Source organism: Cololabis saira, chromosome 10 (assembly GCF_033807715.1).
Source record: "Cololabis saira isolate AMF1-May2022 chromosome 10, fColSai1.1, whole genome shotgun sequence".
NCBI classification, from domain to species: domain Eukaryota; kingdom Metazoa; phylum Chordata; class Actinopteri; order Beloniformes; family Belonidae; genus Cololabis; species Cololabis saira.
This window is the reverse complement of record NC_084596.1, coordinates 29,476,106-29,620,284: the sequence shown is the minus strand read 5'-3', so window position 1 is coordinate 29,620,284 and position 144,179 is coordinate 29,476,106. Positions and strand designations below refer to the sequence as shown.

The window sequence follows — 144,179 nt, the reverse complement described above, 5'->3', positions numbered from 1 at the left end:
CAATTACAGATACCGGGGATTGTCTTTTTTTATGTTCTTACCTAAAAGACATTAAACGCATTAACAGATTTAAATAAAGGCATATGTCATCTAAAGTGCTCAGCAGTTTTATTTAAAATTCAAAATGTTAGGGTTTAGGAGAGCAGAATAATCTTTCAGCTTGAGTAACAAGGGATCCATAAGAACCACAGTATTTATGAATCTTTCCAGCAGAGGATTCACATTTTCCACCAAAGAGTTTGCAGAAATGGAGTGGTATTTCTTAATAAAACCATCCTGTCAGTTCATTGGACCCTTGCCGTATTTATCCATCTGCGCGTCCATGTGAGGAGCGATTAAAACTCAGCATCTCCTGTGTTTACCCTACGGAGGCACCTGTAGCTCAACAGCACGGCAAACAAATGTAAGCTTGGAAGTCTGGCCGTGTCAGGTGGGAAACCATGTCATCGTGGTGGAACAGTAATCACTTGCACAGATGAACAAGAGTGGGGGAAAATGCAAATGAAAAGGTTCAGCGTGTGAAAATACAGTACAAAGAAGGTTCTTCCTGAGGAGATGTGACTCACCGTGCACTAAACTAACTCAAAACATTTTCTTGTTGTAGGAATGGGAATGGGAGGCCTAAGGCAATCTTTTTTTCTTTCTTTTTTTTTTTTCCCCCTGCAGGGGATGGTTGATGGGTGGGGGTGGGGTGGGGTCACAGAGATGTACTGTGCAAGCTTATTTCTGACATACTGCAGAGTGAGTGAGCTCTTCTTCTGTTGTGGTATTTAACCAGAACTTATCAAAATTCCATATCTGAATGTCTGCAGTTTGATCTGAGCAACGATTTTTAAAATTCAGAGCCTGTTTCAGCCTGCGCTGTAAAGCAGAGAGAGAGAAAAGCACACAGCAGAGCGCGATAATATGAGAAGTTTTCTGCCCTCATGCTGGTTTAGAAAATCACAGATCATGTCAATGCCCACCAACATGGACTTAAAGGAATTCAAAAACCCTTCTTTAAGCCTTCTCTGGGTTTTTTTTTTTTTTTTTATCAGCAGAGCACTTAACTGTGAACTTACACACTACATACAGCTATTACAGTTATATATTCCTTTTAACATCAAGTAGATCAAATTTAATGATATGGATCTAAAGAGGCAAAGTTTTGCCGCAATTACCCATGTGGACACCTGAAGGCGTGGAGGTTTTTGAGAATGAGGGCACGTTAAGCAAAATGATCTTCCTTCCCTCCTCTGTTTGCTTTGCCTGAATGAATACCAGATCCACCACCTAGGCAGTGTCAGAATAGATTAGCTCCATGGTCCATCTCCTTGGCTCCACAAAACAAAATCCTCTTAAAAGCAGGGGATGTCACTCAATCTCTGGGGACATGTACTTGCTTGGAGGACTCAAGCATCTCACTTCTGGGAAATATACCTGGACAAATAGAGGAATTTAAGCTGAAAATGACCTGCTGAATGTGTTTTTGTTTAACTGTTTACCATCTCTCCACACTTCGAGGACGTTTAAGAAGTTTCTGCAGATGCATGGGTTTCTGTAAGCAAAATGAGTAAAGTCAACTTACAATTCTATCAAACATGTTCATTTTTGAAGAGGACACATTTAAATATCTCTTATCTTAATGGTATCTTCATATTCCCTTCAGCGATCTAATCGTAGCCCAGGGCTAAAAGAAAAAGAAAGCTTTTCTAAACCATTCAGTGTTTTCAATCCCTGCATCTAAGAAAACTCTCTTCTCAGCCCAAAGGCTGAGGTTAATAGTTCATAGCTCACAAAACACTTCACTGCTCTCCTAACAAAACAAGAGAATTTCTTCATGCAAATTGTGAAATACATTGAGTGACAAATTGACGAAGAAGAGGATGATTTGCTGACCTATGTCAGCTTATTTATGTGAGGCTAATTAAACACACGGAAACGGTGTTAAATTTGTTCTGAATATGTCAAAAGACCTATTTTGTAACAAAAGATAAATACTAACAATGGATTCAATTTATATCACACTTTTCTTGGACACTCAAACCGCTCACAATGGGTCCATGATTCATTCACTCCTCATTCATACTTGGTGATGGTAAACTACATGTGTATCCACAGCTGCCCTGGGGCAGACTGACGGATCCCTGACCACCACTGGACGATTCATAGGACATTCACGCACCAGCGATGCCCTCACTGGAGGCAAGGAGGGTGAAGTGTCTTTCCCAAGGACACGACAGACCGGGGTTCGAACTAGTAATCCTTCAATCAGGGGAGGAACCACGGCCGTCCCTCAACAATATACTAAACTAATAAATACTGACTAATTAATGATACAATTTAGTGTTCATCAATATTTCTAATAACAAATGTATTGAAGTAGCACACAGAAACATATAACACTTTTAGGTCAGAAGGTGTAATCATGGATGTTAAGTCATCTATATTGTACAGGTAGAGGTCTTTGATCTTTTGCTCTGCCACTCTCATTTCTTCTTAAGTTTAAAGAGTCTTTGGTCACTTCTGCCACAATGTCCACAGTAACTCTTGAGCTTGTTTCATCATTATTGATGTTTGACACTGCGCCGTAAAATCCAAAAGACTTTCAGGATGTCCAAAGGGAGTCTAAAGTAAATTTAGTTGGTTTTTGCCGCTAGTAGGGACAGGAGACTCAGAGGGCTAGACGACACTTAAAGTAGTAAATGTAAGTAAATGTGAGTAAGATTACATGTTCAAAAATAAATAATCCTCCAGCGCACTTCACAAGTCTAATCAGAAAGTACATAAAGAAGTAAAGGTCTTAGACAAACAAGATGAAATATATATGTGTTTACAAGCTACAGTGAAACAACAGCTGTTTTACACCACTACTTAAGAGAAAAGCTTCTTGTTTACATGCATTGCAAAATGGATACATCCAATCCACATCCAAGGGGAAAACTGTGGGTGGCAGTCGTAACATTGTAATAAACTTTTTCAAGGAAAAATATACATATTTTTTGTATTTCTAAATTCTTGTTGACTAAATTAAACTGCTATCATAAAATGAATCATAAAATACTATCTCACAGTCGGCAGCTTTAATACTACTCGTGGAAAGTGTCAGCCAACAATGTTTCTGGATGAACGCCTGGTTTTTGATTACTGGTGTATTTCTGCTCCCCTTACTGGTCAATATCAGCAGCTGGTGTGAGTTTCACTGGGCTCAATAATTAAAAGTAATCATGAAAAGGGCTATTTTACAAATTGCCACAATGAACATAGTGGACAGTGGGTGTAATATTACATTCACTGTAAATATACTGTAGCAGCTACCTTAAGCTCAGACAATGGCTGATACTGATCACATTGTTAGTTTGGGTCATGCTGATTTTGTCAGTAAATGCATTTAGTGAACAACTGGTGCTCATCTTTTTTGGCGGTTCCAGTTAACCTGGTCATTTCTGTTTAGTTTAAAGAAACTGGAAGCACATTAGTTGTTTTCAACCTGACCTGAACCTTGAAACTAATTTCATATAATGTCTTGTTTTTGGAATACATAAAGTACGATTGAATTGAGCCAAATTGGACTCCTTGCATCCTTCAAACTGGGTACTTTGGTCAAATCAGAAGGCACCAGATGTGTAGTAGGCCTTATATAGCTTCAAAAATGCTGTATAAAACCTTTAACAGTTAAAGATCTGCAGAACCCAAGGTTGTTGTCCAGCTGGTGAGACTTTTAGGGGCACAATGAAGTCTAGAGGACTTTTGCTGTTACTGACTCATACAAAACAAGTACACACAGTGGTACTAATGTGAACCACGAGACACAATATGGTTACAGAAAAAAGTATCGACTTGGAGCGGCTTTACCCGTCTCAGCCCTAGTGCGAAAGCGCAAAATGGGGCCGTAGCGGGTAGAACCGAGGAGAAGTGAGACTAGTGCATATATATGTGTCTCATGCAGCTGAAAACATGCAACCATTTGTATGAAAGACAGCTCATTTTTCAAATAACTAAATAGAAAAACAAATTCGTATTGATCTAAGAACACATATCTACTTGCTTGTCAAAGCTCTTCGTTAGGCCCACACATCCACGGAGGTTTTATATTAATATAGTTAATATAAAACATAAAATATTACTTTGTCATTCAATATGTGTATGATTGTAAAGACTATGAATAAATCTGGTCACTATGTGTGAAATGTGGTCACTCAACCTGCTGGCTGTTTTACTTCATGAAGGCAAACTACAAGGCAGACAGATGACACGGCCCGGCCCCTGAGATCTCTGATGACAGTTACCTGTAAGGTGGATTATCCCTCGGGGGAGCAGACACAGTTGTCCTGTCAGCCTAATGCCTGCAGCGATTTTCAGCATCTGTCAAAGCAATCACGTCACTGCAGAATCATGCTCACACATTTTATAGCTACACATCGGATATGTAAACTAAGGACGTAAGGGTTGGGTTTTTTTCTTTCATCCCTGTCCACAATTTTTGTTTGATGCTAGGAAAAAGAGTTGTGGGAGGGGCTTAAACTTTCTTACAGGTGCTGAAGAGAAATCTTTTTTCCCTCTTTTTTTCAAGCTTCTGAGAAGTATCAGCTGCCATTCAAGTCGAAGATGTAATAGTCCATATTTTTAGCAGAACAGGCTTTCTCTCCTGAAATTGATTCGAATACTTTCTGTATTGCAACGCAAATCCTCTCCCTCTCCTTTTCATCTCATAGTCCTATTGATCATCGGCGCTACTGACATGCAGACAAAAGGTGTGATCATCATCCCGATGCATCTGTGTGAAAGTGTATGTGTGTGTTTGTTGCATAGCTAACATTTTGATTGTGTGGTCTGAAAATACAACAATAATGTTGGCACAGCATCAGTAGTCATGCATAATTTATCATCTGAAAGCCATTGCAGAGCTTTTTCAATGTTAATTTCCATTGCTCTTAAAATAATTTTGCTGAATTTTTTTAGCCTTCACCACGGACTAAATCTGGCACGAGGAAATGCTCAGGGCAATAGCTTGGAGCATTTGTGTATACATGTTTATGTGTGCATGTGCCTGCTTGCATGAATGTGTGTGTTTTTGCCAATCCTGGCATAATGATAGACTGACACTGGGACCGACAGCACCACCCCAAGCAGGCAGAAAAGCCCTGCATTCCTGGGCTGCAAGCTGTGAGGCATACATTGCAAGTTATAACACGCAGCCAGGATCCGCTGCTGTTTTAGTAAATAGTTTCAGAGCTAGTGTTCAGAGATCATAGCTTATGAACAAAGGTGGGACTGATTTCCCAAACAAGGATAATGTGTTGTGGTTGTCCATTTTTTTTGAAGAATTGAAATGGAAAATGAGTTTCATCTGGTTATTTAAGGGTCTTCATTGTGTGAAAGGTTTATCAATGCTTTAAAGTGATTGTTTAATCTTGGTGGGCATAAACATTCATTTCCTCTCAATGTTAGAAGATAAGATTGATATGATTTTCTTCACATTTGTACTGTGAATAAGAGGACAGAAGACCCTTTTGACATGCATTTGACTTGTATTTGTAAACATAAATGTGCATGGTTTATATTAACAAATACTACAAAGGGAATATTATGGTACATAAACTGATCTATTTAAATTCTGGCTTGCTGTAATAACAAAATGTGGATTAATTCAGCGGCTCACATAGTGGCTTCACAGATCTGCATAGACCACCACTTGCCAGTCACACCTGAAACACCTGCCTCCTCCACACAGTCCACCACCATCTGGCTAAATAAAACATCAAAAATACCAAAAGAGCACAGAATGATACTGGTATCCAGCTCAGATCTGAGCTTAGTCTCTCATTCCCATACAGTTTCCTGAGAATGTTTCATGGTTCTTCGATGTTCCTCACTGCTTTAATATTTATTCCATCTTTTAGCTATGCTCTTTTTTCTACCCCGACTGCAGCCGTCTAGGGAGTGCTTGAGCTACGAGAGGAACTTCCCTACAGTCCCATCCAACTTAATCAAATAGAAAATGTTCCCAATAACAATAATAGTCACTCCCAGCATCTATACACTGACCTGTTCCCTCTGGCTTTAATTGGAGCATTAATCAAACAGATTCAGTGTGACCGGGAGGCACTCAATATTCCCAGACTACAAGGAGGAGGGCTGATGATCACTGATCACTGTGTTTCAGATGGCGGACAGATGACCATATTTTCATGCATGGTGGGAACACACAGGAAGGAGGATCCACTCCACCTACAGGATTTCACTGGACATGACAGAGTGCATCACCAATCAGCTGCATTAGCTCAGCCTGCTGTGATGAATCCCTTTGACTGAGTTGATAACAAGCGCCTTTGGCTGCTCTGACACTCCTTTGCATGTGTGTGTTTGCTTTACAGCCTTTTATCTTTGTTTTTCGCTGCCATCCTCCATCACTTTTGGCCTACTCCCTTGCAAGGAATTTTTTTTCATCCCCAGGTTCATTTGAATATTTTTCAACAACTTTATTCCATAAGTAGATCGTAATTCTTTTGTTCACTTGTTCAGCTTTTTACCGCTCAGTTTTAATTCATTTTTTACTCATTATTTTATTTTATATTTAATGAAGTAGAGGAAGCTGAGTGTGCCTCAAAATTAAAGTATTCCATTAGAAGTAAATATTTTACTGATGCATAATTTAAAGTAATCACAAGATATTTAAATATTTCAGTATCAAAAGCCAAAGGTCTTAAAGATTAGTGACAGTACATTTACTTAAGAGCTGCATTACATGACGTTTATTCACTCTCTTCATTCCCGAAATGTCACAATTGTTTAAATATTATCACTGGTTATTTATACATGAAAAAGTGGGACATCCTGAAAGGGATTTAACTTTCTAACAGCCAATTAATTTTGTCGGCATCCACAAGAGTGGATGAGGGGACATGAATTCTTCATCCATCAAAGTCCATGAGCACCTGCGCAGACCTGCCACATCCATCCTGTGTTCTGTGTGTAGTTCATAGAGAAAGAAGTAGTGATCTTTGTGGTTTTCTGAAAATAAATGTAGTTTTAGACCAGCTGGTATTTAATGCATTAATTAGAAAATGAAATCCTATCAAAATCTTGGATGCGGCCTGTCAGATGCAACTGCTGAAGCTTGTCCAATTTGAACATAAAGCAATGTCCAAGCAAACATACTGAGTGCACTCCAAGAGAATGTTACACCTACTTTAAACTTTGATCTTGTAAAAAAAAAAAGAAAGAAAGAAAAACGTCCAGTTGGGTGGGTGTTTTTCAGCTATTTATTATGGAGAGATGTCAAATAAATCCGAGCACATTATTTTTGTACGATGCCTCAACGATCAGGCTGTTTTGTTGATGAGAGGCAGGAAGCTTAACAATTTAATGGAACGACAATGTCAGCATTTGCTGATCAGAGGGTATGCAGAATTGCTGTAGTGAAGCTCTTTTAATTGACTAATCAGTGGTTAAATAAATAATTTAAACTGATTACAATAACTTTGTTATGGGTCTTTTTTTCAGAGCTAAATGAGAAATAGTTCAAGGCTGGTAAAATGCCTGATCCTTACGCGAAACAGGGTCATTAGTGCTTTAATCATTTATGGTAAGCTTTTGAGGAAGAGATGTTTATCATATTGCCTGTAGCCAACAAACAAGTCTTCTGTTGTGCTAGACCTGCAGTGGAGAAAAGCAAAGGGAGGTTGTTGCACCTGATGAAATGAGGGCCTGTTGCCACCAGCTGGAGCAGAGCTGCAATGCAACATCACCTGCAGGGAACACCTGGATCCAAAAAGACAGGTGGCTTCATGCACAGTCACACACGTATATGTCTTTGGAAGGTTAGAGTAACCCCATAAATGAGAAAGGATTATAATAATGTAGGAAAAATATCAAGTTTCTGCAGAGGTAGTTTTTACTTGACCAAAACAATAAAAATGTTTTTTTTAATTAAGCAATCTCACCACAACCGTGGCTGTGATGGGTTTAGCAACTCTGTGAGAAATGTATGAGCGTTGCAGTTCACTGATGACATTTCACATGAAACCTGGCAGAGTTTCCAGCATGCAACTGCAAGTGACTGAGAAACTGTATAAAATGTAGACTTTCTGAGTGCCACAAGCAATCATTTCCATGGTTGTTAGTGATGGAGAGGTGGAGGATTAGCTAAACGGTAGATGGTAGAAGAATTGGGTTAAAGAAGAAGAAGTATCCAGATCCTGTCCTGAGTAATATCTGCACTTCCAAAGTGTAAAGCAATGTAAAACCAGTTACACATGAATCAATTATACAGTAAGTATCAAAGATCATGTTAACTTGAAGTATATATTTTTGTATTACTGTTACTGTGATGTGCTGCAGTTTCAAAATCGCAATGACCACTTCAGGTGCCTAACTGAAGCACATTATTCATTGTTTTCTTGGTGTTTTTCTGGAAGAATGCAAGACTTAACTACAAAGCATATTGCTATAACAGAGTGGCTTCTGACACCACATGAGAAAGCTCTTTGGTCTTTCACATCCTTAAACTAGATTTGTTTGTGAATGCAGGGTTAAGAAATTGAAAAAAAAAACTGCCACAAGCTGCGCATGCAGGGAAACTGTAAGATTATGTATTCATTGGCTCTTTAAAGTCTGTGTCTTAAGAATATGCACATGTCTCTGTTGCCAAATGAAATGTAATTCTGCATTTTCTTCACCTTGTGTTTCTTTTAAACCTGTTTAGCCCTGCAGATCAATAAAACTCACAGAATCACAATCGATGAATGAATGATCAATGATTGGGTCTTTCAGGTGACTGTGGTGTCGTTGGCAGACTTGGCTGTACTCTGACTGGAAGGTCCCCGGATCGAGCCCCCAGCCCTGTCACGTGTCAAATTGCCTCACTGCTCTTGCCGTTTAAGGATCCAGTGCTGTCATACTGCTGGTCCCAAGCCTGGATAAATGGGAGGATGTGCCAGGAAGAGCATCCAACATAACGAGGAATGCCAAATCAATGGAACAAAGTGATCTGCAGTTGAAACCTCTTATGAGAATATCTGTCACCTAAATAACTCACAAAGCAGAGAGCCGTTTTATGCCAGCAACAACTGATGTAGCCTGTAATCTTAAGCATGTACACAACACCTTTAACAGATGAAGATTATTCAAATCGGTGAAGTTACCTCCCAGTTTTTTGCATGTGCATGGTATATTCAATGTGATTTGAAAAAAAAATCCACATCTCATCTGTAGTCAGCTACAACAAATATGTATTTCTGGGTTTCCTGAACCACTTAATTAGATTATCTACACTGCAAAAACAGCCCCTCTAGAAATAAACCCTATATTCAAAAATCTAGTCAAATAAAATAAAATATCTGCTAATGAGATACAAAACATTTCCTCGACTAGAATTGTTAAAACTGGCAAAATAGTCTTTACAACTAGACAAAAAGTAAGACTTTTTATTTAAATGAGGCTTTTCTACTTTCTTGGAAACTAGTTGTTCCAGTGTATGTATTGTTTTACAGTACAGTATATCCAGCTTCAGTTGAAAGCCATCTGCCCATTGGACTCCACTCTCTTTTTCCCCTTCTGCCCTTTTTTCACTCATCCAGAATTTTGGAGAATATTTTTAACACAATTGGTTGTTAATCCCCCACTTTAAGGATTTTTCTCTTTATATGAAATTCAAGACGAAACACTGAACTACACCCCACATGCTTGCTCTCTCACACTGCAGTCATGTCAGGGAACACCCCCACACAGATGCTTTTAACATAAATGACTATTGAGTTCAGAATTAATGGAGATTTTGTTTCATTTCTGGCATTAAAGAAAGTATTTTTAGGCTGACAGGTGATCTCGTCAGCGTGGCAGTCTCCAAGGCCATATGATTGAACGGGAAGCGCAGAGTTCCCGTTTGAGGTGGAGAATGTACCCTGCCATGCCTTTCCCAGCACGTACCCACCCAAACTCCACCTGACTGAATGTCTAATCAGCCACTTTAATTGAAAATAGCAAGAAAAGTGCCATGTCTGTCAAATAGTGGCAGACATATTTTATTCCTTGAAAGTAAATTTAACATAAAAGTGATGTTTGTAATAATGATTAGCTTTTTAAGCAGCTTTATCGATGGTTACTCACATACTTCACATGCAGCACTGGTCAGGAGGGGCTGCCTGTCAGTGGAAGCAAAGATCAATGGCCAGTGAAACAATGGCATTGGGAGTGAATGCAGCAAGTGGCTCTGAATCAGATTCCCGTTTGCACAGGAAGGTGCGGAGAACCAGGAAGGACACTGCCCTTGCTCTTCCTCTGCTACGTCAAAAATACACCAGCTCCAGGCACCAAACGCTGCCAGATCAGGATCCTGTTTTCACTCTTTTTCTGTTCCACATTTGTCCTGTCCAAAAAGAAGAAGGGTCAGTGAGTAGACATTATGAGCTGTTTATTGTACAGTACATGTGACCCGGTGTGACTGCTTCTCTTACGGAAGTTTTCATTTCCCCAGCAGTGGTATGCCATCTAATTTTAAATGGCATGTGAGGCCAAGTTAGGATAAGTGATAGCTAATCAAACAGCCAACTGTAGACATATTCCACATGATGAATCTACTGCGTTTGAAAGGTTTTAGGCAATAAATATTGCAGAAGGGCAATGATTCACTCTGCTATTACGTCTGAATCCTTGTCACATTCTGTAAGTGACAGTGATTCATAAGTCACTTGACACTTTTTAAAAAACTGCCTGTGAAATGTGAGCTTTTTTCTTTGAGCTTTAAGCTGAAATCAGCCACATGTATTTGTAGTGTTGTTTCTGCTGTATTTGACAGTTGTTTATGTAAACGGTTGAATGTCAAAGCACAGATTTAGTATTCTAAAAAGCTTAAAATTTCTATTTCATATCACAGTATAGGTCTAGCGCAAAAACATTAGTGTTTACTCATTATGAGACAGTACATGACTGAGAAATATATATATATATATATATATATATATATATATATATATATATATATACTGTATATATATATTAGGGGTGTCAAATTAGCCACTTAATTGCAATTAATTAATTACAGGCATATTTAACGCGTTCTTTTTTAATCGCTCAATCTATTTTTTAATCTCTAACTTTTAAACTTACTTTTTCTATTTGCGAGTTGCCTTTATTATGAAATCTGTGTTTGTGCTTGAGTTGTTATGGGTGGAAAACAGGGTCAGTCCCACCTTGAAGTGGACGCTGATTGGCTGTTACTGTGTCTGGGCGTGGTTAGCTACGCTGGTAGACTCCCGTTGTAGCTGGACCATGGATCTGAGCTGGACAGACATGAGGGGGGAGTAGCGGAGAGAAGTGAAAATGGATGAACATGTGAAAGTTGTCGGTCCAGTGAATGGGGAATTTACATTTCTAAACGGCCCGACGGCCCCTTTGATAAAGGTAAAGTGTTCTTTGTGTAAAGGACTTTGCTTACCACCGAAGCAGCTCAGGTTTAGCTACATAAACGCAAAGCACCCGGTCCAGAGCGCAGCCACAGCTAACGTTAGCAGCAACTTCGTTGCCACAGCAACGCTCTTCCCCAAACTAAACTCATGCGCACGTCTGAGACCGAGAGCCTGGTAAATGTTCTTGTAAGTGGACGTAAATGGATAGGACTGCATCACTTCAAGTCTGTTAGAAAAAATAAATAAATAACTTTATAAACCCACTTTTTGTTGTTATATATCAGGCTTTTGATCTGCCACAATAATGTAATGAATTTAAAGGAAATCACCTCAAGTTGAGGGATTTTCTCAGCAATTTTTAGGTGAGATTAAGAAAGCGGTTAATTAATTACAGATCTTGATTAATGAATCTGACATAGTGGTTGTCGATAAACTCTAGAAAAGAGCAGTGGTGATTCAATCCCAAGCGACAGCAATATCAAAAAGAAGAAACACTGGGTTGAAAGAGGACATAGGTAAAGGCAACAGTGGTGCCCATAATAGTTGGAGCACTTGGAGCTGTGTCCTCCAAGCTGGGTGAGTGTCTCCGGCAGAGCCCAGAAACAACATGTTGGTCCAGGAGAGCACAGTCACAAGAGATGCTTCCCGTTTGAGTGTTTCTGCATTTGTAAATCTGCTTGACTCCCAGTAAAGCAGTATATAGCTGCTTTTTTTAATTCATTTTTTTTAAATCACATTTCAAATGAGTATGAGTTGTTTCCAGCTATAGCAAGGAGAAATAACACTAGTTCTATTAACTAGTTTTTAGTTTATAGAAAAGAAGTCTAAGAAATGGACAAAAAAAATTACAAATTTTATATATTTTCCCCATCCTCTTCTTCTGCTTCAATCATGTCATGCTCTCTCAGATTTAATTTCAATTTTCAGCAATATATAGCCCTTAATTTAAAAAGACAATTGTACAAATATAAAGCATGTTAAGCATGGATCTATAGTCATTTATAGCACTTTTTCTGCAGTTTCTTTTGTCTTTTTTTAGCTTATGACTCATGAAATAAAGCCTGCTTGTACAAGTATTTCCCCACCTGATTATTTCCTCTTCTGCTGGGAGTACAGAAGCAGCTCAGCCAACAGCACAGGTAATGAAACAGAAATGGGAAAGTAGCATGTAATGTGGTATCTGCACTCAATCTCCATCTCCTTCCTTGTTAAACTATGTCGGAGCTGCACTCCTGCAAAGCACAAGGCTGGACTTCCAGCTGGAAATGTTCTATTGGGCTTTGGGCCCATTTCCTATAGTCTTTGCTTATTAAAAGCAGCCCCTCCTGCTTTATTCACATGCTCTGCACAACAGAGTACCATAAATCCCTGTAAAAGACCTAATGTGTGAGAGAAAATGAAAAAGAGGGAGAACGAGGATGGAAATAAGAAAGAGAAATGGGCAGAGCGATTATTCCCCATCATTATTATCATCTTGATTCATTATCTTACTAATTATTGGCGCTGCAAAGGAAGAGAGGGAGCAATACCTCAGACAGGATTTAACATGCAGCTTTTTTCAATTGAGAGTGTTTTCCAAATAGCAAAACGTATTTGATTAATAACAACTATGATAAATAACTGTTGGACTGGTTCCACCAACAAAATGTGAATCATGTAACTTTTCACTGCTTGATGTATGGTTTTGATATTTGCCAGTGATTAATGCAAGCTGCATATATATAATCAGGTTCCATCATGACCCAGCTTTGGGGGTTCTTGTGTTAATCCGAATACAGAATGAGGAATGAACAAGACCTTTCTAACACAAAAAACCCACACTCCTGTATAATAGTTTGCAGCATTTTGCCAATACTGGCTATGCATCACAGAAAAGTTAGAAACTTTCACCGCCACAATGAGGAATTACTTTTTAGGAGGACTGGTTTTGGCATTTTATGCTTTATGTGCTTAAGTGTTCATAAAAGACAGAGCAAATGAATGCAAATGTCTTTTATCAGTTTAATTAGGCTATGATCAAATGTTTGGTTAACGTCTTAACATTTATTTTTAGGTAAAGAGTTGCAACATTGCCTATCCATGTCTTGAGCTGAAAGGATCCAAGTAGTCAATAACACCATGAACTAAAGTGACCCCTGCTCCACTCCCTGCTGCTTTGCAAAGTAAATCATTTTATTAAAAAAAAAAAAAAAAACCAACACAGTCATGGTTAGTGTGTCTTCAATTTGATTCAATTTGTTAGTCATACTGTCATATTAACTGTTTTCTGAAAAGACAATATCATAGAAAAGCTATAAACGCTTTTGTCCTTTTAGTTTTCAAAGTTCCGATTTTTTTTTTAATTGGCAGTTTTCATGAGCATGAGCCAACGTGTGTACAGAGGTTACAGCAGTCTGTTTCCTTAAATAAAAATGAGGTACAAATCCTTCCATGAACAATACAAAAAGATCAATAAATAGCGTTTGTTTATGAACGTGGGTGGTTTTGTGTGTCCTTGTGTCTGTGAGGGGGAAAGAAGTCAGAAATACAAAAATAGAGACTGCAGATGAGAGAGCTACATAATATACTTTACGTGTAAACGGAAATCTGCCTATCTGTGTGTGTGTGTGTGTGTGTGTGTGGTGGTGCGAGGGTTTCAGTGTAGTACTGAGTTTGCATTTTCCCTAACAAGGGTCTGGCGTCCCCACAGCCATCAGTGGGATCCACGCTGGGCCTTTTCGCAGTAATCAGCCAGGCTGTCTTGCTCTAATTGTTTCCAGATTTGTGTGGGAGGTCAGAGCCCCAGAGTGCTGATCCTTGCCAAGTTTATAAACAGAGCAGTGTTTCCAGATGGCCACTGGCTCCAGACTGGCTAGCAGGTTGATTGGGACCAGAATAATAACAGGTGGAGAACAGACAATGAATTCCTTGACACTTTTTACCCCGTGCACACGCACACAGACGCACTGACACTCTCAAACACATGGCAACACACTTTCAATATGGTGAGCAGGAGACGCCGTCTCTGTGGTTTGAGCTCAGTAAGAAGCAGATCAGAGAGTTATAAGGGCAGGCTGTCAAGCACAGTCTAAGAGCTAAACACGGTGAAGGCTGGTTTAAGATTTTAGCCATGAAAATAAGATAATAATCCATCAGTTTTGGTCTCTAAATTTGAAGATTGAATCACTTTCAATAGAAGCACACTGTATAATTGAAAATAAGTCGATTTCAGTGATTTCTGAGTTTTTAAAGTGTCCTCTTCCCTAACCTGGCTCAGTCCCAGCTTTATGAAACTTTACTTCTTTATGGGGAACAATGTCAGCTGTGAGTTGCAAAATAGGAGATTACGAAAGTTAACGGTCCTCCAGGAAGCTGACAGCCTTCCTGTGTTGTTATTGGATGCTATCATAGTTTGTGAAATCTGCCATTTCAATCTGCAAGGCATCAAAGTATCTGTATTTGAACCTTCAGTTATTATTATTACTGTATGTGCTGTCACGTCCATATGCCAAATAAAAAAGTCTCCAGGAAGTGTAAAGAAAATAAACCTGTCATGGATAATCTATGTAAAATTAATATATTTCAGGTTCAATTTGTCAGTTTTTGAAGCTGAAAACCAAACGTTGCTTGTATTAAGAATCCTCTGTAATATTCTGTATATGCTGTTCGCTTGCACACACACACACAGACACACAAACACACACACCCACCCACACACACACATACACACACACACACACACATGTGCGGCCACACTTTGAAAAGACGAGATCTCAGCAGCTCTGGTGAAGACATTCCCGCCACAATCACATCATTAGCTCCAGCATGTCTCTTAATGGTTCTCTCTAGTTTATGTTTACAGAATCCAGTCTTTCCAAGGTCCTTGTAATAGCTTGAGAGATCTCCACTTTGGAGAGGGGGGAGAAAGGGTTTGTGTGTGTGTGTGTGTGGAAGGGGGGGGGCTCCCTTTCATTGGTGTTGCTCAGCTACACTTGTTTGGGCCAAGGTTGGCCCCTGTTTTCAGTAAGCGTACTCCACTCCAGATGTGCAGCGGCTCCAGAGTGGCTGCCATGTACAGTAAATCGGCATCAGAGGGCTCGTCAATCTGTGGGGTAGAGCGCTGCGGTGTCGTCAGCCCCGGCCACTGGTATAAACGGAAATTTGTACTGCTGAGCACCCATGAGGCCCTGGGGGGAGGTGGAGGCTGTTGAGAAGAGTGTTGAGAAGAGGTGGCTTGATGTTGCAGAGGAGGGAGAGGATATTTGGAAGTGAGAATTCCAAACTGAAAGTGATGAGCAGCGAGAGACAAATTGTTAACGTGTACAAAAGATGCAGCAAAATGCCTGCATAGCCTCATCCGAAGGGCTAAAGAGCTCAACTGGCTCAGTAGCAAGATGTTAAATGAGCAGAAGAGAATGACGTCGACATGAGAATAACTAATGACTTTTGCAGGGAAATTCATCCGCTGCTGAAAATGGAGACATGAGTACGAAACCAGGTCAGCCTGCTTTAAATCAAATCTTCCAGCTCCAAGTAGATAAAATAATACATGATCATAAAACAAGAAACAAGACCTTTCAACATGCCCCGAATGAACTGAATTTGCAGAGAGATTTCACAGACTTACTTCTGGTTACAAGTAGTCGGCTCTCGCGAGCAGGAGTAGACAGAAGCATTTAACCTAAAATATAAATACAGAAAATGGAGATTGTTGGCAACAATGCGACATCATTGAGTAAATCTAAACACATGAAGCTTGAGTCACAGAATAGATCAAGGTCTTTTCGTAGAGGACACAGAGCAGACTCTGGAGTGTCATCAAGGCAGACAGAATTTCCCCCACACATTCCTCCCTTTACATTTTCCCATGCTCGGAGCTCAGACCCTGACTCAGCGCCATTATCACTGGGACGCAGTCATAGGAAGGCTGATGATGACTTACAGAGTGAAACCTCATGTCCAGACTAATGTTTTAGCTCTACACTCAATAGGGCTTAATCCCATCTGATGTCAGTGAAGGTCAGCCAGTGTGAGGCATGAGAAAGCTACAGGCAATAAAGGAATATGTTTAAAAACTTTACTACAACGGCTGAAATGTGCTTGCGATGTGCTTTTCTATGTTTAGGTTGTTCATGACTATGCTGGCAGAGGATGCCAATCCAGGCCACCCTGGCCACAGATTTCTGGTCTTGCTTTTCTGAGCAGCCAAACAGGGCTGAATGGGGCTGGAGGAGGTGCCGAGGTAAAAGGAGGATTTTACAATTCAGCATCTCTCTGTTATTTAATGCTATTCTTATTAACTGTGGTTTGATAGGCTTACTTTGCTTACAACTGAAAGATTTCTCAGCATTTACTCGTTTCCTGCAGGGCACTCGTGCCCATTGTCTTTTCAGTGGACTGAATTACTACAATCGGTTTATTCACCCAATTTTTCAGTTTTTGATCTGAGCTTTGATCGCATATCTGACCCACTGAAGTGAAAAACAGACTTGTGGAGCATGATTGTTACAGTTTAGGCCACTGATTATCACTCAAGACTCATGTTCACTGGTGGTTATTAGTACGGTCAGATATATGTTATATTGGTACATTCACTGTATAGACTACTGATTCTGACGCAGCTGCACAAACAAGACTTTTCATTTTGTTGCATATGGGCTAACTATTTCATTTTGTGTTAATCATGATGATCTAGGGCAGTGTCTCCCAACCTGGGGTCCAGGCCCCCCCTGGGGGGGGGCCAGAGATCTCTGGGGGGACGCGAAACTTTGTCTGCTTTGAAATTATGCAGTTGTAAAAATTATATTTGCGAATGAATCATTCATAAGACATTGTTAGGAATAATTTATGAATGTCTTGAATATTTTTTGTGTTTTTTATACACTGGTGACAAACACAGGAAATTATTTCATTCCTTATTATCATATCATTACTCAACATTTAATCTACTCCGACAGGTTGTTAAAGGAAAAATGTTAAAAAATGTTGGTCTCATATTAAAAGAGACATTTTTCAGAAATATTTTTATGTCCTTTTATATCCTTTTGTGCGTATTTTGGTGACATTGGAGAAAAACAAAGTCATATGTATACAGTAAACCAAAGAGAAATGTATCAAAAAAACATAATTAATGTTCATTTTTTCAATTAAAGACTATTTTGGTGCTAGTACGTACGGGTCGGGGGGCCTGGCTGGTCTTAGACACAAGTAGGGGGGGGCTCCAAGGAAAAAAGGTTGGGAACCACTGATAGGGCACTAGAAGGTGTGTGTTTGTGACATTGTAATTATACACTTACACATCAGTGCTGCATTAATGCTCAATGGGTGGTGCCTCTGACAAGCCTTCGTAATACCATAAACAGCCAAGCAAATTTCTTTGTGCTAGCTGCCCAAATAAGCCGCATGCTTTGAAACCATCCCCGTGCAATTTCACTGGCTAGCATTAGCTGTCTTACCCAAATTTGATTGGCTGACACTTGCATTGAAGCCTCAAACGTTCAAAATGTGCAAACTTTTGATGGAAGCAATGCTCCATCCGCAACACACTTATCCCATAAATCAGTTCAGCAAGGCTGGAAGTCACCCCATTTGAAGTGAATGGGAGGCTTTTATTGCATACTTAGCATACAGTAAGTCTAATCATATAACCCCTAACTACTTTAGCCATTTGCTCTGATACGCTCATGGATACTGATTCACCAAAGTAATTTTCTGGCTAAGAAACAATCACTTTCATTCACTCTTGGGCAATAATATGCAGTCTTGTTCAGTTTCTGCCCGCTACCTTGTTTACAACTGAGCTCTATTGACCTGTGAAAATAACAGATGGTTCAAATAAGTTATTCTACCAAGTTCGTGCACACAAGATAATTCTTAATCATTTGTATATATATATCATTTGTTTATACGCTACAGATACTGCATAAAATGGGTGGTGTGACATTTCTTTCACCATGCAACATTACTTATGGGTCAGCACAGCTGAGGGCACCACAGCTGGACTATCAATTAAACAGCCGGAAAAGCAAGATTTTTTGTTTTGTTTTTGTGAATTTTTAGACCTGGGACAATTAGCATTTATAAGCCTTAGTTCAACCTTTCTTTGATATTGGGAAAACAACAACTTTCAGCAGAAATAGTGCAAGTACAGAAAAGATGTAACATTGTTGCTGGCAACACTGCAAATGAAACATGGGCTTCCCACCTACAGTACCAGCAATTGACCAGTTGGTACTTGAATAAGAATTCCAGGTATTCCAAGAAAATGACCAACAATTTTATTTTATTCCATTTCCTAAACTCAAACAAAACATATCTAAAAATCTGCTTTGGATTAAGCTAAATATTTAATGTCCACTTTTGTTCCAAAGTTAATCAAAGCAACACTGCTTTTAACTCTTCTAATGTCTCTTGAGCTATTTAATTGAACTTGTAATGTAGCAACACGGTGTTAGCCTTACGTTAGCTAGCGACTGCTAACATTACCTATAATTAATTGCCACTAGAGTTAGATATTAGTAGTAGATCTGAAGTTATGTAGTTCTAACTGGGATTTATAATTTATAAATTATAAGCATGCACTTTGTACTGTTCCCACTATGTGCTTTGTACTTCTAGTATGTTAATGCAGATAAACAGACAGCCAAACTAGTTTTTTTCATGCCTCCTTTCTCCTCTGATGGGTAATTTCCATGTGTGACAGATTAAAAAATTATCAGTGAAACTGTAACAAACAAAAGGCAAAACAAGGTTCTTAATAACAGAGCATCTTACGGTAAAACTAACACAGCTGCCTAATAACCGCCAACAGGAGCAAAGGCTAGACACCATATTGTTATGGTAAAACAATGGCATGTGACACTGTATTAAATTAATTTCTATATAATGATAAAACTGGCACCCAGTAGCTGATATTCCTCCCTACATATATACTTATTACATCAAAGGCGATTTTAAACAATCAACAAACTTACGTTGCAAATGTCTGCAAATCACTTTGTATATGTCAAAGACTTACTGCGGGTGTCCATTGCACATGACAAATAGCTTGTATTGGACCCATCAGAGGCGTGTTTATCGCCTGCGCAAGGGATCTTGGGAAGGCAGCACGTCCGGGCAGTGCGTCAACAAGTTGATTTTACACAAATGAGGGCATCCAGCATGAGGCAGTTATCCGATCAAAGTTTACAATGCTCTCAGCATTATAATTAGCTATTTCAAACAGTGTTTTAAAACTAAGGAAAATCTTACTGCAATGCCATTTTACGCAACAGAATCAAATTTTCAAATAGACCCTTTCATAATGTGAACTGCTTGCTAGAAATCTCATTTTAGTTTTTTGGGGGGGTTTTATGCTTTTGTCTTGTTTTTTTTTTTTTTTTTTTTCATAACCAGATGAGGACCTGCAAATGAAACAAATGTGGTGTGGGTATGAAAGAAAAGTCAGAATGAAAAACATTACTTTCAAAGTCATGCTTGGTGTCTTTTTAAGCTGTGAACAGACAAGCTGCCAACATCAGTCCTGTTAAGGCTGTATCCTTCTCCTCAAAGCTTTAGGTCAACTGGCCAGAGACTGCTGTTGGGCCCGTGCACAGTCCTCAAAACATGATCATTCATTTACTGTAAGCAGCACCGACTACAGTGGGGAATGCCCTTCCTTTGTTTATAAATGGCATTGGATATTTGGCTCCATTAAACCTTAAAACTCAGAGCATTAAGGCTACATTTCTCCATTACTGTATTAAAATGTATAGTGGGTATAAACATGTGGAATATTAAGTACCTTATATTCTTCTGTGCAATTACTGCTACTTGCCATTTAAAAAAAATATGCAATATAAGATTGATTATAACTTTGACAACAAAAAACATAAAATGACAATAAAAGGCATTTTGTAAAGCCAGAAAGTGTGACCTATAAGCCCCTGACAGGTTCCTCCCTAAGATAGTAAAGAGTCTTGGCCCACTCCTCTCATTTACTACGCCCTTAGTGAGGAACCTTGGGGTAACATTTGACCCTGTGTTGTCATTGGATCCTCACTTTAAATCATTGGTTTGTTCTTGTTTGTATCAGTTAAAAAATACTGATCATCATTCATTCCGTCATTTTATCTCAATTAATGTAACTATATTTTCACATCTTTAAGTAAAAAAATCACTGGAAAGTCTTCAGGTAATCCAGAGCACTGCTACAAGGCTAATGACAAAATCTACCAAGTACTTTACTATTCCGGCTGCACTGGCTCCGTATTACCTATTGCATTTAAAAAATCTGGGTTTAACACATAAAGCTCCAAATGATCAAGCACCAGTTTATTCTTACATCCCCGGCAGGTCCATGAGATCACATGGTCGGGGTCTGCTTGTTGTGAAGCAAACACAGCTGAAAACGAAAGGTGACAGAGCCTTTGCAGCATTGGCCCCTCCACCTGGAACTCCCTTCCTGTTGACTCTGTGATCTCTTTTAAAAAGCATAAAAAAAATCTTTTTAAACTTGCTTTTGCTTAGTTTTATTTTTTATGTTTAATGTTTCCTATGTTGTTCTGTGTTTTATTGTGAAGCACTTTTTTTTTTTTATCTTGAAAGGTGTTATATGAACAAAATTGATCATACAATGTAGTCTACAGTATTTACAGTATACTGGACTGTATATTCCACCTTAAATAACTATGACACAGCATGTGTGTGTGTGTGTGTGTGTGTGTGTGTGTGTGTGTGTGTGTGTGTGTGTGTGTGTGTGTGTGTGTGCGCGTGTGTGTGTATAAAAACACAGTTAACTGTCTCATTAAGTCTGTGAAGGAATGCCCACATCGTGACCTTTTTTTTTTTTTTTTTAAAGAGACCCACTGCTCGGGTCTTGTCCTTGGTTTCCTTTGGGATCCCCCACCCTCAACCTTGTGTTGTCCCCCCTCCTCCCAGTAACAAGGCCAGGCGTCAGAGTCCTGATTATTTGCACTGACCCGGGTCTGTCTCCTCAGGGTGGCTGCCTCGGCAAAGTCGCACTGAATCCCACTGACATGGCGAGAGGGAGAAGAAGGGGGGAAGAAAACAGGCCCTGGCTCCAGTCAGTCGGCCCTCCTCGGCAGGTTGATGAATGTCCAGGACTTCATGATCTTTGCCACCCAAGCCAGTGGAGTCAGGCTACAATGAGTTACAGTCTCTAGGTTTGAAAACCTTCCTGCCTGCCACAACCACTACAACCACTGCCCCCCCTTCTCAGCCAGCCCACGAGTGCCGAAGTCCTCCAACAACCCGGCCTGCCCGGCCTCCTTTCCTCCACAAACACATGAGGTCTATCCTCGACTGCCCCACGCCACCCTCCTACCGCCACCTCCCTCACCCTTTCAACTCTTGACTGTGACTGCACTGCTTCCATAAGCTGGCACAAGTTACCTGAGCATTACATTACACTTCTTGCTTGCAGGTTGCAGTATCTTCAAGTCACTTGTGAGTCAGACACCTGACTGCCATGGAAGCAATGAATTATTATAGTTTTCAAAATGATGCACATTTTTTCACACCCCTCAATATATAAATATATATATATTTATATATATATCTATATATATATATATATATATATATTTTTTTTTTTTTATATATTTTTATATTTATGTATATTGTAACCTGTGTCTGTCTTCATACCTCACATGACATCATCTTTACCAGCTATGTGCTATGTAAATGCAAAACAGAGGTGAAATCATGTGCTTGGGTGCCCATAAAACTGAACCACAAGAGGAAAAGTACAGCATTGTAAAGATTCGCCCCCTGTGGCTGCAGCTAATTGTAATCCAGTCATGGGCAATTCACTGTCACAGTTTCCTGGAGGCAAACATCAAGTGACTAAGAAACTCTTTCTCAAGTCTTTCCCCTATTTTCCCCATCAGTTCTACTTGAATAATGGAGAACAGGCTAATGGTAGGAGTTCTGTACAACCACAAATGTAATCACAGGCTCACACAGCCTCTGAAACTTCTTGCGACCTTTATTGTTTCATGTATTGACAGTATCTTAAAAAGTTACTGATAAGTTGAAGTGAGTGAAGAAAAATAAACAGCAGGCGGTATGATGCAACTAAACAGAGCTGAAGACAAGTATCCCATGCCATTAGAATTGCAATTATTTGTTATTACAGCAACGCACACTCATTATGTTACCCTACAATTGAGACTGGCAACATTCATGGTAATTTGATGACGCACAAGTCCTGATGCTTTTGGCTGCAGAGAGCTAGTCTGAGTGTTTCTTGCCATTTTTCCATCTCCAGCCAGAAATCCTGTCTGGCCTTTATAATCACCCAAGTTTTTTTTCTTTTTACTGTTCTGGCTCCTGGTGAGGGAGTTATAAGTAATAACACTACAATAATTCGACCATGCCCTAATGAAGTGTCATCATAATATTTCTCTGAAAACTTCATTAATCTGACAACTGAGGGATTATGAAACATGGCTTAAAAAAACACCACTTCAAGGAGAACTGTGTCATCACTTGAATTATATAGGAAAAGGTTAAAGTATGTGGTATATTAATGTACATCAGAGCTCATGCATCTGAATAAATATACATAGAGTCCAAACGTAAACCCTGAACCGTGACTCACTGTTTTTAAGATCATTTCTCAGACAGGAACAGTCTGATTCATTTGCTAATGAATTTATATTATTCATCTGATTATTTACATTTTTTGTCAAAAAAGCTACATATGAGGTAGTTTTGCAGATCAGCAAAACTGATTTTAATGAGTGAGCAGCCCCTAGACCTTCCCTATTCAGGAACAGTGCTCTGAAATGAAGAAAATTGAAGAAAATTGTCCTGAAATCGATCCTGATTCACACAAAATGGTTCCATGGACATTTGTGGCACTTTAACAAGTCTGACTCTTCGGTCTTGGATATGACATCCTGGACAGCTTACCAGTTCATCACAGGGCTTTACTGAGAAGGAAAAACAACCATGTGCGCCTGCATTCATACCTCCAGACACCCTGGAACGTTTTCATTATCTGGTGATGATATTAATGTTCGATAAAGGATCAATTATCCACCATCCAGCCATCCATTAACTATACCCTCCTATTCAGGGAGTTCTGCTGGAACCCATCCCTGCTCTCTTTGGCCCAAAGGCAGGGTAACAATCTAGACAGGTCACCAGTTCATTGGAGGGAAATCAGGGTAGATTTGAAAAATGAGTAAAAGAAAGCTTGGGGAGTTGGAACAGCCCTCCAGCTACGATTCCAGAAAGTGCAACATTTACTAACTAAACAGGCCTGTGAGAAGAAGTCTTAACAATACTTTTACTATGAAACTGTAATAAAGTAGTCATTTTACTATTAAAATAGACTTTGCTCTTTTATAATGTTTGTTTGTTTTTGTTGTCGGAGGACTGCTGATGGAAGTTAGGTTTTAGCTAAATCATAAATGTGTTCCGGATATTCATTAATATGCACTGTCTTCACTAAATAAATAATGTTAAAGTGAAAGTTATTACTGTTTTGAAAATAGATGTACATTTTGGAGATGTGGAGTAGAAGTAAAGGAAAAAAGCACGATAGTATTTAAATATAAGACGACCTTAAATCCATGCTTCAGGACCGTTTCTCACTACATTTCATGACCTCGATTTTTTAAGGCTTTAGCCAGATGAGGCTCTCCTAAAATTTCCAAAGAATAACTTATCGTAGTGTTTTCGTCTTTTTTTTTTTATATGCACCAGTTTAAACGGATGCATAATTACTGAAATTTAATTTGTAATTCAATTTCAGTTTCAACTTGCGTTTGGATCTAATTTAATTTTTTACATTGATATGGGTACAAGTTTGTGTGCAAAAAGTCTGCAAAAGTTCTAGGCCCTCTATGTTTAGTTGTTTTTCAAAGGTTTTGATGGCATCCATATCATTTATCTCTTTGAGATACAAACAAAAAATACGGGAAACTAGCTCTAAAAATACAAAGGAATCCTAACTATTATGATTAGAAACATCAGTTAAATCTGTGCTTGGTTCTGAAGGAGGTCACAATAACTAGGCCTTTGCTTGTTCATTTTGTCTCAAATATTGTGTGATTTATATTTAGTGTACATATTTTGTGGGTTTTTCTGTAGCCGATGTCAATTAAAAAATAGAAACAAAAATACAAAAAATCAGATCATAAATTACAGTTTACAGTTTTTTTCTGTTTGTATCTTAACAAACAGTCTGAAAAATAGATGGCAAGGCCAGGAGGTGACTAAGGCTTTTGAACTTACTGTATAATTGGAGTAGATTTCCTGAACAAGTGTACGTGGTCAATTTGAAGGAAATACTGCTTTATTAAACTCAAAAATCCAAATATGTGCTGCAATGAGGCAAAACATCTGCTTTTCCTTCACTGCAACAGAGTGGTAAATATGCAGACAATAGAATATTATCCAGCAGTGACAGAGGTTGAAGTGTTGCAGCGCATTCAACTTCAGAGAAAAGAGTCAAAGGGCTCGTAATCAGCTGACACAGTCTCCGTGAAAGGATTCTTTCAATGCCCTTTCAAAGGAAACACTGTCCACACACGGTTCATCCGTCTGTTCCCTTTAAACCACATCTTCCGTTCGCCCCCCCCACCCCTCCACTTTCCTTTGGAGCAGGAGACATTCCTCACAAGATGGTTGAATGGCAGCCCTGTTGCAGGTCAGCCCAGGCGGCAGCAACAGGCGATTTACAGGGTCCCTGCTGTGTGGAGCTCTGACCTGGCCTCAGAACAGGGCTCCCAGGTGACAAATAAAACAGTGGCCCTCACAGGAGTGCGACTTCAGGCTCAACAATTCTAATTCAGTACAACGAGTCTAATTGTGGTCTATTCCAGAGGCTGAGGCAAGATCCTGAGCCAGCCATTCACAGGATTATTGCTAATTGGGAAATAAATGTGTAGTAAAAGAGTCTGGGATGAGGTAGTTAATGTGGAGCCCTCTTAATGGACACTTAGAGCTTATTAGGTTCATTTTCACAAAGATTTGTTTGATCGAAACAGCTCCCATTATTTTTTCCTTATGGTGCTCCATGAGATTTGTTGCATAGATTGTTTTTGCTCGGCATCAGCAGAAGTCAGAATCAAAGACATTGTGCAATGTGGCTTCTCAACAGCACTAAATATCTCAGTAGTTTCATTTCATGCATTAAAGTATAATTCATGCAAATGCATATTTTAACAATAAAGATTATGAGCAAGCATGAACCACTCACATCTAAATCCAGAGACCAGATGGCCGTCGTGGTTATCTACGATGGATTTATTTGATCATTTCGATGAGCTTTGCTACTTTGAGTACACATTATGGTCTTCTAAAATGTTTATCAAAGCTGTAGCACAAAACACATTGTATATCAGAGTGCTCCCAACTTACTTAACCCTGAATAAACCAATATTTTTACATAAAGAAGTCTGGAAAATAAACCAGTACTTTTGGTTTTCAGACATTAATTTCAACTACGGTCTGGAGTTACACACGTCTTACTGACAGTCGTGTTGTGATTGCATTAAAATTCAATGGAAGCATATTGTGGGGGGCATCATACCTCACATCCTTAAATCATTTTTTATCCATCTGTCTCCATGCAGTCATTCTGAGTCGTTGTTTTTTGGTGAAAACAAAGATGTGATGGATGAGCTCCAAAAACAAGTCATTATTCAACTTGGAGTGCAAATGCCCTGTTTTATCATTTACAGGAAATTCCAAGACACTCTGCTGAAAAGCATGCTTATTTTATGTTAGAAATTATTTTAATGAACATTTGTTCAGTAAATTAGGTGCTTATTAGGCAAGCAAAAAAACTAGAGGTAGTTGTAACAAAGCTGTATTGTCCCAGAGTAAAAACATGCAAACCCTGCCAAAAGTGACTAAACTTTATAACCCATTCACAAACCGAAATGTAAAAACTTGAATTTAAACTTTTAGAAAAATAATCTGTTTCTCAACATGTCTGATGTACTTTACGCGATAAGTTGTTGTTGTGTTGTTGTTGTTTTCATTCTGAAGTAAACCACAGATCGCTAAATTTTGTTTTTGGAAAAGAAAAAAATGGCAGGATTAGCAAAAATATATTTAGTCATAGTACAGAAACATTTCCATGGAATACAATTTTAAGTAATCCGTAACAAGCAAAGGATGTGGGATTGAATCATCAGCACTGCCACTGGTTGACAAACCATGAGGCACAGACCACTCTCCAAGCTTTGGTTTTTGTTTAGCTATTTTCTAAAATGTGGGGAAAACATAAAATGTTAATTTGAATGGAAACAATTTTAAGTTCTTTGAACTGCTACTGAACACTATTCACCTGTTATTGTACAAAATAAGAGAAAGTTAATGTTTCAACTATTGTTTTCACTATTAATTATGTTATTTGGAGTAGCAGTATGGTCACCTGCTACATTGTGATGTGATGGAAACGTACATTTCATAAATAAATTCAACTCAGTGTGCAGTCGTGCCGGTTTAAGTATCTTGTATTACTGCAAAGAAAAAGACAATTTACTGAACACCACTGGAAAACAAAGTGAATCAGTTATGCCGTGGACCCAGATAACCTTTGGTGAATTTTGGTCTTTGTCAGAAAGACTTACACTTCTAATGATCAGTGAGTGACAGGTTTAAAAGTGTTAAGGGCTAGCTGATGTTGTACAAAAGAAATAAATAAAATTGAAAAAATCACATCCCATGCAGTTGCCAAAGATGTTAAATCTAGCAATGGAGACCGAAACCATTTTAAGAGCTAGGCTGTGAATGTTTATTTCTTCTGCATCATTGGACATTTTGGGGGATCAGTTGAGACTGACTTGCTTTTAAAGATAGGCCCTATAGGTCAGTTGAGGAACTGCAACTTGTCTTACTTCCACATTGGATTCAGCCCAGGAGTTGGAATGTGGCCCCTAGGGGTGGACGTGAGTGGAGTGGATGATGGAGGTTATGAACAGAGCTGTAAAAACATGGTTTAACTTGTTATACCCTGGAGCCCCCGGTACGGGGGGCAAATGCCATATTAGAACATAAACCTGAGATTAGGCCGGGCGTAAAGGCTAGAGCTTTTTTATTGTCTCTTTATTGACCAGCGTATGTCACCAGCATCTAAGAAAGACCTGAAAAGAAAATAGTGTCCACTATGAAAAAAACATTACAGATAATCAGACATACAGTTTTTTGCATACATGAATGGCGTCTTTGCATATTTTAGTTTATCAGTAACTGAATCACAGGTCAAATCTAATCCACTATCATTTTATTTCTCCTTGCAGTCTCTTTTTTTATCATTATTTTGAGCTCCAATGATTGATAAATCCAATTTCATATATATTTTAAAGCATAACTCCAAGTCTGACCCCTAAAAGGATCTCGACCTAGAAAATCAGTGCCACATATGCTGAAAAATATAAACTTGCCATTTTGGAAGCTGGATATACTATTTTGAAAAAGCACCTGTCTGTTGTGCCCTCAATTTCAGATCTGTGACATCAAATCGAGGTTTGGGTAGTTGGGGCCATCAGTAAGACGGATGGCGTATGAAGCGAGACTCAGGGGCACTGTTGCATCATATTGGTGTCAACCAGCACTACAAATGGGCTTTGTTTCAATTAAGTGGGGGTAATGATTTTAAAAGTAAACTGAAATTAAGCTACAACTCTGTAAGTTAGGTTTGATGCCAGAAAAGAAGTGTTTGTTTTTAATAAGTAGCAGATAAGATGGTCTCTATTTATTTCTGTTCAGCTATAAAGAGGCTTATGCTGTTGTTTGCTCTGAAATCCAGCACTAAGGAAATTAACTGACAAATTAAAGCATGTTCTTTGTTAAATCTGTTGTTTCATCAGTGGCTCAATTTATCCTGGGCGGTTGATGAGACCCAAGTGATTACATTTTGCAAATTAAATTAATCACAGGAAAATGTGACACAAACATACTGATCTTTCACTTTTTTAATAAGCTCCTTCTCTGTTATGGACAACAGATCATCCTGATGGTTTTGCATAAATTTACAGATTCACTTCAGGTTGCATTTATTTTACATCCAGCAGACTATTTTATCACGCAAATAAACTGAAGGATCACATTTTTTTTAAATGTACTTCAGCTTACGCAGCTGTTTTCCCATGTAACTTAGTGGAAAAGGTTTGCCTTTTTTTTTCATGCTAGTTACGCCTATGAGCCCAGTTGTTAAAAGCCACATGGATAAAAAGAGAGTTAAAGATACTGCGCAGCATGTGAAAACTCTTTGGTAGCTGATGTGTTGGAAATGTGAAAAATGGGTGGTAGTCAACTTTGATGAGGATCAACCTGTGATGATCAATTGATGGAAGCACCTCCGTGCAGTGCTAAGGGAGTTTTGTGTGACGTTCCCACTTAGTAAAAGTAATCTTCAAAAGATCCTCCACCAATAACAAGGCGCCCCGGGCTAGTACATAATTGTAATTCAGTCTCACAGAAGAGCCACTGTGGCCTGAAAGAGGAAAACCTTAATTAATACCGGCTAAGATACAGTAAAAAGTGCCCCCACCTGGAAAACTGAAAAACGCTGTTCAGGAATGTGTTGAGGAAAATGGCAAAGATGTCAAGTTGCCTTAAACTGCAAATTCCTCTGATCTCAGTCCAATCAAGCACCTATGTGAAAGGCTGAGAAAACACTTTCAATCGATGGAAGCCACTCCTCATAACCGGCTGGACTTAAAGGATCTACGGCAGACAGCTTGGTGCCTGAAACCAACCAACACCTTTAAAGGACCAGGACTCAATTGATCAGAGCTGTTTTGATAATACAATGATCCCATTGTGTCTGATATTGGTACAATGGCGACAAAGTAGATTCATCTGGCAATCAGTGGACAGATTGGCGAGCCCCCGCCCATAATCACTCGAGGCTACAGAATATAGTTTATCATGTTTATAATAAGAGCTCATGATCCATCAAGCTGGTAATAACTACTATTCGTTTCAATAACTGTGACTGATATTAAGCCAGACCACTATACTTGTATTTTAACTGCAATTTCTTTACAAATCTATAAATTGCAGACTACTGCCAATGTTCAACTTTGTTTTTTAAGCTAGATGTGAGCACAGATTCATGGTAAATGGGGAACAAAACAAGTACATGGTTATCTCCAGGATTATAACTGATGCTGGCTGTAAAACAGTCCCAAGCTTGCTCTCCCCGGGATCAAATAGGCAGGTTCTCAGCATGCTATCAGCACTGTTAACTCTGGCTGTAAACCAAACCTCCCAAAGGTCAGAGGTTGAAATGTCTGGGCTTCAGAGAGACGCCATAGCCGGGGTATGGCCAGGATTTCATATGAAGTCTGACATAATCTTACTGGCAGTGAATAAGTGACCTTAACATCCACGCTGGTGAAGCAAAACAATGCGGTGAACAGTCCAGATGCTTATCATAGACACAGATGATTATATTTATTGTAACACAGAGAGGTTTTGTTGAACTTGTATATAGTTGAATAAATGTATATGTTTTAGTGTATAATGTGACAGTGTATAATATTCTGTGGGGCTGTCTCTGGAAATGAACACACTGATTTGGAGCATGAGCACAAATAAACGCAAGACGAGACAAGCAAATATTCAAAAGGCTAAATTAAATCAAGGAAATATCTTGGGCCGATATAGCAATGCACTGGTTAGTCCTGTCACTGACAGCAGCAGCGGCCCGGCTTTAAACGTACATTTTTTTTCTCTTCACAGCACAAGGGTGAAAATGAGTAATTTAGCACCTGGAAAAGCTCAGTGTCTTGAGTAAGACATAAGTTAGAGGTGATAAAAATGTAAGCCAAATAATGCACTTGAATACGTGTCAGTCATCTGCAAGAGTAATATATTTTAAAACAAATAGGATGTATTTGTTGATTTTATCTGTAAATCAATTATAGAATAGTTTATGGTTGTTTTTTTTGTGTGTGTGTTTATGTGCGGGCGTGCGTGTGTGAGTGCGTTGTTTTCCTTTGTTTTCTTTTGTTTTGAGGGTTTTCTCCACTGTGACAACAGGGAGGCATTACACAGTATAAATACCAATGAACCACACATTAATGATAGGTCTGCCTTGTTTTATGAATACCAAGAAAGTTATTTGGGAAATAAAAACAATGGGTAACAAGCTCATAATTCACTTTCATAAATTCAAAGGCTCTGCTAAGTTAAACAGGAACTTCATCCAGAAGAGAAACAGTTGAAAGGACAAGACTTATTTTTTTGTTTTTTCCTCTGAGATGTTTATGTGATAAGGCTGACGGTGAGCATGTTTTAACACACTGACCATGGAACTACATTTAGTTCTGCACTGCCTAATTGAGAGGGTGCTTCAAACAAATATTCTTTTAAAGACACTTCAGCAACAAGCAGATAAGAGCTGTCAACCCGGTGCCTGCTCCTCTTCCTGCCCTTTCATTTAGCATGCATATTGACAGCAGCTACACGCGGCACTCCGGGGTGGTGGCGATGATAAAGGGAGAAGGAGGCAGGGAGAGGGAGAAGCACATGCTCGTGGGGAGGAAGGAAATCAAAGGGAGCGTGGAATCTTGTCAGCAGTTGGGCTTTTACCTGACTCGTGCACCTGCTGGATCGGTGAGTGCTCTGGCGCAGGACAAACCACCCACCAAGGCACATCTGGACACACTGGGAGCTATGAGGCCAATTACTGGAGTATTAAAGTGTTCTTGTCTGGTATCAGAGATTTGTCCGCATGGCGCGCTGCTATGGCACAAAGCCTAATTTTCACACATTTGGGAGTGAACCAAACACACATATTCGAACAGGACCTGAAATATAATGAGACTATCGCACACACACAGTTACATGCTACAGGAAGATGAGAGATTTGAAGCTGATACAATAGTTCAAGGTAATATGTAGTATTTATCTGGCCAGGAAGCGTAATGATATCAATGGATTTATTTTAAGAATATATATATTTACAATGGAAAAAACTAAACACCACCCCTTGTAAAAGTTTATCCAGGTCTATCCAGCTCAAATCAGTTTTCCACTGTTCTCAGAAGTGCTTTTAGGGAGTCTTTAAGCATCATTTTCACTGACAACTGTTTGAAACTTTCCTGGGGAACTACCAATAGCTTCGAGGGCCATACTTTTGGTCAGTCAGCCAAAGTGAAGTAAAAGCCGTGTTTTGAAAGCAGCTTGTATATGACATATTTCTATGTTGCGTTTTTGTTCAATAAAGACTGAAAATCACTATACATACATACCGGTAACATTTTATCAATGTTGGAATATTTTTTTTTTAATTGGTATTAGCCTATAACAGGGGTCGGCAACCCGCGGCTCTAGAGCCGCATGCAGCTCTTTAGCGCCGCCCTAGTGGCTCCTGGAGCTTTTTCAAAAATGTTTGACCTTTTTTTTTTTTTTTCCTTTTTTTCTTCATTTTTTCTTTTTTTTTCTTTTTTTCCTTTTTTCTTCTTTTTTTCCTTTATTTCTCTTTTTTTCTTTCTTCTTTTTAATCTCGAAATTTTGACTTTTTTCTCAACATTTTGAGTTTTTTCTTGACATTCCAGCTTTTTTCTCAACATTTTGACTTTTTTCTCGACATTTCGACTTTTTTCTCAAGATTGTACTTCAAAATTAATCTTGACATTTCGCCTTTTTTCTCGATATTTCGACTTTTTTCTCAAAGTGCATAATGAAAAAAAAAAATCTTCCCCAAGTTATAACTAATATAGAAAAATGCAGCATGTGTTGTCTTCATTCTAAGGCTGATACAAGACTTTTCATTTTTCATTCATTGCGGCTCCAGACATATTAGTTTTTTGTGTTTTTGGTCCAATATGGCTCTTTCAACATTTTGGGTTGCCGACCCCTGGCCTATAACATGCACATGTTGGTTCATTTGCTGTACACAACATTATGCATGGTTTCTCGCGTGTTTGTAGGATTACCTATCAAAGCCATATGCATGAGATTGGTTTTATAATCCCAATCTCATTGACTCCTGCTGTATTTCCAACCTGTACTGCCTGTTACCCCCGTCACACCTGCAGGAGTTTTCCCAATACTGCGTGCTTTGGAAATTTTTAATTATTCGCCCATTTGGTCAATTCAATTTGTAACTGGTTCTACCTTCAATGTATTGTGTTAAAAAAAATGGTGTTTTTTTATATATGTGTGTCTGTGTAAATAGACCTTTAATTATCAGTTTCTAATTAAGGCTTTAATGTAATCATGCTTTTACAAGGACTTGATGAAAAAACACAAATATATTAACAAAAGTCTGAATAAGCAATCACCCTCAGCCTCTGCAGTGTTGACACAAACAACTCTTTCACAGTGAGAACTATAAAAAAGTTCCTCAACTCCTCCAAAAGAGCCACAATTCTCAACTGGAAATATGTTTTTGCTCTAGTTCTGACTCCTGATTTTACCAACTGGCTCCAGTGGTAAGACTTTTGTTGATGTGACTGGTTGAGGTTTTCTTGTGATGGATGATGGTAGACGGTTAATCCAATCCAGTGTCGAATAGTTTTTGAAAGTTTTCTGCTGTCTTCCAAACAGTTTCCACAGATAACTTCCCCTTTTGCATGAAAAAAAACCCTGAAAAATAGAGGCACATCTTGTCCAGTTAGAATCTTCTTTGGCAAAACTGTAACTATTTGTACTGTTTTATGTCATTCTCAGCTTTATTTATAAGATAGCGAATCATTTCTTTAAACGTGACTGTGTAAAAGAGTGATTACCCTCCTGTCGTTGCTGTGTGACTGAACCCAAGATGAGAGCTGAGGGAGCGTTAATACAAACCAGATGTTAAACTTGTGTCCTCAAAATGAATAGGTCTATTGGGAAACCAAGGCAAATCTCTGGGGACATTCCACTGGAGGCTAAGCTGATTGGTTCATATTGAAACAACATGGTCAAGATAAACTGGGATTTCAAGAAAGGGGGTCTCAGGATGCTGGAGTCTAAAATAAATCATTAGGGCTAAAGGAGGAGCTTAGCTCATCCTCTAAGGAAAACAGTGAGTTTTGCAGATGACTGACACACATGATGGCTGTGGCGCCAGGCAACCTCAGTCGACGGCCCAGTTGTGGGCTGTATGGGAAGTGGAGAACATCAGGGGCCATGCTTCTTTTGTGCTGATGTCACAAAGCTGAAGGGTATTACTTTTTCCAAATTGTTGTATTTATTTTCCCCTCACGACTGTTTTTTGGCGAGAGGAGAAATAGAGCCGAAATGGTCTCGTAAAGATAAAGATCGCTCTCTTGATCATAAATTCAAATGCAGTTTATTTGTTTAATCTTGCAAAAACACATCAAAGATCCTATGTGTGACTTCTTAACTTTGCTCATAACTCTTTAACATAGTTCAATGTCATTAATTTCATAATGTTAGATTATTCACACGTGGAGAAAAGAGCTATTCAAATGTCTATGAAGCAGTTACATTTAAAGTTGTAACGTTTAGGACACCAAACAATGAAGCTTTACTTTATTTATTCATTGTTTGTCCTATTTATCACATTTGTTCAAAGCTACCATAAGTTCATATTTTTGCACATTAAAGTTTAAAGTGTGATTGTAAGTTCACATTTTGATAAAGGCTTCTCAAAGTAATAACTTGACTGTTTGGTTATATGAGCATGATTAATGAATATTTCAGCAATTTCCTCCCACGCTTGTTAACAAAAAGAAGATCCTATGTCCACCTCTGCTCCTCAAACACTTTTGTGTTTGGATTTTTGTTGATACTGCTTTTTTACTAAAAACTAACTGTACTAACTGTTCACATAGGGTTTTTTTTTATGTAAACATCTTAATTTACTTGTTTATTTCTTATTAATAACTCATGCTCTAAATATGTTTTGACTAGAATGGATTTTTATTATATATGTTGATAAACACAATGGAGTTATCAAGACAAACACATGAACCTTCTTGGAGTCCTACTGTTTATTGTGAAAGGAAATAAAAGCAAAAATCACTTCGACATTATGTGAACATATGAACATGAAAGAGTTCCTCTGATTCTCTCAAAGCTGTTTTATACTGATCACTTCACTCCAAGGTCCTCGGTTTAAATCCTGGCTGGAGCCTTTCTGCGTGGACTTCTCGTCTGGGTTCCTTGGCTTCTTCCCACAAACTACCAGAGGTGGGTAGAGTAGCCAAAAATTGTACTCAAGTAAAAGTACTGTTACTTCAGAATAATATGACTCAAGTAGAAGTAAAAAGTAGTCATCCAAATAATTACTTGAGTAAAAGTAAAAAAGTACTTGGATGAAAAAACTACTCAAGTACTGAGTAACTGTTGAGTAACGTCTGATTTATTTTTTTTAACACAACCATTCAAACAGACAAAAGTACAAAATAATCATCTTCAGGCAAATTAAATCAATAAAATAATAACATAAATTAAAATTAATAAAACATAGAAAAATAGCTTAAATTAAAATAATCATAAAGTAAATTCAAGTACTTTAATAAATAATAAAATAATAACAGAATAAAAAATAAATTAAGCACAAGTAGCACAAAATTTCAAGCCTTATACTTTTCTTTTTTAACCAGAACTAGAACAAGCCCATGGACTCATAGAAACTGTGTGTGTGTTTGAGTCTGTGTATATGTGACAAAACATGAAAAAACAAACATTTTTCCCAAAGAATCACCCAGTGATGTCATGAGATTGACGCGTACGCGGATAAAAGGGATAAAAGAAAAGTAATGAGCTCAACGTAGCCTAATGTAGCGGAGTAAGAGTAACAGTTTCTTCTTCACAAATCTACTCAAGTAAAAGTAAAAAGTATAGTGATTCAAAACTACTCCTAAAAGTACAAAATTTCCCAAAACGTACTCAAGTAAATGTAACGGAGTAAATGTAACTCGTTACTACCCACCTCTGCAAACTAAGTCCATACATCTTTTATTTCAAACTGATAGAAACAGTGAGTGCATGGTTACTCGTCTTGTTATTTCTGTCACGGATTGGTGGATTGGTGGATTGGTGACCTGTCCACTGTAACCTCTTGCCTTTCACCCACTGACAGCTGGCAGAGACTCCGGCCATCCATGACCTTGAACTGCCATAGAGAAGACGTGGATTGATCAATGTGACTGTGATTTCCAGTAGCATTAGTCGATCTCTGCGGCCAAGCACTCCAGCGTCTCCTGGTCAACAGTGGAAGTTTGTTGTTTGGGGAACAAGTCATTCCCAGGGTCAGGATAGCCGCGCTTTAATTACCGTCGGCTAGTCATACAGGCAACTGTCGGTGCCATGTTCTGTGGTATTCTGAGACACCGGGCTTTACAAAGAAACATCTAAAAAGAGAAGCACACTTCTACACAATAGCTGGAAAGCAGGAGTGCGGCGGTGCTTTCCTCTGTCAGCGGGCTGGTCGCTCTGTTTTGTAAGCACTTCCATCCTGTGAAAGCCCCTGGTAGACCTCCACCTGCTAACTTTGCCGCTAGTCTACTGCAATTTCTCTCAGAGAAGTGAGCCAGCCTCTCCCCCTCATTTCACTGGCGCCAGTGCTCAATGGGCCCTGCACTTTGATTATTTGTGTTAACAGTTAATTTAGCACCACAGACACATGTGCCAAAGCTGGCTTCACTTCCTCATGCATCACCAACAAATGTGACTTTTATGAGTTCCTTTTCACCGAGCCACCCCCACCCCCTACCCCCCAAACCCACCCCCACTCACCCCTTTCGGCTAAGTTCTCGCCTTTTGACTCACCTCCCCGCATCACCCCCAACACACATACATACACTTAGCCTTGCAGACACCATCTCCTCACCTCCTCTTGCCTCCTTTCCCTTCTACCCCCCATCTCATTTTCCTACCTCCCGCCTCCGCTCACTTATTTCGTCAGTTCGGGCCTAATCTCTTTCACATCTTGCCTGGGAGAGTTATTTCTGGCTCCTCTGTTCCCAGAGTTTGCATTATCAGGAATACATTTCATGTCAATTTATTCTTTGGTCAAATACCACAAAAGAGCAACTCTTTGAGTTGCAACTGAACAGAATGGTCCTAAAAAAAAAACAAAAAAAACTGTGTTCTATCATTTTTTTTTTTTTTTGTGAGCATTTATCCCATTTGGATCTGAGCTTAAGAAATAACCACTGAACAGGAATCAAAGAAATAACGGTTTCATACGGTACGCTCACTTAAAAACTCATTGCAGACCGCAGAAAGTATACTTTGCAACAAGTGATGATATATACGTACCCGTCACCACACTGGTGGCTCAAGATGAGCACTGCAGTGAATAAAGTGTTCCAGAAATTAAGCCAAACCTGAGCGCTTGACCCACGCTTCTCAGCATTAGATAACACAGCGATATAATCTGCCATTATGAAAGGCTGTACCCTCAATACCAAAAAGGAGCCACAATTTAGATGGTGGTGGGAAGGGAGCGCATAAGACTTTGTCAATGCCTAGTTAGTGTCGACATTGATACTTTCAGACTGGGAAAGAACAGTGCTGAGGGAGCACAAACTAGCCGCACACCAATGAGCTCATGCCAGGACTATGCAAGCAGGAGGCCACAGGAGCCATGGAAATATTTGGACATCTTTTCTGCTCCCCCGCTTGTCTGTATTGCAACCCAGTGCATCATCTTTTGTGGTTGAGAGACACGTTTTCAAGTGGCCAGTGGCAGAACCTTAAAAGGTCGGTCTGCATTTCAGCCACTCAGCAGGAGCAAACTGCGACCGCATCCTGACGCCACAGATTCTTCTTCATTAAATCTTCATCCATGCCATGTAGTGTATCACTGTTTCAGCACTGAATCCTGTGCAGAGGTCCATAATAGCATAGTACAGGCATTCTGGCAGCCTGCTTGGAGTCAGACAGACATGGTTGGTGAAAATGGATGTGGAACCATAAGTGTTGTAGAATTACTTTGCTTTAATATGACCATGCCTGTTCTTTATGAAGTGACACAAAACTTCTCCTAAGGCTTACGTTTCATCTTCCCAGAGGTACAAGTTTTGGCTTCTAAAAATACCAAGTAAAGTCTAACAACCTATGTGTTATTTGTAAGCTGTACGTGATTGAGAAAGGATCTATAGTACAACCTAACAATAAACTGCAACCATACCAAACACAAGACAGCCAAAGAGGAAAAACCTCTATATCAATTACAAATGTATGTCTTTATTGGAAAACAGTGTTAATGACCGCGACATGACTCCTGTGACGAACACGAAAGAAGTATAATATTTTCCAGGCAATATTTTCATTTTACAACAAGCTGTAAAAACAACATTAACTCTTGAAAAATGAGAAATGAATATACTAATGATAAGGATGTCAGTGGCTGTGCATCTGTTAATTTATTATGATTGTGCATACTTCATTCAGTCGATGTCCATTTACTACGCGTCTGTGCAGAGCTGTCCTCCACGCCGGTGCTAAAATAAAAACAACTATGAGTCCCTGGTGCCCTCACATATCCACGTGCAGAGGACAACAGGCCCCTGCTCGCATAAATATCTTGCAAATAACGTGTAATTTATGTGCCACATAAGTGGTCAGACGCTGGTGCATTCGCTGGACTTCTGGACTTCATCTCTACAAGAAGTCAGGTGCAAATATCCTGAACCCTGGGTCATCGCTGGAGAGATTCAGCCCATGTATGAAAATGACTTGGTCTTCAGTTCTCTTTTAGATGTGAGCATGCAGACGTCTCAGATAAAATAGGAGCCAGGTAAACATTCAGCTGTGAGCATGTTTGTCTGCAGTTGTTCTCATTTAACTCTAAGCACCACTTTGATTAAGTTTATAAATGAATTAGTCAACAGCAGCGACAACTAAAGGTGCCTAAGTTAATGAGATAATGAATTAAATGGCATCTTACTTTGAAAAGAAAAGTGAAAAAAAAACATGTTAATGCAGATTGTGTTCTTTCTTATTTGTTAATTAGAAACAGTGAAATTAGATTTTTGACCTACTTCATTTGTGTTGGTGGTAATACGCCATTAAGTGTAAGCCGTCTTGATGAGGAGGACGTTTAAAAAACAGAAAAAGGTTCCGTAAATGACGATACAAAGCCATAAAACTGTTCGTGACAAATGTGAGAATGAAAAGAGAAAATGAAAAGAGAAAAAAAAAAAGATTTAGGTGGTAAAATATGAGAAATCAATCTGTTTTCATGAAATCACAACAGTTTAAGCTAAACTAGCCTTAAATTGATTAAATATCTTAATTATTTATATCTCTGTGTTCCAATAGCATCCTTTTTAAGCGCTCCACTTGTCAGTTTGGGCGTTTGTGACATCTGGCATCTTTGTTACCTTCCTCATTGATACAACAAGATTAGGTCACATAACAGATTGTGCTCAGCTGAACTGCACATTTTTCACAGCTGGTGGGAAAAAAATGGATTACTTAAACACGAAGCCACTTTACACGGTAGAGAAGAAAGTCCAGACCCTACAGTTCAAATCTCAACCAGTGCCTGAACTCGTGAGTTTTCACTGTGAACCCCAATCATTAAAGTAGCTTACAGGCTCACAGCATTGGTCACACTCGCTGGCTCCTGGACACAAGCGTGGCCTCAGACCTCCGGGGTGCAGCCCATTACAGCTTTCATCTCGACGTCAGGAAGATGTGCCATTTGAACATTTTATTGCAACAAGTCCCAAAATAACCAAAGCACACAGAGTACAGCTGTGATCAATTTTCTGATTTGTCATCATTAATCATGCAAAAGCATGCGATTACTAACGGCTACATTTAACTCCTGAGACACATCCACATTTGGTGGACTGCTGTCATTAATAATAAATAATAACTAATAACTAACTGATACGGTCAGCAGCTTCTCATTACGTTAAAAAAAATGTTGTGCTCATGGAAAAGATGTTAATTTGACCCTCCTGAAACCAAAGTATAGCAAACAAAACAACAGAGGACAAGGCTGGAACGGTCATAATTGGGTTGAATACTGCTGAATGCATTTAAAACCTGGAACGATGACGGTGAACAATCGTCCTCAAGGAAGACGTGATTGTGATCAAAGATCACATAAATATTTGGAGACGTTTAATCAAAGAAAATCAGCAGTAGAACTCATGGAAATGTTAAATTGTCAAAACATTTCCATCTGCACAACTTTAGAAAACTCAAGGTATTGGGACTAAACAGCCTTAATAAAAAACAACTTGTTAGAAAAGTAGCTTCAATTTACTATGAGGAGCATAAAGGTCCCATGATCTAAAGATTTATGCTCTTTTAGGTGGATGGATGCATCGGGGGAAGGAGAGCGCTGGACGAAGTGATGCACCCATCACACAAACCATTCAAGGGGGTTCAATCGGTTGTTCCTGTTGCTCACGTCCAAAAACATTTTAATCTGCTGACAGCTTGAATATGTTGAATGTTCCAAGATGACAATGTCTTACTCGCACAAGTTTTACATTTGGAGAAAGGAGAAGGCGTGGAAGAAAGTTCCCGGTTCAAATCCATGTACTCCGATTTCCTCCATCAGTCTGAAAACATACATTTGAAGGTTGATTTGTGATTTAAAGTTATCACGGGAGAGTGCATGCACATGGATATCTGTCTTGATTGTGTGGCTCCTTCATGGGCTGAGAACTTGTACTGGGTGTACTCCAGTCCCCTTGTTAACAAACTACAGGTTGCAGCCTCCCCTGACCTTTAACAAGATGAAGCAAACATAGAAAATTGACACATTTTAGAGTGTGGAATTATCAATTTATTAAGAGTATATATATATATATATATGGAGTCAGACATATATATATATATATATATATATATATATATATATATATATATATATATATATATATATATATATATATATATAGACAAATTAAGGTATCACCTCTAACTAAAAAAGCAGCCCAACTTCAAAAAAAAAAAACAAAAAAAAAAACAATCTGTGGAGGATGAAAAACTATCCTCTGGGGAAGGGGGTGGGAGGGTGTCACAGGGGAGTGCTTTCAGAGACACTCGGCTGACCGGGCTTCTGCAACCAGCTCCGGGATTCCCTCCTCTTCCTTCCCAGTATTGTCTCACATCCTGCAGGGCCACATCTCCTCTCTTCTGCAGCCGCCGCTGCCACAATAGCGTCGACGGGCACCGGGCATTGAGGGGTGACCAGAGGGACACCAGCAGTCAGCCTGACAGGATGTGACACACTCCTCTTAACAATTAATGAGTACAAAAGGAGCAGCTGACACGACATGACAGCTTAGCGTGGCACTTCAGGCCCTAATGGCTCTGTGAGTGGCGTCTTCACACTCGGACATCTCACTAGGAAACAAAAATGGCCAGTGATGGCAAACACAGAAGAAAATGTGTTGATTGTACAAATGTTGTATTCAGCAGGAGTTTGCACTCTTGTAAATACGGACACAGCAATTTAGATAGGAGCTAAAAGGTAAAACACTAAAATCATTTTGTGGCACCTCACATACTCAACAGGATATAAAGAAGTTAATATTAACTTAATCTGTTGCATTATGTTGCCTAAATGAAAACGTCCTGCGAAGCTCATGTTTGTCAGTAGCTATGAGGAAAATTACTGCACAATAACTTGCAAATGGCTCAGAAAATAAATAAATAAAAGCATTGCCATTGTTAATTCCAAAGCAAACTCAATTATTTGCTATAATATTTATCAGTGGGATGGCTCATAAAACTCTTAGATAAAACATTCAACAAACTAGTATTGATATCCTTTTTCCCCCCTGTGATTTCTCTGGCCTCTGTAAATTAGCTAAAAAAAAAAAAAAGAAGCAGAATTTCTGCCTCCTCTGGCGTCTGCGAGCAGCAGCTTTCTCAATATTAATAATAATATTACCGATGGCACCACTGAAAGAGAGGGATTAGTGCTCATACTGCTGGATGAGAAGTCACTACTTGGCTGGTATACATGTGGGATTTGACTTGACTTCTCTCTAAACACAGCCAATGGGAAGCCAAAAAAATCTTTTTCATTTAAGAGCAATTAAGTGGATCCCAGAATCACTGGCTCCAGCACGCCGCCGAGGATTTTTTTTTTTCTTTCCCCTGGTTTTATTACCCATTTCCTCTCCCTTGCGCCAGCAGAAGGAATGCTCACTTTTCTCTCACAAAGCCACATTTCCACCATCAGAATCACACAGGGACCACCATGATTAAGTGCAAGCCAGCGCTTCCCTAAACATGTGAAACATTACAGACCCCCCTCCTCTTCCAAACACTGGAGAAGTGTTGTGTTCCAACATTTATGTGAAGTAATTAAAAACATCCAGAAGTAATTTAATAGTTCTCACCAAGCAGAGACATGGAGTCTACAGTTTTTTCCTCTCTGTATAAATAACCTGGAATGCAGTGAGTACACAGACGATTTGGGCCTGTCTCGCCCCCTCTCTCCTTTGCTTTTTGCAACATTTTATAAGAAGCCCTGTTCTGTGTCACTCTGACCCGAGATGAGGTTGGTCCACTAAATTCATGTTCCAGAAAGCATACACCCATACATCAAACCGCGGCATTAGATTCAAATGAAAGCTTTGCCATACCTGCAGACTGTCACCCTGCAAGTCTTACGGCCTCTCCAGCGAGCATAAACCCAGGGCAGTATTGCATCTGAATGTGGATGGCTGTGTGAAGTGCATGTCAATAGCCCGGAGAGCAGTGCAACAGACATGTTGTTCCAATTTGCATCTTTTTCTCGCTGCATGAGTAAAGGCGTTCATTTATCTCGCTGTAAGCGTAACATTTAATGCAACACAGTGTTTTCCAAGCCCTGAAGTGTTGTCTGTTTAATTAGCAAAAAGCAAACAATGTTTTTGTTACCGTTTTTTTTCCCCCCTCAGCGTATCATTCTTTTCTCATAGTGTAATTAAATTTTAATATCTGCACAATATTGTAGATAAAAGCTATGGTAAGCGAGCTTTATGAACCGTTCTTTTAAACTAAAGATGCTGTTTGTTTGACAGGAGTCTGGGTTAGAATTCATTCCCACCTTTTCATGATTTGAACAAAGCTGCACTGATCCACATTTTTATTATAGTGCCGGATCGAATAACACCACGTACTGTGGAAAGGCCTGCTCATAGTAAACTTTGGAGTCCTCCTCAGCTCCCAAAAAAAGCCTCTTTAAGCTCATTGTTTTGGTTTCATGGCCCACTTTTGTGTTTCAGCTACAGCAAGCTTACAATTTCAATCTCAAAGCTCCACTGTGCACAACCTGCCCCGCTTCGGAAAACGGCCGGGGAAACCAGGCGGGTAGTTTGGGTTCACAGTGGAACAGTTAGCAGCTACATTCTGACATTTATCCTGAGTACCAAGTGGAAAACCCAGTAAGTGTTGGTTTTTATATTCAATAAGAAACTACTCACACACATTTTTTGTATATTATTGGACAGTGTATGATTTTGAATTAAACTAAATAATTGTAGAAGAAAAAAAAGAATCTGCAGTCAACAATATTGGGATTTACTCAATTTTAGAATAAATATTTTCAGATGTAGATTAAAAACACAACAGTGATTTTGTTTTTTTTTAATATTACCACAATATTGATGCAGCTGCAACCAAGCAACATTTCATATCAGCGCCAGAACTCTTCCAGGGATCAAGACCAACATGGTTAAACAAAATTTCAAGTCATTTTTAATAAGAAAAAGCTGCAACACATTTTTAAAGTTGCGAGCAAAGCTGCATCAACCAAACATCTGTAATAAACAAATATCAGCTGGATTTTTTTTTCCCCCTCGCCTCAAGTCTTTTGTGTTGACTTTTGTTTATTTCCCTTTTTTGTTTTATGTTTCTGAAATATACGGACATTTCCTCTTTGATGGACTGGAGAAGTGTCCAGAGCAAACCCACCTCACCGCTGACACCTGCATCATTTCCATCTTCAATCATGTTTAAAACAAACCGTTTGGTTCCATGTTGAAGCTGAAGCCACAGATCATGAGCCCTTCTCTCTGCTGGACTCCAAATGCAAGCCATGACAAGGGCCTGGAGGACGGAGGAGAAATGGGGTCTCTCAAGAAGTGAGAGACGGCCTCCCTTCAGTGCTCATAAAGAAGACAAAGCTTTTTACAGTATCAACAGACACAAGACGTGACCTTTGGGCCTCTGGGGGCAAAAGGTGAGAGTTCTGCAAGCAGGGGCCTGGTTCCAGCGTTCTGCCAGCAGTCGAGACGTGCGTCTCCCCCCAGCAAATTCCTTCCCATCTTAGATCACTGAACAGCTCTCTCTGACTCTCTGTCTTCTGTCCCTCCCTGACCATAAGCCCCCCCACTAGAATGACATCTTATGAAGAAACCAAAAATAGTACAAAAGTAATGAGCTTCTTTTGAGGCTTTAGTTGGTACTTTTGTACAGGTGGCCCGGTTTGAAATTCAGATTTGTCTGATGGACCTTGAGGTTAAGTGAAGTGAGGATTTCCTACTTCCATCCAAATGAAATTTTGGAGAAAAAAAAAAAAAAAAAGTCTAGTGTGCAAAAGGATCATGTGCCGAATAAAGGAATAAGCCTGAGTAACCTAGAGCTGTGTTTTTTTTATACATGGGTATGACTGCGCTCAGGAGCAAACCAGCTGCAAAACAAGCCACTTCTGATTTTGTATTCATGGCTTCTAAGGACAAGTGGGGGGGCAAAACAACAAGCAAGAACATAGCTGTTCCCATATACTAACTGTCACAGCCAGAGAAGTATAATCTCTTTTTGAGCAGATAGAGGAAAAGCGAGGTCCTGCTCCGGAGCAAGCGCTGACTCATATCACACCCCGATGACCATATATACACATCAAAATAGAAAATATTCCCTGTATTCAGGGATCCCCCGGCTTCACAATATAAATGAAAGCCATCTATCGCGTGCACGACCTCAACAGTCCCTTGCGCCACATACAAGAGGGCACCAGCCGCCAGCCTCTGCACAGTATCCCACACAAACAGTGAGGCTCCAGCCCCCTCCGGCAAGTTGCAAAGCACATCACTTCTCTAAAGAATAATGACAGCATGCACAAATGGGGCCTGCAAGCGTCACAGCAGCGCTGCCTTTTGTGAAAAGTCATGTCCTCCAAACAGAAGCCACTTCTCAGGGGCCGGGCCAGGACATACTCGAGGGTGGAGCGTCCTCTAGTGGAGAGGACTGCAATGTTTGGGACAAGGGGAGAATTCAAGAGATGGAACAAAAATACACCAAGTTGAAAGGTCACGATGCCAAATGCAGATATATTTTTTTAAATTTCATCATGTATTACTGTAGCGTTCATATTGCTACGTCAATGCCAAAACCTCTGCTTAGGGTTAAAACTAAGATTAAATGTCGACTGGATGATTTGACTGACGGATCATCTCTGTTCCTGGGGCCATCAAATATTAATCATTCTAAAATGAGCTAAGCCTGATGCCAGCTGGTTATGGAAATGTATTTCACCAGCGAGGCTCCAAACTCAACTATTAACCCTTTCTACACTAGAAAACGCCATCGCCGCCTGTTGCTGGACCAAGGGTTTGTTTTTTTGGTATTTTTTTCTAATTATAGGCTTGAAGTTAATATTTTAATATGTTTAATAGAAATAACTGTATGGTTTAATACAAATAAATGTATTACAAGTTAATGACTAAATAGTTCTCTGAAAATTCCTTTTAAATACCAATATGGTTAATTAAAGTATATGAATAAGTAAATTGCTGAAAGCAAAGGTCATATCCTCCAAAGGAACCCGATCCTTAGTCCCATGTGGAATATTTCAGATACCAAATACCCAGAAGTGTCATTACTCTGGTTTTCAGATGCCTCGACATCATCATGTATGAACAGTGAATAAAGTCGTAACCAAGAACCAGCGTGTAAGCTGAGGCCCTCTTGTGGGAAAACTGGGAACTGCATGTGGAGCTGGAGATTCAAACAAACTTAAAACTGATTTCTTTTTTCTTTTTTTCTCGCAGACAGTGATTTTAATTTCAGAAAAAATCACAAATTCGTACACCGGCCATTTCCACTAAAAGTTAAATGCAAGGGTTTCAGAACAGAACAGGCTTCAACGTCTGTTACACGTGTCAAAGAGCTGCAGAACAGAAACATTGGTATTGTGTCAAATACAGATATATATATCTATATATCTCAGAGATATATATTTATTTATAAAAAAAAAACCTTTACCATGTGACACTACTTTTAGACTACAGCCACAGTTCAATATTCAGCAACCTGAATGATATTTCAATGAACCTGCTAAATTTAGCTAACAATTCAAAAAAGTGGCTTCTCTTTGACTAGATATTAGTTACAGAACATGCCTTTAGACAACCGTCTTGCTGTTTACTTCAGTGATTAGTCATTTGAACATAAAACTATTGGGACTCTGATACAACCCATGTGGCATCATGCTTCCCTCTTCAAGCCTACTCAAGCTGGAACAGGTCAAAAGTAAAAGTCATTGTCGGACTAACTTTATTCAAGGCAGATAACTGTGGTCTTGTAGTCGTAACTATCTATTCAGTGCTTAATTGCAGGGATTTTTTTTCCTCTTTTCAATGAGCTATGTAATAACAAAGTCCAATCTTGCTCTTGTCGTCGATATTGTTGATGTGCGAAGTGAGCCTCTTGATGATTTTACACAATATTTCTAAGAGTAAGGTTTAAGACAGAGGGTCGAAAAAAAAAATCCAATACGATTAAGTGCTGTAGCTTTGTCCTTCTGGTGGTTGTGGAAGCTTCATATTTTCTTTGGACATCATTAGGCGCCTTAACTCTTGAAGAATAATTTTAATGCTATAAGAATTCTGCCATTTTGCTAATATTGGTATGCTACGTGAATCCACCTGTGAGACAGAAAAGGGGAAAGAAGATGCTGAATCAGTCATTGTGACAAGACAACAGTGAGTTATTGCACCACTCTCATCAGAGTGTTGCAAAACTGCAAAATAATCTGAACAGGACACTTATACATAGATATGTGATCAAACGTACCGATCCGTTGGAATTATTTATCCCATTCATGCTAATTTTAGTAACAAATCTAACAGTCGGTGATGTCTCTGGGTATCTAGGTCCACATTCCACTTTCAGACTGTATATCCTGTTCTCGTAATTGGTCTGAAAAAAGAAATCAAGAAAAGAAACACAGAAATAAGTTTGCATTTGCTGAGACTGACAGACAAAGCACACACAGAGGAGTGGCGGGTATATTTGTTCGGTGCTGGAACAGCTATCCAGGTGCAGAGTCTGCTCTGCTTACTCTTGCTGGTCCGATGATCATGCCTGTCCACCGTGTGAGAGTCATGTCTTCATCATCTTCCAGGCCCCAGCTGACTGTGCCGTCACCTTCGCCCTTCTGGCCCTCTTCAAGCTCTTCCAACAAGCGAAAATTGCGTGGAACTTTAACTCCTACAACAACCAAAACAAAATATATAAAAACACAGATTAAGAAGGAAATCAAACTACTTTCTGTGGATCCAAAGAGGCATTTCTAAAAACAACCTTTTCCATGGGGCTAGAAAGTTGCCCTAAACCAATACAAAGATGTAAATTCATTTAAACCAGCCCTGGGCCTGCAGTAAGCTCTTATCTGCTTGTTTAAACACTAATAATCAGATAAAGCTGTGTTTATATTTTCCTCATTTATACTATAATTATTTCATAACTAATTCATAGCTTTTCTCTGGGTTGCACTGCTTTTAATAATCAGTCTATATCTATTCCGTTTTTAACCCCGTTTTGCAAGGTTCAGAGAAACATACCTAGAGGCATTAAAAAAATAAACAGTGCAAACACCTGCAATTTAAAATAAGGTTGGATAATACCGTTGGCTCGCACAGACACAGATATATATTTCATGTTCTTCAAGGGGACGGTCAGAGAGCATACAGGTCAACGCTAGGAAATTTGATCTGTAGCAAGCAGCATAAACTAAAACATGTTTGCATAGATTAAGTGGCCTTTTTCCTCCCAAACCACAATGGCTAAAGGAGAGGAAAAGTATGCAGCTGTGGACATATTTGCTAAGTCTTTTGCACAAGACTTCTCAAGAAAAACCGAACATTGTGAGTAAAGCTCATCCAAACGTTGTGCTCGCCAGCCAGCTCCAGATAGGTAAAGGTTTTGTGTGCCACGTTCTAAACAACTACAATCAGAAAATGACAACAAAAAAAAAGAAGAAATACAAACTAAAAACTTGATGACACTGAACACTTGAGGAAAGGAAGGATCATGGTTTGTCTAAAATTATCAGCAATTTCAGCAAATAGAATACATTTTATTAGCTACTACCAACGATTCCGTTGGAGACTGTGTATGACAGCTTTGGCTGCAGAGTGGAAAATTATATTTTAGTATTGCTCTAGTACTGGCGTGACGTTTGTGATACATTGCCCTGCTATACTGCATTTCTACATATTTTTTTTTTTATACTTTTTATTTTGTCTTTTTATTTTGTCAAGTTACACAGAAAGGAAAGAGAAGGAAAAAAAAATTATAATAATAAAAATAAAAAATTATAGTAACAATCATAACATAACTACCTAGGGGAGATGTAATATTTTGCCATTCTTTTCTATTTCTACATATTTTTATTGGTTTATTTAGTACGGCTGCAATGGTGAGTGAAAATTATTGATGAATGAAATAATGATGTCAACATGGAATTTCGTAGTATTGAAGCATTGCATGAAAACAACGTCACAGACAAAGAGCTGTTCACTGCTCAGAAGGGAATGTCCATCTGCCACGGTCCGTGCACTACTGGTGAATTGTGTGTGAGCTGTGATAAACAGCTGCCGTTTCTCAGCTGCATTATGGAGAGGAGGCAAATTGAGGGCATGACAGAAATAATCATTGAATTGTCAAAAAAAAGGACAGATAACTATAAAAGTCAATAACACTACTGCTAATAAAAATGTATAATTATTATTATTGTTATGCCGAGGCATCAGGATGATGGATTCAGACAAGAGCTGGATTTAGGTAGAGCACCACTGGTGGGTATGAAATGTGTGCCGTGCCACGGATTTCAGCACATGAAACATATCGTCACCCTATTAAAATAATGGCCTGTGTCCTATTTTTCCTCAAGTTCTTCAGGAAACAGAAAAAAACCTAAACATTTGGTCAAGTTGCTTTTGCAAAACATAAGGCCAACGAGACCCCCCGCCAGGCCTTAAAAAAAAATTAATATGCCAAAAATAAGCGACGTATCCATTCATTCATTCATAAATCAATGATCATTTACGTTTAGGAGCGCCTCTGTGCAGCCCTGTTCTGCAACGTGAGTCAACCTGCTTCGTTGCCTAGTAACGATGCGAGTACCGCTGCTGAGAGCGCGGGTATATTGTTATACATTATGGGATGTATAGAGTTTGTAGCTAGCCAACTATGGCGCTGTCAAAAAAAAGAAAAAAAAAATATCGCGGGCGACAGACAACATGAGCCACGGAAAATAGATGAAGGGAGAGTAACAGAGGCAACAGAGGAAAAAAATGACAGGTGCAGGTGAGACGGGAGAAAGAGGGGCAGGTTGCAGTGGAGAGGGGGCTGCTCAATTACGGTTCTGCGTTACACCAAAGCAGAGCCTACGCCGTAGGCTACGCCGTCGATTTAACGCTGAACCATAATCCAGGCTTTACCGTCGCTGACACCGGTCCGACTGGTGACCCAGTAAAAAACAACGCATCTAAACACAGAACATCTGGCTGGGATCCCCAATGGCTTAATAACCATAAATACAGCCCTTAGTTGGTTGTACCATACTCCCCATGGTAAGTTTCCAATTTGTTGTTTAGCTTACATTTTTGTTCTGATTGAGCTTCTTTTTTTGGTAAGCAATAATGATGAAAATAACAGACAATAGATTGTCTTTCCACTAGAACCACTAAAGGTTCATTTTTTTTTACCCAGGCATTGTCAAATGCTTCAAAAACAGGTATTTAAAAAGAGAAACATTAAACCTACATATTTACAAATCCTTTTCAGGACCCCAGAATTCAGGCATTTAATTTACATGTTTAAACTACTTTTGAAAGCAGTGCTCTTTGCAGGGCACTTTGCTCGGCTCTTTGAAAATGTGAAAAACGAACCGACGACGATAAGATGTGGAAGCAACAGGTGATCTTGGTTTGGCAGTAACAGCCAGTCGGTGCTATGCACTGCTGTCTCACAGCAGTTTGGAGTTTGAATGTTTTCCCCATGCTTCTGTCATGCCCAACTCGCCCCTGCTCCAAAAACAGGTTGTCAGGTTAATTGATGAGTCTAAATTGCCCACAGGAGTGGATGTGAGCATGTTTGTCTACATGTGGGCCTGCGCCGGACTGGCAACCTGCCTTTCACCGAAAGAGAACTGGGATATACTCCAGCAGGTCCCTGTGACCCCAAGTACGAATAAGCTGGCATAGATAATGGATGACAGATAATAGACATAGCAAGTCCCCATAACATTAAACGCTCACACAGTTTATATGATCAAGAAAGTGCAAAGAATATCATTTTAAATTGCAGTTTCAGCATGAACAGAGGCGTTCGTGAAGTATAGCACATCTACCAGCAGCACTTCAAGACTGAATCTACAGACAAGACTGAAATTACAATAAAAATAATAAACCTAAAAGGAAAATAAAGGCTGTTATTTTATTAATTGTACACATTTAATGGCTTGAGAGAAGAAAAAAAAAGCACAGGTCAATTCAGTAGCAGACGAGTCATATGTTGAAAGGTCCATGGACATTCCAACGCATTCGTTTTTTATGTCACCTTAACGACAATAGAACAATTCCTTGGCAATTAACTGGCAATTTCAGCTTTGAAATGGCTTTTTTTTTTTATACAGGAAATTGATTGATAGATTTTGCTTTGCCAATTTAGCAAACTACCACCCCTTACCACCTGGTGGCAGTACTGCACCGGAACATTCATGTTCTGGGTCTCTGGAAAGTGCTTACAGACAACTCATGTTGTAATAGATGCTATATTAAATTTTCGCATTTGCCATCCACCAATAAAGAAAAAAAAAAGTACATGAAAAAACAACCTTAAAAAACACTAAAAGGAGCTCAGATGGTTGCTGTGTTTTCAGATTGCTCTTTGCACACAGTGCAATGGTGGCGATGACTTAGACCTATTTGACTTGTACAAAGCGTGACAGACGACAGACCAACTTTCTGAGGCGTTCTTTAGAATAAAATCAATTCTGCTGCACATTACCACCCATAAATGCATGTTTTGTCACCAGAACCTCTTGCAATATTACTAGCACGTTTATAGTCACAAGGGCGCCATCTACTGCCAACCACTGACACGGCAGAGTATTTAATTTCTCTGCTAGTCACTACATTTTAGGCTCAGGTGCTCGAGAAGGGCTATTTATTTGCAGTAAATAAATATTCACTTTTTGGACTACATAAATTAAACTGGATAATTTCCAGCAGCACAGCTGATGATCATTCATGTCACACCCGTCTGCCGTGGCACACTGGCTGAAAAATCACTGCTGTAAAGATTCCAGAAGAATTCTCTTCCAGGGCCGTTTCCTGGTGATTGAGACATACATCAATAATTTGGCACTTAAAATAAAACTAACCCCCAACCACTGCCAATGGAAACAAGCCATAAGAGTCACATCTGACAGAATAATTTACTTTAATTTATTAATTTCTGACAGACACCAATACTAATCTTTCCATTACAAAGGACGTGGAGGGAAACTTTTACACCTGACATTCATGGGGGTGTTAGGACACCCCAAGAGAGCTCATGAGAGCTGACGTTCAGGTCATGTCATCAACATGAGCCTTCGTTTTCTCTTCATAAATGGGACGCTAGCACTAATGCCAATACATGGATAATAAATTAACCTTCATTCAACTCACTGAGGTGCATTGTCACTCGGCCAGTCAAGTCTTGTAATAGGCGGAAAACTGTCTGTGCGTGTGTGTGTGTGTGTAGGTGGGGTGGGGTTGTGCAAACATAACCACAAATAATAAAATAAATTACAATCATACAATGAAGTTTTCATTGTTGCAGGCCTATATATGAGCTCCAGATATTCAAACATGGGAAGGAGGAATGGCAGAAGAAAGGTTGATAAACTGCTGCACAAGAAAACATGAGGCCTATCTGCTCTACCGACAGTGGAACGGCATCTAATTTGATCTCTTGTTCACAAAAACATTCCCCCAGATATCTGATGTTGCTTCTTTTTTTTTTTTTTAAACCACACACACTTTTTTCATGAAATTGCATTTCCCTCAGAAATGCAATTTCATTTTTTTTTTTATATATATCCTGGGTGTATAGTCAAACTGACTATGTTGACTTTGACGAAGCTTAACAGAGCCCTGCGATCTTGACAACTGTTTGAAAACAACTCATGTGATTTCACGTACATGGTCCTGTAGTGTGGGTTTTAAGTAGATAATGCAGAGCCATGTCCACTCAAATTAAGACCAGTGTCATATCAGCAAAGCTGACAAAAGTATCTTTCAAAACTATTCCACCCTTGGTTTAGCTGGTGGGAAAGACGGAAGAGTCAGGGCTCCAGACTAACTTTTAAGCAAGCAAAACTGATACAGCCAATTAAAAAATGTTAAGAGCACAACACTACCACACTGAGCAAACACACACTCTAAAATACTTTTTTTTTTTAATAAGCTGTCTTCACAACAGAATAATAATATTTATATTGACTAAATTTACCACTTATTATAAAAAAAAGCACTTATTGGTAATGCAATTAAGATAGAAAATATAAATACAGTTTGCTGGACTTTGACGTTACATAGCTGACACATCTATATTATTTCCAGTGAGCTGAGATATTCAATTTAACCAAAGTTTTGAAATAACTGAATGTGCCCCATTGAATCTATTGAACTGCAGCTTTTCCTCTTCAATGTGGCTGGTTATTATTAATTTTATTGTGATTTCAGCTTCCTCTGCAGACAGAATAAATTATACCTCCCTTTTAAAATGCTGTTAACAGATGTGCTGCACACAATCCGTCTGTCTCACTACATGTGAGCTTCACGACTTGCCAAACTAGTTCAACCACACAGAGAGCAGTACATTAAAGTCATTGTATGTGATTTATTTTTGATTTTTTTTTTTTTTTAAAGGTGGACCCTATAAAGTATAAGACTAGTTGCCATCAGGAGGGAAAAGCCTAAGTTTTTGAAACTGAGACCTAACCCAGCTACAGAGACAGCCAGTAAAATTGGATTCGTCACAACTCTTGAATAAATACTAATAAGAACAATGAACACCTAAACAGATTTTGTCGTCAATTTACTTTATATGATGTATTGTAGCCTAATAAAAACTCTTGTCCGTCTCACTACATGTGAGCTTCACAAGTGAGTCATCTTGAAGTTTACCATGGACTTGCCAAACTAGTTCAACCACACAGAGAGCAGTACATTAAAGTCATTGTATGTGATTTATTAAAAAAATAAAATGTAGACCCTAAAGTATAAGACTAGTTGCCATCAGGAATCAGAATCAGGTTTATTGGCCAAGTTTGAACATGCAAGACAGGGAATTTGACCTTGGTTATTTCGCTCAACGTACAGTAAATAAACAAATGGCTCTTATTAACATATGTACAATTTTTAAAAAGTGAAAGGTGCAGCCGTATGAGGTAGATATGATTATTGAATCAGGAGGGAAAAGCCTAAGTTTTTGAATGAATACATATAAGAGCAATGAACACCCAAACAGAATTTGTCCTCAATATACTTCATGTGATGTAGCCTAATAAAAACTCGATAATGAGTAAATCAGTCACAAAATCATTCCCATTAGTGCCCTTCTTGTTTAAACTGAAGAAATGTAGCAATAATCTCCTCTGTTCTCTTTGAAACTACAACATTTACACAAACAGGAAGCAGCGCTTGAGCTACAATGTGTCAATTTAAGCTCCAGACGTGTAGTTTAGTTTAGTTTACACTGCAACAATAACTAAGATCAATGAATCTGAGACACCAAAGGATAATGGACTTTGATTTATGAGCCAAACTAATAAATCACCCACCCGTAGCAGCGTCAGCTCCACATTACCAAGCCTATAATTATAGTCACTAGAAACTTAAAACTGACTGGACGGGTCGCGACGACTTGTCCTGGTAGTTTCGATTAAGAACTTACTTCCTAGTTTCACCTCTTTGACTTTTGCTGCAATGGCCCCGTGCTTTAACCTAGACATAATAAAAGCATTGGAAACACCTTTCTTTTTTTTTTTTTTTTAAAGAGGCTTTCCGTGTTTCATTAATTAATCCAAAACAATTTGTCATTTTGTGAACCACTTTAGATATGGGACCCGACTATGTGCTGAATCAAAGCGTGCAGTGGAGAGGTTTCACATTTCTCCCTCCCCGCCCCACAACGACAAATACCACCACATGGAAACACATGCCACTGCTTATTACTTCATTTTTATAAGATTAAATAATACATGTAGGGCACAAAATGTAGTAATGGTGCTAGAAATTCATTTGCTGAAGAGAAAAGGTCTGGCCGCTGCACAAAAACATTTCCCTCAATGTTTTTTTCGTTGTAGTGTTCACATCACATTTTCGATTGAAGGGCAATCGCATCTAATCAAGTCTTAACAAAAAGGCAATGTGAAGTATTTATAAAAATGTATTGTAGTCCGATAAAGTAAGCAGTGAAGCCTGAATTATGGTTCTGCGTTAAATCGACGCAGAAGAATTATGGTTCTGCGTTAAACCGACGCAGAGCCTCGCCGTAGGGTTACGGCGTAAGGTTACGCGTCGCCGCGCACCGTACGCCGTAAAGTCTGCGTCGGTGTGACGCGGAACCATAAATCGGCCTTAAACCGGATACATGGAGTCGGACCTTGACGCGGTGTCGGAGTCACAAAGTGCTGGTTTCATAGTAAAGTCCAGGGTCGTTATAGTAGCTACACACTTCCCTTACAAACACTGCTACTCGGTGTCAGTAATACGGCCCCGTTTTCCTCTCTTTCCCTCTCTTTGTACTCCAGCCCCCTGGATCTCTGCAGCTAACTCACGCTGGCCCTGCTCCAGCACATAGACGGCCCCCGCAGATGGAGCCGAGGGGCGGCGTTGGCGAGGACTGATCTAAGGGCGAGTTTCGTCTTATAACTGGTCTGAAATACGCTAATCTCCGTGCTCCGGTGGCGGATATAACAGCGTGGGGCCGGGGCGTTACGCGTGGTGTCCCTTGTCTGCAGATGTTAGTCTGAAAACACACGAACCTGAGGAGGCCGCCATCTTCTTCAGCCGAGTCCAGAAGCACACTGAGCTGTGACGTCACAGCGCATAAACCGGCAACACGACCCTCAGCTCACCAGAGTAGAGGAGACTAGTGTTCATTATCAATGTACCAAAACATCAGCCTTTTGGAAAAAGTATATATATATCGTATATATTTAATTTTTATGCATAGAAATTATACCTTCTCTCTGAAAGATATAGTTACTTTCATGGGTGCAGATCCCGGGGGGGACATGTCCCCCCCAATTTCTGAAAAACATGAATGGTCCCCCCCAATAAAAGTACCCTAAATTATTGAAAATTGAACAAATTTATTTTCAGACTTAAAGGTTGAATTTGTAGAATATTTATTAAAAATATATTTCTAAAAAAATAATACATCCATTATGCGTTTTGAGGTGTACAGAATGAAAGCAATAGCCTAAGTCCTTTTTTTTTTTTTAGAACTGTTTACCACCATAACTGCGTTAAAACATGATCAGTTCGTTTAAACAACTTGTTTAGGGCTCCATATTTCATCCATATATCAATTGATCGTGCATAAAGTAGCCCCATAGGATAAAAGTAAGATGGTGAGAAGAATTTGAGATGAGTAGACACTACATGCCCAAAACCCTTAAAATTATGATTTACGCATATAACAGTTAAGTAAGCAGTGACACACACTGTTGGCTGTTTAGGACAAATAAACAAGAAAGGTAAGCACAATAAATGATTCCCTGTGCAGTATGTTTTGGCGAGCCTTTACCAATTTATGGCATGGTAAGAGTTGCATATTGGCAAAAAATTAAAAATTAAAATCACGTTGGTGTCCCCCCCAATCCTGACATCGGATCTGCACCCCTGGTTACTTTTTATCAAAGTGATGGCCTGAAGAATATTGACTATGTCACTAATTTTATACTTTTGATGGGGAAGTTCCATATTCATAAACACAAATTTGCCAAATCATCCCCCAACATTTATCTTTTTCTCTTTGAGATTGAAAGACTTCCATAAAGAATATGAAGAATCATAAATCTACATCTATACTACTGTACACTTCAACAATGTTAAAGATGGAAACCCCTGAATGTTATACTAATGTAACTCCTCCTCTCTGTATTATTTATTTTATTTATTTTGATTTAATTTGTTCTCCATTAGATTAGGTTGATATTAATATATAAACTTTATTTGTAGACACTGGGACCAGAATACAAAACGAAATACAAAACAAAGAGAAAGAGATTCACTTGTGCCATTCAAATTAGTTAAAAACATACAAATATTTCCTCCAGTGTTTCCAGAAACAGGAAGAAAACCTTGTATCGCTCTGTGCAGTAGTCTCTGTTAAGGCCATAATTAAAAGATTTTTTTACTCCTTCAGTCTACACAATCTAAACATAAAATTCCTCAGTACAGCATGGAAAGTGGGAACATCACTGGTCACAAACATTTCACTTGCACTTGTCCATCTAGGGGTTTTAGAAAAATGTTAAAAGCATCGTTGTATGCCACCTGTAGCTTTTTCATTTTAGCACTGGTATAATGGCACCACAAGTGAGCGGTGTATAGCGGAGTGCAATATGTTTTAAACAGTGCTGTTTTAACATTATTTGTACACATGTGAAACTTACGTGCCAGCCGATATTAAGTTACTAATTGCATTGATATATGGATGTACTTCCAAATGTTTTATGTTTTTGCTATTTGTTATTTCACTGGCAGGATGTACACAAAGTCTTTGCTGATTCCAACTTCCCTGTATGTTAATTCTGTTGCAATAATAAAAAAAAAAAACATCTTTTAAGATGTGGACGAAAAACACAGGAACAAAAAAAACGAACAAAAAAAGATCTTTCCTTAAAGTGTGAAGTTAATTCTCAAATCCCACGTTCAAAACATTTAGGTGGGATCAGAGTAGCAAACATTCACATGAATAATATACTTATACCCTCTCCTTCATATTTCAATATATCTAAAGCAAAACGTAATTAACTTTAGTGTTTACAGAAATAAATGTGTATTCAGAATCAGAATCGTGTTTATTTGGCCAAGTCAGGTCAAACAAGACAGGGAATTTGACTGGTTATTTCGCTCACTGAACAGTAAATAGATAAATGACAGCTCTTAACAAACAATTTAAAAAAAAAAAAGTGAAAGGTGCAGCAGTATGAGGTAGACATGGTTATTGAAAGGTGCATTGTTACAGCATATGATTGTGGTTATTATTGCAGTGATTGATTTCTCTGAGACTGATGAGAGTTCATCAGAGCAGTTTGGGGGAATAAACGTCTGTCTGGAGGTTTTGGTGTACAAAGCTCTGTAGCGCCTTCCAGAGGGCAGGAGTTCAAACAGACTTTGTCCTGGGTGTGAGCATAGACATCATATAGAACATATGAACATATATATGTTCTATATGATGTCTATGGGTGTGAGGGGTCTGTAGATACTACCTGCCCGTTTCCTGGTCCTGGATAGATGCAAGGTTAGTCCCAATTATCCTCTCCGCAGACCTAATTGTCCGTTGCAGTCTGCCTGTTTATTTTGGTGGTCGATCTGAACCAGACAGTGATGGAAGTGCCTCATCCCTCATTCTCTCTGCTTTGGGGCCACTTTGGAAAAAAGACTGATGGCGTGATAGGTTTCACATCCTGAAAATGATCGTTTTCTATCGCTATCTGGACTTCCTCCAAATAAAACTGATGTTTAACATAATGTTGGATGCAAAAAAAAAAAAAAAATCTATTTGAAACAGCAAAAAGATTTTCCATAAAGTAATTTTTAAACTTAGCACACTACTTAAACATGTATTATTTTTAAAAATTAATAAAACAAAGCATTACTCAAGTCAGCCAAAGACAAACACAATTAGAGACAAAGAGACTACCATTTCAAAGAGCAACATTTATTTATTTATTCATTCTCTCTTAACATGCAGTCTATGCACGCTACACTGCATCAACCCGCGTGTTACAATAGTAGACACAAACTCAATACAAAAGACCCACAATGCACAATAGAACCACAAGAGCAGTATGGCTTCAAAACTGAAGAGGGAAAACAAAGAACAAAAATGGTCACATGTATTTTGTTTTGTTTTGTTCTTATCATTTTTCTCTTTAAATTGCAATGGTACACCAACTCTCACTAAGTCATTTGGCAAATTTAATTTGGGTTTTTACACCAGAGGATAACATGCTCAGAAAACATATGCAGGTTCGTTTATATTTATATATAAAAAAAACAAAAACTTTTTACAGCCTGAAAAAAAAGAAGAAAACTGACAGATAGGATTTTGAAAATAAGGACTGTACATAAATGAACATTTGTTCCTCAAGCAAGCAGACGAACGGTCTTTCCGGTAACAGTCAGGAAGTCCTCATCAGCCAGGGCTCGCAGCGCCTCGTCAAACAGCTCCTTAGTGATCGCCTAAAGGAAAGGCAACAAAGAGGAAGTTATTGCAAGTAGTAAAACTTAAATGCACTAAACTTAACATAATCAATGGAGTTGGGACAGTCTCATTAACGGAATGCACACCGCATACCGTTTAACTATGAACTTTGTGGACTGATTTAACTTAAAATGGATTTACTGAAAAACAAAAAAAAAAAAAAAAAAACCACTAACAGTTTCAGACTGTCCTCTCAGGTCATCGAGAAGCTGCTGGTATTTCATCGCTGGCGTCTTTCCTTTGGCCTGGATCACTTTCTTCAGGGCTTGGGCAATTTCCTCCCTGCGTTTGCGGGCCGTGGCACTCATACCTGTCATCAGAAAAATAGTACACTCAAATAGGTTCATGGTGATTAAAGAACTTCATTAATAAATAAAATTTCTCCTTATTTGTGGCTTAGCATTTCTATGTAAACATCCAGGAAAAGACTGTACAAAAAAGAAAGAAAGGGGATGACTTGCAGGAAAAGGTCACAGGAAAGGATCTAAACCCTGAACTGGCTGCAACGAGGACATGTAGCTTCTGTACACTCGGTGCACCTTATACTTGCAGGATTGTTGGAGAAGGATCGCCGTTAATGCTTCATATCCCAGGGCTTTGGATTTCATACCTGTCGTCAGAATAGAGATGTCTACGAATCCTGTCCTGGGGTCCGTGGCCGACTGTTTGAGAGCCTCTCTGTGCAGCCGCTTGGCCTCCTCCACGTCGATGGTCTCCACCTTCTCGGAGAAGCGCACCTTGGCGTGAGCCTCGGACAGGCGGATCAGAGACTCCAGCTGTCTGGGGTAGGCCGACACCATCCCGCGACCACTGCCGATCTTTCTCATGTCAACATAGGCCTGAGGATAAACAAGCGCAAACTTAGCTCGTTCAAAAGAGACAGATACCATCTTAAAGCAAAGAAAATACAGCTTTAAAAAGATGTGATTTTACCCAAAGCTGGTTGGAAATCTTTAGAAAACAATTCATAGGGTGAACAAACCTCGATGAGGGCCTGGCTAGCTTCCTCGTTCAGTCTGGGAGTAATGTACGTCCGCGCATACGCAATGTAATCCTTCAGTACGGCCATGTCCAGGAACTCTTCCTCCATCTGCTCCTCGCTCTGGTAGTACAGGGACACCAGGTGGTGGGCCAGCCTTCGGTCATACGCCTCATCCTGGGGATCCAGCATGAGGAAGATGAGGTCGAATCTGATGGAGCACATATGCAGGGTTAAAGGGACAGTTTCAGGACCACAATGACCTGATGGACATAGAGTAATGTGGGTGTGTAAATAACTAATATTTACACCAGGGCTGCAACAACGAATCGATCAAATCGATTATTAAAAGCTTTGGCAACGAATTCAATTATCGATTCGTTGTGTCGCGCGATTATTACGTCACTCACTAAAGCCTGATTTATGGTTCCGCGTTAAATCGACAGCGTAGGGTACGCGGCGACGCACACTGCCGCGTACCCTACACCGTAGGCTCTGCGTTGGTCGCGGAGCTGAAGTCGAGGTATTTCGCCCGGACTACATAATTAAAAAGAAGAAAGAGGGCGCGGATTTGTTTAGTTTTAGCGACATGCCATGCTCAGGCAGTCTACAATGGCCCAGATGGGAGACACATGTAGCTCAGTGCTTAACTTTTATTTTTAATCCACGATATATTCTTGTGGTCCGTTCTCCTATATGTTCCCCCTCTAACCCGGTACATACATAGGTTCCTCTAAACATCAGTTCCCGCTACAGTTTTAACTAAAAGAAAATGTGCTCCAATACAGCAGGTCTCATAATTTTATTTTGAACACTGCCAAAACTCAAAAACATAAAGACTTTAACTTAAAACTTAACTAGAACTTAAAATTTGCTTGACACAAATGAAAGTTCAATTGAAACACGTGGGAAAAACACCTAACCTTTTAAGCTATGTGTGTTATCAGGTGTAATGGCATTTTTAGGTTAGAAATAAGAAAACTTCTTGGTAAGATCCTTAGTCTTTTGAGTGAAGGCAGTGAGAGAACAAATTGTAATGTTGAAACAAATCCTGTTTCTGATTTGTATTTTTCTTTATTATTTATAATTTATTTATTGTTCTGACAGCTCAGGTCCCTTTTAAACAAAGTATACCTCTTTTGTGCACTTTATTTTAATATATTTGGCAGATGTAAAGCATACATGTGTATGTTTTCTGTGTTAGTCCATTTAATCAATACTTTTAAAGCTCAGGGATGTTCAAGGAGCAACCTTTTTGTGAACTTTCTGAAGATTATCTGCACTGTCAGTTCTGTTTTCGAATGGTTGGAATTTAATGCTTTTTTGTTTCGTTTTTTTCATCCGATTCATCGATTAATCGAAAAAATAATCGACAGATTAATCGATTATTAAAATAATCGTTAGTTGCAGCCCTAATTTACACACACCAATAACTAATAAAACAGGAAAAGCTAAACATTTCCATCGATAAGAGCACTTTGTATCCGTGGCTGCGTCTCTTCACCTGGACAGCAGCGTGTGAGGAAGCTGGATGTTCTCAATCGTGGTCTTTTTGGGGTTCCACTGAGATTCAACGGGGTTTGCAGCTGCCAGGACGGCCGTACGGGCGTTCAGCTGACAAATGATCCCAGCCTTCACATAAACAGAGACAAGGAAAAACAACTTAATTTCGTTCTCAAATCTCATTTTCCAAAGGACTCCAAACATGTTTAAAAATCGATCAAACATACCTTGGCGATGGAGAGGGTCTGCTGCTCCATAACCTCGTGCAGCACAGAGCGCGTGCTGTCGCTCATCTTGTCAAATTCGTCAATGCAGCAGATGCCGTTGTCACTGAGCACCAGCGCGCCGGTCTGCAGGACCAGCTGCTTGGTCTCGGGGTCCTTCATGACGTAGGCGGTGAGGCCCACGGCGCTGGAGCCCTTCCCTGAGGTGTACTGGCCGCGGGGCACCAGGTTGAAGACGTACTGCAGCAGCTGAGACTTGCTGGTGCCGGGGTCTCCGCAGAGGAGGATGTTCACCTCTGCACGGAAGTTTCCCCGGCCGGTCTGACTGAAGTCCTTACGAGTGCCGCCGAACAGCTGCAGCAGGATACCCTGCACCAGAGAGGTGAGAAGAACTGCTCAGAAAAGACGTGTCAAACATCTCAAACGGCATTATTCATCCCCGTGTTCTGCTGCACAACAGTTTAATCAAATAACAGACTTCTCACTGTTCTCTATTTGTGTCATGTCCACTCAGGTGCAGAGGTGTCAAGTAACAAAGTACAAATACTTTGTTACCTTACTTAAGTAGAAATTTTGGTTATCTATACTTCACTGGAGTAATTATTTTTCAGACGACTTTTTACTTTTACTCCTTACATTTTCACGCAATTATCTGTACTTTTTACTCCTTACATTTTAAAAACAGCCTCGTTACTCTATTTCATTTCGGCCTTTAACAAAAAACTATCCAGTTAAATTGCTTGATCCGGATAGAGTGAATTTGGTTGTGGTTGTTTCAGATGTTCTTGTCCAGTTTTGTTCTTACATCCGTTCCCTCAGATTCCTGCAACTAAACTTGGATGTTCATTCCAATAAAGGTTAGGATAAATGATAACATGCCTCTGAAGTTTGACTTTTTGCACCATTACAATACTTATAGGCAACTAGTCATCATATCTCCTGCTCTCTGAAACACATGTTAATGCTCAATAGTACACATATATGGTTCTTTAATATATTTGCATTATACTAAGATGCATTCATTTTCAATGGATTTTGTCCTTAATGGCTTTTTTCCCCCTTACATTACTTTTACTTTTATACTTTAAGTAGTTTTGAAACCAGTACTTTTGTACTTTTGCTTGAGTAAAAAACTTGAGTTGATACTTCAACTTCTACAGGAGTATTTTTAAACTCTAGTATCTATACTTCTACCTGAGTAATTAATGTGAATACTTTTGACACCTCTGCTCAGGTGTTAGTTATAACCGTAAACCTTAACAATGCAGACTGCTGTTAACACGTGTGCTCATGCAGGTCGACGCAGAGGTCTTGGCCCGTTCTCCCGCCCACCTTCTTAATGTCTTCGTGTTCGTAGATACTCGGCGCGAGGGCAGAGGACAGGCGTTCGTAGACGTCTGGCTTGGCTGCCAGCTCCTTCAGAGTCTGCACGCGGTCTTCGGTGAAGAGCTTCTGCTCAGATTCCTCGTCCAAGCCGTGCAGGCGCTTTTCGTCCGTCTTACGGAAGTGGATGACATCTATGTGGGTCTTGTAGACGGACTTCACATTGTTTTGGCGTGGATTGACGCGCATGGGGACTGCTCGGTAGATTCCTGCACACAGAGAGGGCAGTCAGGGATCACGTAAACTCAGCTAAGTACTGCAGTAACCTGAGGGAACTTTTATCAACGTTTCTGATTTCACCCCAACGCTGACAAACTGCAACATTTTGTTTGCACCTGTAAAATAGTGACGAGATTGCAGCTCATTCTATGGATATACAGTTTCAAATGTCCACTTATTAAAAGATATCAGCAATAATACCAAAAATTAATGATTGCAATTGTTTCTTTTAAGTAAAAATATACACAATACCCCCCACCTTCACCTTTTCAGCAGTATTTCTGTTTCAAACTTTCTTTGTCAACTAAAATGCCTCATTTTCATAATTATACAATGTTGCTGTGAAACTTTAGGGTATCATGTGATTTAATTAAATTCAAATTTAGTCAAAATAACCACATACAGAACAAATCTACTTAAATCTTCAATGTATAAAGAAGCAGAGTGGAGGGAAGAGAGCGAGCGGCTAGAAATGTATCAAGTGTCATAAAGGATCTATATTCACAATAGACATCAATAATAAAGAATACAATCTGACACACTAACTATCAGTTTAACTATTCATACTCATCCATTATGCATAACTACCAGGTTCTCTCCTTAACCTTGTAATTAATGAATGCACCGCTGTCATAACAACGAAAGCATCTACAACACTTTATAATGTCGCTTGAACTCTCAAGATTAATTCTTAAATATCAGCAAGAGGGCCTACATGACCTCAATACTCCAATATCTCAAATCAAAACCTCTTCAGTCGTCTCCTCTGTACGGGTCTGCTGTACAAGTGTGGATCTTATAGGATCAAACATCATTTTTCAGACAATTCAGCATTTAATGGGGTTTTGCTACCGCGGGTCAACGTGCTTTGATCACCAGCCGGGTGTTTTAGCTTCTTATATTTCTTCCCTTCATCTGATGACGGGTGACGCGAGCTCTGGATGAGCCACGTCCTGGTCCGTCTTCCTCAGAAAACTGCAGCTTCCAAACTGTACTCCAACGCTTCAACAGCAGAACTGATCAAACTGTTCAATCTTGATTCCACGTCACCCAACAAAAGTGAAAGCCGCCTTCACTGCCATTCCAGCAGTTTCTCAATGTCACAATTTTCATTGGTGCAAAAACCGAAAGAGACGCCACCTAGAGGCAACTTTTCTGTGTAAATCAAACAATTCTCTGATTTGAGAATCTATACTGAATTACATTAAATAAAAAGAGATTCTTGTGTGGGCTTAAACTAAGGGATAAAGGTTGGTTTCCTGTGAGTAGAGAGAGAGGTTTCTGAGCTCTTACCAGTGATGTTAATTCTGTCTCCTGGCTGCACTTTATCCACCAGATCGTTATGAGCGTACACAATAGTCGTGTGAGGCGTCTGTCCAGCTGGCATATCTTCAGGTGACTCTTGGATTTTGATCTGTTGAAAAGAAAGACAAGTAAATGACCACGTGTCACGATCTCTTAGCAACACATCCCCAACCACCACCTCTGCCAAGATGAGACGCTGTTTATGACGAGCAATCTGCCCCGTAACCAGCCCCGACCGAACTCTCACCATCTGCTTGTCTGAGAAGACGGAGCGGTTGTGAATGAGTGCCATGCTGTGGGTGGTGTTGCAGTGGCGACACACGCCTGGCTCGCCGATGCGGCCGCGATCCACCTCCACGCGGGTGGTGAAGGCGCACACCTGGCACTGGAAGAAAGCCTCCTGCATCTCAGGGATGAGCTGTGAAGTGCGGATCACCATGCCGCTAATGGTGATCAGCTGATCAATGTCTGCGGAGGCGGACACAATCATTAGGCTCATTAGTGTTTGTAGAAATACAACGCTAAATATGAGCTGGAACATTTGGAACCTGGATTAATCTGACATCATGGCCTATCTTGGTACAAACACGCACCTTCTGGGTTCAGGCTCCTCATGTTTCTGGTTTTTAGGGCGTTGTAGGGGCGAACTTGGATCTGGTATTCAAGGATTGAATCAGGGAAGCGCTCAAAGAAAAGCTCATTGACTGCCATGTCGAAAGTAGGGATGACTTCCTGCAAAGACACAAATAACTCATTTATGAGCAAAAATGTAGCATTAAACTACTTCTATGTTTTTCAGATAAGGCTAAACAAATTATCCAGGCGATGCAGTTAATTTTGGCTGTATAATATCTTTTTTTTTTATTTCCCCCAACCAATTTGTTTATTGGAACGTGTGTAAAAGCTATTAAAGTAAATTAATATAGAAATCAGTAAGGAGGATTTACTGATCTATGTGCATGTTAAATATATAACTCAAAATACACTCCCAGAGGAAAACTATATAATCTAAATGAGATATTTAACAAATATAATACATGTATTACAGACTATAAGACTTTACCTGTGGGTAGCAGATGAGCTGCCTGTACAGTTCAGCATCAAAGGACTGAACGTGGCGACAGTTCACGTTCAGAACAGGATCTCCAACAACGCTGATCTGAGAGATGAAGATGAAAAATAAACAAATGTGGTGAAGATGCAGTAAAACGCTCGACAACACTCCCACACAACACGACTAGGATCAATAAGCACCGGTCGACTGCTCTGTCCCGCCTTCAGCCATGTGCCATGACCCTAACGCAATCAGAAGCTTTGGAGTTTAAACTCACAGCTCTGCTTTACATTGATCACAATTGTAAGAAGTGCAAACTTTAGCTGATTCACAATTAAACTGTTTAAAAATTGGACGTACGAGATGATTTAGAGATTTACTCCCTAAAGTCAGCACAGCCCACTTGCATATATAAACGATTTCCCATCCAAATTATTCAATGCAGTAATTATCTATTGAATCCTGTCATTTAAGTGCTTAAAACAGAAGTGATATGATCAATGTAACTCAAGCATCCCAGTAGCTTCTATGAGCTTCATCTCCTGCTGCTACGAGGTCCTACTGGAAACTTCAATACTGGAACTGATGGAGCTGCACGTGTGTTTAGTCAAGCAGTTAATCTAGAATAGATTGACAATATCTAACGATCCAGGGGAAGAAAAAATGGACCATAAATATGCTTTATTTTTCTTCATTTTTTGTTCATCTTTAATTTTCAGTAAGTAAACGGCAAACAGTCTAAACTAGCCAAACTTTCCTCCAAGATGCTTATCAAGAAATAAATAAAATCTTTTTTCACAGATTTTCTGACTGAATAAATCCGTAGAGTGAGATAAAGGTAGTCTTGTTAAAGCCTATCGTTTCAGGTTTAAGAAAAACAGAAAGCAAGAGAGACCTCTAGTGGTTGATGTGATTTTTTTTGTTGTTTTTGAGGAGACAGTAATTGATAAAGCTTCATTCAGCTGCAGGTTAAACCACAGGCTCAAATGACAGAGCAATGAGGTTTGAGAGGTAACAAAACTTTTTCCGTCAACAAATTAGCACACAAAACCTGCAACTGACCAAGCTACTGAGCAAACGAGTCTGCCTAAAACACAAGTATAGGTCACTTATGATGGAGTAAAATAAAGTAGATGCCCCACCTCTTCCAGCTTCTGCATGTATAAAGGCTCATTCAGGTCCAGACCCGCGTTCTCGTCCTCAGTGGAGGTCGGATCAATGAATCTCTGCAGAAACCTCTGGAAGTACAGTAACACAAAGCGTGAAAGTTAACTTTGGGGGTAATAAATGGAGATACGATGAAACGGCTGACATTATGACGAGTTTCACACCTGGAACTTCTCCTTGCAGATGCCAACGTTGACGTCGGTCCCCCAGATCACCAGTCTCTGGCCAGCGTTTGGCTCGCTGACTGCTGCGCCATCTGTGCTCGGCTGAGAGAGGACAGTGAACAGTTTTCTAGTGTCAATGTAGGTTTCAAAAACAAAAGAGCATTGAAATTCTGCTGACCGCTGTACTGACCGGCTCAGAATGAAGATCGACCTGGGGAGCCTTCCTCACTGAGCCCAGATCAGGGCGCTGTCTGGCTGGTGTGCCACGCACGCCGCTCCGGGGCGTCCCTTCAACCCTGGAGCTGGGGGTCCCGTACATCAGAGGGGAGCTCATGTCCACTTCATTTGGTGGGACTGGATGGAGAAGTCACATTACAAAGATGATTAAAACTTCTAAATAATATCCCCAACGTAAAGCCTAAATAACGTGAACACCAAATGACCTGATGGTCGGGGGCTGGAGAGCAGAGAGGTGTCCTGTGGTGCTGCAGGACTGAGCATGTCCGTGGGGGGGGAGGTGGGCATCTGCATCAGGTCCCCGGTGGAGGAGTCCAGGCCTCTGCCCCTTCGAGAGGGAGGGGAGGTGGGGCCCTCACTACTCGCTGAGGGGAAGACACATGAAGCCAATTGAAATGTCATCCAGATATCGAGCACATGCAATCAGACCACATTTGATAAATAAATCTGAAAAAACTTGAATGTGAACATACGTGTGGCCGGGTTGGTGTTTCTTCCACGTTTGCGGCCACGGGGAGTTGAAGCTGGAGAAGACATCTTTATATCTGTCAAGAAAAGGATATGTTTCATTTATTTTCTAAATAAACTCTGTCTTTATATGGCCAGTTTCAAAGAAAAGGGTAGAGGGGGGAAAAAAAAGGCAGAAAGAGACCCAGATATGGATCTTACATGCATATGGTAGCAGAGGTGTCAAGTAGCAAAGTACAAATACTTTGTTACCTTACTTTAGTAGAAATTTTGGTTATCTATACTTCACTGGAGTAATTATTTTTCAGACGACTTTTTACTTCTTACATTTTCACGCAATTATCTGTACTTTTTACTCCTTACATTTTAAAAACAGCCTCGTTACTCTATTTCATTTTGACCTTTAAAACAAAACTATCCAGTTAAATTGCTCCATCCGGATAGAGTGAATTTGGTTGTGGTTGTTTCAGATGTTCTTGTCCAGTTTTGTTCTTACATCCGTTCCCTCAGATTCCTGCAACTAAACTTGGATGTACATTCCAATAAAGGTTAGGATAAATGATAACATGCCTCTGAAGTTTGACTTTTTGCACCATTACAATACTTATAGGCAACTAGTCATCATATCTCCTGCTCTCTGAAACACATGTTAATGCTCAATAGTACACATATATGGTTCTTTAATATATTTGCATTATACTAAGATACATTCATTTTCAATGACTTTCCCCCCCTTACATTACTTTTACTTTTATACTTTAAGTAGTTTTGAAACCAGTACTTTTATACTTTTACTTGAGTAAAAAACTTGAGTTGATATTTCAACTTCTACAGGAGTATTTTTAAACTCTAGTATCTACCTGAGTAATGAATGTGAATACTTTTGACACCTCTGTATGGTAGATATGGTTTATATCAGGTAAGCATCAAGAGTTTTGTAATCTAAACCTCTTTTGAACCTGCAGCCTGTTATCACAACATGCCAACAGGCTGTGCGCTTCAGTTACAACAAAAATAGAGAATAAGCACTTCTCAAGTATGTACTTTATCTTTCCCTACTCTCTCAGATTATTCCTGTTAATTATTATCGCTCAATACCAATTGTTGGACAAAAAAAAAACATGGCCTAAGCGCGAGGGTTAAAGAAAACACTAGTTTACGCAGATATATCTCAACCCTATATCTGTTTCATATTTCTGTACATCTTAATGCTAATTTCACCGAAGACTTGGATGATGCCAATACTCCTCCGGCCACCATTTGACATGTGACTGCCAACGAGACAAAGACGTCACGTTCTTAATAGATTTCCATGTCCAAAATAAATAACAAAAACGTAATGGTGAATTTGAACGATTGGGCGTTTTATGTGCTCGGTGACAAAACCACAATAACCTGCTTTATCGAGAGACAACTTCTATAATTGATGTTTTACCTACCTCTTCGTGTGAGCAGTTCCGAGTGTTGCAGGTCTGGCGCGAAATTGTGGGTGACGTCGTTTTCGCGCGAAACTTTGGACCAATGAGGAGCGAGGAACGTCCTGCTGTTTCCGGGTCAGGCCATAACTTAAGAGGGGATTCCTGTTGAAAGTCTGCTCTTGCTACTTCAGTTAAACGTAGCAAACTACCCCCAAACAATCAATAAAATATAAATCTATATATTCAAAATCATTGGGAATTTGTAAGTTAAGTATATTCAAACGATATGGGTATTTTTTTAAGTGAAACAACGTGCACATTGATAACCCTGAGCTGATTTGGTTTGGTCCAAAAGAGCAACCCCCCCCCCCCTTTTTTTTAATTTAAAAACATACTTTATTAAAAACATTTGTCACGATTCATCAATTGTGAAATCCATAAACAATTCAAACGTGACCAAATAATAATTGGATCGAAGCAATCATTTCTAAAGCTACTAATACTAATTGAATTCCCTCATATGTTACAATCCAGCTCAAAACCACCTGTCAGTAGTACCAACAACAGATAGGTTAATTTATTTACATATTTAATAACAATGATAATTAAAAATATAAATATATAGGCATAAACTGGTCGCTAGAAGAATATCTGAATGAGCTAGTGTGCAAACTCACCAAACTGATTGTGCAGAGCATGAAGCTCTAAAAATACCTGCAGGCAGTACTCGAGTTGTAAAAAAAAATCAGGGGGGGTGGTGGATTTTATCATATGGGGACAGATAATTTGTGCTGAATACAAATATGTTACAAATAATAGCACTGACACCTGCAGAAATACTGCAGGAATGACATAGCAGCAGTTAAATGCAGCCTTCTGTAAGCTTTAAATATCCACTGGGCTTACATCAAATACATCAAAACACAACAATAAAAAACAGTTTTCTGAACTTATAAATATGACTCTGTCCTTCACAGGATATGTAAAATGGATCACTGCAAAAACTCAAAATCTTAACAAGAATATTTGTCTTATTTCTAGTTAAAATGTCTCATTTTAGTAAAAAAAAATCTCATTACACTTAAAACAAGACTCATCACTGGAAAAAACAACAATTTTCACTTTTTTCAAGTAGATTTTCACTCAAAATAAGTAGAAAAATCTGCCAGTGGAACAAGATTTTTTTACTTAATGAGAAGATAAATCTTGTCCCACTGGCAGATTTTTCTACTTATTTCAAGTGAAAATTTACTTGAAACAGGTGAAAATTGTCAAATAAGTTATTTTTCTGGTGATGACTCTAAATGTTGAAATAGCAGTAAAACCACATTCATTGCTGAAATGACATAAGGGATGGAAAGGAGGGATGGCAGTTTTACAGGGGGGATGATTTGGACTGTTTTTATTTCAGGAGGGATGCCATCCCCCCTCATCCCCCCTCAACTCCAGTACTGCATGTGCAGGTAGTGTGTGCATGTTTCAGTTTGGAGGCCCCAGTCTTCCATAAAATATTACCTCATTTGGTGTTTTGAACATGCTGGTTCAAAACCACCCATGTGTTCATCCATCCGTATATTTTATACTTGCTTCATCCTGTCCCGGTGTACGAGCCACGACCTCGCCCAGCTGTCAGTGGGAAAGTAGATCGCTCCATGGATGGGTCATTATAGTTCAAGACTGTTGAATATGGTGATTGTTAGAACTTGTGCTAATAATTGTCACAATATCCATACTTATCACAGTTTTCAGCCATACCTCCATACCCACAGAAGGGGGCATTGTTGTCTTGACAGATAACAGAGTAGAAATGCTTTATTACCACCTACTACAAAACCCTCAATGCAACTTTTTCTGTGGACCTGTTATAATAAGAACACATTTTACTTGTTTTATTAAGTGTTTAATACCAAATATTAACAAATTTTAAAACCATTAGGAAAATCCCAGCAGATGTTTTGCTTGGCAAACCATTACCCATCAGAATGATCCTGCAGGTACAACTGTGGCCAGCAGGCGGCGCAGTTTCCGTGTGGAGGGTGATGACCAGAGAGGAAAAGTACTACGAGCTTCCTAAGAGGAAAACGTGGGAAACATTTCCGAGAAGTGTATTGACGTTTGAAGGGTTCCTCTTAAAGACGCCACTGGTCATAAAACACGATCAACCACATTTGATTTAAACCCTGCTGATTTATTTACTGAAACGAAAATAACTTATTGTATTTGAACGTTAAAGTGTACCTATATTTGTACAACTACATGTAAGTGCGTACCTCAGATCTGGACCATTTTGGTTCAGAATAGAATAGAATAAGCTTTATTGGCCAAGTATGAACATGCCAGACAGGGAATTTGTCTTCGGTTGTTTCGCTCACTGAAGCCAGATTTTTATAACAACAAGTTTGATAACATTTAGAAAGTTTTGGAATTTCAGAAAACAATTATTCAAAATGAAGCTGCTTCCCTACTTGATATAGCCTACAAATGCAATTTACAGGCGTCACATTCAATAATATGACTTTGTTATGGACTGAAATCTTGGTTTAAGTAACCAAATTCGACTTTAAGTTGATTTTTTAAAAACAACCGTCTGCATATATATATATATATATATATATATATATATATATATATATATATATATATATATATATATATACACACACACACACACATATATATATATATATATATATATATATATATATATATATATATAAAGTGGTTAGTGCTTTACCTGGCAAACATTTTGTACCAATATATGTGTATTTTAATCATGCAGCAGATGTTAGTTTTTTGTGCTCTTTCACAGGCTGCTCAAACACACTTTATAAAGAGATGCAACCCCGATTTAGTCGAATATTTAACGTAATTGAAAGTTTACTCTCCTATCATGTGATCTGAGTACTTCCTTCGCCTCCATGTGAGTCAGACGTTTGTATTGTTGGTGACAAATTAATCCTGAGCCAAGAGCCGCGGCTGCAGTATGTAAACAACCCTGCACCATTCATACAATCATAGTAAAAAGTGGGAGGCAGCGCGACACGCCCTCGCCTCCTCAAATGGGGCCTAAACCAGACCACGTGACCCGCTCTCAGCTGTGACTGGCCCGTGAGAGGGAGGTGTGGGTGACGTCAGTGGGGAACCATACAAAACACTCCGCCAAAGTAGCGCTGCTTCAGAAAAGTGACAAGTCTCAGCATAATCAGTGACAGCCCACTGACAGGTCCAGAAACTGACTTCTAGGGCTTTTTATTAAAAAAAAAAAAAAGTACTGTGAAGGAGGAAGGAAGGAGCCTGCGACTTTACTGTGCAAGAGAGTTTGAAAGTTTTTTTTTTTTTCTTTTTCGACCCACGTGGGGACAAAGTCACCAGGGTTCATGTGTGACATATACAACCTGGACTCGTACTCCGCGTCTCCACAATGCAACATGAGTTGGGCGATGGAGCCTGCTAACTTCTACGAGAGCAGCAAGCTGGGGGCCCCCCAGCAGCCCGGGCTCTGCAAGGCGGCCGGTGGCAGGACGGCCGCCCCGGCCGGAGACACCACCACCACCCCGGGGGAGATGAGCGCCGCCCCGGCCATGTACGACGACGAGAGCGCCATCGACTTCAGCCAGTACATCGAGTCCATGACGTCCCTCACCTCCGTGCCGAACCTGGAGCTGTGCAACGACGAGCTCTTCCTCGACCTGTTCAACTCCGTGAAGCAGGAGAAGGCGGATTTCTACAACCTGCAGAGCTCCGGCATGCAGCCGCATCTGCAGCAGCCGCATCTGCAGCTGCAGCAGCAGCTGGAAAAGGGGGCGTTCAGCGCGCCCATCAAGCACGAGTCCGACTGGAGCGACAGCGACATGTCCTCGTCGCTTCCCTCCCAGATCGAGACCTGCGCCCAGACCTCCGTGAGCCTCCCCTGCACGGGCCAGCCCACCCCGCCGACCACGCCGGAGCCCGGCTCCTCCAGCTCCGCCGCCAGCTCCGCCCGCTCCTCCCCGAGGAAGAGCGGCAGCAGGGAGAAGGGCAAGAAGGGGCTGGACCGCTGCAGCGTGGAGTACCGGCAGAGGCGAGAAAGGAATAACATTGCCGTGAGGAAAAGCAGGGACAAAGCCAAGAGGCGCAACTTGGACATGCAGCAGAAGCTGCTTGAACTGAGCAACGACAACGACAAGCTGCACAAAACCATCGAGCATCTGACCAGAGAGCTCAGCGGACTCAGAGATTTCTTCAAGCAGATACCCAACTCCTCGTTGCTCGGCGCCACCAGTGCAGAGAGTCGGTGACTTTAATTAAATCTTCTATGAACTGAACAGGAGACATACCTCAACATACCCCTTTTTACCATCTGTACCAGATGTATTTTAAGCTTACCATAATAATGGCACTAGAAAATATGTTGTTGCTGACATATTTTTGTGGGATTTTTTTCTTCTTCTCTGTATTAAGTTATTTTACCACTGCATTTACATGTTATACCTGATATGGTCCTTGTTTTATAATTCCTACATTTGTATAAAAGCCAGAATATGACCTTTTATATAGTTTGTATGAAACTTTGAAAACATTTTTGTTTATGGAATCTGTAATAAAAATCACTGAAAGTGCAGAAATGTCTGGTCTGAGTAATCTTTGCACATCATTTATGGTGAGGAAACAGCTTCACAAAAAAAGTGCAACAGGAAATAGAAAGCAGCGTCAGCAAAAATAAACTTTTTATTGACATAGTGTCTGATCTTATATACAGAGGTAAATGGGCTGAAAAAAGCCTCTTTTCTTATGTCAAAGTCCTGCTCTGAACTCACATCACAATACATTGACCACGTGGGTTCATTTGACATACTGCATGCCACTGCTCTACCCTTGGGCCGTCAACTCCTGGTGCACAGGATCACTTATCAGTAACACAAACAAGACCTTGTCTTCTTGCAGCCCACTCTCTTCAGCGCAGCCTCAAGCTGTCAGGGAGGCCTTCAGAGGGGGAGAGGAGGATAAACTGGCTCTGACCAAGGCCCAGTGTGCAGATCCTTGGAGCCAGCTGAGGCCTCGGGACTGATATCAGTCAGCCTCAGAGGCAGATCTCTTCCAGGCCAATCCAGAGTGCAGGCTTCCTGGAGATGACTCGGACGTAAACGGCAATGGGACCCACCTCTTTTCCCAGGACACTCTCTACATCATAGCCTTGGAACTGAAACAGGAGAGTCAAAGGAAAAAAAATAATTAAATGTTGATGCAACTTCATCCCCATCTGCAATGACATTCTTTCAATGCATCCACAAGCAAAAATCCAAGTTCTTTAATCTAACGCAATTGTGCCCTAATGATTTTAAAACCCTGACCTTTGCACTCTTCACACTAGTCAACAGGGAGAACTATCTTACTACGCTCATGGGGAAAGCATCAAAGTCTACCGTGCAACTACAACACACTTCATGAAGAACAAGCGCACCACCTGTGGCTTATGTAAGAAATTAATAACAAACCGATATAAACACTGCATGAAAACTTGAACACAAACTCAATCACTAAATACAAGCCAGGGTGGAGCATTATGTCACAGTTCTGGCAGCCAACAGAATCAGTGTCCAGTAAGGATCTTTTTTTTTTCCTGTTTTCCACAGAGAAATGATTTTTTACCACAGTGACATGAACAGATGCTTCCAGAACATATTGGAAGATCAATACACCAGGCAGTTAAGTCCAGACTTATGTAACACTTTGATAAAAAACCTACCTCGTTACTCTCCTGCGCTGTGGTGTCCAGCACGGACATGATCGTCCTCTGCTGCAGCTGTCGGGGAGATTAAAAGAAGTAGAGCAACTAATGTTTTTTTAATTATCACCTTGGTGTTGTAAATGAAAAACAAATGCTGCTCAACAAACAGCCCTCACTGGTGAGTAACAGCTGGAAGGGGTTAAAATGTGAACAGGCTGCTAAGAACAGTGATAAATTTATCAGTTTAGCTCACTTTGATTTCTGATTACAGCCACGCCACTTTTTCTGTAATAAAATGCCTTCATGCAGATGTGCATTACTTTATGCGTTTATTGTGCAGAACATAAGATATATCTTTAAGAGTCCTATTTAGAGATAAATATGAGACGACTCAGCGTCTCGGTAATGACTATAGAGGACAGAACTTTATTTGTCTAAATATCTAAAATAACCAACACCCCCCTAGCATTTTTAGGACTGGTATTTATTAATACATTTTTCTTAAATAACTCCCTTTTTCTAAGAAAAAATTCAGGATTACACACAATCCACAGCGTATGTCTAAACAAGTAAGACTGTTTGATATTGTACACTCTCTCACTTTTGTACCAAACAGAAAAAAAACATGGAGTAAAGCCACGTTCATATTTCAGGAGTTTAAGCCTGATGTGCAAGTCACTGAGCTCACCAACAAAAACCTTTAATCAGGCGCAAACTGGCAAGCAATCTGCACTCGCCACTCAGCACTTGATGGGTGAGCTACTAGAAGATGCATCAAGGTGCTTGCCGGCACATCATCATCTAAAATGCTAAATACTTGGAGTTGTTGGTGATTTCATCTGAGCTTCAACTAGCGACAAACAGAAACCAGCGAAGCTGTGAAGAGATGCTCTTATTACATTCTTGTATTATTTATAAATAAGAAATGGGGGGAAACGGGGGGGGGGGCACGGTGTCGCAGCTGGTAGTGCAGCCGTCTCACAGCTAGAAGGTCCTGGGTTCAATAACGTGATCCTTCCACGCGCTACGTCCGGCCGGAGAAGCCCCACCTTGTCTGGTGGAAAGAAGAGGCCTGCTCACTCCTCTGGTTAAGGAGGAGACCTGAGCTCAGTGCAGGGCTCTCCCTTGGTTGGTAGAGGGAGCAATGCCCAGGAATGTCACTTAGGTAGGAGCACTGGGTGATAAAAAATGGGGGGAAAAAATCTGGATAAAAATATTAAAAACATTTTTTTTTTTTTTTTAAAGAAATGGGGGGAAAGAGGGGGAGGTTGTCTAGAACTCAATAAAGACAACAAAGAAGAAACAGCAATGTGGAAAAAGGTTTGGAAGCAGTTGGAGGGCATCTTGGACCGCCCATGACTTTCAAACTCAAAACTCCTGTTTCACGCATGATTTTGCCTCATTTTTGGTCAGTTTTATTGAGAAAACTTACTTTGGAGACCAGGTGGGGTTGCTGTGTGACCAAGTCGTTGTCAGGTTGTGTAGTGTGAACACCAAAATGACTTCAAGATGTGTAGTCTGAACAGCACAGCAATCTGCTGATGGACATTGTGCAGCCGGAAGGGACCCTAAGGTGACCGGCTCCTTTTCTGTGTCAAGCTAAGCCAACTGGTTGCAACCAGTTATCTATTTTTTTTTTTACATGTAGAGACATTAGCTGTGTTGATTGTCTTATCTATACTTCTTAGAATATTTAACTACTCTTGAAACCCACAGTAAAACTAAGTTAGCTATAAAACATGTAGATACTTTAACTCAAACAGTATAAAACCTTGTTCTCACCTTAACCTTCACTGTGCAGCTACTTAATGAGGAACTCAGGAACACTTCCAGCTGAAACTTTGTGTCTGGCTTGTCTACCGATGATTTGCAGGAAACACAGTGGAACGTCTGACTGTGGGAAAACATACACCATACATGATGGGACAAGTTGTTCACAAGACACTTTTATGACAAATTACCAGGACTTACGGCATCTCGGCTGACAACTCTAAGTCGTCACTTCCACAGAGACTGCAGGCAGGCCAAGAATACGCCGTGTTCTCATCCACACCAGATATTACCCCTGCCGACAAATATCAAATGAACATCAATATTGACAGAAAACCTTGACATTAAGAATCATTTATGCACATTGTACTGTTGCACAGGTCTGCTTTTTTCATTATTCTTTTTACACGACTTCTTATGAAGAGCAAACAGGAAGAAGAACCAGGGTATCAGAGATAAAAGCATCCCTTTCATATTTATCAGAGATTGCTGCGATAGATGCTTCTGATATTGTGCTCTCGAAACACTAATTTCACATGAAAACCACACTCCTTGCCCTATAAATACAAACATGGGACATTAAACAAGATACTGAATTTAAACCTGAAGATCCGTGCTTATAGTTTATGGATTAAAATGTCTTCTTTTTTTTTTTTTTTTAATTCTCCACTGCTAATTTCCTAAAGATACAGTTTGTGCACAAGTGCAAAAGAGCTTGTTTTATTTTCATTCAGCCAGCTGACCAAACATGTTCAGCCAGAGCGGCCAGAGCCAACAGGGTTCACAGTTTAATCTTTGCCCCCAAACATGATGAGGATTGAGCAGATGCAGATTTTCATATGCTTAAGGTTTCTTACACATTTACATAATTAGAAAGAATCAAAGAAGGCCTGGCTTTCAATGTAAGTCTCCCAGATAATTTGCAAATAACAGCATCAAATTAGTTAATATATGTCCTAACTTTGAATTAAAACTGAATAGTTTATTATTCCTTGACTGTTGCAGTTGGTGCCCATTATGGCTTATGTTAGCAAACAATGAAAGGCCTTACAATGACAAAAGAATAAAACAAAAAATAAAACATTTGGTATTAATAAAGAAGATGACATTACAATAAAAATGTGAACTTTAACTGTAAATCATTATGACATCCACCCTCAAACAGAAAGCTTCGTGGAAAGCAGAAATGTACAATGACATGGGAATGGGCCTAGCTCCAACAATATTCTTATTTCTTTCATATTGTCCAAAAGAATGACAGCTTGGTGAAACAAAAAAAGAGCCAAACGGCAGAGCACAGTGTCTTGAAGAAACATCAAAGTTTCTTGCAGTTTTAGAAACCGTTACATGTGTAAAAGACAAACGCGGTTTCTTTTTCTTTCCCTGAGAAATAAAAACATTTGGCCTGCTCTGCAAGAATTTGAGAAGGCATGTCAGCTAACCGCAGGACTGGGTGAAAAGCAGAGACTGACCTGTGAGCGTGCAGAGGGAGTTGGGTGTGGCCTCCAGACTCAGTGGATCTAGTCTCACAGGCCGGGGCAGGGTCTTCACCTGGGGCTCTAGCTGGGGCTCAGGGGGGGGCTGTGACACGGAGTCTGACCTGGTTGTGGACTCGGCTGTGCCCTCGGGCTCAACGGAGCACACTTCAATAACAGTCTGCTCCACACAGAGGAGGACACCTTGGTAGAGAAGTCATAGTTCAAAAGGAAATATGCATGAGCGATCATCCTCAAACCAGAAGCATGGTTAATATGCAGTGATAAAGAAGGTACAGCCCTCTAACAAAAGCGTCAGTAGACGTCTCATATTCACGTTTATCACAGTTCCTTCTGGATCCGTACAAGGTTTTCTGTGGACACATTGATGTGTGTAGAGTTGCTAACCTTTTAGATGCGGCGACAAATTGAAAAGATATTTAAATCCCAGGTTCAGCCCTCATTTTATCAGCCTACCGTATGTTTCTAAACAATCTAATGACTATCAACAGGAGTAGATGGAATGCAATTGAGGACATTGCTGTATTGTATCATTCATAAATGATAATCTTTTTCAACCTGTTTTTTGTTCCCCCAGTAAAATAGCATCTGAGGCTCTTTGGGTCGTGCTAAATTTACTTTGTGGCAGAGATTTAGAGAAATGAGAAGTTGCATAAGAGCCCGCATTTGAGGAAAGTCACACCAGTTCCTTAAAGCTTTCCAAAAACATAGTTTGAAATTTGTTATCCCCTCTCATGAAAACGAAAACACAAATTAGCCACCTGGAATAGCCATTTTGCAAACTGCATTTGAGCTTTCCATAAGAGACACGTTGCCAGCTCAGTCATATCGCTGGAAAAGTCATCTGTGCAGGGCAGTTTGTTTGCATGCATGAACCTGTAACTTTTCATTTAACGTGCCTTTGAACTGCTGTGACAACACCAAAAAAGTTATTACATGCTGACATGCCGTGATGAGGTCAAATGATAAGTCTAGAAACATATTTCAACCATGAAATATTACGTTTTGTGACAATCCTGCTTTGTTTTCATATCACAACTAAAGTAAAACAAATGCTAAAGTTAGAGCTACAAAGCCACACTGACCATAATAAGAAATACATTTTTTAACTTTACTTTTGTTGATAGTTTCACATCGTCTATGAACTGTCAGTTTCACCAAAAAGCATTTCCCCCCATAAACCACTGACAAGGTTTATGAATTCAAAAAATTTGAGATGTATGAAAATAGATATCCGAGATTAAAAGGAGGGGGAAAAACATCTGAGAAGACTTGAAAGTAAATACTGACGTGAATCCTCAGTGTGAGGTGAGTGAACACCACAATGACAAACGTGGCAAGGTGTAAGATGCTAAGATATTCTTTCTAACCTTTTTGATCCAACACATGTGTTAGATCAACATGTGTTAGAGCTTTGATATTTTTCACTAATGAAATCACTATTAGAAGGCTTTTTTCCCCTCCTTACTAGCAGATCAATCATCTCACAAGCACTTTCGTCTGTGAGCCTTTGGTGGGGCTCAGTCCTCTGGAAACGACTGGACTTGAGTGCTTGACCTTTTGTAACACAAACTCCACCTCAGCCGGTACGGCAGTAAAAAGCTCCTTACAAATGCATGTAGAAGTTTAATAATGCCATCAAACATTAGTAACAGAGCATTTTTTACTGCACAACCACTACTTCCTGACAGTGATAGAGAGCTGATAAAAATTCTGACGCATCAAAAACAGATCTTTTACTTCCCCCCCGGTGTGAAGTTGATTGGTAAACACACATTTCTATTAGGTTGAACACAGATAAAGCCTTGATTGTAACTTAAACTTCTACCATGTTCTCTGATGGCATCTCTAAAAGACATGCAACAGACACCAGGGGAGTTCAGTGCTTTGAGGACGGAGGAAGTGAGCACGCAGGAAGTGTTCACACACAGAGCCACTGTTCGCCTGCATGGCCTCTCAGGCTGCTCCTCCTGAAGACTGGGGTCTGTTAACACCAACCACACCTCACCCTGGCCTACATCAGTGCTCTAAAACAGAAGAAAACACACTGAGAATGACCTAGAAAGGGTACATTTATAGGAAATATCACACATACAGACACACACATAAAAAAGCTTACAAGGCAGAAATCCGATGGAAATTGTTACTTGTATCTAAGAATCCCTTAAACCACAGCTTTGACAAGATTACTCATTCAAGACGCTGCACACAATGCTGGTTTACAAGTGCAATAATTTCAAAGTGGTGTGAGTGTGTGACAAAGTCCACTACTTTGATCTGAGCTGCTATCTCATTTTGGTCAAAGTTTAAAGGTTTCACCAATCAATGATGAAGAGCGCCAGGGCCTCACACAGATTGTCATCCACAGAGCGATAGGAACCGCGCTCTCTACGTCAGGGCTGGGCCTTATCAGTTTGTTAGTTCAAATGATCTCAACAAGATGAATGAGGAGCTCTAAAAGCTTAATATTTACTCCCTTTTATCACTAAAACAGATTAAATCAGGATTTTTGAGGTGTAAGACTCAAGACAGAAATACCTGTAATCTCTTGTATAAAACCGTGGCAACAAAACTGCAGCAGCGTGTTTTCGTCTCAGCCTGAAAAAGAGAGAAAAAAGTTCAGTTGGCTAAAGACAGGCAAGGCAAGGCAACGCAAGTTTATTTGTACAGCGCATTTCAGTAACAAGGCAATTCAAGGTGCTTTACATAATAAATGTATGAGGAGTGAGGAGGAGGAGAAACAAAAAGTTAGAGTGCAGTGGCGTGAAGAGTAAATAAAAGTTGTACTTAAACTAGAGTTAAAAATGAGTACTAAAATTAACATTGTTTAAAGTTAAATTCAGAATAGTTTAAATACTTCAGTCAGCGGCAGCTGTAAACAAGTGAGTTTTTAACCTTGATTTAAAGCAGGGGTCGGCAACCCAAAATGTTGAAAGAGCCATATTAGACCAAAAACACAAAAAACAAATATGTCAAATATGTATGTGCCGCAAAAAATGAAAAGTCTTGTATAAGCCTTAGAATGAAGGCAACATATTAGTTATAACTGGGGGAAGATTTTTTCTTTCATTATGCACTTTGAGAAAAAAGTTGAAATGTTGAGAAAAAGTCAAAATGTTGAGAAAAAAGTCGAAATGTCGAGGAAATAGTAAAGATTTAGTGAAAAAAGTTGAAATGTTGAGGAAAAAGTCGAAATGTCGAGGAAATAGTAAAAATTTCGTGAAAAAAGTTGAAATGTGGAGAAAAAAGTCGAAATGTCGAGGAAATAGTAAAAACTTCATGAAAAAAGTCGAAATGTCGAGAAAAAAGTCGAAATGTCGAGATTAAAAAGGAAAGGAAAAAGGAAAAAAAGAAAAAAAAGAAGAAAAAAAAGGAAAAAAAGAGAAAAAAAGGCAAAAGAAGAAAGAAAGGAAAAAAAGGTCAAACATTTTTGAAAAAGCTCCAGGGAGCCACTAGGGCGGCGCTAAAGAGCCACATGCGGCTCTAGAGCCGCGGGTTGCCGACCCCTTATTTAAAAGGAACCTGCACCGTTCCTGCAGTTTTGTTCCAGATCTGTGGTGCATAAAAGCTGAATGCTGCTTCTCCGTATTTGGTTCTGATTCTGGAGATAAAGAGCGAACTGAACCAGAAGACCTGAGAGGTCTGGATGATTGAACTAGCAGAAACAAGTCCCTGATGTAATTTGGTCCTAAACCATTCAGTGATTTATAAACTAACAGAAGTATTTTAAAGTCTATTCTCAGAGATACGGTGAGCCAGTGCAAGGACCTCAGAACTGGAATGATGTGGTCCACTTTAGTTCTTGTGAGAATGTGGACAGCAGCCTTCTAGATCAGCTGTAGCTGTCTGATTGACTTTTCAGGCAGAGGTATGAAGACAATGTTGCAATTTTCAACGTACTGCTGAGACTTTAGTCCTTTGATCCTGGAGAGGTTCTTCAGGTGATAGAAGCCTGACTTTGTAATTGCTTTAATGTGTCACTGAAAGTGGTTTGTAGCTGTAATACCTGAAGCTGTGTGCTGACTCTTAAACGCTCTTGTTTTGGGCCGAAAAACTATCACTTCAGTTTTGTTCAACTAAAGAAAATTATGCACATGCACTCATTATTTTGTCCCATGCATCTAGTCAACGCTTGTATGGGTCTATTGTCTCCTGGTGACATTGTAATGTAAAGTTGTGTGTTATCTGCGTAGTTATGGTAACTTATCTTGTTGTTTATTATTATTTGAGTTAGCAGAAGCATGTAAATGTTAAATAGGAGGGGTCCTAGGATAGAACCTGCGGGAACCCCACATGTAATTTTTGTTAATTCCGATGTAAAGTTACCTATTGACACAGTAGTCCCTGTCCTTTAAGTAAGGCCCCGTTTACACATAGCTGGGTATTTACAAAAATGGATATTTCCCCCTCTACGTTTTGAGACACGAGATCGTTTTCAAAATCTCTTCGTTTACACGAACCCGCATAAATATGCTGTTAAGGGGTGCTATGAGCAGCCAAACCTGCAGGGGGCAGTGTAACGAGAAGCGTAAAGTCATGCTAGCCAATCAGAGTCCTGGAAAAAACGTCAACAAATGACACGTGTGAAGTAAATAATATGGTTCTGCGTTAAATCGACGGCGTAGCCTACGTAAGGTGCGCGTCGCTGCGTACCCTACGCCGTAGGGTCTGCGTTGGTGTAACGCGGAACCATAAATCAGCCTGGACTGCCAGTTACTTCCAAGACGGAACGAGAGTCTTTCGTTTGGAGTGACAGAGAAGTGGAGTTACTTTTAAGTGTGACTTTAGAATATAAAACAGGTAAAATACAAGAAAATATTGACGGTGGCCAAACAAATTGTAAACACAGGTCGCACACATGACGCTGGTGACGTTTCTGTTGCATAATGTGACGTTCTGAAGCCCAAATCTCCGTTTTCCTCTGTTTAGACGCAAACGTGAAAACGGAGTTCTTGAAAATCTCCACTTTGGCCGGAGTTTTCAGAAATGATCGTTTTTGGTGACTTTGAGCTCCGTTTTCGTGTAAACGAACGGCCAAAACGCATGAAAACGCTTCCGTTTTTGCTCCGTGTAAACGGGGCCTAAGACTCAAACCAGTCAAGTACTGTACCAGAAAGTCCGGTCTAATTCTCCAAATGTCTAGCAATATACCATGGTCAACGTTGTCAAATGCTGTACTGAGGTCCAATAATATTAGCACTGTGGTTCTTCCACAGTGTATTTATGTGGATGGCAGGGAACACCTTGACAAGGGTAGTCTCAGTGCTGTGGTGAGATACGATATCGCTCCAAATTGCTTGTGTTAGTGTGTGTGCTGTGAGAAAGTGTTCACCTGCATTATGTCTCGTAAGGTTTGGTTTGTGGGGTGCAGGTAGAGCAGGGATGCGTTCTGCCCTTCAACGGGTTCAACTGCATTCTGCGGACCTGAAAGCAGGTAGCAGAAACTCGGAGCTGAACCTGGAGGTCGACTCTCCTGTAAACAGAAGACACCTATGACTCAAGAGAACATCTAAAGTCCTAAATTCAAATCATTTTCATCGTCATTTACACCGACTCCAACTGCTCCACACATCAAAAGTGAATGGAGAAAAGAAAGAAGAAGCTGTGTATGTTTTTGAGCGGATATATGTTTGATTATTTTGGCGTTAATTGTTACACCTACGTTTTTAAATTGTTGTACAATTTGCACATTCCCGTGTTTTGGCCCTTTGCAAACGTTGATAAGGTATCATCAAGGTATATAACAACTATTTTGGTAGTCAACGAATCCATCAATCATCTTTACAACTCGCCGACTGGACAGCGATTACTTTGATCCACGTGCCGTGCCATAATATATTTCTGTGAGATGATGGCTGTTCATCATACTTCAGACACGCCTGTCAATCACAATTTGCTTGTGATTGACAGAAAAACATTTTCTCTGATTTAAGTGACGATGTTAAAGAAAAAAATATCAGCAGGACGAATACATCAGACACTACTGTTTGTTAACCGAACATGCCCTGTCCTCTCTGGATCAGCACAAAGTTAAACCAAATAAGGTAAGTTAAGGTTAAAACAATACTTCATACTCAAAAGAATAAAACATATTCAAGTCAACGGCAACGCGATTAAGAAAATTGTATATATTAAAGAGTATACACAAAGCCAACTCCGTCCCAAAGAAAAATAAATATAAACAAAACAGAAGAGAGAAAAACAGGCTCAGAGCATGAATCCCACACAGTTTGTGCAAGTGTATTTCTCTGCAGAGATCCAGCCCTCCGCAGGGATTCTCCTTGTTTCATCTCATTTTGCTTTGTGTGAGACATTTCTTGACTAAAAACTTTGTCCAGAAGATGTTAAGACGGCAATAAATGACAGTGCACAGCACTGAGTTCAATTTTAATTTCCATCACACATGCACATATGTGCTCCGTCAGCAGGAAGTGAGTTTTTATGCAAAATCTGCTGATGCAGCAGATACCCTGTGGAGGCGTCTTAAATGCGTTTTTAACCATATTTGCATGAAAACATTCGGTTACTTTGTTTTGCTAAAACTGGAGGTATACAATTACTTTGTTTAAAGTTTGGAAAGGTGTTTGGGTGGAAAGGACATGTTTGAAATGCTGCGTTTAAGAACAGTAATGTGTAAAAATGAAGACCTATGCTTTTTAGCTGGCTCCAACAAAAGGATTTGATCCTTAATCACAGCTGGGCACAGCTAATCGGGTCTTAAAACTAGACAATTAGAACATAAGATGAATAAACTCAGTTGAACACAACACAGAACATTTATGGTGCATCATTATTTACAATAACTAAGCCACAATGTAGTCAGAAGGCAGTTGCAAGTCAAACTTCGGATGTAAGGGATCAGCTGAGGGGGTTACAGTATTTTCAGCATATAGATAACTTACAGTGGGCATACTCAGAGAGTTTCCATGATCTCTAAGAGGCAAAGCTGGGGGCCACAGGCTGTCTATCAAGGTGAAAAGCCTTGAGTGCCTACAAAGAAGACACACACACACACACACACACACAAAAAAAGAGAGTGAGGAGGGGTGTTGAAAAGGGAGAAAGACAAGAAACTATCCAATAGGGGGGTTTGGTGAGGACATTGAGAGCTGTAACAGTCAGTTTCACTTCAACTGAAACGTAAATTTATGAAGACGGGGGTTGTTTTGGCCTTGCCTACTAATGGAGAGCATGCTGGGGCTGGCAGAGCAGATAAACACAGAAATAGTTTTTACAAGGAGATCTTCAGAGACTGAAACAGTTCACATACTACAAGATATCATGGTTGAGCAAAAGTAACTAGACTTAGAAAACCAATTAAAAATTATTTTCAAAGTCCACATTAGTGATCAGTGACAGAGCTCCAGACTGGAACCATTTGGTCGCGCTTTAAGACCATTTTTTATGACTTCCATTTAAAAAAATAGTCATCAGATGAAAATGTGTGGGAAAAAAAAGAACTATTCCTTTCAACATTAAACATGTTTGCTGTAATACAATGTCTTTAATGTAATGCTCTTGTTACGGATGATTATACTGAAGGAGAACTAGTTTGCTGACTCAACCACAAAACTAAACATTAGAAACATTCACACACAAAATATCAAAACAAAAATGGTGAAACAATGGTGGAGAAGATGATGCACCAGTGAATTGAAACGCATCGGTTAGCAGCCTTTGAAAAGACGGAGTTGACTAATGTGTTTTTAGAAGACTAACATTACAGTAAATTTCTGTTCATCCAACTGTGTTGTAAAGGAAATGTGTGCATGTAGTCATTAGGGATGCAGGCGTGAAACCTGGTCCTCCGGCTACAACCAGGGGTCCCGTTTATTATAACTGGGGGGGAAGAAAAGCAACTGAGTCTCAGAAATGATGAGAAATGATGTGTGTGCTGCTCACAGGGAGTGGCAAAAATGTGTCAGCTAAAATATATTGAAATAAAACTCAACATTACAGCTGTATAATTAATCTTATTCCAATCTACATATTAATTTAAGCTCCCAATTAACAAAAAACGATATAATCCTAGATATTCTGCTTTTTATTCTGAATGATGAGTGATTCTTGCTTCCTCTTGTGTCTAACAGAACGACATTTCCTTTTTTCGTTTGCAAATTTCATTATTAAACTAATACTGCTGGTCATGCTGGTCTTTCTGACCAAAATTAAAATTAGTCTATTAAAAAAAGAAAGAAAAGAGTTTAAGCAACTCCATCAGCATTTGCTCATTTGGCATGATTTTCTTTTTCCATTTAGTCTGAAACTTTATTTAGCTAAAAATGTACCGGTAAGCTAAGTACAATTGAAATGTTAACAGTTAAACATCGAGTTCAGTAAAAGCTAACCAAAAGTAATTGATGACCTGTGTTTTAATAATAGGAAATCTTGATTTCAATGATGATTAAAATAATAGTAATTATGATTTTAAGCCAATATGCTTATGTATCCAACCTAATTGCATTACATACGTATTTTTTAGTTTATCTAATAGAAATCCCAAACTGCTGTTTTATTTTAGAGATATTTGTTGGATAAATTGATATTATGAAAAATAAATTTTAATGATCATGCTTTTTCCCCATCTTATTACTGTTATATTTTTCTTTTACAACAAAATTAGTTTTTTAATTCCTGTAAACTGCTCATTTATTATTAAATAATTTCTAATTATTTGAGTAATGCTTCAAGATAGCAAGCAAGAGGTTTTATGAGAAGAAAAAAAGTAAGCTGATTTAAGCAGTGTTTTGTCAGTTGAGTCTCTCAACAGTCTTAATTCCTCTTATAACAGACTGCTACAAGATCATTCTTGCAGCGCTTATGGGACGTCTCATTGACGTCAAACTGCTCCTGAAAGTAAGGATTAACAAATTATTCGGGGAAAAACATCACGTAGTCAGTCCATTCTGATTCACCGTCTCAATTCAAAAGAAAAACCTTGCTAGCTCTTCATCCATAAGGGTGCTGTCAACTCAGTAGTTAATAACCTGTTAGTCAGCCTCTAATCACAGTGTTTCTTTGTGTGGAACTGGTTCTGCAGACCAGTCAAGTTGGGCGAGATTTGTTCATGGATAAGCAACTTAAAGCTAACATGACCCTTTAAGAACACCTTGATTTTAGTCCCTCTATCATGTTTGAATACACTTTAAAAACACTTTTCTTCACTGCTCTAACAAGGATCTTCAAGCATCATTCATTATATCCATGTTGATCAGCATTTACCAATGCATCTTTTAATTCCTATTTACAGTACCTGCCACACATCCAAAATCGATGACTAACTTCCTGTTAACGTCATAGTCAAAAAGCGGGACACAAAAGTCAAATAAGTGCCAGAGTGATCACCTTGTAGACTCACACCTCTCAAAGACTGATGTACATATTGTTAAGGAGTATTTCAACATTTGGGGAAACACTTTCATCCTGAGTTAGGGGGATTGTAATCACTCTCATATCTGTTTAAAAAAACAGCTCTAAAGCCAATAATTAGCAAGATACATCTTGTTTAATTCATCCAGCTAAAACCCAAATATAAAATGACAGACTGCAGCCTTGTAGGGGGTTTATGCTGGATTACGTCTTGGCTGAGTTTGACATGGTGTGATTAATTTTGTGGCTTTTAACCCCAAAAAGTAGCATATTTAATTAATGTTTTAAAAACACCAACTTCAGAGAGCCAGTAAAATTCAAATTAAATGATTTCCCATTGTCTGTAGCATGTTTACTGTCAGTGCTGTAAGGGTTACTGAATACCCAGAATTGGTCCAATAACCACCACTTCCTCCCAGGAGAAAAGTCTTTAAGTTATGATGATGTCAGGGAGCGGCATTATGCAGTTTCCTGTATGCTATGTTTGGACATATTTACGATAAGCATACATTTCAGAGATAACTAGACTAGATTATTCTGTATTGGCCCGCGAAGGACAGAGTGTAGAAAGGTAAAAGTGGATCAACCTCATCTCTTTGTCGTCCAGCAGTTGCTGCCGTCAGTTGCAGAGCCTCCATGAGAGACGTTACAGTTGGTGAATGCGTGTTTCTGAAACGAGAGCTGTGTCCACTTTGGAAGCCCTGAGTGCAGCAATCTTGTTGAAAATTAGTGGGTGTTCTCAGCGGGGTTGAATGGAGCCAGAGCTGATAAATACCCGTGAGTAGTTTAGAGTCATTTGATGCTGGATGCTGATTAAAACTTCCCTCATGCATCCAAAAGCCAGATGTTAGCCTGATTTTTGACCAGTGTAAAAAGGGATTTAGTGTACTTAAGGTGACTTCATGTGCTACAAGTTGGATGTGAAGTTCAGTTTTTCAAAACAAGCCCCCCCCCCCATACACCTTCTCATTTCATATTTTCAGTCCAAGTCATAATGACTATAAATCTATTTAATTCTATACTAGGTCTCACTGCACCTCTAATTCTGAGGGGCAATAATGGTGTGGATTTCTATGACATAGAAAGATAAATAAAATTTCAAAATCTTTCATGTGTGTCTGATTTAACTCAAACAACCACACGTTTTTCCACTTGAGCTAATACGATAGCCCATGTGAAAGCACCAAAGATAGCCAATCCATCACTGTCTGACCACAGACAACCTCCGGAGAAATTTTAGGCAGCAGTAGCATTGAAAATACCAAGGATGTAAACATACCCCCAGGCAATCTCTGCGTGTTCCCATGTCAGTTCTCCAAACTGCTGCTAATCTGGGAACTTGAATATGGAAACTCACGAGGAACACAGAGCATGCGTCTCAGTATCACTTTACATGTAAACATAGTTGCACTGCTGGCAGGGCAGCATAACCAGATTCATGGGAGCTGCAGACATCAAGTTTTCATTGTGTTGTAAATGTCATCATTTATGTTTGAAAAGGGCATTCAGTGATTTGCATTGCAGGGGGATACTAACACACGAGGCACCAGCGTTGAAAGGTATGTCTCTAATGGTTTAAGGCTAAAAGGATACTGGTCAGCACTTTTTATCAGGACCCGTTTAGCAAAGGGATTTATGTGGAGCTGTTTTCCCAGGCGGCTAATGATCGAGAAAAGATATCCTGACATGTAGCAGAAACCCACAATGTAAATTTGTTTTTGATGACAGGGTGAACTTTGACCTTCTGAGGTCACCTGATGTATAGGATCATTAAATGTGGACACCTGATGCTTCTGTACATATCATAACAATGATACTGTGTGGGAATCTGGTTCAAATGTTGTCAGAATGTTGTAAGTTGGCTCATCCATCACTCACAACCACTTGTATAGCACACAGGGCCCTTATTGGTGGATTTGCGTGTCTGTCATGAGGACTTTTACAAAGTCACAAAGTTTTTCAGATAACAGACAATGATGGACCGGTGTCTGGTTGAACCAGTTTTCTAAGCGGTTTGAGAATGCGGTAAGAAAGATGAGGGGGGGTTCAGAGCTTGAGAGTTCGGACTCTGACTATGTGGAAGAGCTAAATTAAAAGCAAAGATAGAATAGATACCCACAAAGAACAGTAAATGTATCCAAGCAACGATTTCCTTCCTGCATCACATCATCACTGTTATGATAAATGCCACATATGCAAGTTTTATGTTTCTTGTATTAAAGAAATTGGAATCAATAGTTTACTGTTGGTAAAAGTTATTTCCTTGAGTAAAATGAGCTTCATTTTCAAATGTAGATAAATGAATACAGACAAAGCTATTTTCCCAGTGTAGTCTGAAAGAGTGCTCTGGGGAGAAGAGAAATGGTCATAAATATTTGCATGTGTGGCTTTGTTTGTTGCATACTGAATGAAAAGTTACTCTCAATCTCAAGCACAGAGTGCACAGCTGTGAAAAGGGTTAAATTTTAGTCAAGACCACGCCCCATTCAGGTGTGTTCACCTACAGACATGAGGCAGTTACAGGTGCACATTTCAGCCTCTTATTTTCCGTCAAAACTGTTGCCAGTAACGGTCTATTTAAAAAAAAAAAAAAAAAAACAGATGAAGGGCAACATTTGTTTCAATAAATTTACTGGTAATGAATATAAATATTTTTAGTGTTTCTGAAAGACAGGATTCAAAGCTGACACATTTGTACCAGAAAAAACTCCAACCACAGCACAAACACATGAGCTGAACAAATAAAGGCATACCCATATTGCAAATATTGTAAATGCTGTTTGTTCTTAAGAATTTCCGGAAGTAGAATGGGAGTGCACACTTTTGTTGTATATATTTGTCATTATAATTGTCTTTCTCTCCTGTCATCTCAGACACTCAACTGGTCTAGGCCAAGCCCCAACCATCTCCCTTCCGGATTGACCCTCATGCAGAACTAAGTTTCGTTGCAGTTCTTTAACTGACCGATAGAGGCTGGCTCCAAAAGTGAGTCAATCTACATTGACTCATGTTAAAATGTCCGAGCTTAGAGAAGAAATAAACATATTTACAGCTTGTACGAGGGAAAACCATAGCCCGCTTGTACAGTAAGCGAGCCGACGGGGACACGCCCACTTCATGTCAGTCAAAATTAGCTTAGATATATACATATGCCTGCCGCCGAACTGCCAATCAATGATATTAGAAATAAATGTATTACCTATACTGTAACCTATCCTGGCGTAGTACCAAAAAAATCCCCAGAGAGCTGTCATGTGTGTGAAATCAAACGAACAACATTTTTTTTCCAACCAGGCTATAAATATGTGTATTTCTGCTCCAAAGTCGGACATTTTGACATGGGAGTCAACGGAGAATGACTCGCCTTTGGAGCCAGCCTCTATCGGCCAGCCGAGGAACAAAATTTAGTTCAACATGAGCATCATTGGTGCGTTGGTTGGTGCTTGAGGAAAACGGGCTTCAAAACCAGTCTTCAGAAACCAATGGGTCACGTGACCTGATGCTTCGTCCAGTCTACGGTCTACGCAGATGGCTGCCCTCCTGGATTTGTTTCCAGCCCAGTTGACAAGTGTTTTTTCTACCAACACTTTACTCATTGTTGCATTGGATTGGGGATTACACCCGAGGGGAAGTTTCAATGCAATCTGTAGGTTTCCTTACATCGTCTGTTTTTTTTATGAACTGGCATTAAATGAAATTAGAATTATGGACTCAATTTGACTCAATGCAAATGTAATGGATTATGCAAGAAAAATAATGAACTGAACTGGAATAATAACCTGAACGGATTATATTTGACTTTGAGAACTTTCTGTGTAAAATGCTTTGTGATGACTTGTGAATTGGCAGTATACAGGTAAAGTGAATTGAACTGAATGCTTTCAAAATTAATGTCTTTCCATCTTTCTCAAGTTCAGACATTAAGAGGGCTAATTAATTGCATCAAGTCGAAATTTAAAAGCTGCCCTGACTTGAATGATGGGTCCAGAGGAGAGTGTGGGTCTCACCTCTCACGAGTGACCCGCTTGACGACTCTAATGCCCCTCAGGACGCAGTTCCTCCCCTGCCACTTCTGGTTATACGAGTGGAGCTCGTCAGTGCAGGGAAGGGGCTGGAGCTGGACCACGCTGAACGTCCCATAGCCATCCTGGACAAGCACACACAACCTGGGGAACAGAAAAACAAAATAGCAAACATGTTCGGTATATCTCTATTATTTTTATACTTTAAATTGATTCTTGTTTACGTAAAGTCCTGAAGGCCACAATAATACATTTCATGTTTAAACATCGCAAGTAAATTATCACAGTTTTGTTAACTAGCATTTTATTTTATAGAACCAGATTATTCGATCCTGTTTCAATAAAACATTTCATAAAACAAACTAAAGGAACATTGCGATGACCCACAACACAATCTTGACATCTGTGAGTGTTGATGGCAGTGGCTGGTTGGACAGACTGCACGTGACAGAAAATACTGATGTCCCACAAAGTTGTGAAGCTGTGAATGGTTGTGTATTTCTGTGACTCTGCAGCTCCCAGCAAGCCAAGAGCCTGAAATTCTATAGACGCCACTATCTCGGTGTGTCAAGTCCAGACACAGCCCTGTACAAGCCCTGAGAGTAAACAGTGGAGTTCATATCCCCTGGTTAGACAACCAACGGCCAGGGAAGAACAGGAGGAGGGTTATAAAAAAAAAAAAAACAGGAAAGGGGGAGGAGGACTCTCCACCATGCATGAGCATGCACACCCCAGACATTGGGAAAGTTTTGAGGTCGTTTCCAACCACCTGACTGCACCTATGAATGTTTTCTGTTGCTAAACGTGGGGTCTGTCTGTGTTTATCTTGAGAAACCTGTAAATAGATATCTAAATAACATTCCTGATATGATTTTTAAGGGTGTAAGCAAATGTCTGAAACAAAATTATTTTCAGTTGTTTACTTATTCACTAACCGCAAATCAGACATGTAAGACGAGTTATATTTGACGTATGAAGTAGAACCAAACAACAATGTTCTCAAGTAGAGAAAAAGTAAACTGACCTTAACCCACTTTTACATGACTCCCAGTCATTACTAAAAGAAGCAGTCACTGATATGACAGAAAAATGCATCCAGTAACATGAGAAAATACACTCAACAAATTGCAATTACTGAAAGAAAACCATTTTAACATTGTTCCACATTAAAAATAAATCAACTACTGCAGCTGGATTCCAGGCTTGTAATGAACACTGTCATAAACAGCCTTAGGTTATTAACAAATATGGTCTTAACTGATTGAAACTTTGTGTCCAGATAGGATTTAATCTTGTTTTTTGGCACAAAAACTTTTTCATGGATTTTGGAAATGCTTCAAAAAGATAAGTACTCCAAATAATGTTAAGACATAAAACTACACAGCTCCCAAAATCCTGGCTAGTCTGGCTAGGTTGTGAAAAAGCACAAAAGTCCATGCACAATTTAGAGATTGTTTATTTTGATTTGAAGCATGAACTAAAGAAGATATTTTGGGCCTACATTTTTAGAGTTTTAATGAACGCATGTAATACACGTCAATAAATGTACAACAAATTACAGTTTTAGAAGATGGAGTGAGCCACTGGACTCCACTGCAAGGTCGCCGGATCAATCCCCGGCCAAAGTTCCCTCGGCAAGACAGTGAACCCCACATTGCCCTCACTGCCCAGCCAAAGCTGATACTTGGAATATTTAAAAGATATCTGGTTTCAAACTTTTTTCCTAAATACTTGTATTTTATTGTATGGCCAAGAACTGTTGCTACTTGTACTTCTTTCAGGCACAATTTTAATGCAAGACTTCAAAGAGAAACCATTTTCGGGACGCTGTGCAGCTTTTAGTTTATCGGGAATCAGTTTAAATTGAGGAGAATTTTTCTGCTACATATTAAAATTGACTTTTATCTGTTTTGCAGGTTCAAAAAGAGACTATAACATATGTAATCGAGTGAACTATACGTACATTCTAATAATGTTATGTAATCAGGGGAGTGTATGGTACAAAATAATACGTTTTATCAGGCTTTACCATCATGCTTTGAACATGTCGGGTTTCCTCTCTTCAATGAATATAAGTGAATAATAATTTTTATCATTCACCATACTGTACTTTTGCAGAAAAAAAAATTATTTAGGTAAAAAAAAATTATAAAGTAAAACAAAATCAGTTAAAAATGGAAAATTGTAACTGTTGCAGACACTCTCCAAAGGTTGTCTCGAATGCGTGGGGGCGATGTCACATGAAGAGTTGACAGGAGTACACAAGAACTCTGAACAGTTTCATATTCGGGGTGCCGAGACATTCCTTCACAGTAATATCTCCACTTCAATCCCACCATCTTTACTCTTGCTCTGTTTTTATTCTCTCGTGGACCATATTTGTGGTCTTGAACACATTCCTACCATGAGTCTGTGAAACAGATAACACTGGATTCCCAGTATCGTCTTGATCAGTGCTCCAGGCTAATACAATTTAACTATCAGTGATCTTACATTCTTCACGAAAAAAATTAATTAAAAACCTTACCTAACTGCTTCATTCAAATTAGAGAAGATAAATCACATCTCTAATCAAGAGAAAATATAATCCACTTCAGGACTATCTTTTACTACATTCATATCAAATAAATCAATAAAAAAAAACATTTACACTGGGGGAAAAATTACAAATACTGTCACATTTATGTATTTAATGATCCTTATAGATACTGCAACTGGGGACTGCAAACTTACACTTGCAAACTAAAGGTGTTGCAAATAAAATGAGAAAAGTTGCTATATGTTTCCAAACATTCGTGTCTAACACTATATTAGAATTCCAAATGAATTGAAAAAGTAACTAAAAAAAACATTACTCAGGAAACATACTCATTGTTTCCAGAAATCACAGAGCTGTGAAACGATAGCAATTGCAAAGCGAACAACCAGAGTTTTTCAAACCTGATATCATCCAAAACAATGCAGCGGGGTACAATGGAAGGGTTGCTATTGGAAATATTTGCTCACCCATCAATGCTGAATCATGCATAAAATGTTCTTCTATTTCATGTTCACCTTTTAAGACAAATCATCTTCTATGCGTTTTCCTTGTTCATAACAAATTTGAACAAGGAAGATGCCCAAAGACGCCTTTGATCCTGATTGCCATGCCCACACCATAAAGCATGAAGGTTTATGTCATAGCTTAAACAGGCATATTGTGGATTTCCCTATAGTGCCACTATATGCTAAGGTAGCTAAAGAATATTAGTCAATTTTTTGGCTACTAAATGTTTCTCACTGGTTGTGCTGTCCGTTAGGAGGATGATGAACAGATACACGCAGCTAAAATTGTTCAAACTGGCTGAAAGAGCTTAGTATTGATATGGAACACTTGGTTTGGCCCCCATAATCATCAGATCTTAGCATAATTGAACATCTGGTTGGCTTTGGAGCAGCATATAAAAAAAATGCTTACCCCATCATAATTTCTGAAAGAACTGGAAGAGGTTTTTCTCGAGGAATGGATTAAACTTTTTCCTAGCCATTTCCCAAAACTTAAATGACCTTATTTCTCAACATATTGTAGCACCTTTTACAGCCAAATGAGGATTGATTTAATCTATTATTTTATTATGGTTGTATAAAAGGATTAATTAATAGATCAATACCAACTTGAACCCAAATATGAATTCAGCTGCTGAAGTTGTCTTTGGTGGGAAAATATATACACTTTCACTTTTTTCCGGAACAAGTTAAGACCTGAAAACCTGTAGCATGACATCTGATAGGACCTCTGATAACAAGGAAAAAAAAGGGGCGATGAGACTTGTCATGTACCAGCTTGACATAAGCAACCGTTTCCCTGCTCAGTTCCTTCCCAAGCGGCTCGGTCCCACTTCCTCCAAAAGCGACTCCCATCTCCCAAAATCCTCTGCCACTAGCCAGGCACAGTCACTGGCTGCTTTCAGGAATTTGTTTTTGTGCACCATCACAAAATTCTCAGTAACTCAGGTTTTCTTCCAGGAAGTATGATACACTGAAGTCTCTGCAAGACACACACATACACACACACACACACACACACACGGGCTCTTAAACACACACAGTCACACTGTGAGCGCATGCAAGCAGGCGCTCATGCACATTACTCGGCATTACACCAAGTAAGCAACCCACACATTAAGAATACAGCAGAGGGTTTCATTGGTGGGAGACAGAAAGGAGGGATTCCTTCCTATGTGCTGTCCACCAATCGGTGCAGGCAGAGTGATAAACATGGTTGTAACAGGATCCCTGCAGCACATTGTGTTCCTTCTCCACCAACGATAAAAGAAAAAACAAAAAAACAACTACTAGCCTCTCATCACTTCCTGCAAATAGTTAATGTTCTTGTTTATTCTTTTCCAAATTTACGGGAACTTAACATCTTCACGCATAAATATCGTATTGGCCTGGCTCCCTTGTGTTAACACAGAGGCTAAACAACAAAAGGATCAAATAAGCATGCCGGCCCAGGGAGTGAGTCATAGAGACAGGGGACTGAACATGAGAGGTACAAAGTGTCCTTGTCTTTATACAGAACGAGGCCACTGGACTGCAAAATAAACTACCATACAGAGGAGACCCACATCCTGGAAATGTACTCTGATCAACACAGCACGAATGTCACTTCCCTGCAGCAATCTGAACCAAAATCTACAATGCAAGACATACAGATCAAGTTTGGCCTCTTACTATTAATAAAAAAGAAAATTCAGTGCAGAAAAATTTGAGCGAATGAGTCAGACTTCAAAAATCACATCTGTGGACAATGGTCACAATCTGTCACAATGAGGACACGGAGTCATACCGATATCTTGAATGTACAGACTCTCAAGCACCTCGCTTGACTAAGTTCTGCCCCACCTCTTTTCATTGCCCTCAGAGCTAGTTAAATCTGGCTGAGTTTGAGAGAAACAAAGGGAAGAGCAGGAGTGTTTCCGGTCAGGGGGCGGTGTTTGTTTACCAGCCACAGAACAAGCATGGCAAGAGAGTCACATTACGACCGCTGCTTGTTTAGTCAGTTAGTTTATCAGCTGACCAGAGCTCCCCTTCCTTCACCACAGAGCGCCCCAGGGCCCCTCCATTTTTAGAGAAACCAATACTTTTTTTTATTACTCAGCAAAGGACAAAAACAACATGCAGGGGAGGGCCAGGAAACTAAAGGTCATACTCCACGGACTTTCTTCAAAAGGCACATTCACTTATTTGTTAAATACATCAACATCACACACACAGATCACCACACAAATCTGTAACACAGGAAGCTTACTTATTTTTATCTTAATGTCTGAACTTAATGGTATATGTTAAAGATATTCCAAAATATTATGGTATACAACAATCCAAAACAAATGTAATTTATTTGAAAAACACTTCTTGACAGCTCTCCTTCACTTGCTTTGCCAGCTGTTCACAGCTTCACAGAATGTTGTAGTCTCTCAAACGTCATTGTTTTGTTATTTCGGATTGCAAGTTTAGTGCACTGCTTGGGTCTCCTCTCATCTGTATCATTTGCTACAGCAGCACCACACACCAGCTATGCGAAGAGCATGGAAAATAAATTGAGGATGTGATTTATTATTGTTGCTATAGTCATCTATAGTTTTTAAAACTAATTTACAGGGTGAGGATCAGTGTGATTCCATAGTATCCTGCAGAGACTCTTGCTTTTGGGTTGTTTAGAGCCTTAATAATCAGTATTTGCCACTGTTATTCCATATACAGTTTTGGAGATTTCCACAGCCAAGAGTAAGCCAGATTTTCACTATGGGACAAATTTTCTCCCAAAATGAAAAAAGGGATACCATTTCCTCACACTCCAGGAACTGAGGCCATGACAGATGAGATCGTTAAAACAGATGGAAAATAAAATATGTGAAAAATTGCTTTGACATTTTTAAAGAGCTTGACATGGGAGTGTGCATTTGTGGTTGGTAGCGAGGAAAAATAAAGAGAATTCACCTCTCATAGGATCATTAAGAAGGAAAACTTTAAAGAACCTTATCCCAAATGTTGATTTGTCATATTTTGCTAAAAGCAGTCTCTTCCTAAACAGTACACTGCAGTATAATGTTAGGAAGGGGTTAAAGAAAGAGAAAAGAAATAATACCCACTGTAAATGTGCAGCTGATTGCTAATGTAAAAAATATGTCAATGTTGAGTTTTGAAAAAAAAAAAAAAAAAAAAAGATTTAAATAAAAGCATGTTTCAAGGGCTGCAATAAATCTCTTGATATATCAGAGGGGGGCTGATTAACAGACTTTCCAAGTACACCAGTCCAGCATGTTAAGCAAACGGAGATGTGATGCAAATTTCCCTCTTCCAGGTTATCTTTGTTCCAATCATCCTTTTTTTTTTAAATAAAAAAGATCAAACTGTAGTGAATTCCACAGGAGGCAAGATGTTGCAAAGGTCATCCTCCGCAGGATCTATAGACACATACAATGTGATTTTAAGCACCATTTTCATTTCACAACCAAATTTTGAGCATCACAGACGGATGAGCCAGATCCAACCTGCAAGCGAGGAACACAACCTAAAATGCTTAGAGCAGTGTTTCCCAATCCTGGTCCTCTGGGACCCCGTCCTGCATGTTTTAAATGTTTCCCGGCTTCAATACACCTGATTCAACTTAACGGTCCTCATTAGCTTGTCATCAAGGTCTGGAAAACTGTGCTGATGACATAGCTACTTGTATCACGGTGTGCTGAAGCAGGGTAGCATCTAAGACATGCAGGACAGTGTGCCCTGAGGACCAGGATTGGGAAACACAGGTTTTGGATTAAGTTGTTGATCTAAGTCAAAGAGAACAGTGTTTTCATTACCTTTCACTTGGCAAGGTTGTCAATCCTACCTGTAAAATCACTCCCCATGCAAACAAAAGAGCACTAACACAAGCAGAACTCATGGGAACTTTATCATTGCAGCTTGGGAGGATTTTGATTGTCAACAAATTCTTCTTGTAAAACTAATCCTACAATATAAATATTACCTACTAAACTGTCTCGTATTATGTGGGTTTGGTACCAAGTCCCCAACCCTCACCTCAAACACTAGGCCCCACCAACAACAGGTCAACGTCAAGGAAACACAGTTATTGGACCACATGGCTGCAAATAAACGTCCCCTCTTTTAACCATCACTGTTTCCCTTTGGAAATTTAAACAGAACAATCAGAGGATGCACCGTCAGCTTACGCGGTGTGTCAGATTACACACCGCACACAGAATAATTTGAGTGACAAGAATGTAGATGATGAGAGCAGCACATTCCACGACCGAGGGTCTTAATGCAACAGAGCTCATCGCTCCTATGTTTTGCCACTGTTACTACCTCACCTCCTGAGGCGAAACAGAGTCAGAACAAAAATGTTCTACCTTTGTGTCTCAGAGCCAAATACACACCCACAATAGAGGACAATATTGGTAAAAATGTATCATCTTAAAAGTGGTGTGTGTGCCCTGGTGAACGTGCAAAATGTCGCTAAGAAAGGCATCATGGCTAAAATCAAAAATAAATCCCAACCACTAGCATCTATAATTTGTCACTGGCATCAGAAACAAAAAAAGTAAAGCCGTTGCGAGGAGAATTGTGGAATTCCCAGCACTGCATGGACAGTCAGTTTCTGTAGTAAATGATAGAGGTCTTGAAATATGATACGTCACTTGAGGCCAAAATACACAGCACTGAGCAGGAAATTCTTCTCCAATAAAAGCAGATCTGACTACATTTCACAGTTGAACAGCTTTTGCAGTAACGGAGAGTAATTTCATTTTTAGATTCTTATAAAGTATAAAACTAGTTTTCTTTGCAATTTCAGTTAAAAAAATACTGCAAATCCTTTGAGTCTGTTCCATCCAGTGGAGTTATGAGTGGGCACTAATTCAGCTTTGATTCGCTGCTGCGCAAAATTCTGAAAACATCATGCTGTCCTTCCTGAGAATTGGCTGGGATCACTCACAGGGGGGCTGGATTCAATTAGAAATGTTTGTGTCCTTTGTCAAGCAATGCCATATGGCTGGAGACAGTGTGAGCACTCTGTGGGGCCTGCTCTGTGAACAATAGCACGGCCACTGAGACACATCATGGCATGAAGGAGAAGCATGCAAAACCAAGGAAACCAGGATGCAGTTCTGACTAAAAAGAAATAAAAATGTATACTGTATTGTAACAAGAGCATATAAAAAAAAATTAAACATTGTTTTTTTCCCCCCCAGTTACTTTTGGCATGAGGTGATAAAGCCAACCCCTCCCCGGTCCACCAATACCTGGTTTTGGTCTTCTCTGCAGGAGGAGGATCAGCAGACGACCGAAGGGACACTCCATGTTTGATGGAGACAGGAGAGCTGTGAGCTACAAAGATGGAATAAACCCTTTGGACAACCACTTCCACATCCCGCTCCACAATTCCAGCCTGACCAAGACCCTCTATGGCTTCCAGAAGAGAGACGCAGGATCTCATCAAAACTCTTGAACCTCCGTAACTGCATAGAGCATCAGACGCAGCAGCCTGTAAGAGGGGGGGTAAACCACACAGTTGACTGATCAAGTCTGATCTACTTTAATTAGAAATATTTTTCTCAACAACTTCCACAATAATTTGATGATTTACTTGCATTTGCACATAGATCAGAAAACTACATGCAAATTCATCACCTACAATACTGCAGAAGCTAATGCTGCAGTTAGTTAGAGACTCCCCTGATTATATTTATTATTGTTCTTGCTTACGATTGATATCAAGTTATCATGATAAACCCTGTGTCAAAAATGGCTTTCTGCAAAAGTGCACCTGTGATTTGATAAGTATGAGGTCAGAGAATGCTGACACGAGGCTCCTGAATATTTGTTCTGCATGGAAACTAAACCCGAGCAGCACCTCCTGGCTTGTAGCCAAACCACTGTGCGCAAACCACTGTGCGCAAAACCTTTCAATGCTGTCATTAAGTGCTTATCTGTTGATCTCTTGGACAAATTACCTTTTTTGGTTTCAGTATCAGAAAGAAATTTGAACCTCCAAATAACTCATGTTTAATGCCCAACAAGACCTTCAAGTTACAGCAACAAATACAATTAAATTTGAGCCGACAGTTGACTGCAAGGCCCTTGATTCTAGCAGTAGTCAATACACACCTGCTTGCTCTCTTCCGTGGTCCAGCATCCATCTAGTTGTCCAAATGTTTTCCCCAAATAATACGGCATGCGCCTCGCTGCAGAAAGTCGGACCGTTGGAAGGGAAATGTCGGCTGGTTTGGTGGCGGAGAAGACTTTCTGACTGAAGTGTGTGTTCAGAATGACAGGACAGCTGAAGCCCTCTACTGAAAGACTTTGCCTGTGAAGACATTAGGTTTATGAATTTAGACCCAAAACACTATACATCACATCTGTCGCACAATAAACGTCAAAACTGCAAGTTTTTAATTGAACTGGTGAACTGACTTGACAAGGAATTTTCATTTCATTTCATTTCATTTTTATTTATTCTGGTCATGGAAATATGCAAAGAAAAGAAGCAAGCAAGTAAAATGACAACACAATCAAAAACATATTCCAGAACCAGAAAGGAGCAGGAAGAATTTGAACATTGATCATGTGTTAAGTATTGGTACAGAGATCGTGTTGCGATTGTGCTGATAACATTTAAAAAAAAAAAACCCACTTAGAATAAAACAAAGTACATGCTGCACGCATGTAGGAGGTCTGACAGCTTAAGAATGCTTGAATGTCAAACTCAGATAAGGCCTCCTACCAGCCTCCTCCACAGGTCTGTTCACTTTATGCCAACATTCAAGCACTTTTTCAAATATGTTAACATCTTCCGAGGCATTTGACAAACACAACGGATGTACGTGTCCTCCTTTAAGTGAGGCAAAAGATACATTTTCCATTTAATTGAGGTTCTTCAAAAGGAAACACTAGCACTGTTCAGCCTGGCTGAAAAGCCTTTCTTAATTTGATGCAATTTAGGAAAAATACCTTAACCTTAACCTTAAAAACGGCCAAGAGGCTGAAATGAAATTTTATATATGTCCCAACTGTCCTTTTACTGTAACCGGCTTGACTTCGGCTAACCATGTTTGTGCCAAGTAGGAGATGTTCAGCCCCTCGTTATTCCAGCTCATCGAAGTACATATCAAACACCTGAGTGCACCAAGCCTGGGAATAAAAGAAACTGAATAACAGCCAGAAGTTTTTACAGCGCTTTCTTTGTTCCAAGTTAGAATTAGGAGTTGATTTCTCCCACATGTAACACAGATAATAACGTGATGATGGCTTACCACTGATTCACAGCCAAGTGCACTCAGTGACTGGAACTGCCACACAAGTCACAGCGTGTCTCAGACTTACGCTCTCAGACTTGTGCGGATGGCAGAGGGAGAAAAATCAAACGTTAATAAAAATTTAAACTTAACCTAAAGAATAAAGAGGAAAAACTTAACAGGTAACTTAGTTACCTGATTTTTTATTTATTTTTATACATTAAGTGTAACTTTAATAAAACTAATTAAATAATTAAAGATGATTTGGAAGTTGTTACTGTGATTATTCTTGTATTCTACTGAGAGTCCCTGAGTCTTTTTATGAAAATGGTGCAAATACTTTTCAAAGGAACCATCACAAGAAAATAAAATAAATAACTTTTAGACAATGATCTTATATAATAATTTAAACCAACATGAATGTAGATAGAAGACAGTGGACTACCACAAACATCTGCACCACAGTGGAGTTAATGAACTGATTTTTTTTTCACCACGTCAATAAAAGAAAATGTAATTACATATATTTATTTTCATATTATCGCCCAATACCACAATAGGCAAATATCCTGGCATCATTTCCATTCCCAGTACCGAGTGCCTGCAGGCAAGACGATAAACACCATCAGTGTTTGCCACTCTGAGAAAAAGCTGAAATCAAGCCATGCTGCTCCAGATATTAGTGACTCATCTAGAAATAAATTAACTGCGAGTTTGACAGCTTTTAAAAATAATAACCCCTGCCAAAACTCTTGTTTGCACTTTCAAAATTGCATTTCATACAATTTCAGACAAATCCTGCACTTAATTGGTATTATTTTAATATTCTTATCATGTTGTTTAAAAAAAAAAAAACTGTTGCATCTCATTTCACAGCCAAACCCTTCATTGAGGTCAGCAGTCATAAGCTGTCTTCCTTTGGTAGTTACCACGTAATAAAAGGTTATGTATTTAAAAAAATAAACATCACAGGTAAGTAATGCAGTTATAGTTCGCTATTAACCTGCCATGACATTAAAGTGCTGCTTACATATTAAAATAGAAATACTGCTAGTAGAATACTTGTTTTATCACTGTATTAATTTCTTCATTTAGCTGTTCTGACAGCTCTGCAGTACAAAGAATTCCCACATGGTATTATTATGATCTTTCTAAGACTACCAAGAACAAGCTGTAAAAAAAAGAAAAAAAAAAAAAGCCCCAAAACACACCCTGGTGCCATCATAAAACCCACAGTGACGTTTTCAGATTAGAACAGATCAGCAATCGTGAAATAAAAAAAAAATCCTCCTCTCTATAAACATCTTCTCAGACCAAGACATTCTGTTCAGGAAAACCAGTACAACACTCATGCCGGAAGTTGTGACCCCATTGTCAACAGGTGAGTGGGCAGCTGTCATCATCATACAGGTAGCCAGGTTAAGGAGTGGCCCTGGCGGTTTCCGTCACGGTTTGTGCGTGAATAATCTCTGCAGGTATTTCCGCTCAGGCCGCGGCCCACTCACAACGAGGCGTGGGAGGTGGGAGGAGCCAACCTACTCTGCAGGAATTATGTGGGAGTTGAACAGCGCCTCCCCCCAGCGTCACACAGGAAACTGATAAAGGAATTTTACTAGACGTTCTGGTCCTCTAAATTATGTATTTTTCCATTAAGGCCTGAACTGCAAAATGTAAAAAGAAGGATACATTTATTTGTCTTTAGAGAATATTAGGTTTGCCATCAGCTTCTCATAGTTATGAGTGTATTTCTAAGAGTAAATTACATTTTATTGAGGTGAATAATGATTGATTTGAAATATGCACTCTAAGTACTCTGCAAACATTTGAGAGCAATTTACATGAAGATAATTTTACAATTCACAAGCCAAACAAAAGTGAATAGAGTATTTAATGGGCTTCACTTTTTTCACAGAAATAGCATATAGCAGTTAAGGAGTGGTGCTAAAGCCAAAGATACTCTCAAACCACCATGTGTTTTCAATCTCAGCCCTCTGGCTCCCTCCACTTTCTACTCCCAAATGCTCCAGAAAATAATCCTTCTGTGTTTTTCCCCAGCTTTCTGGAAATGACCTAACTACTGCCAGGAAGAGGAATGTGAAGCATTCCCTGGAGCTGTTTGTGACGTCAGAGCACTGAGGAGGCCCCTGCTCTTCCGCCAGCCTGGATATTCCAGAGCATACTCAACCCAAACTCCCAACAGCTGGAGTCAACTGCTGCCTTGCTCCAACTGCAAAACAGTCCTGAGAACAACCCCCCCTCCCCAGCCCTGCCATGTCAGGCACTGCTCCTTACATCTGGACCTGTAGTTCTTACTTAGTGAGCTCCAAATATTAAATGCTAACATTCACAAAAGGGCAAATGGTTAAAACGTAGGTTTTTACACATGAATAACTGCAATATTCCATCTTTCCAATTGCCTCCTCAGCGTCATGTTCTTTTGACTTCATTTTAAGTTTAGTAATGTAACGTCAACCTTGTATGACATAAATGCCTGGAACTGAGTCTTTTTGGGCAGGTCTTGATTACTGGCCAGGGCACTTTTTAGAGAGGAAAAACTAAAAACAACTGGAATTGAACACACTGTTCCCCTAACCAAGTTATCAACTCAACCCGGCTCATTTTTATTTCTATTTCAGAAAAAGTATTCCAATTCAAAATTCTTGTTAAAACTGAATTAATTTATTCATCAATTCAATCAGACACTGTCATATTTATCTGAAATTCCTGTTATGGGTCCGAGCTTATCATTTGAACTCTTACATCTTATGTGGTTTATAACAGTAGTGAGTTTTTTGTGCCTTTTCAAATTAGTTTGAGATTGACATTTACAAAACTGTGATAAGCATGTTTTTACTTTCAGACAGACAGAGGAAAAGCAACGAATAACCAAAATAAGAAAACTAAACATCTATGAGAGCTTGTAACTATAGAGAATTCTCCAAGCTTAAAAAATGATGTCTATTACTCAGTCACTGTTTCCTGCAGTTGATACTTGCTGGTCGTCATTTTAACACTTTGCAACTAATCTACTGCAACAAATACCCACTTTGATGAACCAATAGACTGGAAAAAGTTGTGATAACGCAAACTTAGAAGCAGGTATGGAATATGAATTAATGAATGAATGTTGTATTTACTGTTTATGGGCAATTTAACTGAGTTGGGCCACACAGCTGTTCAAGTTTGGTAATAGAGCTAGTTGATGCCAATCCAGGTTAATTTCTTTTCCGGTCTTAGCATCTAAACTATGCTGCAGAGTAGAGAGAAGAAGACAGATCTCTCTACTTTAATCATGTGCACAACTTTCCCTTTCTATGTGTTGCAATGGAAAATATACTCATGCAAACCAATCTGACTCGACTGCTGAAATCCAGAGCTTTTATCCTTTAAAAAATGTATTTCATTCATCTCTATCAAACTCTGCATATGCTTTTTAAACAATAGGAAAACATCCGAGTGCAGAAAATGACTCATGGTGCATCCTCTCACCAGGGTGGGTATATGTGGATGATATCTCTGGGTGCAGGACTCAGCTGGGCTGCCGTCTCTCTATTGAATAACACCAGCATACGGGCCGTCTCTTTAGACACGGGGTTACTGTGCTGGAGGTCATCTCCGGGGGGCTGATGGTGCTCGCAGTGCGCCAGTTGCATGCTGCACTCCTCGTGGACCTCCAGCACCTCCAGCACCAGCACGCCAGGCCTGTCCACTGGAGAGCAGAGCAACAACAACACAGATGTTGAGTGTCTGTTGAGTGGCGTGCATGTGCTTGTGTGTCTGTGTACTCAATGTACTCGTGATCTCACGGACTGCTGCTCTCTTTGGGACTCATTACGCATTACGAGAGTAATTCACTTTTAGATTCAGAGCCATTTTTACCGCATATCTGTAAAGATAATACTTGCTGAGTTGGATATGAAACACAGTAAATCCCAGTGGGTGACTGTACAAATGTTTGGAATTTCACCACAATGCTGAGCGTGCATTTAGCTTGAACCATAAAAGTCTACAGAGATAATCAAGAGGAGAAAATTGTGACAATGCCCTGCAGACATAAATCAAACTGAAATAAGAGAACCGCTCAGCTGTATTCAACACTGGTGCATGAACTTGACTGCACCAAGTTTAGCAAATTACAGCATGAGAGGGCAGAGTTAACACAGTTCATTGTTTTTGGATGATAATAGCCGGAGGGAGAACTTTAATCACATCAACGAGATTGCTAGAGTCATTTAGTTTTAACATGCATTTGTCCAAACATGTCATTTAAGTACGTCTTTTCTGTACTGCACATTTGGATCCCAAATTTCAAATCTGCTGAGAACACCCTGCTGATACATTTTTGGCACAGCAAAAATCTCAAGAAACTATTTCACATTTCACATCCATATGTGAGCATGCTTACATAACAAATCAAACTGCAAAAGACAAACAGGTGTCATATAACAGTGTGACCTAGTCAGGCAACATTGTTAAACTCATGTAACGGATGCAAATAAACAAACCTCCCTTTAAAAAGCCTAATTCTAAACTCTAAACTCTTTATTATAGGCTTAAAGTATATTTTCAAAAATCCTCAGATTAGCAAGACGACTTCAACATTGTGACAGCGTGACGCAGAGATTAAATATTTTTTCTTCTAAAAAGTAAATTAATAAATAAATAAAAGAAAATATCGATTAGATGTAGAATTGAGGCCAAGTGACAATAGACCTCCACATTTTCACCTTCTGTTTAAGCCTTTTACTTTGCGGTAATCAGACTCTGAGCTGAATTTGCTGTTGTCTTTTTCCACAATCAACTGTCACTTTCAAGAATGCTTTTGTCCAATAATGAGGAAACAACTACAGAACGCACACCACGGAAAGGAAAAAGGAAAAAAAAAGAAGAAGTACTATGCAAGCAGTTTCCTGTCACCTACATTCTGAGTTCACAGTTCAGCACCACAATGATCGGATTATAGCCAGCGCTTCCTTAGCGTGGCCCCTCCATACAATCACATGTATGTTTAAAAAAGAAAAGTCAGCTTTGAGATGGTCTTTAACCAACTTCATAACGGTGCAAAGTTCATTGTTAATCTAAATAACTGAGGGGCCTTCAAGATCCAGATGTAATCTCTTACATATGGAGGTTTGTGTGTGATGTGGATCACCTGTTGTGGTTGTTGGTGCTGAGGTGAACTTATGCCTCCAGAAACTGATAGCTGACCTCTGTCTGCACTGGAGACGATTCAGCCTCTCTGCCAGACCTCCACTGTGGAATAAACACAACACATACACACACGCAGAAGGCAGATGATGTAATATGATAAACATACACAGCACATATGACCTAACCAAGGCTTGTGCACAAATGTTTGTTTCAAAGAGAAATAAGAGATTTTGCGATGCAGACAACAACCTGCCAAAGGCTGCAGATAGCCATCTGTCAGATTTAGTGGGCTTAAACGACATTTAGCACCCACATTATGACACCAGGTGTCCCTTTCATCGTCACTTCTGCAGTGGAAACATTGCAATCAAAGTTTTGGCTGTCACCTGGCAGAGAGCACTATGTTTTCTGCTTCTTTCTTGACTTTTATTTCTTCTTGTGATGAAGTAATGCCAGACCTCCTTGTATGGCAGCCTTTACACACCTTGTAAAAAGTCTACCACTTTATAAATGCACATAATTAAAACGAAAATAATAATGATTGAAAGGCGCTGCCTATGAGAAGCACTGATTTTCTGAAGATTTGATGATGCTTCAGTTTTTGAAATCTAGCCTGGGCGTCAACAGTACCCTGAGTTCTCCCGTTAAAAGTAAAATGATAAATATTTGGTGCTTCACGAAACTTTTATATATATAAAATGAACATAGTTCACACCTCAGAAGCTTTCTTTTCTTTTTGGCGGAGTCTTCTGGGGTTTTGGGATGCCTGTCAATCGACTTCTGAGGCGTCTGCATCATTGCCTGCGCCGATCTCACCCAGTCACCGACTGACCTCTTGCTGCCCTCTCCAGCTTGGAGAGGAAAGCTCTCAGAGTCCAGTTTGCTTGAGGTCAGAGTGGTGCCAATATCTTCTCCATCACTCCCATATGCCGAGATCTCTTGCTCTTTCACCTGTGCAGTACAAACTCATTATTCATTTGATCAGTTATAAATTCAGGAAAAAAGTTCAGCTACTGAAATGTGTCTTTACTGAACTAACATGTTAAATTATGTATCATATTGTTGATGATAAATGCATTAAGCGACTTGGCCAGGAGTTAGTGAATAATGAGTAATTAAAAAAAACAAACAAACTAAATTACACACTGGGTGGATGCGGTACACTGGCACACTGTCAGACTGATTAATTTGCAAGATACAGTAACAAAACAAACGTTTTGCTGTATCACTGCTCACTACACCTCAGGGAATTTGTTCACATGGAAAAATCCAAGAAACCTGAGTTCCTGTCATGTGCAGACAAGACCAGCATACCAGGCACTGTCAGCCAATGTGCTCTCTTAGTTGAATCAACTTGACCCTGCTGGGCAGCGTGCCAGCAGACGTCACACTCTAACCAGCTACAGAGAAAAAGGAACACTATGTTCCTGGCCTTGGCTCAAAAATGTTTTCACCCTGCACTGAAAGCATTGTAACTACTTAGATCTATGAAGCCTCATCTACTCTCATGTTTTCCCGAACAAACAGTAGTAAAAGTGTGTTTATAGTCCTGCTGTTGCTCTGATGTAGTGGAGGTTGTTGACCCATTTAAGCGCAGATGTTAAAGGAGCATGGCCGAGCAGCACACTACGGTATATCTGGGAAGTGGCTATCCTTTCTGGCCTTGAAATCAAAAGTTGTGCTCATGGCTCCGCCTGTTCACATTCAACAGCAAGTACAAAAACAGAGATCTGGCAGAAAAACTCCAACTGAGTCAGTCACAAATGTATTTGGAGGAATAAACTATGCCTCGTATCTGGAATTTGGCTCTCTGAATTCTGCTAGATCCAGCCTGATTGCCAATGTGTAAGCGTGCTTTCCGAGCAGCAAATAAAAAGTCCATATTGGCGTACATATTGTGTCATTTTAATTCAACCTCTTAGTGAACTTTATCAAAAATACAATAGATAATGATGAAGCGCTCCTTATAAAATAATTTAACATCGGTAATAGTTCAATTCCATTTCCAGTACCTCATATTCAAAAAAGAAGAAGAAAGACCACTAAGAATGAGCCTTTTCATGTACTTCAGACCACAAGCCTGCTGTTAGGACCCCTTAAATCTTCTCTGACCCCAGAAAGCTGATAGCAGCAAATTAAATTGTGACAAGAGGAAGTAGGAGGTAACTGGGTCTGGAGGACGGATATTAATCTGTCAATACACTTCCTTTTTAACACACGGCCTCCAAATTCAATTCTCTTCAAAAGTGACTGATTTCTTACATTTATTCAGAGTTTCATTAATGTAGGTATTAGCAGACACCATATTAACATTATTTTGCATTATGATGTCGTTAAAATAAAAACGCTATCTAGCAAATATCTTTATATGAGTAACTTCCTTACATCTCACTGGTCTGGTATCTGTATGTGCCCTGCAGATACTGAACACCGCAAGTGTGTGTGTGTGTGTGGGGGGGGGGGGGGGGGGGGGGGGGGGGAACCTGAGCACAACACCTTCACCACTCCTTGTACATTCTCTCCATGCCAGCCCTGCCTTCAACAAACACTGCTTTTGATGGCTTCAAAGAAGGAACAGTCAGTCCAGATATCTGCGGTGTACACGCAGGTCCACTATAGACCGACTCTTAACGTGAACACTTTAAAAGACCCAAGAGTGAGCATATCATTATCATCAGTTTGTCAATTGGCAACTTATTAAAAACAAAAACAAAAAAAAGCAGCTTGGTAAGCCCACTGAAAAAACGCTGTCTTAAGACCCAAACATCTAATCTACTTAAGACTAAGACCAAAAAATGGTTACAAATCCTCACACTTTAGTTCATTCAATTCACACATTATAGATGTGGCACGTTAAATGTTTATTTTCTCAGTTGTGCAGCCCTACAATCTTCTGATTTCTATAATTCTTTGCACTTCGAAGTTCTAGAGGATAAAATGAAATTTCTGTTATCTCAAAAGCAAGAAAGAGTATCAAGTCATGCCAGTGGAGCATGGATGGTATTAAGACCTGCTTTGGATGGGTGTCAGCAGACACCTTCACATTAACCCAGTGTTTTATTGCTACCTCAGTCTGTGAACTTTGACAGAACATAATCTGATTCGAGAAAGTGCTGGATGCAGTGCCTGTCAACCCCCTCGGTCCATCAGAGAATGAGTGGAACATACGCCACCTAGTGGTGCCATGAATAAACACACAATCAAAACTAATCAAGTCAAGAGAGAGAGAGGGCAGGTGACTCCAAATGAAATGCGACGGCATGAATATTATTTATCGATTAAATGAAGGATCTCAAACAGTGCACCCAAAAAAGCTGCAAACAAAAGGTACCTAGGTTGTGTTAGTTGTAATAAAGACAAGGTTTAAATGTGATTTCTGCGGTGGAGAGTATACAGTCAGTTCCTGGATACCAGGAACGGCACTTACACAGAAATCAAATAAATACTCATAAGAGGCATAAACAAAAGCCAGTAATTAGTCATTTTGTTCATATGGACGATGCTGATAGTTGAACTAAAGAGCTTTTGAGGGATTATAGCTTCACCTAGTGTCTTCAAATACAAATTGCAGTCTTGGTAGTGAGACCCACTGTGAACTGTATCACAAGTAAAACAACTGGAATCGTGTTGCTTTACAACAGTTTGTGGGTCACGTTACCAATCTATGACACCAGTTCAATGCATTAATACAAGTCCAATTTTTGCAGTGCAGCTGGTTTGAATAAAGTTAACGTATACCATCTTAATTCACTTACATCTTCATATTTCAGAGGAATGTCTTCCTGTTTTTCATCTGCGGAGGACGACTCACAGTCAGAGATTTGTTGTCCACTGTATTTGTCAACATCTTCTTCAGAGTCATCCGGATCACTGTCTGTGTTTATGACAGGGAGGTCATCTGAAGAAAGGAGAGACACGAAGAGTAAGTAAGTAAAAAAACCACAAAAGGAAAAGACAAAACAAAAATCAGAGGAGATTAAGTTGTAGTTTTATTAAAAGTGCAAACTTTATCTTTCAGTGTTTATCAGCAAACACGGACTCCTCAGCCATTATGTATCAAAGATTCATGAAACAAGCCAACTGAATAACTGAGATAATTCTATGTGGACCTCAACTTTCCAAGATGATTGAGCTTTACAAGGGATTGCCTGGTTTATTCAGCTTGTGTTAGTGCTCAGTTTCATGTATGGCAGAATTCCTGTTCTCTGGCATGATTGAAAGAGGTACACATGGGCACGGTACAGTAGCACATGCACGTGAAGAAGGATATTTACACAATGAGAGCATGGCATGTAGATGCAACAGTTCCTAGCAACAATTATTTAAAGACCTAGCAGCATAATCTAAATAATCAAGATCTGCATCTTGCCAGAAAAACAAAAAAAAGTCACAGTCTGCCGCGTTACCTTCACATCCTCTCTGCTGCTCACCATTTGTGCTGATTCTCTGAGACAGCGAGCACTTCAAGTTAACAAACAGCTGTTAACGACACGATGAGGTATCTACATGCAGTCCCAACGCGGATGAATGTGAGCATCGACGAGCGAGGGAAACTGGGTCAACCGAAGCACGGTTCAACTCACGGTTCAGCTCAGTTTATGTGACTGCATCCTCACAATGTGACATTCCAAGTAATAAGCTCATTCTCTCTGGCCTAGTTGCATCATGTGTTTTATGTCTGAGTGCCTAACAAAGGCAACTGGACATGCTCAAGTTTGCCCACGGTCCATCGCTACCCAACAATGCACATTTCATTGCTGCCACTATTACTCCGCTTGTCACTAATTCTTAAGTGAAATTTGATAATTTTTTCAGCAGAACTGATGATCTCCCATGGCATCCTAGTGAACTCCTGCACAGTGGTTGAAAATAAGTGTATTATTGATCCTAATCTTGAAAGATTTTTGAAACATGTGCTCACTTTGTGTAGAAAAGACAGATACTTAAAGAAGAATAAAAAAAGTTTTCAAAAATCACATTTCATGTAGCATTTTCAGTAGACTGGTGATGAGCAGAAAATGTATAACATTCTCTTTGGAAGGTATCTATATGAACCATAGGATTATTTTTATTGAGTCTTTGAGCCTTAAGTGGAATCAATTAGAAAGCAGCGTCGATGTTTGTGTGATAGATGTGGGCTGGCCTAGTGGTACACAACACACCATGCAATACAAGTGTCATTCTGCAGTGTCCGTTTTGCCTACTTTTGAAAAAAAAAAGTTTCCTGAAAGTGCAACGGGAAGACATATCATATGTCAGATATTGTTTGTTACTTGCATTTTTTTTGCAGTAGCACTGATGCAAAAATCACATGATATAGTTGACTTCATAGTATATATATAATATATATACCGGTATATATATATATATATGACTTTTGGAAAGTGAAATCTTGCATACAAGCACGCATGGAAACAGACAGGTTTTGAAGTGCAGCAATTCTTACAGTCAGTTTTTAAATGGTATAAAAAAAGCATAATTAAAAGGAAGAACAATAGTTAACATCCCTCTCTGACGTGTGCGTGTGTTTTGCTGGCATAGATTTATTTGTATTTTTTAATGCAATTATGTAAGTTGTGATCACTGATTTACTTTTGAAAAAGGTAAAATTGAAAAAGCTTCCCATGAACTAAAAAAATTACAGGTTATGAAAGATTTGTTCTGCTCATTGTAAAACAGCAGCATATCTCTAAACACAAGGTGTCGAAAAATATTACAAAAACCTTTTTACGCTTTCACAAGGTGGTTTTTCAGATGTGTTGATACTCCAGTTAATCACAAAGTGTAATGGAAACACGTTTTGCACATCGCTGACACCACTGAGTGTGACATAGCCGGCCCATCTATAAAGTCGTCAAAATCTAGTTTCCAGGTGTTTTTGGTTTTATTAATACAATGTAGTCGTGCTATAACACTAATGAATCATTATGCATTACTGCATTACATAAGGGCTTTGTCTCTGAATAATAATTTGAATGATCATTCACTGTCTTCATCCTCTGTTGACTATTTTTGGTAGCAGCAACCGCAATACTTTTTCAAAGACTAAAGATGTTAATGTCCATGTTCTTCAAAGACGAGCTAGTCTTGGTTTGTTTTGAAGAGAAGTCTTGCAGGACGAGATATGGAGATTTACAAGGACATGGAGAACTAGGAGAGTTATGATCATAAAAAGAAAAGCACTTCAATGGAACCCCCAACACATACCTTTTTCAGTTGTGAGCATGCTGAGCTTGCTTGTGTTGAGCTGAATGGGTGCTGTGGGTTTGCCTGGTCTCCAGGAGCGCCGTTGCTGCAGTGAAACAACTCTGGACTGACGCTGCTCCTGGTTCTCATTTTCAGAGTCTTCTGTGTCACTGGAGCTCCACGTTATGTGAACAGGGTCTTCATTACTGCGAGGGGAAGTGCTCTGCACTGAAGAAACCAAACAGAAAGGGAAAATACAGTATGATTCCAGAATCCATGATAACAACAGCAGACATAATCCTTTAACTTCAGAAATTATCTAAATGAAGAGAAATTCATCCTGACTTTGGGCCTGATCTAAGCTTTGACATCTGTTTTTAGGTACTTTACTGTGAAACCTATAGTGAAAAGTAAGCATTTAATAACTAATGAGATTGAATACACAGGCTTCATAGATTAAACGTGTATGTGAAATATATTGTTCAGTTTGTTTAAATAAAATATGGTATTAATGCCCATTCTAAAAAGAGTTAATAAAATTAATACATTTGCATAATTTAACAGTTTACCTAAAGCAGGAGCCAACTTCCTTACTGCAGACAGATTTTTCGGTGACTGGAAGTTCTGAAAAAACATAAAAAGTAATAAAACCATCAGCAAAATTAAGTAACTAAGTAATTGATACAAAGAGGTAGCTGATGATATCATGAGGCCGTTATGTGAATGTTAGATAGGCCATGATGACGCTTTGTGTCAACCTTTAGAGCTGGAGTGTCCAAAAAACTGTCTCCACACTTCTCCCAGCTCTTGGCCGATGACACGAACGAAATTGATTTTGTGTCTCTGTCGGCTTTCTGGAGACCATGTTCGACTTCATCCGGAAAGAAGACACACTTTACATCCCTGGAGTATCTTTTACGCTAACGAGGATAGACAAACAGGTTACAGGGGGCAATTAAAAACATTTGTGCATATTAGGTAAATACTTTGATGGATTTTTTTCTCACCGGATTCTAGCAGAAGAGCCAAATTATTACTGCTATGTACACAGTTACAGTAGATATAAAAAGTCCATACAACCCTGTTCAAATGGCAGGTTTTTGTGATGTAAAAAAATGACAGCAAGACAAATCATTTCAAAACTTTTTCCACCTTTAATGTGACCTATAACATGTACAATGCAATTGAATTTACCATCTGAAACATTTAAGTGCGACAAACAAAAATAAGAAATCAGGAAGGGGGCAAACACTTTTTCACACTGTATATTAAAATGCATATATATGCTTTAGGTTTTTACCAAACTTAGTATTAACCATTAATATACAGGACTGTCTCAGAAAATTAGAATATTGTGATAAAGTTCTTTATTTTCTGTAATACAATTAAAAAAACAAAAATGTCATACATTCTGGATTCATTACAAATCAACTGAAATATTGCAAGCCGTTTAGCCGAAATATTGCAGTTTAAGATTAAGATTCCCAGAATATTCTAATTTTTTGAGATAGGATATTTGAGTTTTCTTAAGCTGTAAACCATGATCAGCAATATTAAAATAATAAAAGGCTTGCAATATTTCACTTGATTTGTAATGAATCCAGAATGTATGACATTTTTGCATTACAGAAAACAACAGGACCTTATCACAATATTCAAATTTTCTGAGACAGTCCTGTATATGCAGACAAAGAAAAAGAAAACATTTGTGGGGTGATCTGAAGATGGGATGTGCCACGCTGATAGGCTCCAAACCAAAAACACTGAGTTATGTAATAAAAGCCAAAGCTGCTGAAACAAAGTAACAGTTTAAGGGTGTGCATATTTGTGCAACCACGTTCTTTTACGTTTTTCATGTCATATTATTCCCCTTTAAAGGTTTCAGTTTGTTTTGTACAGGTTATAGGTCACATTAAAGGTGGAAAAGGTTGTGCAATGATTTGTCTTGCTGTCGTTTTTTGTTACATCACAAAAATCTGGCATTTGAACAGGGCTGTGTAGACTTTTTATATCCACTGTTTGTAAATGTGGTTGTACTGTGCTTGAGTAAGAGGTAAAACCGGGTAACTGCATTAAAGCTAAAGCCTGAATTATGGTTCCGCGTTAAATCGACGCAGAACTTACGCCGTAGGTTACGCGGCGAGGCACAACGTACAGTGTGCGTCGCAGCGTACCCACCGCCGTAGGACCTGCGTTGGTGTAACGCGGAACCATAAATCAGCCTCAACTTGCTGCTGTGTTTAGCATTAACTGGATGGTTTGCGGCTTTCTTACCTTTCTGGAGGACATGGTGGCAAAAGTTAAATTACTTTTGTTCTTGAGTGCCTTGCTCATACAGCGTCAGATAGTGAAATGTCATTATCTCTCAAGTTTCTGTTAAGTTGTCGGTGTTTGTGACCCTACTTTGCAGACAAAGCTAACAGGAAAAAGAAGATAAACACTCTTGAGCTGTGGTAGGGTCCGTTTCATTTAATATTAGCTCGAGCCGGAGGCGGGCGGGCTGCCTGTGTTCGTCACAACATTTGATCAAAACGAGCGTACATGTGTTCAAGTCATGCGCCTTAGATCTTTGAATATGTATTACTTTGGTAAGGCAAAAAAAACAAAAAAAAAAAAACGCATTTTGTCGGGGAAATCATGTGAACATCAATACAACAAAACTTTCCATCACTAGATTAAACAAGCTTTATACATCTGGCAGCTATAGTTTATCTTTATATTTCACATTAAAACATAAAAAAAGTTATCCATTCCCATTCTGGTGAGAAATTAGAAAAATTAGTCATGCTTAGCATTTGACTTGAGTCAAATGCTAAGCATTTTGCTGATTGTCCCATAAGGTTCAACATTTTATTTTAACACTTTTGTTTACTTCAGATAAAAATGGAGAACTTCCAACATCAGCCTAATCCCAAGAAAATATATATTAAACATAAATTATATAAAATATAATTAGTCCAATTAATAAAAAGCTTATAAAAACTACAATTGCCATGCTAATAAAACCAAAGCACAATAGTAAAACTATTCTGTGATTAGTACCTTTTTGCATCACTGAAGGAAAAAAAACCCCAACATGCATAAATGATACTTACATTGGTCATTAAAGCAAATAATTTACTTATTGCAGTTATGACCAAAGCTTTTGTCACTGTCAGTTTGGAGTTACAAGACAAACCTCCAATGGCCTCAAAATGTAATTTTATTACAGCAAATCCATCTGAACCTTGACATTTTCAAATATCATACATAATAACATACAAAAGCACACATAACATGTCTGTTTTTTTATTAAATATGTAAAAAGCAGGTCAAGTTATTCACAAATAAAATGCAAACATGCAAACACATTTTTTGGGGGAATGCATAATGAGTGGGACATGAAAAAAAACAAAAAACATTTACCATTCATTAATTATTGACAGTACATCTTTACATTCCTTTTTCATTTACACAATAGTTTGTAACGTAAGCATTGTGGTGCACTGCCCAGTTCAATATTAGTAAATGCAATATTAAGAATGGATATACAATGTACTAACTGGAATATAGCGAGGCAAACTGCTCAGTGAACAGACTCATTTCTCTAAGACTTGTGGTTTAAAAGAGAAAAACTAAAAAGACAAATCTGAACAAAGTACAAGTTCCAGCTGAGGTTGAATACATAAAATGTTGCTTCATCATAGGACTAATTCACAATTATATTTATTTCCTTATTGTGTTTTATGGTAACTAAACCTCTATCATTAAAACAAGTGGTATGGTGCAAATAAAACATTGTTTAACACACCGATTATCTGAAATATTGTGAAGACAGCTTTTCAAACAGTCAAAAATTGGCATTTACCTACATTTCATTCACAATTCAAATTGACCATTTGTTGCCCTTAAAGAGGACACAATGCAGATTTTTGCACTATTCCTAAGGCTTAATAATAATAATAATAATAAATATGGTGAAGATCTATGGACAGATTGTCCAATACAGAGTTAATGTCAGTGCAACGTATGGAAGGTTAAATAAGAGCTACTATGAGCCCTTCCAGGGCTTTGCTTATTGCATTCTTGTGGTTAATATTGATCTGTAAAAAAAACTAAACAATAAAATAAAGGGGGAAAAGACAAAAGCTTGGAGGTTAACATTTGCACCAACAGGTATGCGTCTACCTGTCTAATCTTCAGCATTTTTTTGTGTATCTACTGTAGGATTTGAATCGACATGTCACCCAGTCCTTGGAAACGTCTGTGATGGTCTGAGCTCGTCTGCTAGTGGAGGTCGTCACCACAAACCTGCCACAGCAGTTCACCTAAAGTCACTAAACATAGAACAGTGAGCAGAGGGATACAAAAAATAAAAACCTGTGATGGTACTTCTATTCAGGAGGTTGCTTCATGTGCTCAGATTTGAAGAGAACAGACAAAATGAAAAAATAAAACATGAGAAAACAAAAAGTTCTTTAACAGTTCTCACATATTAAAAACAGGGGGTGTAACTGCGGTGAGGGATGATGGCAGTCAGTATTCATCCTGTTCCTCTTGCTGATCATCTGGTCCCTCTTCATGGGCATCCTGGTCCACTTCCTTTTCATCACCCTCAGCCAACTCTGCTCGCTCCTTAAAAAAACAAAACATTAAACCCCAGGTTAAACTCAGAATAGTTTACAGGTAAACACATGTGACTACCCACAAGGACTAAATTCTTATCTCTTTTGTCCACACAGTGATTTCAGCTATATCCGTCCCCCAGCAAAGATTATTCCAAGAACAATCTGTGTCAGAGGTCTCTCAGATCAATGTGGGGACATGGACTGACCTGTTCATCTGAGGCGTAAAGCACCTCCATTAGCCGGTCGACAAATGGAGCATTTTCTTCACCCTGTTCCTGGCACAGCAGCTCAACTTCTCGCAGCTTGCTGAAGTAGTAGTCCCGCTCCTTCTCCACTCCTTCCAGTGCCAACTTCAATGTGTTCACCTGAAGAAGAGAACAGAAACCTCTTTGAAGCAACGGACTCAGAAGGCAGTTGGAACTGTGGTCGCAGTCAGAAAGTAAAAGTAAAAATGCTGGACTAACAGCGTGTTTAATTTATTGGTTTGTGGGTTGCAGCTCAGTCTATTCATCACGTTAACCTGATATGAAACAATCCTCATTTGTCTGTTGCAGCTCCAAAAATATCCGGCTGCTGGTTGGCAGTGTGTTTTGGCTAGTGGTCCCACTGCATAAGCAAACACAAGCTGGCTTTATTTTTGTTTTGTACTTGGCATGAGTCTTGTGTGTACTGTACCAGTTCAATGCAGCCAGTCAGGCATGCTGCATCTCAGAGTGGAACAACTACATTATGTCCATACTAAGAAACATGTGTATGTTTAAGTCTATCCAGCAATGCAACTAGCCTTGAAAAGAAAAGTATCTGTCTGCTGTTGGATTTTTAATGCCACTATTTTTTTATATTTTAACTTTATGACTTGTTTTTGTATTATTATTTTTGTATTATATAAAAGGTGGGTTTGACAGGATAACCATTTCTACATAGCCTTTTTCTTTTATACAGAACTAATAATAAGAGCTACAAGAGTTGATTTGAGGGGGGTTTGATCTTTGGATTACATTTTTTTAAATGCTATTTAAAAAGAAAATACAAAAGACAAGACAACTCGTCACACAACGGTTATGTCATATCAAATCAAAAAAGCCGACTTTGTTAAGCCAACGCTGTAGTGACAACAAAAAAAGGAAAATGGACTTGGTGGTTGCTTTTTAAGTATTCATTCATACTTCCAGTAACACCGTAACCACAACCAACAACAACACCGAAATAATTCCAACTCATTATTTATATTCCCGTGAGTTATAAATTCATCATACCCCAAGTGGGGTCAAAACACCAACAGACAACAAAAATGTTATATCTATATTTACACGTAACCAGCAAAATAACATGTTTTGAAACATTATTGAGATAATTACGACAATCAACCCAAATTATAAATACGTTTACCCCACACCCCAACTGGAGCCATTCCCTTTTCATTTCTGGAACAAATAAATAAAGAGAGCACAAACCCCCAAGGAACATTTTTGTCCATATTCACCTTCTAGAGACAGAGAGAGGCAGAGGCGAGTAAATTCCGGTAAAAGTTATATTCTCCACTCTAAAACTTTCAATCAATCAATCTAACAAACGTAAAAGAATGTTCAACAGCACTTCCTGTCCCTCTGTCTGCCCAGAAGACCAAGCCACAATTACCTGACAACTGCTGGCCCTTTACTCAGATCGTTAAATAGGTACATATTTAAAAAAAAAAAAAAAAAGATTATTTTGTCTATATTTTGCAATAAATTAAATCTATTGATGTATGTGCTAATTAACTGTTTAATGGAATTTTAAAATATAATTAACCATGGCGTAAGGGTGGCTCGTCATTACATTTGTATTTGTTTCATCTCCGTTACAACCTCCCAAGATGGAATATAAACAACGAAAATGTTCTCCTGCTCCAGAAGAACATTTCCACCTTAAAGTGCTGTATGAAAGCAGTTTACCTTGCCGTAAAGAATCATTTACACCACTGCATTACAAGCACAGCGATGGAAAAATCCTAATTAAGCCAAACAAACCAGTTATGTAAACACCTAATATTCAATGTACGGTAGTCTTCAAGGCTTTTGGACAATATAAACGGAAAACAAGAGTACACACACTAATGTACCCCAGACCCATTACTGGCATCCACCTCATTAATATTTAATTGCAATACTTTTGGAAAAAAAAGGAAAGACAACCTTTCAAGCTGTCCTGTTTTCGTTTAGAAACTTCTGTATTCATTTTGGTAAAAACCGAAGTTTTGCACTGTTAAAAAGAAAAATATGAAGTGTTTTTAAACTGCCCAGCAGTGAGTCATAACACACATCTCACTTAAAACCTTTAATATATTCTTTTGTGCCATTTGGTTTTTCAGAAGGATCTGACACACATATTGAAGAATTTCACCTGAAATCTGGTTTGCCATCACTTGTTAAGGGTTTATTGTTACCAGTGGTGGACAGTAACAGAGTAAATTTACTTGAGTACTGTACTTAAGTACATATCCAGAGGATTTGTACTTTACTTGAGTATTAGATTTCTTTGGTACTTATTACTCTTACTTGAATACATTTCCAAGACAAATATTTTTACTCGAGTAAATTTTCTAGGAAGGCTGAAAAGTACTCGTTACTTTCAGGTCTGCTCTTTTTTCTTCTTCCCTAAAATCCTATTGGACACAAGCTGTTTTTGTCAAAGGAGGAGACCTATCACAGTGCACGCTCTCAGACAGACATTGGGAGACAGACCAGACAGACATGGGGAGACAGTTTGTTATGCTCTATATTGCTATATTGTACTGGTACATGTCCTTCCTGTAAAGTTAAGTGACTTCAACATTGAGTTATTGAAAGCAGAGATGTAGTTTTTTGTAAAGCAGTGGTCTTTGAGGGGGATCCAGACTTAGTTGGATGGTGCAGATTCATTTGGTTTCAGTTCATGATTGTTAATAAACTCTGCATCATCTGCTGTCCTGTTATGATCCCATTCATTTGATTTGTTTTTGGTGTTTCTGCAGGTTTTATATAACATTGTGGTTCTAAAAGCAGCACATCAGTGCAGCTGGTTTCAAAGAGTTAATTCTCAGAAACAAGAGTTAAAAGATCCTTAAATTAATTTAGAAAGAATATAGTAATTTACTGATGTGCAAAATAAGAAATTTACTCTTACTCTTACTTTTACTTAAAGTAAATTTAAAAGCATTTACTTTTGGATACTTAAGTACCTTTAAAAGCAAGTACTTTTCTACTCTTACTCGAGTAATATTTTGACTGAGCTACTTTTACTTGTAACGGAGTAAATTTTGACCAGTAGTATTTGTACTCTTACTCAAATACTGGGGTCGAGTACTCTGTCCACCTCTGATTGTTACACAGAACTATCCCCTTTGCATCAATCTCATCCCACGCAGGGTGAAGGATTATGGGTATTGAAACAACACAGATGGGGTTGCAAGCAGACTTAAAAAAAAAAAAAAGAAGCCAACACCTGTCTCTCCAAGATGATGTCCCACGTATTTTGATTGAAAACTATTTTGAGCCAGCAGAAGGTCAACAACAGATTTCATCAGAGTACAGAGCACCAAAAATGGCAACAAAAAAAAAAGAAGCAAAGTCCAAAGCAAAGACAATCAGCATTAACTTAAAACACGAGGTCTTACTTCACCACAAGGCTGACCTTTGTTCACTGCGACTTGTCATTTTTTGCAGCATAATAAAGCAAATAAACCAACAACAACCCAACGGAGACTATCCCACACTTTATTTTGTTTCTTTAAGACTGAAACCAAGCAATGTCAACACACATGTATCATTTGTGAAGCACCAACATCGGGCACCTAAAGAACTAATACGTTTCTTTCTTAAATGTCTTGCCATGTCTCATTTCAGCGTTCACTTGATCGTCAAATGGCTTGAGTAGCAGAGGCAGCAAAGCAGCCCCACAGTCGGATCGAACCTCCACAATGCTGCAGGTAAACCCTCATCTCTTTAGGTCTTGTGTAGACTTCTCTCTGCTATATGCATCAAACTTCAGATAGTAGCATCTTATCAGAAACTGTGAATCTTTTTCATGTAATTTCAAACTGTTGAAACAGATTTCAGTTGTTTGGCAACTGCCTTGTCGCCTTTGGATTTAGACATTTGAATTCAAGGGTGATAGCTTTAATCAGGGATGCTTAGCTTTTCTCGTCTTTGCTCTAGTCTTTATCTTTCCCTTGTTTTGTTTAGACACAGTTACCATTTAATTTATAGTTTTAATCTGTTGTAATGCTCTTAACAAGAGCTTCATCTGCAAATGCTCATTTCCTGATTTAACATTACTGACAATAATGTGATCCTTTTAAGATAACACCATCAGTCCTGTCACCTAAGCCAATACCGTATTCATCTGGACCACTTTTTTCAGCATGTAGTGTGGGCCATTAGAGCAATAAATAACAATAAACATGCATTTGTTCTAAGGTTGTACTTTCTATATATTTTACAACCACATTACAGATAATAGCTGTCTTCTGGCAAAAGGCAGAGTACACATTAGACAGGTTGCCACACACACGTTAATAACATAATACGCTCAGTCACTCCTGTGGTCAATTTAAAAAAAAGAAAATCACCAGGGCAGCTCAGTGGGGCAGTGTGTTAAGCAAGCGGCTCATATACTGAGGTTACAGTCCTCCTGCAGATTGCAGGTTTCAATCCCGGCCTGTGCACCTTTGCTGCATGTTATCCCCATTCTCTCTCTCTCTACCCCCTTCCTGTCTGCAACTTCAATAAAGGGCCACTAGAGCCCCCCCCAAAAAAAAAATAAAAAACAAAAAAAATCACCAAGCACTAGTGAGCGTTTTTGCGCTGTGGGAAGAAACCAGAGTAACCAGAAAAAAACCCACACAGACAGGCCAAAGCCAGGATTTGAACCAAAAACCTTATGTGAGACTTTGTTGTCTCACATAAGGTTCAGGATGGGAGAATTTACACCAAAGTGAACATTTGACGCAGTTTGTTGTGTTCCTTAGCTAGACTGCTTTTATGAATTTGCATTATAAGAATTTTGCACTCAACTGGAATGAATTGGATTAAGCCTGAATAACTAGGTAATAGAATACAACTGGACTGAAATGGATTGCATTAATTGCACCGTAGTTAACTGTGTGTGGTGTGTGTTAACAGCCCTGATATGACTGTTGTGAATTTGGGGGTACACAAGTATTGTGAACTGAATTGATTTGATGCCTCCAACCAAATCAGAAATTAAAATTGATTAATAAAATGAATAAAACAAGAGTAGGATGACCATGCCCTCTCAGAGACAATCAGTCCAGTTCAGTGTTGATAACAGACAATCTTGGACAATCTTGGACGGTGCTCGCTTTTCTTAAGCATACCTGCTCAGTAAGATGTACGACTTGTGCTTCCAGTTCTTTCTCTCCCTTGGCGGGAGTTGATCCAGATGCAGGTATCTTTTTGGCAGACGAGGGTCTGGATGTTGGTGTTGAAGACTTGGGTGTAGTAGAGCTTGACCGTGATGCACCTGCAGCCCATGAAAGGTTTCTTATAACACTGACTGTAAGCCTGACAAAAGGTTGATCTTTTAATCACACAGAATTGATGCCGAAATAAAAAGCCATGCAGATTAGACATTGAAACATCAAAAGATGCACTTTAAGTGAGTTTTACCTGCAGTGGGGGAGCTGGCTGCATGGTGAGACTTCTTTGGAAGATTGAAGATTTGCTCACCGGGGTCAGGTGGAGGAATGGCATCCTGACCCTGTCTGGCTGCAACCGGGTCATAATCTTTACCATCATAATTAGCATCAAAGAATTTCTTAAACCACTGGATGAAATCAAGATTGTCTTGAAATCTGCCTTTAACCAGTTTTTCCACAGGAATAATCTGAATAAAAAGGAGGAAAAAAAAATATATTTTTTTTAATATAAACCACAACTAGTGAGCATCAGTTCTGATAATAAGATACATTAAGGAGGCCCACCTTGTCCACGTTCATCCTTTTAAAGGATGCCTGCAACAGTTTGAAATTGTGAATGTACTCATGCTCCAGTTTAGCTTGAAACTTAACCTTCTTGAGACTGATGCAACCAGGAAAGAGCAGATCCATGAACTGACAATAGGCCGCTCCTGAAAAAGTAATAGTGTGAGTCAAACACATGCAGTAAATTCCTGAAACATAAGTAAGCAAGAGCAGCTATTGTCTGATTTTGGTTATGAATTAAGGCAGGGAGCTACACCCATGTCGACATTGATCATCAAGTTTGCTTTGAAGGGGAGAACAAACATTTCTGCAGCTAATTTTAACTGAAGCCTTCTTACATATCGATCAACTTTAAAATGGATGCCAACTCAATTTAAGGCAAATCTCATGGCAGCTTAACAAAGGAGTAATCAAATAATTAGCCTGCTCCTTCAGAAATGAGGGACTGTGCATTGAATGTGTGTTCATGTAGGCAGTGAGATTTGAAATTGGATTACTTGGTCACAGCAGGAGGACACGGCAGCCTATGAGTTTATTTATAGACAAGTGCCAGGGGAAGTTCACGTGCTTCTACAGGTTGCTTTAACGGTCAGCTTACACATTAAATTATTTCACCACCATGCTTTGGAGGGACATGTAATCTCCAAAACCGGCATCCCATCACAACCAGCCACTGTGATATATAAGGATGTACCGGTATAAGGATCCATCTGTTCTCACCTGATGAAAGCTGCTCCACTTTTGTATAGTTTAGGCAGAGAATATCATTGACCCAGGCAGTAATGTCATGCCTGCTCATAGTCTCCTGGGTGATTGAGGTAGAATATACGTTGACCGCCATCCCCCAACTGTAACAGAAACATAGAAACAATGACGAAACAGTCACAGTCACATTTCCAATTGGTTTCACCAAACAGATCTTCCCCTTAAAAGGAATTAAGATTTTAGAATAAAAATAACCATAAACTGAAGAAGTTAAACTGGATCAAACCACAGGTTAACCTACTATACATCAATTCCAGATACAGTCATATTAGGTATTTACTTTGATGAATGTCAGAGGACATGCTATAAGTCTGTATGAGAATTTATATCATTACTCGTTCTTTCATATTTAACATTTCCAATAGAAGTGAATTCATATTAAATCACTCAATAAACCTTGTAGTGCAGTGTTGACATATCTGTCATCAGCAGAAATCCAATGTTAAAGCAGATTTGAATATTTTCACATGCATTTTTGCGAACACTGTACTGTTGATGCGATTCCTGCTAAAAATCTGCATACCTAAAATACATTTTTTGTCAGTACGTGGATCAAACAACAGTGAAGGGATTCACTTTTATCTTTGAGGAAAAAAATATGTATCAAGATAATATCCAATATATCAAGATAATATCTTTGTTGTGGCAGGGCCTGCAGGGTTCTGAAATTGTGTCTTGGCATCTGCTAATGCTCTTTTCTTATTTGGTTGCAAAAACAGTGGCTCTGGGGCCCAGAATACCTCCTCCATTTCTGAGTCTACATACCAAACGCATGCAATGCACTAAAAATACATCAAGAAACTCAAACTTTGATACTCAAGCTAGAGGTTAGGCAGTAGCAAAAATGTGCGCATAGCACTCGATCAAGGATTCCAATTCCCCTAACGCAGAACCTCACAAACTAGGAAGGGGGTTTTATTCCAAATGAGTCTAATGAGTATTTTGGGAGAGCTGATTCTGAGATGGGTGACTAAAGCAAAAAAGAAATAATCTACGATGTCTTAGTAAGATGTTGTGGCACCACACTATCAGAAAAAAGACTCAGTGATTTTTAATCATTGATCCTAGGTGTTTCTGGACCATTGCTGGATGGATGGAATGCCCTTATTCCAAAAGATAGTCATTTTTAATCGCATTTAGAAGATAAATGGTGGACAATGCAGTCTACCAACCATACCAATCTTAAATCTTTCTCAGGTGCCCAATGGCCAGGGCATCATACAGCCGATAAATAACAACTTTGCATCCCCCTCTGTAAAGGGCAAGTGGTCCCAAACCATGACTCCACTGGTTTTCCTTCAATTTGTTGCACATTTGTTTTTGCTTGTTAAGCATAACAATGTCCTTCTAGATCAGGGGTCATCAACCCTGGTCCTCGGGACCCCCTGTCCTGCATATTTTAGATATTTCCTTGCATCATTACACCTGATTCTAATTAACGGTCGTCATCTGCTTGTCATCAAGGTCTGCACAATTCTGTTAATGACACAGTCACTTGTATCATGGTGCAGTGAAGCATTGTAGAGTCTAAAAACAGGCAGGACAGGGGGTCCCGAGGACCAGGGTTGAAGACCCCTATTCTAGATTAACTGCAAGTATGTGCGTGTCTCATTTTTAATTGCAAAGTAGAAAATGCTCAATCATAATTTCTTCAAACATCATATAATTCTGTACATTCATATGTAAAATAATGATCAGAATTCTCCATGGTGCACATGAATAAAGCATGCCGTTTTTCAACTTTAGTTTGCAGGCAAATCAAGTCAGACAGCAGCAGGACAGCTGCACCAACACATCCCTCTGCAAACAATATGACATTAAACTATGCTTAATTATCATTATCATCCAGTAGCCACCAACAGGGTATGAGGCATAATAATAATAATAATAATAATAATAATAATAATAATAATAAATTGTCATAGAGCATATCAGAATCAGAAAGGGGGTTTATTGCCAAGTTTGTCAACACACACAAGGAATTTGTTGTGGTGATTGGTGCAATACAGTGAGAATAAAAATAAAAATATAAAAGCAAACAAATATATATGGAGATAAACTGAGAGATAGAATAAAGTAAAATGTATAACAGGGATAAACAGAAATGTACAATATGAGGATTAAAAAGTGCCGGATATGAATCTTTACAAAAAGTGACGTAGGATGACAGATGACAGATAAAATGTATAAACAGAAATGAACAGTATAGGCAGAAATGTACAATATGGGGCTTTTAAAGTGTAAACTGATATGTAACGCAATCAGACATCGAACTATGTCTTAACAGGAAAATCACGCAAAATTTGGCAATTAGATTTTTTAATACTCCCCTTATCATTTCTTCATATGTGAAAAACTCCAATGCAGAACTATGTTGGCGAAAATGTGGAAAGATTGGAGACACCACACATATTTTCTGGGACTGTCCAGTATTACAAGGATTCTGGGATAATATTAAAAAGGAAATCGATACTATTCTGGCGATAGATGTTACACTAGAACCAATGTTGTTCTTGTTGGGAGTCATACCCAAAGACGTGTATAATGTAGACAAACAATATATATTGAGGATTCTTTTATTGGTGGCGAAATAAATTATTACAGTGAACTGGAGAGAAGTAAAACCACCAACTATAGCTCAATGGACCCAGAGACTGAAAGATGTATACACGATGGAGCGAATGACAGCTAGTCTACAGCTCACAATGGACACTTTCCTGCGGAGATGGACTTGCATTTCAAGATACCTGAGGGTTTGATGGACGGGATGATGTGAGGGAGAACTTTTGGGAGTTCCTCTTTATAAAATCCTGCTCAGCCACTATTCATAGATATTTGCTCTTCTACTTATCGTTGTTACCGTTAGTATTTTTAATATTACAATTATGTGGTTCTTTAATTTACCTTGCTTTTGGCAGATTCATTTCTGCTCTGCTCTGTAGTCACTTATTCTGTTTGATGTGAAGTCATATGTCAGGATATGTTCTGTAAAATGTTTAAAATGTTTAAATAAAAAGTAAAAAAAAATAAAAATTTGGCTGGCAGGACTGACAGCAGCCAAAAAGATCATAGTCCAACGTTGGAAGCCTCCTTATGACATCTCCATAACTCATTGGCTTCGGATGAAGGATGAACAATGCTCAACAAGTCACAATTTCATTATGGACAAAACTGAATTATACTCTGACTGGATGAGGACACAGTTAGTGTGTACTTGTGATTGGACTGGTGGTGGGTGGGTGGGTGGGGGGCTGTATCTAAGAAAATTCAATAAAAATTGGAGAAAAAAATAATAATAAGTGAGTATTCCGATTTTGGGGTGTAAAGGCAATGCAGGAGCAGATCCCGACCGTCTGGGAGGGAAGGAAGGAAACTGGGCCAGCCCATCTCATGTCAACAAAGCGGATGTATCTGCTGCTGTTAGCATGCTTTGTTAGCCCGGCAGCTCCAGGGATGGGCTCATTCCCCTGATTCAAACGGGAGGAATCAGACCAGAGCATTAAAACGTCACCAAACACGCTTTAATCGCGGCGGAGTGGACGGCTCTCCGGCCGCAGAGCGTCATGTCACGACGGGAATGTTCTGCTGCAGCAGCGGCTGCACTGTTGTGCATTTCTGTCAGATGACAATCCACTCCCCCTCCCCGGACAAATGCACAAACCAATCAATAAAATTAAATTAAAATTAAAAAAAAAAGGCCGTGCAACAAAAAGACAGTTAAGATTACACAGCTTTGAGAGGCGGTTTGGGTTTGTAGGCAGCGGAATGAGGTCATGTGAAGCCAAGTTGAGAGCGATTTACGCCACAGTAGGGGCTCAGTGAGCTAGCATGACATGACATGGAGAGCTGCAAAAAACACACACCGCCGAGGATGAGGAGGAGCTCGGAAAACAGGTATCCGTTTGCAGCAGTGAGTATCTTTGTGATTTTTATTTATTTTTTCCCCCGTAGCACATTAAATAACGGCGTTGCACTGGTTTACCTGTAGGCGCGCTCTCCTCGCACTGTGTTTTTCCTGTAAGGAATGATGTTGGATCCGTTGTCCTGGACGATGTCGTTATTATTCTCTCCATTTGGGGAAAGGGCTTGGGTGGGACCGGGCATTTGGGTCTTTAAAATATCGAACAGATACTCTGTTCTCCCCCTCTGTCCGAAAAAAAAGACAGCAGGAACGATGCAAAATGCTGAAAAAACAGTGCTGCACCTCCTCCAGGGATCCTCGCTCCAGTCTGCTTATTCCTCACAAATCTCTGCCCTGATGACGTCGCTGCACCCGGCTGCACCACGTGACTCACGGGGCTGGCTGCCTGTTCCTCATGGTGGACCATGTAATGTCAGTGCACCAGTTTTAAATCATCTCTTCAATTCTAGATAAGCATCAGCACGGTCAGATCAGTGCTTATGGTTTATTGACCATACCTGTCAAGTTTTGGATTTTAAAAAAATAAGGGGAATTTTCCACTGCCGGCCGTCCCACCAGCCCAACTGAGGTCCAGTATATCTTACATTTTAAGACAAGACATCTAAAATAAGTACCTGTCAGCCACTTAAAAACTACAATTATGTGCTCAGAATCTGATAGTTCTACATTTGTTGACACTGAACTGCTGTGGACATTCCTATATATGTAATTCCTATAATAGAGCCTAAATGAAAACACAAAAGGGAATTAAAGCACACTTATTTATTTTAAATATTTTCAGTTAATATACACATTGATTCAGCATAATGTGTATATAAAATGGTTTATATAATAATGATTATACTGTTTATGATAAGATGTGTATGTGTATATATATGTATATTATTTATAATTGCTCTGGTATATCATTTATAAAGCTCAGGTATAATATTTATAATGCTCAAGTATATCTATATTTATAATGCTGAGGCATAATATTGCAATGAAGTGCTGTACTATTTTCATAAGGTAATAACAGGTATAATTCTTTTTTGATAAAGTAGTAAAGCTTGCTGTTATATTTTTTTCTTATTTTTATTTTCAAGCAAAATTGAAATAGAAACAAGGGGTAGGACCTCAAGTTTTTTTTTTACTTCCTCCTACTCCTTTTCAGGCATGAAGGTTTATTTCCCTTTGATTTTGTTTAATGACTGTTTATTTATATTCTTTTTTTGTGTAATTGTTTTTTTTTATGTATGCTCGAAATAAAAAGATTCCAAGTGAAACATTTAGATTTTCTTTTAATTTGTCATTTTAACTCATGTGGCACTCTGCCCCACCCTGCTCCTCTTTAGGGAAGTAAATTTGGATTCCCATTTTTACAGATATTTAAACAAAGTCTTTGCTTTTTGGGCAGAAATGTCTTCTCTTGTTACATCCATCCATCTCTGATTATGTTGTTCCGAGTTTGCACCTGTTGTCACCTCTAACCTCGCGAGAGCTACCACCGAGGCTACAGCAGGTGACAGTTCTCGCGAGGCTAGTGACAATTCACTTTGCAGTTTAAAAATGATTATATTATAAAACGGGAAATTTACGGGAAAATACTGATACGGGAGGACGGCAGTAAAGAGGGGTAAAAAAAACGGTATTTTCCCGGCCAAAACGGGAGACTTGACAGGTATGTTATTGACAGAAAGATAATTAAATGCAGAGAGACCCAATCATAAAAAATATATATAAAATGACATTAGAAGGAAAACGCAGCCCACCCAGTTTTAACTACAAACTCTTAGGAGATAATCACAGCTTTTTGCTGCTAAAAATGGATCTGTCCAATAAAAACACATGGCAGTGGCGCTAATGACAAGCATGACCACACAGGATGTAATGGAACTGTTTTGATTACTAACCACACTGTGAATCAAGCAAAAATACCCTAATTTTCATGAAGGAACCTCCCCAAGAGATTAACAAGGTTCTTTCTAATCTAATATAATCCAAATAAGATCATTCAAATATGTTCATTATAAAATGAGGATAACATCACTGACAGAGGTTTTTCAACTGCAATCAATAATTATTAGACAAAAATAACCCTATCAGATGACAGCTGTCAGACAAATTGACAAACTTTACTACTGATTGAGGACTTAATGGAAACTCGTGACCATTTCATTGCCTTTCATACATTTAACAAACAACCAATTAACAAAAAGTAACCAATAGTTTATCTTATAATTATAACAGAGTATTGCAATCAAGGGGATGGATTCCAATGGGAAATACCTGGACGACAACAACCTTTTTCCCCCTCCCCCTAATACATTTTGTCTCATCTTACAAATCTATAAAATAAATTAATCAGGATTTAATTCTAAAACAAGCATGGAAAAAACATTTAAAAAGGTATTAACATCTCAGCTGGAGGAAATGTTGAGGATTTACAGCTCTTTTATGCAGAACCTAATTTTCCTGGTTCCTTTAAGGCCAAAATGTCCCTCGTCATATTAACTTTACCAAAGATTCAAACGTACACTTTCCATAGTGTCAAGTCATTTGCATAGTTGACTTCTTGAAATCTGGAAGCTGTCTGCACATTTCCTCTTCTGATGCGTTCTGATGCAGAACTTCTTTGTTGCTTTCCCAGAATGATATACAGTAAGTTACTCTGTCCTGTGAAGGATAGTCCAATAATCTTCGTTTAATCAATCTAAAGCTGAGCAGACAATATGTCCCAATGCAGTTCAGAGCATCTACAACTGCTTCTGCCACGTCATCAGACACTAGAGACTAAGTGCTGTTGAAAGTCATGGCTCCCTATGCCATCACACTGTCTCCAGATGTTTTACAGATGTACGATTGACATCATGAGGCCTTGTGAGTCTTTGTAATACGTTCTTTCTTGCCACCATTCTGGTTGACTTTGGTTTGATCCATCTAAAGAATAATGCTCAAGAACAAGTATGGATTTATATACATTTTTGGCAAAGTCTTATTTGTTTTTTTCATGGATTTTGATTTTTCACACCATGGCTGACCGGTCTCATTTATTTGAGAGCTTGTATACCATATTTACTTCAAGGTTTAAGCCAAATCTTCTTCCTTGGGATAAACCCCACTTAATACTACTACTACTACTAATAATAATAATAATAATAATAAAAACACAAATGAAGTGGCCAAAATTTGTACATAATACTTGAATAAACTGTTCTATTATATTATATTATAATCAAGAGGGTCACACAGAGCTGTGATTAATGATCCAAACTGGAAATTGCTCAAATGAACACAGCAAGTCTATATTGGAAGGCCCCATTCACCATGAAACTTCAATTTGTATTTTTTAAATATACAGCCAAATATTCTACCACTTTAAATTTATATTGTGAGACATGTGAATAACATGGAGTACAAAAAATGACAAATATTACCTTTCATACACTGAATTTTATATTAAAAAGAAAAAAAAAACTAAAAACTCCTATTTAGCCAACTCCAATGTTATTTTATTTTTTTTATTTTTTTGAGGGGGGTAATGGAACTCATCACATGGTGCATGAATCTTCAAGCGGTACATACACAATGCAAATACAATGCATTCAAAATTTGAAGAACTTAATCTTGCGGTTGCTATGCTGCCTTCTGTGTTGTCACATCTGATTTACCTAACATTGCTTTTGTTTTGTGTTGCTTTAGTCAGTGCTGAGCAACAACTACTGTAAATGGGACAGAGGAAGTCTTTTAAAATAACTAAAGATGTATATCATCATTCTAAAAGGAAGCGTGAAGCTCATTTTTTAGGTCCATATCAATTTTACCTAAATTAAAATCAGAATTTGTCAAGGCAGGACACTGCCAATGTGGCCAAATAACCCGCCACTATACTTCTGCACATCCAACCTTATATGGTTAGTAATCAAAAAAAGCAAGGGATCTGTATGTGGACCAGTATATCACACAGCAGGCATGATGGGAAACTGGTTTAAAACAGTACAGCTCTACAGCAGCCATGGACCACATTGCCCAAAGTACAACAACACTTTCATGTTTTTATGCAGGAATTTTATGTAAGAAGCATATTGAATTGTTCAATAGCCAATGCTCATGTGACTTAAATATAAAATGGCACAGCAGTTCTACCATTCTGTCATATCTGTTTATCTTTATCTGTCTGTTACTGCCTTGATTTTTTTCAATTGGCAATTTTCTTTGCCGTCATCAAGTATAATTTCATGCACAATAGTATTAACCTGATAAATAAGAGCCTGCCATGCAAACAATGTTTTTTTCCAATTACACTAAACTGTATGAGGTCATATTTAGAATTAGGAACTGAAGCAACCTACTTTGAGTATTGATATCTTAGCCATGTAATGAAGATAATATGTGTACACCATAATCACACTATTACATCCTACTGGAGTGTCCAGGCCGCTGTTGACTCAAATTGTTCCTTTACAACTCGTCCCCTCCTCTGCAGTGAGTATGTGGATAACAATAAGACACACTTTAGTGAGGCTCCATGTTTTGAGGGATATGGATGTGACAGTTTGGACGGGCACAAAATTTGCAAAAGTGTAAGGCAACTTCCTTTACATGCGTTTTTCAGAAACCACGGGCCCTGCATCTTTTAGATGTTTTTTTTTATTCCATTCAAATAAATGGATCATTATCAATGACTGATTAATTTTAGCCGACTGATTAAATGTGTTGGTGAAGGGAAACATTTAAAATATGCAGGGCAGTGGGTCCTGATCAGCTGGACACTGACACTGCTGAAGGGGGGACAGGGGGTATATCATGTCCACGTGACACATACTATGCTCTGTAATGAAATCAAATGCACAACTTAACACCATAAACATAATATTGTTTCATTTCGAATAAAGACAATAGATGAATTACTGATGAACATGAAAACGACTCCATTGTTTTTCAATTATTCGTGAAAAAGTAGCTGCATTTTATATGCTGTCAGTCAACATTTTAGCCTGTAAGTTTTACACCTGTCAGCATCTTCCCACGCCACATCAAGGTGGTCCAAATGGGAAAATAGCGGCACATCATTCCACCATCTAAAATACTGATTTTTTTTTTTCCAAATAGGGATTATTAAAAGAAATTCAACACATGAATAATTACTTTAAAACACTCAATTGTCATTTACTTTTTTGTCCAAACAGCAAATGATACTTGAACCTGTCACTGCCGTTTTAATTTTGTTTAAATAGGTTTAATACTCCAGCAACTCTTGTTCAGTTGTCCATGCACATCCTTAAAACTCTAGTGCCCCCATCAGGCCATAGTTGAGATCTCATTTTCACCTAGAGCTTCAAAGCTGTCTCAGCACACCTTTTAAATCTCATCTGTTAAAGATCAATGAAAATATGATCGACAAGTGAATGTGACCAGATGTTATTATTAGATTAAGAATTTGGGGTTTGAAGTCAAGATTTTTAACTGAGGCTTAAATGTTATTCCTCACGTTAACCATTTTTCCAGTCACATGTCAGCAGAGGATGCATCACAGTGTGAACCTCCGGCTCAGAGTTGAAGATGCACTCACACTGCTATGTGCACTCTTCGTAGTGCTTTTTTTGGTAGTCAAGGAAAAATCTAAATAAAATCAAGGCAGCACACAAAGTGAGTAATATTCATCATTAGATTACAGCGGTGAGCCTGACGGATAATTCTCAAAGGGGAAAATATTCAGGGCATTCCCCTCTCTCTGCTGGGTCAAAATTCATCTTTACACAAATTCCTGCAGAGCCAACACAAATCATAAACAAGAACTAATCTAATCAAGCTGCTACAAATGCCTCCACTGAGGACAAGAAACATGCTACATATTCAATATAGTAATGCTAAAGGCCCTTTCAGACTGGTAAGTGACAGCTCCAGACAAAACAGGAGCACAGAAGCCTGCTTTGTATTTGGCAACACAAAACAAAAGTAGATTGTGGTAAATGCTCACAATCAGAAGGAACAGGAAAGTCTTTGCTTTCTGATGGGGTAACAACTGCATCCCTTTATAATATATCAGCATGAAGGCAAAGTTATGCAGGTTGTCACTGGAATGAGCTTAACACTTTCCTATCTGAAGGGCCTGAAGTGTCGCCACATAGGTGCAGCATGCATGGCCTTTAAAAAAAAAAAAAATGGTCAAACCTATGGATGACAAACGATGACACAGTGACACAGTGACAAGCGTCATTTTAGCCCATTACTGCTTACTTCAACTGTAGAGTGATTCTCCTCCTTGTTGCTTTAGGCAAAAAAAGGAAAGATTTAGATAAGACTACATAATCATTTGCAGGTGCACTGCAACCACAATATAAAAAGCTTGTCTTTCTTCTTAATAATAATAATAATAATAAGAGGAAGGTTAATAAAAGCTTAATGAACATTGTTATACTGTCTAGCTTTCACACTGAAAAGCACTGTATTAAAATTAATTTTATTATTGATAGTAACTCAGGTAAGGGAAGAAATACAATCAGGAAAGTCCTCATGGCAACAAATCAATCATTGAAGGCCTATTTGATGCAAAAATCCTCTGTGATAACAGTAGACTATCAACAATATGCACAAACATGTCGAATTATGCTTTGCTATTTTTACAGCTGTGCAAATGTCTTATTCAGATGTGGGCTTATTCTAAGGTACACCAAGACAAAAAATAAAATAAATAAGGGGGTCAAATCAAGCATGTTAGGACAAAATGACCTTGTGTAAATCCTGGAAATAAATTAAATAAGAATAAGATTATCATTACAATCAGCTGCATGAAAAAGACTCACATTAATCTTCACTTTAATGTATTTTTACCTGTATTCCATCATGTCAGTAAATTATCTAAGCTACAACAAGCAAAATAGCCTGAAGGTACTAGTTTTTGCTTTGCTGGTAATGTCACACATCATCAATTTAGATGGGATGCTGATGCTTTACTGCAACCATTAGGTCTGTAGATGAGTCCACGATGAATCCCTGCATGTATGTAGGTTGATAGATTGGGAGAGAGAGGCAGCAGCTCGACCTTGCATACTGAAATCACAATCATCGTCTCCGTTTCCCAGAGTTGCAGATTGCACAGGTTGTATCGTGCAGGTGCAGTTTACATACAAGGTGTACAATCTTTTCAAAGTGATCAAAGAGGAAAAGCCCACAGTGAGAATTTATGTGGAGTGAGCAGGGGCGTCAATTGGGTATGGCAAGGTATGGCAGCCGCCACACCTTGGCTTCAAGGGAAAATATAAATGTTTGTTTTTTAAATACATTTATGGAATTACTCTGTCAATTTGTATTGATTATTTTATTACTTAATACATATAGAATAACTACAAATGCAAATCAGAACATGATCGATTTCACTAGTTATTATACACTGCAAAAACTCAAAATCTTAACAAGAATATTTGTCTTATTTCTAGTTAAAATGTCTAATTTTTAGTAAAAAAAAATCTCATTACATTTAAGACAAGACTCAAAAACAACCATTTTCACCTGTTTCAAGTAGATTTTCACTTAAAATAAGTGGAAAAATCTGCCAGTGGAACAAGATTTTTTTGCTTGTAATGATAAGATAAATCTTGTCCTTATTTCTTGTCCTTATTAGTGAAAATGTACTTGAAACAGGTGAAAATGGTCAAATAAGTTATTTTTCTGGTGATGACTCTTAAGTGTAATGAGATTTTTTGACTAAAAATGAGACATTTTAACTAGAAATAAGACAAATATTCCTGGTAAGATTTTGAGTTTTTGCAGTGAGCGAGACTGCATTTGAAAAAGTTTCAATTTTCTTGACCACACAGATTAGCTCCATAGCAGATTCTGTGATGAGTATTTGCTGGACGTGTTGATTGATACTCTAGTTAAGTTCTGTGACTCGTAACCTTGCCATACCTTAGCTTAGACTGAATTGACACCACTGGGAGTGAGTAAAGCTTTCGCTTTAACTTAAAGCGAAAGCTTTACTTAAAGTTTAAGCCTTTAGGTACATGTGTGCAAAGAAAAGTGTCAATGTAACATCTGAGAGATCAATTAGGATAACAAAGACAAGAGCAGTTTCCCCCCGTGTGCTGGTGCTGGTCCCCGCTGGGCGTGTCTGCGGGATCTGACAAACATTTTCATTGCTGGTGATGAAACAGCACAGTCCTGCCCATTGACCTTTTTTTTCTTCTTGTTTAGTTTTTTTCTTTTTTAAATTAGCCGTATAAAAGGGCAGCTGACTAAAGGCGGTGCCGTGAATGAACTCGACGTGGTGTTAGAAACCCCAATCACGACAGAAAGATAGAAGACTCGAGAGTGAAGTCTCCCACCACGACATGGACCACTTGCAAATGACATTGTACCTTTTTATTTGGCTATCAGCCGTGGAACAGAGAGCTAATTTTACCCCACCGCCCTGTCATAATAGTGACAGCCGACATATGGCCTGAAGCCTGATTTATGGTTCTGCGTTAAATCGACGCAGAACATACGCCGTACAGTACGCGGCGACGCGCACCGTACGGGGCTCGCCGCCGCGTAACCTTCGGCGTAGGCTCTGCGTTGGTGTAACGCGGAACCATGAATCAGCCTTGACTGACATAAACCTACAACGAAGCGTCACCACGCTGTGGTTTCTGCATTCGTGGTTCGTGTTTCAACACCCGCAGCAGATTCAAATTCTCCAGTAAAGCAAATGCGACTTACCAATTGACTCCGTTCCGTAGCTTACAAAGTATGAGGTTCCATTTGTACCATAAATATTCACAGAAAGGACTGGCTCAAATCGTGGCAGCAGGAGCTACCCGTGGCACTTCCGGTGGGCGTCAACCAGAGAGATGCGGTGTGGTACCGCGTTACCGACGCAGAGCCTACGGCGTAGGTTACGCGGCGACGCGCAACGTACGCTGCCAACGCTCTGCGTTGGTGTAACGCGGAACCATAAATCAGCCTTAATAGTTTATTTGTACAGCACAATTCAACACAAGGTAATTCAAAGTGCTTACATCAACATTAAAAGCGACAAGACACAATTAAACAGTAAATAACAAATAAAATGAATAATAATAAAAGCACACGTTGTTAAAAAGTAAGGGCAGTAAAGTACAGTAAGTAAGTATTTAATTTAAGAGGACGCTTCAGTATTTATTTTGAAAAATATCAAATTATACAAATTAAATACTTATCTGCTGTACTACTTTTTAACAACTTTTGCTTTTTTATTATTTTACCTCTTTTCTTATAATTATATTTGTTATTTACTTTATATTAATAGTATAGAGTATTAATAGAGTATTAATAGAGTACGCTTCAGTAAACAGTATTGTTTTTAGGCCTGATTTAAAGGAGCTGACAGTTGGAGCAGACCTCAGGTCTACAGGAAGTTTGTTCCACCGGTGAGGAGCAGAATAACTGAACGCTGCCTCACCTTGCTTGGTTCTGGTTCTTGGGAACCACAACAAACCAGATCCAGATGAACCTCAGGGGTCTGGGAGCTTCATAGGAACTAACAGATCAAGCATGTATTTTGGTCCAAGACCATTCAGTGCTTTGTAGACCAGCAGTAAGATTTTAAACTCTATCCTTTGACTCACTGGAAGCCAGTGTAGCGATTTCATGACCGGTGTAATATGGTCCAGTTTCCTGGGCTTAATACTTGTTCCTGTGACCGGGCACTTCTGGACCGGGATCTTAAATCTTAGCCACTATCCCAAGTTGGTGATCACGGCTCCAAGTGCCCTAACTACCATTGACACCAATCTTGCCTTCATCTTCTAGGTCTTTTCCATCTCTTCCTTCAGCTCTTGGTATTTTTCAAGCTTCTCATGTTCCATCCATCCATCCATCCATCGTCCGCCGCTTTATCCGTTACCGGGTCGCGGGGGCAGCAGCCTCAGCAAAGATGCCCAGACTTCCTTCACCCCAGACACTTCCTCCAGCTCTTCTGAGGGGAGTCCGAGGCGTTCCCAGGCCAGCCGAGAGACATAGTCTCTCCAGCGTGTCCTGGGTCTGCCCCGGGGTCTCCTCCCGGTGGGACATGCCTGGAACACCTCCCTAGGGAGGAGGGACATGCCTGGAACACCTCCCTAGGGAGGAGGGACATGCCTGGAACACCTCCCTAGGGAGGCGTCCAGGAGGATCCGGTACAGATGCCCAAGCCACCTCAGCTGACTCCTCTCAATGTGGAGGAGTAGCGGCTCGACTCCGAGCTCCTCCCGGACGACCGAACTCCTCACCCTATCTCTAAGGGAGCGTCCAGCCACCCTGCGGAGGAAACTCATCTCGGCCGCTTGTATCCGCGATCTTGTCCTTTCGGTCACTACCCAAAGTTCATGACCATAGGTGAGGGTAGGTGCGTAGATTGACCGGTAAATCGAGAGCTTCGCCTTTCGACTCAGCTCCCTCTTCACTACGACGGTCCGGTACATCGACCGCTTCTCATGTTCCTTCTTTTTTATGTTGCTGTGGCTCAGGATTACTACATTTATCACAGCTGTTTTCTTTTCAAATTGTATTAAGCACCACAATGTCCTTGGTCAGCCTTCACCATTGCATTAATCTGGGTTTAGAAGTCCCACAGAATCTTTTCCCTTTCATCTCCACCACTCTTGGAGGTGTCTCCCATCTTGACTTTGGGATTGATTTGGCAATTGTCCAAATGAAAAAAGAAAAAAAATACTTTGCCAACTTAGAAATTAGCCAAACACATCAGTTAGACAGCTACACACAGGAGCGGTCTAACCTGTATCTGATGATGGTGACGTCCAGCCTCCTGAGAGTGGATGTGGTATGTGCCATCACCCTGAAAGGACAGGATGACCTGTCCTTTCCGTCTGCGTTGGTATTGCACCAGCTGCTTGTCAAAATTGTCCCCTGGAAACAACCGGTCACCATAGTCAAACAGGGACTCAGAGTCAGAGGAGTGAGTGCAAGAGTTGTGCACAAAGCTGATACACAGCAAACTTCAACTGCATTTTCATCTCTATGTTGTACCACAAAACATTTAACAAATTTTATCTTATATAACATTATTCATCATTCCTTTTGAAGTTTTTTTTTCAACATAAAACACTTTGAATGTGGCTCAAATGCTCTTTTTTTGCCACCATGAATATCCATTATCCTCTATTATTCAAATTTAGGGTCAGGGGTCTGCTGGGGCCTATCCCAAGCTTTCTTTGGGCAATATGATAATAAATAATAATATAATATATTAATTATATAGCAGTTTTCTGTTGTTACAAAGTGCTTAACAGAGCAGCAAGGTATTCACTTAATTCAATTCACCTTTAAAAGGACTTAAAAAATAGAATTAAAATCCAAATTCTTTTTGGAGGGCAGACCCAAAACCTACACAGATCCCCGATCCATTGTAGTGCCATATGTAGACAAACAACCACACTTGTACAAAATTCAGAATGACTAATATACCACACATGTTTTTGGACAGTAGGAGAAAACCCACAAAAGCACAGGCAGGCAGAACAACCAAGCCATCGTGCTGCTCTTCATGGAAAAGTGTTCAGTATCATCTTTTTTTTTCTGTAAAAATTTCTTTCTCACTACACCAAACAATGAGCAAATCATTTCTGTACACAACTCTTTTTCAACAATTCTGTACTAAAATACGTTCCCTGTGATGAACTCGTAGCTGATTTCCTTCCAAAATTCATTTCAGATTCATAGTACAAAGCATGAAGAGTTTGTTCAGTAAAACAATGTTTCCAAGTTGAATCAATCATCACTTAAATACATTTGGGAGACTGTGACTTGCCCAAAACGAGCACGCAGAACTCGTTGCCACTCATTTTTGAGGCACATATAATGACCACGTAGGTTGGCAGGCACTGCTGATGGTGAGGAACTTCACTGAGAGACCGCAGGGACTCAGAAATACCCTCCCCCAGAGAGTTGTGGGTAACTACCACTTGGACGCTGCCCCCAGAGACGCTTGCTTCCATCCGAGCCAGCCATGGCAGCTGGGACGGGGAGATGGCAGGACTCCCAGGACAGCACAACATGGCCTTCAAAACTATTGGCTCCAGCAGAAAAAAGTTTAATATCAAGTAGATGCTGTGTCAGCAATCTTTTAGTGTTACCGTACTTTTTTTAGTCACACACCCCACCAACCTGAGAATTTAATAAACATTTCATTTAGATCACAAAAAGGTGTGTTGGCTTATCTGAACACGCATTAAATAGTAAAATGAGCAGGATCATTACAGTATCTCCAAGCTGAGTATCTGGCTGCTGTGGAGGCCCAGTGTCTCCAGGGTTTTTTCAGTCAGCTGGCTGCTTTTATAGCAGCTGATCAGCAGGGGGCTCACCACGATATCGCCAACATTCCCATAGAAATAAGGTAAAGTGCCATGCCCAGAAAGAAAAGCTGTCTTGAGTAAAAAGGAAACTCGCAGGACCAAAATTAGCAACTAAAACAACTAAATTCTAGTTTACTTTTATATTAACTCATATTTGTTTCTCTGTGCAACGTGCTTAGGAAGTGAAATAAAGCTCCTACCAATGAGGATGACAGGACGGACCCCTGAAGAGCTGAGCAAGTTGTCGGGGATGATGACTGTTTCTCCAGCGCTGACAGGCTGTGGCTGAATGACACCTGTCACAGGCGGCTGAGGAGACGACACTGCTAACCTGGAGGACGGAATGAATTTTAAAGGTATTGTGACATGAAAAACACATTTTTCTTGATGTTTTGTGTTTTGTTGGGTGTCTTGACATCAATTACACCCAAAAAACAACGAACTTTTAACATTCAGTGTATTGTGTGCTTTCTGGGATTTTCCGCATAACTGTGCAAAAACGGCGCACCTGGTTTGGTGGCGGGCCGTGACGTCAGGGCCCGCTAAATCACCGCCCCCTCCACCCAGCTCCCTGCCTCCTCTCCTCTCCAGCGCACCATAAAGGATGATTTATGGTTCCGCGTTACACCGACGCAGAGCCTACGGCGTAGGGTTACGCGGCGACGCGCACCGTACGCTGAACCCTACGGCGTAAGCTCTGCGTCGATTTAACGCGGACCATAAATCAGGCTTAAGTAACACGGAGCGGTTTAGAGCCTCTTCTGTTCTAATCACCGGAGGAGAACTGCTAAGAAGACCCGCGGCCACTGACTGGACTTAAGATAAGGAGACACTGCTGCTTGCATGCCTTTATTTTTATGATTGTGTGCTGTGGACTGTCTGCTTCGCCGTGCTGCTTTTCCGTGCATGCTTCGCCTGTCGCTCCCCCGACGCCGCTGTGAGCGTATTGCTGGCGGGGAGCTGCGGTCCCGGTCCTCTGGTCCCGGTTGGACTTCATCCCCGGGCTGTAGTCGCCCTGTCTGGGCTGTGTGTCGGTGTTTGTGATTCGGTGTGCGCGCGTGTGTGGAGACGCCGGCAGAAGTGTGTAGCGGTTGGTTGGAGGAGGTTTGGAGGAGGAGCGGGGCAATGATTGACAGGAAAGGGGGAAAAGGAAGCGTTTTTCACGGGGCAAAAAAACACTGTAATAAAAAGCCAGGAAAAGAGTACTAGAGTAAATTTTTTCTTGTTACACTCTTTTAGACACATTTGAGGGATGTTGGCCAAGACTTTTAATAGTGTTAAAAGCATGTTAAAAATGATGTCACAATACCTTTAAGTCAAATCTTGAATAATTATAGATTTCAGCTCCATTTTTACATTTGACAGTAGTAGTATTGAAGTAGAACATTTGTTGATCATTAAACTGCATTCACAGGAGTAGTAACACTGAAGCGCAACACAAATAGAGAAAATAATTTTGCTATAAAAAAATAAATTTCACCCTTTTGTCCAGGTTTTGATTCAACCTCCTCAAATACCAACACATCTTGGTTCAATAACAGTACATATGTTGATTTTTTTTCTCTTCTATGCAACTACTTAGTTATTTTATCTATTATTATTAGGGCCCGAGCACTTTATTTTTACTGTGGAGGACCAGAGTTTGTAGCAGATAACACTGTAGACTAGAGGGAGACATATTTCTATTGACATTTGATGCAGATAAGAGCAAGATTCGCCAACTGTATGTTCATGCAATGACTGGTGTTACAAATGGGTTAACTGAACCTTACAAAGGACGCTTGTGAAGCTTGCTCAGTATAGCCAAAAAAAGGTCCCTCAAACATCGCCATGGTTCATTTGAGAACCTTTCACAGAAACTGTTCAAACCATGAATGTATGAATATTCCTGCGGAATCAGATATTTGTGAAAAGATATCTATAAAAAGTGGGTGGAGCCAGATAATGAATTAATTAAGCCAATTTTCACGTGACACTCCTGCTGGGTAATTACACAACATTATCCCACTTATTTGTGGAAAATAAATAAAAGTAAAGCAGTTGTAATGATCAGTTGTTACAAGACTCCAGCCCTCGTCTTTTTCTCTTACGAGTGGCTACTCCCACAGATTTCTCTCCCACAGTCCATCCAATATTACTGCTGTGCCTAAAATCAGCAGACTCAGCAGACAGAAATACAAAAAAATCAAATAAATCAAATAAATAAAAAAGTACATTCTAATACATTACATTGATTTGACTAGAAAATGTGAGGTTTACAAAGACAACATGCTGATTTATTATTGGGGAAAGAAGTGATTATAATGCAATTTTCCACAATTATAAGTAGGATACAGTTTATCTTTTTTATCTCGTTTAATTTCTCCAGAATTTCCCATCCAAACATGGTTGCAAGGACCATCTTCACAACAAAGATATGAGTCTTGATATCTTACATGTTTTCACCTTTACACATGATGTGAATAAAATAGAAAGTTAAAAAAGTGGAAGGTTTAAGTTTTTTTCATGTTTTAATTTAATTTAGAAGCTGAGATTTAAAGGTTTTAAACTTGTATGGTTTTGCATGCTTGTTTTTTTGTAATAAATATCTTTAAAATAAACAGTGGTAAGCATTGTTACCTGACAAACAGACAATTTCTGATATTACTCTTTCGCCCAGTGTGAGCTGGTATTGTTGAGGTTCAGTTTGCCTGTTCAGGCAGGATCCAACAGAGGATGGAAGACAAGTAAGTGAAATAGGAGTAATTTATTTACGATGGAAAAATGGAATGTCCAAATGACTAAATGCAAAAGCCCTTAGTTCCTGTGACGGGCATGGATGCAGGCAAGTGAGCGGAGCATGGAGTGTTTGGGAGGCCTTCCTGTTGCTTGATTTATGTGGGTTAACCAGAGAGGTGGCTGGGATGGTGGTGGTGCAGAGCAGTAGTCTTGTGTGGGCTGGTGGAGACACAGCTGGCACATTCAATTGAATCAATTCAGACTTCTATGCGAATAAAAGATGATTATCATGAATTTGTAAAACATTTAATAGTTATGTTCCGAGAAATTTACTAGCACCTTAGCAAGAGGTGTAACGCATGATAGTGCAAGCAATCTGGTGATGGGCAGGGAGAGGACTGGAGCTTACATGCAGCTGCCACCAAACGAACAGATGTGGATGAAGAAGAATTACGAACATCAGGAAGCAGGATCCAAATCCACTGGTCGCACTTACATGCACACAAACACAAACACACTCAAGAGTTCCCTGAGCTCTTCAGTCCAGTCGAGCATCAGAAACCTGGTGGGGTTGTTCAACTCATCACTCTCCTTGGAGAAACATTCAAGCGATTTGACCAAAAAATGCTTTTATCATCATTTCAAAACTAAAGAATATTGTTTCACACACTGATTTGGAGATGATTTTACATTATTCTATTTCTTCTAGACTTAATTGTTCTAACTCTCTTTTTACTTGTTTTAACAAGTGCTCCTTAAACCGTCTGCAAATCATGCAGAATGCAGCAGCCAGGCTTTTAACTGGTGCTCATAGATGGCAACATATTTTAGACCAATATGATCTTTTCTGCACTGGCTGCCACTCTAAACAAAACATTGATTTCAAAATTTTAGTTCTGACTTTTGGAGATTTTCACGACTAAACCCCAAAATACATTTGTAGTCTTTTAACCCCTTGTTCCTCAGGACCCCCTATTCAATTTGGTCGTCAGATCAGAACTAGGGGTGGGACGATACGGGTAACTCAGAATTCAATACTGTGGCAATATGTGGCCCACGATAACGATAATATCACGATACACGATTATCTACGATATTCGATATATTGTAAGACATTTCATCAACGATATATTAGGAAAACGTCTGTAGTTATGCATTTATTCAATGCCAAAACTTCATACAATGTACAAAGAAAGTACATTTGCATAGTACCTCACTGCCTCCTAGTCTTGTAAATGTAAACACTGTACACTGGACAAATTAAAGTGCATGAACAAAGAAGGAAAAGCGCTATATAAATAAAGTTTGATTTGATGATGTCATGAGGGTTATCAACATGTATGTAAAAATGCCCAACAATTACACAATCAAAATCAACATAGATGACAGACAGCAGGCTGGTAAACTCAAAGAGGGTTGTATGGTTGTGATGGATCGATCAGTGAAGGACACTTAAGCACAGGTTAAAAGTCCAAACAGGTTTTTATCTTTATTTAACCCCAGGTTATCACAAAAAGTAACGTAGCCAATAATCAACAAGAAAATGGGCCGATAAAAGAGGTCAAAGTAACAAAAACTATACTCAAACAACTGATAACAAAGATGACTTACTCAAACAACCTGACCAACCAAATGAGGCAAAAGGAGAAGCATAAATAGTGGCTGATCAGCCCATAAAAAGAAACACAGTCTAACTAGTCTAACTGAGACTAACAAAAGTAAAACCCCATTCCCCCATGACCCGGAGGTTTAGTTTGGTCCAATTAGTCTGCTCAGCCCTGTGGCCTCCTGGTGGTTCCTCAGCCTGGGACTGGAGCAACTGCA

General features: G+C 39.3%; 5 protein-coding genes across 8 annotated transcripts; 1 reads left to right on the top strand and 4 right to left on the bottom strand.

The window, feature by feature from the left end:
* Window positions 1-45,228: 45,228 nt before the first annotated feature.
* Window positions 45,229-54,577, bottom strand: ube2v2 (ubiquitin-conjugating enzyme E2 variant 2). The gene is made up of 4 exons (XM_061731139.1): window positions 54,529-54,577; window positions 46,546-46,694; window positions 46,278-46,403; window positions 45,229-46,129 (listed from the first exon to the last, which is right to left on the bottom strand). Exons 1-4 carry the CDS (start codon window positions 54,542-54,544, stop codon window positions 45,983-45,985), a joined length of 438 nt encoding a protein of 145 aa, XP_061587123.1. The 5' UTR covers window positions 54,545-54,577; the 3' UTR covers window positions 45,229-45,982.
* Window positions 54,578-57,421: 2,844 nt separating this feature from the next.
* On the bottom strand, window positions 57,422-68,200 carry mcm4 (minichromosome maintenance complex component 4). Of its 2 annotated transcripts, none has more exons than XM_061732471.1 (17): window positions 68,126-68,200; window positions 66,692-66,763; window positions 66,425-66,583; window positions 66,172-66,335; window positions 65,982-66,083; window positions 65,793-65,888; window positions 64,660-64,755; window positions 64,190-64,328; window positions 63,844-64,064; window positions 63,585-63,705; window positions 62,022-62,281; window positions 60,693-61,058; window positions 60,467-60,594; window positions 58,966-59,173; window positions 58,594-58,822; window positions 58,160-58,293; window positions 57,422-57,961 (listed from the first exon to the last, which is right to left on the bottom strand). In XM_061732471.1, the coding sequence occupies exons 2-17, from the start codon at window positions 66,753-66,755 to the stop codon at window positions 57,866-57,868; spliced, it is 2,583 nt and encodes an 860-aa protein (XP_061588455.1). In that variant the 5' UTR covers window positions 66,756-66,763; window positions 68,126-68,200; the 3' UTR covers window positions 57,422-57,865. The 2 variants fall into 2 exon arrangements, with proteins under 2 accessions (XP_061588455.1, XP_061588456.1); XM_061732472.1 differs by having other exon boundaries at window positions 68,122-68,144.
* Window positions 68,201-71,294: 3,094 nt separating this feature from the next.
* cebpd (CCAAT enhancer binding protein delta) lies at window positions 71,295-72,708 on the top strand. Its single transcript, XM_061732470.1, has one exon. It carries the CDS (start codon window positions 71,482-71,484, stop codon window positions 72,379-72,381), a length of 900 nt encoding a protein of 299 aa, XP_061588454.1. The 5' UTR covers window positions 71,295-71,481; the 3' UTR covers window positions 72,382-72,708.
* spidr (scaffold protein involved in DNA repair) lies at window positions 72,399-114,547 on the bottom strand. Its single transcript, XM_061732469.1, has 20 exons — window positions 114,363-114,547; window positions 112,847-113,008; window positions 112,658-112,712; window positions 112,110-112,316; window positions 109,658-109,800; window positions 106,618-106,853; window positions 105,904-106,004; window positions 104,241-104,460; window positions 99,625-99,823; window positions 98,760-99,001; window positions 90,454-90,612; window positions 83,980-84,067; window positions 82,410-82,550; window positions 79,616-79,675; window positions 78,906-79,104; window positions 77,054-77,260; window positions 75,783-75,876; window positions 75,594-75,705; window positions 73,830-73,886; window positions 72,399-73,283 (listed from the first exon to the last, which is right to left on the bottom strand). Exons 1-20 carry the CDS (start codon window positions 114,420-114,422, stop codon window positions 73,164-73,166), a joined length of 2,862 nt encoding a protein of 953 aa, XP_061588453.1. The 5' UTR covers window positions 114,423-114,547; the 3' UTR covers window positions 72,399-73,163.
* Window positions 114,548-115,360: 813 nt separating this feature from the next.
* mapre2 (microtubule-associated protein, RP/EB family, member 2) lies at window positions 115,361-136,145 on the bottom strand. 3 transcript variants are annotated; one of them, XM_061732466.1, is made up of 9 exons: window positions 136,027-136,130; window positions 133,564-133,594; window positions 127,405-127,568; window positions 123,378-123,505; window positions 122,658-122,803; window positions 122,344-122,560; window positions 122,052-122,197; window positions 116,902-117,060; window positions 115,361-116,702 (listed from the first exon to the last, which is right to left on the bottom strand). In XM_061732466.1, the coding sequence occupies exons 3-9, from the start codon at window positions 127,524-127,526 to the stop codon at window positions 116,604-116,606; spliced, it is 1,017 nt and encodes a 338-aa protein (XP_061588450.1). In that variant the 5' UTR covers window positions 127,527-127,568; window positions 133,564-133,594; window positions 136,027-136,130; the 3' UTR covers window positions 115,361-116,603. The 3 variants fall into 3 exon arrangements, with proteins under 3 accessions (XP_061588450.1, XP_061588452.1, XP_061588451.1); XM_061732468.1 differs by lacking the exon at window positions 127,405-127,568 and having other exon boundaries at window positions 136,027-136,131; XM_061732467.1 differs by lacking the exons at window positions 127,405-127,568; window positions 133,564-133,594 and having other exon boundaries at window positions 136,027-136,145.
* Window positions 136,146-144,179: the final 8,034 nt, after the last annotated feature.

Coding starts and splice junctions, on each gene's coding strand:
- ube2v2 (XM_061731139.1), bottom strand. Junction 46,404..46,545: donor TGATCATCGGACCAGCAAGA/GTAAGCAGAGCA, acceptor TTCTTTTTTCAG/ACCAATTACGAGAACAGGAT. Junction 46,130..46,277: donor TAAATAATTCCAACGGATCG/GTACGTTTGATC, acceptor TCTGTCTCACAG/GTGGATTCACGTAGCATACC.
- spidr (XM_061732469.1), bottom strand. CDS start 114,422: ATGAGCAAGGCACTCAAGAACAAAAGTAATTTAACTTTTGCCACCATG. Junction 113,009..114,362: donor CCACCATGTCCTCCAGAAAG/GTAAGAAAGCCG, acceptor TATCCTCGTTAG/CGTAAAAGATACTCCAGGGA. Junction 109,801..112,109: donor CATGCTCACAACTGAAAAAG/GTATGTGTTGGG, acceptor TCCTTTCTTCAG/ATGACCTCCCTGTCATAAAC.
- cebpd (XM_061732470.1), top strand. CDS start 71,482: ATGTGTGACATATACAACCTGGACTCGTACTCCGCGTCTCCACAATGC.
- mcm4 (XM_061732471.1), bottom strand. CDS start 66,755: ATGTCTTCTCCAGCTTCAACTCCCCGTGGCCGCAAACGTGGAAGAAAC. Junction 61,059..62,021: donor AACACGAAGACATTAAGAAG/GTGGGCGGGAGA, acceptor TCTCTGGTGCAG/GGTATCCTGCTGCAGCTGTT. Junction 57,962..58,159: donor TGAGAGGACAGTCTGAAACT/GTTAGTGGTTTT, acceptor CCTTTCCTTTAG/GCGATCACTAAGGAGCTGTT.
- mapre2 (XM_061732466.1), bottom strand. CDS start 127,526: ATGCCCGGTCCCACCCAAGCCCTTTCCCCAAATGGAGAGAATAATAAC. Junction 122,561..122,657: donor AAAGGATGAACGTGGACAAG/GTGGGCCTCCTT, acceptor CTTTTTATTCAG/ATTATTCCTGTGGAAAAACT. Junction 117,061..122,051: donor TCGTACATCTTACTGAGCAG/GTATGCTTAAGA, acceptor TCTCTTCTTCAG/GTGAACACATTGAAGTTGGC.